Genomic DNA, 144,179 nt, shown 5'->3' on the forward strand with positions numbered 1-144,179 from the left:
TGGGTAGGAACTCATACACCATATAAATCTAAGTGTCATAAGGTTTCTCTCCGATTCATGAAAATGATGGTGAGGAAACGCTTTCACTAAGTAGATTTTACGAAGATATCAATTGTGTTATTTGCATTTTCAAAAGTCGTTAGTGGAGCGCGTGTGGTTAACCGGCACACTAACATGGACTTGTGAGAAATGGCAAATGCCTAAGCAATTGAGACTATGATTACGGTATCCCTTTTCATGGTTCTTGAAATTGCTTAGACACACAGGTGAGCTATCTACGGAAAGGGTGTATGAATCTAAATTTCAGACTGTCTAGCTGATTTCTGAGTACATGTCAAAGCTAGTGGGAGCATAAGTGTTATGCTAATAATCATCATGTTAGTGGGAGCATGATAATTATGATAAGTATTGAAAGTTAGCAATGTTAATTATAGAAAACAAAAGTTTCAATTGGGAAAAAGTTGTTTTGCTATAATTAAGGGAGAGGAAATTATGCTTCATCTCAAATCTATAAGCTTAGATCGTGAGGTTTTAATCATTTAGTCAAGGATATATATGAATTTCATGTTGGAATGGCTCAACATAAGGAAATTCTGTATATGGGTCCATTATTTGCGTTCTAAAATTCGATTATGATTACGGCATCCCTTTTCATAATCTGAATTATGAGAACTTGGCAAATTGAAATGGAAATATTATAGCAAAAGACTGGTTTAGTCTTTATGTAAGACATCATGAATCGTGTCCCATATGCTTCGGATATAGGATCGATTACATGTGCTATATTCATCCGTTCTAAAATTTTCCAAATGCCTGGGGCATTAAGAAGGGAAAAGGTTTAGAACTGGATATGACTAAAAGGATTAAACAATTGTCGAGGACAATCTAAGGTTTACCAAAGATTGGTTACTTAAGGACAACTGGAAGTATAGTGATAATTCTGGAAGGACCATATTGACATAATCTGTAAGGAGGCAACTCTTGTTCAGAAGTGATAGTCAAAATGGAATCTGGAAATGTTTCAAAGTTAGAATTTTCAATCTGTGTAAGATTAAGGAAACTTAATGCAAGAAGAATATTTCCAAGGAGTTGATCTCCTTTGGAATACTCTGTAATGATTGTTGCCAAGTCTTTATGACTTTGTGCATAATCATTACGAGAGGATCAATGCATATAAGTTTAGAATCTAACAGATTTCAGTAAATGGCATGAATTTGGAATTCTTGCATTTGCGGTAAGGATTTGGGAGTGTGAAAAGAGAATCATTGAAGTTATGTTCAATTGATCTAGTTCACAAAGTAAGGATCATAGACAAACATAGTATGCATACTTGGTGTGTGGCATGACTAGTGTTTAAGAAAACATAGTGTACATGCTTGGAGCATGGGACAACTATTGTTTTAAATTCAAGAATAAAGTTGATAGCTGAAACAGTATACAATGAATAATGTGTAATCATATGGTGATAAATAAAAGGTGTTTTATTTATGTTCAAAGAGTTGATACCATATTGGATTCAATTATTATTGTGTTTCACTTTGCATGTTTTGACTTCCCGAATAAACTAGGTTATTCTTCCGGAATGACTAAGTTATTCAAACCATCCACAGTCGGTCATATGTTGGAAGTAGATATGAATTAAGACTGTCATGGGTTGGCTTGTAGAGGTCTAAGGTGTTGGACAAAGGGCTACAACACTCATGAGTGCTCATAAGTTCTGAGTATTGGATTCAACCCACGCTCATTGGAATCACTTCATGGATTTTATCACGAGTGATCATGAGACGATAATATCTTATATTCTTCAAACCTAGAGATATGAGTTGTTACTATGAGTTGGTTGTACATTGATTGCACGAAAACGCATTTGGTAACTCGGTGCTATAAAACGTGCCTTTGTGTATGATTCAACAAGTAGTAGAACAAGCCATATGAGTCGAAGTTTATCCATTCCTTTTACCTTCGGGATAAAAGCGATATCTGTGGGCCCCTCGATGATTTGATGATGACAAATGGAAGTGCTCGGCCGGGCCAGGACTGATTTGATTCGTTCAATTAGTCAGTCGTCATAAATTGGAAATCGGGAAACAACAAATGGACAGAGAGAATGATTATAATCCATGTCTCAGTCCATATGATATCTAGAATGGAGGAATATATGATCCCTTATCTAATGGACAAGTTCGTTGACAAGATCAGAGTTCGACAGCAGCTTTAAGAGCTACGATTGCCAGTTAGGTTTGAAGTCATACACAATAATAGTTTTAGACTTATCCAAGTGGGAGACTGTTGGATTAATGTCTAAGTCCATAACTATATTTGGTATGTACTTGACCCGACCCGGCATGGTCCATTTGGGTTGCACTTCACCGACACAATTTATATGGATAATCTTTTGAGAATAGTATGTTTATGATTAATATTAATATATTATAAGTTCTAATATATTAATATGGAATCATATTATTTAATTAGTATTGATCAAGAATTAATTTATAATTAATTAAGTGATCAAAAGGAACTAATTAAATATGGACTCTTATATATATGGAATGGGCCAAGTTCATTTAGGTTGGGCTAAGCTTTCATGGATAGTCCATGGAGTGTTTAACCCATGGATCCTAGGAAATGAAAGGTCATGGGTGTTAGGGTTTAACCCTAATCCTCCATACTATATAAAGATGTCTTTGGTTGGTGAAATTGGCACTAGTGTGGATACACTAAGAGGGCTAGCCGATTTTACTAAGAGAGAACCAAGTATTCATATTCTCTAAAGTCTTCCAAGGTGTCTTGGTGATTTGTGATTCCACTTGAGGCTTCCACACTATTGGGGCTAAGCTCTTAAAGCTTGAAGACATCAAGCTACATCAAAAGGTATGTCCTCTAACTAGTACTTTGTAGATTAAGAACATCATAATATGCTAGTTAGGATTAAAGCCTTGGAAAGTTCTTATTTGCATGTATAATAGAGAAAACATAGATCCAAGGTTTATAGGGTTGCATGTACACCATAGGAGTGTTAGAATGCTAAAAACCCAACATAAATAATTAACAATCTATGTATAGTAGTACAATGAAAATCTTACATATGGTAGATTATATGTTAGTAATATTTTCCATTGTAACCGAAAATATTATTGGTACACCACATTGTCGCCCATTAACACTATCAGGTCATCACCTAGATTGAACACGAACCGGTCACAAAAAAGTTATGACTCGACAATCTGGTTTCTTCACAAGCACTACTACTCTAGTTGGTAGCTTTACTTAAACACAAGATTCCTTAAAAGCTTCAGGTTGATCATTAGAGTGCACGAAGTCATGAAAGATGGTGTGGGATGGTTTATGGTATAGTCGGTACCTAAGGGAACACCATTCATCCATTGTGGTACCGCATGAATGTATGGGCTTTGTTGTTTACTGAACCTGTCCAACCCTCCAAAATTATGTAGTATGTAGTTGTAATTTGTGCTTATATACTTGTGCTAAAGTATATGGGTTTAGAATGATGAACTTCGGTGTTTAGGGGCGGGGGGTTTGGAAATGAAAGGGAGGGAGAGAGAGAGAGAGAGAGAGAAAGAGAGAGAGAGAGAAAGAAAGAGAGATAGAATATGACGCATATGCAACATGTAGATTGAAAGGGATGGGGTAAATGGACTCCTACAACCCTCATAAAAGGTACATGACAAGATGGTACACAATTTAAAATAACATAAAATAATACAAACTATATGAAAGTTTGACTAACATATATTCCTAAATAAAAAGATAAAATTCTTGCAAACTAATTGTCACAAAAATTATATAGAGTTTTATTGACTTACATGAGAAAATATAACTACCAATTGTCACACTTAATGTACACCGATAATATGGACCACATAGTTCAGATAAAAAAATTGTTGTAAAGTCTACATGAAAGGTGGGTAAAAAGAATTGTTAGAATTAAACATGTACAACAATTAATATTTTTCAGTATTATCAGATTAAACTAACATACCCAAAACTTACATAAGCATGTTGATCATTAATGTGTGGAGGGCCAAACTATTTTAGAGAAGCCACAACGGTTAAAGAGCATTAGACTATTTATATGAGGAGTATATAATGGTTGAGCAACACCAAAATCTTGAGAAGCATCAAAGGGTTGAGGAATATCACATTGTGGACTTGAGTCACATTATGCAAAAACAAGTAAAATTTCTAAATGATCTTGAAAATAATCTTCCTATACTATATTTTGACAAGGATGGATGATCAAGGAACATGGAAACATGACATAGCCTATAATCATTAGCTTTGTAATGATTAAGAACTATTAGCTCTTTTTTGTATATAAAAATTATTAGTCTTGTTTTTTTTTAAACACCAAACACATACATTGTAACGACCCAAATTTTTCTGACATAATATCTAAGGGGGTTATTGGAGTTTTATCTACAATGTAGAATTCTATAAAAATCAAAACACTTTAAATCCGAAGTTTAATCATGAGTTTACAATAAAATCTCGTCATATAAGAACAACAAGGAAATATAACTAAAATAAAAACCTAGTCTAAGTCCTTATGCTCCTATCTTCTTCACATACACCGGCTGTTACTTGAACCTACAACACATGAAACATCCCTACAACATCAAACAATAATGTATGGTGATTTATATTCTAATATGTTTTCATGTTTATCTACTCTTCATCTAATAGCATACACTACTATTCATCACATTCATCTATGTAACGTCCTAATTTTCGTAATAAAAATTAATTTTTAAAATAAAATAAACAACCATTTTATAAAGACACATCTGAGGCAAGATCATTTATTCATAAACCATAATTTAAAAACAAGAGTTAAACGGAAAAGCAATACAGAATCTTGAATCATAAAACCGTTGATGTGTGAGTAAAATCATGTCTTCACCTTCCAACGAACTAAGAAAGTACCTGAAAAACATTTAATCCACAACTGTAACCCAAAGCTTAGTGATTCCCTAAAATACCACAAACAACAATACACATACAATGCGTGCACACAAGGCCTATATCACAAGGTTGGACCGCCACCGAAGCCTATATCATCCAAGCAGGGCCACTCCCATTGGGTCTACAATATAAATCAGACCGCCCCGGGTCTCTTCGCCTTCAGCACACAGTTAGACCAACTCAAACCAACCATAACATATCGACATATACAAACCAAAAAAACAAGAAAACACAAGTAATCATAATAGAACTACCAGTCTAATTAATCACTACAACGTATCAATATCCTAACAAACAAAGGATACATACTACAATACAAAGTATAGTAAGAAACTAAGAACTAAGAAAACTCACCTGGGTTAACCAACATAATCTTACAAAAACCTCAGCAACAGAAACAAGTAACAATAGCTACCTAAATCCAAAATAGAACTAGTTCTTAGCTAAACACTCAATTCTACCAAAGTTTGACCAAAAGTCACACTGGTCAAAATTTCAACGGTTAAAGTCAACTCACAAACCACCACGTCATGGAAATAGCATGGCCATTCCATGGTCCGGTCCAAAGAAGATCACGATGTATTTTCCCTCTACGTCATGGTCATCAACTAACTACATTGTGGCAAAGCAACAGATCCAAAACTCCATTATGTCCTTAATCCATAAGTTAGCCACTCAAACTTTTTAGAAGGCTTCTTTGCATCCAAATGGTCCATAAAAATCCCTACGTTATGTGCATGAATTTCCAATACATGTCCTTCCCAAAACTAGGTCCAAATGGTGAGAAATGGAGTCAAAATCCCATGAATGACATAAAAAAAACTTGTGAGTCCAGATCTGAAACATAAAATGTTATTGGGACCAGTAATAAAGTTGCAAACTTTATTCCCAAAACACACTCAAAACTCATATGTCTTGAATAAAACTCATAATACTTCAAGATCCAAAGACAATACACCAAAAAGCAAGGAACTTTATAACTTACAAAGGCCCTGAAGGTGACTAGAAGTAGAAAAAACTGTTGGATTCAGTATCTAAGTCCATAACTATAATTGGTATGTACTTGGCCCGAAAGTAGCATGGTCCATTTGGGTTGCATTAATCAAAGCAATTTGATAGGATGTATATTTGAGAAAAAGGTTATTTATGGTTTATCAATATATTATAAGTATAATATATTAATTGAGAAATAATATTCTTTAATTAGTATTGATCAAGAATTAATAGTGATCAAAAGAGACTAATTAAATTAACGGGGACTGATTATGTAAATTAGTCATACATATGGATTGGGATAATGATCCATGATTGATTTATTGGTGAGAATTAATCCATGAAGTGGTAGTCCAGATCAAGTGGATCATAAACCCAAGTGTGTGAATTAGTGTTACATGCGACTCTTAGAATTCTACACTATAAATATGTACCCTAGTGCCTAAAATCGGTTACCAATTGTATTAGAAGAAAGCATAACCAATTTTGAGTCTCCTTAACCTCTTATATATTCATCCAATTGTTCTTGGTGTTTTGTGAACCATTTGAGGAATCACACTTCAGTTGCTAAGCTTTCTTAAGGCCTAGTTCTACAAGCTACTACACAAGGTAATATTTTAACTAGTTTTTATGATTCAAATATCATTTTGCATGCTAGTTTTGGCTTCATGCTTTGGAAAATGTTTATTGCATGTATAATTAGAGAAAACTTCGATCTAAAGCATTAGGGTTGTATGTGCACCATGAGAAAATATTATGGTACATAAAACCCATGCTAGTTTATGATTCGATTGCTTTGGAAAAGGTAATATTCTTACTTGTTTTTATGATTCAAATATCACCTTGCATGCTAGTTTAGGCTTCATGCTTTGGAAAATGTTTATTGCATGTATAATTAGAGAAAACTTAGATCCAAAGCATTAGGGTTGAATGTGCACCATAGGAATGTTATAGTACATAAAACCCATCAAAAACTATGTTGGAAGACTCCTTCTTGATGCTCCAACTGACACCACCTTCGTAAGGAATGCACCAAAACAAAAAAAATAATGAGGGGAGAGGGACGAAGCTTAATATATTAAAACGAGGCTAGGATTTCTCCTAAGGAACTCTAGATGTGATCGAGGCTGAGAAAATAACCTAAAACATTGAACCTTACCTTTAAATACCTTGAAATCCTAAAATTCACGGGCTTGGGTTACACAACGACCACCTCGTGGTGACCTACTCACCACCTCATCGTGACCACCACGTCGTGGTGATCTGCTCACCACCTCATAGCGAAGGATTTCCACCCATTTTCCAACTTGACATAGTCATAACTTGTAACGCGTGGTTCCTGATACACATTTAATTATACTTTATCCGCATTTGTAGATCTACTCAACGAGTTGGAGGTCCCAAACTCGTCGAGTAGAAATCAGATTTGACGCAGGATCTTAAGTCGCCTACCCGACCAGTTGAAGGACTTGACTCTACGAGTAGGGTTTCCAGGATGAAACCCTAAATTTGGGGTTTTGCACCCTATTTAAGCATCTTAATCCCCACCCCTCAGCTTCATTTACAGTCTCTAAATCCCAAAACCTAATCCACGAAACCCTAGTGCTTTGCTTGAGATTGTGAGCCATTTTGAGTGATCTTTGTGTGTTTTTGAATCTTTTGGAAGAAGAGAAAGTTGGAGGGCTCAAGAAGGAGATAGTAGATTCAGAAACTACAAATCATTTGCTACATTTTCGGGTAAGCAAGTCCCAACCTTGCTCAATGCTTTCCTTGATATCTTCTTTTCGTCTTTATGAGGGTTTTGGTCCAAGTATGTTAGCATGTGAAGAATGGACGACCCAAGTGGGTATTCTTCCAAATCTAGGAACTTGAAGGACTATTATGGCATAAAGGTGCAAACTTTATGCCATAGAAGTCCGCATGCGAGCCATAGAGTGTCATTGTGTCCCTTTTAAGCCCAAAAGGTCATGCATGGAAGCAAAGTCCGAGACTTTACGTGTTCATTTGGTGTCTAGGACCTAGATCACGGTTTTCATGCTTTGGGTTGGAGTAATAAGGCTTTTGGACAAAGATTTATGTCCTAAGTAGGGTCGTTCACTATTTGGATAAAACCGAATTATCCAATTGGACAATTTGGATTGGACTATTTGGTTCGGATATTCGGATTTTTGGATTGGTTTTCAACAAAACCGAATTATTATTTTAGATTTCGGATTGGTTTTGGTTTATAAAATAAGAACCGAATAGTCCAAAAAAACCGAATAACAATTTGTTATGTATTTATTTTCAATATATCTATAATTATTATTAATCTTATAATTTTTTTTAAATAAGTTCAAAAGGTTTTACCTAATAAAAACATTAATATGTACTTTCTCTCAAAAAAAATTATCTATTAAATAATAAACTATAATATGCATTTTTATTGGTTGTTTATAAATTTTAAACCACAAGTAAATAATTTGTTTTTGCTTTTTCTATAAAATTAGATCATATTATAATTCTATGTCCTTTTAAAATGTTATGGTTTTTGAAAACCGAATTATAAAAACCGATCCAACCGAATTGTAATTGGATCGGACCGGATCGGATTTGAATTTAATTTGGACTATTCGGATTCATATTTTGAAAACCGAAATCAATTTGGATTTCCTTAATTGGATCGGATCGAACCGATCCATCCAAACGAACACCCCTAGTCCTAAGGAACTAGGATTTTAGCTCAACCCATTAACAAAGGGTTATTAGTGGGTAAAATTGGAAACTTTACCCCTAAAAGGGCATTTCCAGTGAGTAGACCAAGTATGGACCTTGCATCTGGAGAGTAGAGGCTTAATCTGTTAAGATGGCCCAAACAGACCGAGGGACTCGTCGAGTCCATAAGGGAACTCAACGAGTTGGGTCGTGTTGTCCCGTTTCAGCTTAAGATAGAACTCGACAAGTCTGTGAAGGGAATCGACGAGTTGATTTACTAAATCACGACTATGAGCAGCCCGATAGAACTCGACGAGTAGCGAGGGAAGCGACTCGGCGAGTTGGGTCACGACTTCAAGATTGTGAGTTAACGAACTCGGCGAGTTTATAGGTCGACTTGGCGAGTTAGTCAACCCAAAATATTGTCTTTGTGTAACATCCCAAATTTTAGGAGTACGACTTAAGAGTTTATAGTGTAATTTCAAAGAAGGGACCCGACGAGTAGGTACGCTTACTCATCAAGTCGGAGCGGGTTTGGGTCGCGAATTAAGTGACCAGCTCGCCGAGTCGGAAGCTGGGCTCGACGAGTTGGTGTTGGGATGAGAAAAACCCTAATCATAGGGTATACACCCTATTTAAAGGACTTAATGTCCTCCCCTCAGCTCCCTTAGGCCCCTTTGAGATCCAGTAAACCCTAGCTCATGTGTATAAGGCCATTGGAGGGAGATTGAAGCTTTGAGAGGTGTTCTAGTGGAAGAAACTTGAAGATCAAAAGGGTTTGCATCAAGAAAGTAGTGTAGATCCAAAATCTACTGCAGTTTTGGGCACATCTTGGAGGTAATGAGCTGTTACCTTTCCTTTGTTGCTCCTAGATTTCTTCCTGAATGAGATTTGGGGCCATTTTGGTATGATTGGGATCCACTTCGGGTTTGGAGTCCAGATCTGAGGTTGCTACTTCAGATCTAGACTTGTATTGGTCCAGAAAGTCATAAAGCATCAGTTATTGAATTGTGGGTGAAGCCCTTTTGTCCAAAACCCAAGCCCTAGTGTGTTTTGGGCCTATATCTCTTTGGTTTCACGTAAAGTTTGCAACTTTATATGAGGGATAGATTGTAGAAGGGTGGATCTACGGATTGGAGCCTCGGCATGGCTCGAAAAGCCTCTGAATGGATTGAGAACTGGAGGGACTCGACGAGTCACATGGGTGTACTCGACGAGTTGTATGAACACGTGCATGGACACGACGAGTTGGAAGAACAACTCGGCGAGTCTGTTGAAGATTACCTTGGACTCAGCGAGTCTGTTCTTAGACTCGACGAGTCTGGTCGTGGAACCCTAACCTCTTTTGGTTAAAGCTTTGGATCGGTGAGTCGAGGGACGACTCTGTGAGTTGAGCAGGATGAGACTCGGAGATCGTTGGACGCGATGAGTCTTAGGGCGACTCGGTGAGTTGAGTCGTGTTGTGGGAGGTTCTGAGTATAGGAACTCAACGAGTCGACGGGTTGACTCGACGAGTAGAATCAACAAGGAAGGTTGACTTTGACTTTGACCTTTAGGGGTATTATGGTAATTTGGATATTTACGTCAATGGTTATTGATGGATATAGGTGTTGGAGTTTGATGTAGTGCTTCGGGATTATGCTCTCGTGATTCGGTTCGGCAGTTGCAAGGTGAGTTATCCTCACTATATCAATCGGGTCTAAGGCACCAAGGCAGGCCCTTTTGGTTGTTATCATGGTTACAGTATGCTACATATGTTTATGATATGTTAGATCGGTATCCGGATAGACAATATGTTGTCATGCTCTTATGATCCGTTAGGATTGGTGTGTTAGTGACCTGGTTAGGTCAGTGTTTTGGTTATGAGAGATTACTATGATCGATGATCAGTGAGATAGTTATATCTGATATATGTATGTGTACTGTTTGATGTGCTTATTGATATGTTTAGTCCGACGTCCTGGTAATTAGGACAATATTATGTTAGTGACCTGGTTTAGGTCAGTATCCTGGTATATAGGATGATGTTGTGTTAGTGGCCGGTTAGGTCGGTATCCTGGTTAGGATGTTGATATGCTATGTGATCTGTTAGACTGTTTTTCTGGTTAAGGATTTGTTATGTGGTTAATTGTTTTATGTGCACATGGTTGTTTGACGGGGGTTGGGTTGCGGCGGGTCCTGCTTTGTGCTGTAGGCCAACATACCCAGGGCGGACCGGATATTCCGATGGCCCAGCGAGCAGTCCGGATAGGCTGAAGGCCCCAAGAGAGCGGACCAGACGTGCCGAGGCTCGTAGAGTAGACCAGGCTGACTGAAGGCCCGGTGTAGGCGGGCCAGTCATACTGTAGACTCGATGTACATGGCTAGACTCGGAGGGTGGACCAGGTGGACCAAAGGCCCGGTGCGGGCGGACCAGTCACACAGTAGACCTGATGTGCATGGGTGTTCTATTTGTGATATGTTATGAGTATGTTGATGTGTGGTTGGTATTTTGCGGTTAACTCACTAAGCTTTCGGGCTTATAGTTCAGTGTTTTTGTTTCAGGTACTTCAGGAGATCGTGGCAAGGCGAAGGCGTGATCGTACCGCTCCTCATGTTTTATGATTATGTGATATGGTTTTGGGGGATACTCTGATGCTTAAACTATTTTGAAAAAAAGATGTATGAACTTAATGGTTTTTGAATGAATTAAAATGTTTTAATTTGGCTAAAATTTTATGGCCGTTACAAGTTGGTATTAGAGCTTTGGTTTGAGTGAATTGGAGGAACATTCGTGTGAATCCAGTCTAAAATCAAGGAGGGATTTACAAAATGGTTTTCAAAAGGTTTTCGAAATAAGTAAAGGAGGATGCAGAGGGTATGATCTGCCAAAGCCAGTAAGTAGACCCCAAAATACCACACAAGTTATTTGATTATGTGATATGTTAGAACAACATGCTAGTACTAGGCTAGGGATCTTTAGGAATTGCTTGATAGAATTGTCTGATTTTGTGGTGCCTATTAGCATAGGGTTTTCCTTATATGAAATTGACATCCTTACTGTAGTTGTTTAGTGTATGCATCACGACTGTGCATAATCAAGATCTTATAGCCTGAGAATGTCTGATTCGACCTTAGGGTAGAATTGGATATCCGAAAGTCTATCGGGTCCAGCGTTATGTGTGGCTAGTATACACTAATGTTGCCGGGTTGGTGGAAGTCTCATGGATTGGGTGGGTAGTGAGAGGCCGGGAGGCCAGTTATGAGATGTTTAGCATTCCTTTAGGAGTGAGGATCGCGCTCGCTATATTTATGTATGTTGTTAGGGTGTTGTGATGATACTTGAGACAAATATGAGTAGGTGTGGAAGGTAGTATGGGCCTGTACTACTGAAAGCATAGGACCCATACGCGTAGCAAGGAAGTCACAACCCCTAGGGTTGGGTTTCGGGGTTGTTTCCCTGTCATTATAAAGGTTATTAGAGATCTTTTGGTGTATTGCCAGAATGGTGTTCACGAGACGTCTTGCGACCAGATCCAGGCTAGGATCGGGAGCTGGCAGCCAGGATAGGCCAGTATTGTCAGAGGATAGTGTCAGGGAGATCCTCCAGGAGGAGACAATCGAGATTGTTTGGGGATAAATTCCGAAGATGGTTGGGTCTTTCAAAGACCACTATGGTTGAGTATTTTGTCGAGCGTCATGCAGACATTGCGGAGACGGTTGTCGCGGCAGCTTTGGCAGCTGTAACGACGGCAGGGAGAGGAGCTGGATGAGCCTTCCAGGACTGAGACTTGTTATTGGTGCATAATCTGATGAGCAAAAGGATATATTTATCTGGGAGTAGGAAGATGACTTGTACTCATTATATTTCCGCGGGTTGAGCGGGAGAGTCTAGCTTGTGGGTTTATAGATTTAAGGCTCGGGGGTTTGCTCGAGGCCGGGATATGGGTCGTGGGAACTCCGAAAAGGAGTGATGATTATGTTCAACTGGGGTTTTGCAGCTGGAAGTGAAATGGTTGATTGATGAATTAGACCGTCTTTTTGTAGGACAAGGATTGCACCCCCCTCAGTTTCCGAGCTCGAAGGAGTGAGCAGGCTTGTGACCCTAGGATCAGGTGTATTCCAGCTCGGGGTCAGTTGGTTACATGAATAAGCAACATTATTTTAGCGCCGGTGAGCTCAGGACGGTCGACGTGGCATAAGTGTTTATGAGGTCCGGTTTTCCTTGGATCTCTTGTATCGGATGGAAAGGATTGATTGTGTGATCTATTGCACTTTTGGGATTGTAGACTATGTCTTGGGAGTGGTTTGTAGCCCGGTTTAGGGTAGAGGTTGTTTCAGCTGTTGCCGTTCAGCTGTGGGCGTTTGAGCCGGTGAGTGAGTCAGGGTGTGAACCCTGAAGAGAATGATTTCTAAAGCCCAAAAGAGGGAAGCTTGCTTGGAACACCTTTGGAAAAGGGGTTCTATGTGGGAGGCCTGCGGATGGGGTCCCACAAAAGGGTTATTCATCATTGTCAGGATTCAGTGGTTAGCAATCATTAGCGATTGACGGACTAAAAGCGCCATGAGAAGTAACTTGTTGCTGAGGTATTCGTTGGAGCATCTATATAGTGGTCTTCAAGAAGTGAGTGTGGAGTCATTCATGCATTAGTGGCTGTCGGTTTCACTGGGATTCAGGAAGTGATCATTTGGTTCTTAGAAGTGTGGGATGAGTCGGGGTTACCTAGCAATGGAACACTAGTGGGATGGAATTGGTTGTCATCGGATAAATCATTGGGAAGTGAGGAGGATTGAGAATCCTCCAATTTTCATGTATTATGAAGGCTTAGTTGAATCTAAGTGGGGGAGTTTTACCCCGAGATGCTGAAGTGGGAAAGGTTTTGAAACGGGGATAAGTTTCACAAACCGACGGGGAAAGTTTCACAAACCGACAGGGTTTTGGCAAAACTCCCCAGCATAAGAACACGTCTTATGGATGCTTGATAGTAGAAGTTGGGAAACCAGGTTGGGGTCCTAGTCAAGAATCGAGTTCAATTCGAGTTTTCGGTCGAGGGTGTGCTCGACTTTGAGGGTTTTCGGTTGACAGATTGAGGTTTTGTTAGATGCCAGGGCTTAACAGTGCATTCAGCATAGGAGTGCGGGTTATTTAGCGTGTATGGTAGACACATGGGCCAGGGAACAAACCTCAGATTTCCGAGAAGGTGGACGATCGACTGAAGGCCTGGTAGGGCGGTCCAGTCATGCTGAAGGCTCTGTTTATGTTTGTAGATCTATGTTCGGGTACTGAGTAGGCTGCTATGCTTTAGCACTCAATAGGTCTGTTCCACGTTTTGAGCATGCTGCTAGAGTAGGCTGAGGACTCCGGTGTATCTTGGTTGATCGGAAGTTGTTATTAGTGGTTGGACGAAGTTCAAACGATCTTGGTGATCTCAGCAGTTCGCAGTGTCTCCGAGGTTTCATCTTCTTGGATCGAGTAATACTCCAGTTGGGGACACAGAGTGGATCCGAATGGGTGTTTTAATTAAAATGTTGGATCCAACAGTGTTTTAGCCAAGAATGTGCTAATAGACACGGGGGGCAGGGAACCGACCATGGTTTTCAGAGAAAGTGATTGGTTGTTGTGAGGCCTAGGGTTAGGCCAGAATCTAAGAATATGGAATGGAGCTGGAGTTCGGAACCCCAAGAGGGCAAGAACAGTATGTATAAGAGTGATTCCTAGAAAGAATGGTTCAGGGTGATGTACGAAAATTTTGAGCGGTCCGGATAGAATGAAGGCCGGTAGGGGTACCAGTCAGGCCTAAGGCTCGAAGAACGGTCCAGACAGGCTGAAGGCCCAAAAGGGTGGTCCAGACATGCTGAAGGTTCTGAGGGTGGTCCAGATAGGCTGAAGGCCTGGTAAGGCGGTCCAGTCATGCTGAAGACCCTGTGTGTGTGTGTGTTAGTCGATCAGTATGCGAAGAATGCGTGATTATGTCGCCATGCGATAGCAATCGATAAGGTCTGGCCCCAATTATTGATTAGGATGATGAAGTTAGTTAAAGGCCATGTGTGGGCCTTGTTAGTTGCGATCAGATTCAGAGCATATGGGAGTTACAGAGTAGCAGTTTCTCTACATGGGTAGTGTAGAGTGGAGTTTTAGAGATGCGGCACTTGTTGGTGTGATAAGGGTTGTCAAGTAGACTTCCTTGAAGAATGAAGGAGAAAGGTATGTAGCTCCGGGAGGGGGAGTGTTGGACATCTGAAAGGAAAGCAGTAGTGTAAATGGATGAGCGAAAGTATTTCAGTTATTGATACTGAGCACTAAGATTGTACCGGTTATGTGGAAGCATATCCAGGTGGGATGTCCGTTGAGGTTGTGGAATGGTTAGCGCTGATGTTGAATCAGAAGAGCTCGGAAGTGATGCAAGGGTAAATCCTTGGGTTCCAATTTATGGTTGTGGTCATGAGTTATGTATGTGGTGGTGTTCCATCCTAGGGATGGTTAGACCCATTGTTGGCGTGCCTGGTTTTCCGGCCTGAGGTTGTTTGGGCCAGGTATGATTTGTATATGCGTTATAGATGGGTATTCATGAGAGTTGCTCGGAAGTTGTGGAATGTCTATCATGTCACTGCGGTAAGGGATTTAATCCAGGGAGGAAACGGGATGAGTTTTCATCGATGCAAGTTAATAGAGGTGGCGCCAGATGGGCGAAAGATAGCGGGATAATAATGGGTCAAGACCTGGTGGTTTAGAATGGTATCCAGTTTTCGCAGGTGGCGAATGAAGGCGTAAGACGGAAGTAAGGTAGTGTCTTCTGGTGACACTTAGGGATGAGTGTTGTTATCAGAAAAAGGAAGTCGGTGGCCGGATGGAAGCAGTTATCAGGACCCTGCAAGGGAAGAGATGGATTTTAGGGATTCGATAGTAGTGTTTAAAGGAATCTGGGTCGGTTTGAGATCAGTGGATGCTTTGTGGGAATATCATCCGGAAGTTTGTGTTGCCGCTGGCTTCGAGGACGAAGCCTAATTTAAGTGGGGGGAGAGTTGTAACATCCCGAATTTCAGGAGTACGACTTAAGAGTTTAAAGTGTAATTTTGAAGAAGGGACTCGACGAGTAGGTACGCTTACTCGCCGAGTTGGAGTGGTTGTTCTATTTGTGATATGTTATGAGTATGTTGATGTGTGGTTGGTATTTTGCAGTTAACTCACTAAGCTTTCGGGCTTACAGTTCAGTGTTTTGTTTTAGGTACTTCAGGAGATCGTGGCAAGGCGAAGGCGTGATCGTACCGCTCCTCATGTTTTATGATTATGTGATATGGTTTTGGGGGATACTCTGATGCTTAAACTATTTTGAAAAAAAGATGTATGAACTTAATGGTTTTTGAATGAATTAAAATGTTTTAATTTGGCTAAAATTTTATGGCCGTTACAAGTTGGTATTAGAGCTTTGGTTTGAGTGAATTGGAGGAACATTCATGTGAATCCAGTCTAAAATCAAGGAGGGATTTACAAAATGGTTTTCAAAAGGTTTTCGAAATAAGTAAAGGAGGATGCAAAGGGTATGATCTGCCAAAGCCAGTAAGTAGACCCCAAAATACTACACAAGTTATTTGATTATGTGATATGTTAGAACAACATGCTAGTACTAGGCTAGGGATCTTTAGGAATTGCTTGATAGAATTGTCTGATTTCGTGGTGCCTATTAGCATAGGGTTTTCCTTATATGAAATTGACATCCTTACTGTAGTTGTTTAGTGTATGCATCACGACTATGCATAATCAAGATCTTATAGCCTGAGAATGTCTGATTCGACCTTAGGGTAGAATTGGATATTCGAAAGTCTATCGGGTCCAACGTTATGTGTGGCTAGTATACACTAATGATGTAGGGTTGGTGGAAGTTTTATGGATTGGGTGGGTAGTGAGAGGTCGGGAGGCCAGTTATGAGATGTTTAGCATTCCTTTAGGAGTGGCATCCACACTCCTGAAAAATCATCCAAGATTCCTATAACAAACTCCACACTTGTTACTTGACTCGCTCGAAACTATTCTAAAAAAATCGAACAAGGATCCATTAAGGAGAAGTTCAACAACGAACTATTACTATACACCCATGAATTGCCCGACAAGTCCACCTCGTACTAATGCCTACACCAAACCTATCGGATACTGACCCACCATTAGTATTTCCATGTTGCTCAAACACCCAACTATGCCAAACGAATAACAAACCAACACTGGTCCATGATACATTGTGACACCATCTACCCATAAGAATGAGAAGCTCATTGTTCTACATCATTCTCGCTATCAACCAACCACGAGCATGAAGACTCATGACCAGCACCCAATGGGCCTATAGGTACACGACAATCATCCCACCGACCTACACGAACCAAGTAAACATCCCACTCAACACTTACCAAAAACAACAGGATTCATACAATTCTATAACACACAACTCTTCCACAACTCAGGCTTCCACCGACACATCATCGGACGAAAATATGGTCATACGCACCTAAAAAATAAGATATATCATTGAACGGTTGTTCCAACTCAAAGGCAATAAATCACACAAGAACATGCTATAAATTCAGACCAATTGTTCTCAAGATATCTTAATCACTCCACAAACACCCCTCATGACAATATTTGTTAAACTACCAACATTTCACACTCCCAGGAGAAGAAATAATGCTCCTCAAGTGCTCCTTCTTCATCATAACCTTACCTAAAGGTTGAAGTACCAGTGGATCAAACAATGTGACGAACCTCAACTGCTAACAGAATCATTCTCCGAACAACCAAAACAAGATCCCACGTCTTAAATGAAGTTGAACATATCCCACCAATACACAATTAAACCAATAAAACTTCCAAATTCATAGAAGAATTCCAAAATTATCCAAAAATGTTGCCAGAACCCTGATCAAATCGACCATAATTACCAATATTGAAGACGTGACATCCCAAACAAATCTATGTGTATACCTGAGATCATACCTATAAGATTAACAATGACTTTGCAACATTCGAACTTACACTAACCAAAGACAGCTGCCAAATTTGAGCTTGTTAGAAACAAAGATCCCAAAATCCAAACAACCAGGGTACACACACCTAGAAACCTAGATATACATTTGACAAAACTTGATGAAGGGTTGGGGCCCAAATTCACCTTCAACTATTACTGCTCAAAAACCCTCGAATGATCCACAAATTCTAATGAGGAATGAAATGACCAATCTATCGAAAATGCATCAAAAACTGTAACATCCTGTTTCGGATCGTTTTGAGATTCAAGGCTTGTGGTCCGTAATATGAATATGAGAGGGTTTTTAGGTCTTAAAGGAGAAGGGTTTAGGCCCTTCTTGGATAAGGATAAGGTGGGTTGTACGGTAAAAGGGTTCGAGTTGAGCTTTAGACCCCTAGGGCATCGGTAAAGTGTTGGTTCGGGCCTTTATTGAATTTTGGATTCGAGTTCGAGTGGATTTAATGAAAAATAAGGTTGATAGAAGTGTAGGGCTTCTCGTTACCTTTCCGTGGATATAAAGAACATCAAAATACGAAGTTATAACGAAGAAGTTATGACCATTTGAAGTGATGTTTGGGGCCGAATTGGGTACGCGGGGTGTACCATATGGGAATGCATGGAGTTCAAGGGAAAAGTGACATGGGCCAAGATGGGAACGTAGGGCGTTCCCCAAGGGAACGCATGGCGTTCGCTGAGCTGTTTCAAAGACTCATTTTTAGGGTTTGGCCCCTTTATAAGCTTCATTATGGCCCCAAACCTCTTCCATTCTTCAGCCTCCATCCCCCCCCCCCCCCCAACCCTAGGAACGAAACCCTAGCCTCCATTTTAGTGGTTCTTGAACTTTTTGGTGAATAAGAGGGTTTTGGTGCTTATTGTGGAAGAAGGAGTTTCTTGAGGAAGCATTGCTTGGCTTGGAGATCGTGGATCTAAGCCCTAATCATATGGATCTAGCTCCAAAAAGTATAAAGTTTGAATCTTAGTGGCTTCCTCATATGGATCTAGTTGGGTTGTGACTCCTTATGTTTGTCCCTTGAAGAAGAAGGAACTTGGTTATCAAGCTATGGATGGGGGTAAAGCTTCTAAATCCAGAACCTTCATCAATTTTGCAAACTTCTAGAGGTATCAAGTTTCCATCTTTGAGAATCATGTGTTTAATCTAGCTAGTTGTGGGTTTTATGTGCTTTTTGTCCCAAAGCTTTGGTCTTTATGAGTGTGGGCTACTCTAGACCATTTGAGTTGTCTTTTCTGAGGTATTTGAGTGTTCTAAGTCATAAAAATGTGATCTTGGTCCATTCCTTCCATCCATGCAAAGTATTATGAAGTTAGGGTTTTGTGTTAAAAGATTAGGTTTGGGTTTTAGAACATTTAGCCATGTCAAAGCATAAAGTTGGGAACTTTATGTTAAGAAATTCCTTCTTGGACCAGATCTGAGTATTGGGTGAAAGGAATTAATGGATTAAGTCATTAAAATAAGAATTGGAGTTTCGCCGAGAACGTCGTGTGTAATCTCTTGGAACGCAGCGCGTTCCAGCCTGAGTCCCCGTCATAGATTCGGCGACAAATGTCGTGTGTTCCGCTCTTGAGCATCGCGCATTCGTCTTATCAGTAGAGTTTTGGGCTTTGGACTTGGACTTGTTCTTGAGGGCAGGCCTTGCTGTCTTGGGGCCTTGATGGGCCTGCCTTGTTGGGTTGCCCTGATTGGGCCTAAATAGTTTTTGAGTTGGGCCTTTGTGGACCTATTTAGGTTTGGGCCTTAGAGGGCCCATTTAGATTGGGCCTTGTGCTTTAGGGTATAACTCTGAAAGTTATCTGAAAATGATCTTGTTCGGATTAGTAGGTATGGGTCGTTGTGCAGCGGATGCGAGTGTAGGAATTTCTAGCTGTCGACTAAGGTGAGTCTTCTCACTATACTTTACCAAGAGTGGTAATTAGAGTTATGTGACAGAGTATCTTGTATACTATTTATATGGTGTACACTGTATTATTTCTATGTGATTTGTGCTATATATGATTTAGAGTTTATATAGTTAGGACCGGAAGGTCCACAAGTTAGGACCAGAGGATCCACAGAGTTATGGGACTGGAGGGTCCCACTGATACACATTGACCAGAGGGTCATATAGAGCTATAGCCTCGAGTGGGTAATATGTGTTGTATGTGGTATTTTGGGGAACTCACTAAGCTTCGTGCTTACAGTGTTATGTGTTATGTGTTTCAGGTTCTTATATGGATCGCGGGAAGGCGACGACTTGATTGTACACACACAAGAGAAAAGAGTCACGAATGGGGATCCCATATTTTTAAAATGTTTGAAAACTTGTTAACTATTAAATGGTGTTTATTTAAAATGACATGTGTTTTATGAAATTGAGAATGAAAAATTTGTTTTGAAAATTCACGGTGTTACAAAAACTAAACCCAATGATCCACTGAACTACGGAAAAAATCCCATGCGAAAATATACATATCAAACTTTGAATCTGATCGACAGATCAACAACTGCCTGTCCTTTACAATAAAGAATCGACCCATATTGCGAGCCAACTGTGTTCTCTATATCTGATACCCATCCTGAGCGACTCAAATGTTCCTATCTCAAGATCACTAACGCTTCCAAAAGGTACTACTGTCCACAACGAGTTCCTTGCCCACATGCTTCCTACTGTGAGGACAACACATCCTTCCTTGAAGATATAAACCTGACAGCGATTTGCTCTACACTCACGATTTGACCAATCCTTAAATTCTCATTGGCCATGAAGGACGCCGATGGATCCTTAAGAAAAGCAGTGAGAAACTTCCTAACCACGAGTACTTCAATTGTAGCCTACATTTCTTTCCTTATGCAGCATTAAACCAACACATAAAACCTTGTACACTTGGATCACATATTCTTCCAACGCATAATACTGAAACCAAAAAATCGAACCGGCCAATGATCCTTCATGCAAAATTCCTAATTTTCCCCCATTTAGGGTTCAAATCATCACCGATTGACGTCTACAACATCAAAGCCTCATAATGGCTCAACCAAATACATACCAACCTTGACTCTCAGAATGCATAACACAACACAAGATGACCCTTCAAATAATAATTAGTCAATGATCCCTTATGGATCCCTGGCCATTCCTCTTCTCTTGAATCCCTCACGGATTTCCTCTAATTATTAAAAGAATCCTCTTACCTTGTTCCACTTATTGAACGTTTTCTCTATCTTCGGTAACCATACACAATCTTGATTCCCGCAAGAATTATCTATCTACATCTCTAAATGGATCATCATTTCTTTTTTCCAATAAGGACATAATCTCATTCCCGAAGGAATCATACACTTATTCCTGAAGGAACCATACTCTTAGTCTCATAGGAATCTCTATATCATTCTTGTAAGAATCATCTTCCTAAACATCTCTATCCCTGTTATGTGACTCATCACATTATACCTGTCCTATGGACAATCTATCTCTTTATCTAATTAAGATATCTTTTACTACACATCTAGTACTTAACTCATTAAGTACTTAATATTTATCTATGTATATTAACATATAGGTGTTCTATATAATACCAATAATATTTAGACATACGTGCATATATACTATTTTGATTATATTATAAATAATCATACTATGTCTTTATCTGCCATCTCTTAGGTCTCAACAGATATCCCTTCTCATCATCTACTCATACATAGGATTATGATACATATAATCTCAATCTTTCTTTATCTATTCTTATGGGTATTACTCATAATACCCTTGTTCTTCCCTTACATATCTCTATATACTTTGGTTATACATGCATGCTCCGATACATGATCTTTAATGTATAGCCACAAGTACATAATCTTACATAGGATTATAATACATATAATCATATTCTTTCTTTCTCTTTGTCATAATTAGATACATGACTCTTGCATACAAACATACACACACACACACACACACACACATATATATATATATATATATATATATATATATATATATATATATATATATATATATATATATATATATCAGTGTTGTAAAAATCTCGACTAGGTCCCGATTAATCTCTGATTAATCCCTAGGCACCACTTGACTGATTAGAGGGCGCCTAACAATTAATCTCTACAATAATAATCAGTAAAACAATAGAAAACGAAGGGGTTTCAACACTTTTTAGAAGTTTTATAGCAATAAAAACTATTTGAGGTATGATTAGGATTGTATTAATCATATTAACATATTTTCTTTTGATATTAGTGGTATTTACTAACTTTGAAATAATATTAGTCATATTTGATTTTTCAAAATTCAATAAATTAGCAATTAATGGCTCTCGATTAATCCATGCTTAGTTGATTAATCCCTTAACCACAGTCCACCGACTAGCTAACTATGAAAGTTATTTACAACCTTGATATATATAAACATAATCTAGAGAGAGAATGAGAGTAATAATTCACCTTGTTGGTTAGTGAAGACTAACTCCTTTTTCTTTAATTCTTCCATTGATGCATCTTCGTTGCTCTTAGACCTATTCATATGTAGATACAAGTCTCTTAATACTTATCTTAGCCTATTAAGATCTTAATGATTCTTATGGTCAAAATTACCACTTAATTGACCATAATTCTATCTTCTTAATTTCTATCTCTTATTCTACTCCAACTAATGAATAATGCATCCCATACTACTTAATTTATTATAATCTAATCTAATACATCAATTCACATTACAACTCATTAGGGTTTCAAACCCTATCTCTCATTAGATTGATTTCACTACGGAAATCACTTCCAAAGCTTGGTTAAAACTTCTAGTCACTATTAATAGCATCATACTTAATCCATAGGTTGGTCAAACCAAGAAATCTAACCAATTCAAACATTTCACCAAAATGGAGATATCATACCTTGATGTGGAGAGGACGAAAATCCTAACAACCCACCATCCTTAGCTTCTATTAGCATGGCTTTAACCCTAAAATTGCAACCTTTGAGATCCCAATAAATCTCTCCATGAAATGGATTAAAATGAGCTCGAATAGGTCTGAAACCTATCTTTAATCCTCAACACCATACCGTGGTGGAATGTTCCACCGCATCGTGGTGACCATTTGACCTCAATCAATGGAAGCCAACTTATGCCACTGCACTGTAGCGATCTATGTATTGTGCCACGGTACCTGGAGATCAGCAAAGTGCATTGTTGATTCCATTCCATCTTTGGGGACAACTTTCCCTCCAACTTCTATCTTTCATAACTTCTTCGTTCTATACCTATTTTCTATGATCTTTATATCCACACGAAGGTGGGAACATACTCTAAAACTATATTAAGTCATTTCTCACTGACTTAATACAAGTCTTAATCTATTAACTCACCAACTTGGCCCAAAAAGCATAAAAATACCTATTTTACCCTTTTGGCCAAAATACGTCTTCTTATGTATTCTTTCTCTTAAACTTACTCATCTAACCTCATCTTAGTGAGTTAAACTCATCTTGACCATTTTTATGAAGTCACAACTTCATAAACTTGTTAAATTCTCATAATTGACCATTTTGAACTTTTAGTTAATAATTGACTAAAAGTTAAATCTCTCTAAATTTTGGGTTCTTATATACATTCATGGGCTACAAGCCCTTTTGTAAATTATTAATCTTTTAGTTACATATTTTATGTACACAAGAAAGTTAGGTATACCCTAAGGGTGTTAATTTAAGTCTATTTTTTTTTTGCAGTATTATATACTAAGAATGGTTCTAAATCATCTAACACTTACCATTATTTTCGCTCATCTAAAGCTACCCGGAGTGGTAGGAAATATCGTGAATGTTGTGGCATGATCGGTGTGGTCGTGGTACGAACCACGACCAACCACAATTCTCTTAGTCTTTCTATCTCTTATTATTATTATTATTATTATTATTATTATTATTATTATTATTATTATTATTATTATTATTATTATTACTCCTCTCTCTCTCTCTCTCTCTTAAATCTACAACACATTAATACATAAATACAAGTATAGTAAGATTATGTGGACCGGTGACCAACCATTTCATAGGTGTGCGGTGGGGAGTGGTAGTGATGTGGCGATGAGGTGACAACTCCTGATAGCCTAATATCAATCGAGATCTAAGTTTATTGCACTAATAATTTATATTGTCTTTTGCTACATATATTGTGCCTTTTGCAACATATATGTATGTCACATTTTCTATGATTGACCATATAAACACAAATAAAATTAGCAGGAATAGCATTCTCATTTTATTGATCAAACTCACAACTAGAAATGTCAGCAGATGATAACCAAATTCACTATCGACACAATCAATATAATCAGCACAAACATATATAATTCACCAACTTTGAGTTTATTTTCTCCTATTCAATTATAAGAACCAACTTCATTTCTCATCTTTGACATGTACAAAATCATATCTTATTTCCATAGCTCTAATCCACACATATGTATTTACAATAGGGTTTCTAGCACATCAGTATCATATCAAATGTTGTCCTTCCTCCTTGTGGTCGAGGGTTCAAGTCTCGTCGTGAGTTTCCGGTGGATTTAAGGAATAGTTTACGAGTAAATTAGATTTGTCATTCAAAAAAAATCCTAGCATTTGAAGGATATAGTTTTGCTTGTCTTTAACTTTAGAGAGAGATCAAATATAATAACTTCATACCACTACTTTGGAAGCTTAGGGTCAAGCCACTCAAATAAATCTCTAATATTATTAAAAGAGAACCCTTAATTCATCAATGAAGCAATCAGGGCCTTTGATTGTATTTCAATCCTTTATTTTTCACCCTTAGATCAAATTGCTGACATCATCTTCCCCAAATAGAATTCAAATACAATTACATTTAATTATAGAATCTTTAATAATTATAGAATATTTAAATTCAGTAATTATGTTATCAATTAAAGCATATCATTCTATTTATATACCAGATATCAGTTTCTCTAATTAATATTGTCCATAATTTAACTTCATTATTTATAATTTTTGGCTTCAAAATTCAAATCCGTTTAGCTTTGTTTCTTTTTGAAAAACTCATTAAATAAGCATATCAATAATTCAGTTATTAACATATAAAATCCAATCTAATCCCATTAAACCTATGTGAGAGTTAAAATTAAAATCAATATTATTCATAACTTATCTAACAGTATATTCCACATAAAATGAATCAGTTTCAGATATTGTATGTTTTAGACTAAATTACATTCGGCGTCCTTGAGTTATGTCAAAAGTTATAAATTTCATCCTTAAAACTATATTTTCACTCTGACCCTATAATTTTGAATTGTTCCTGTTTTGCCTATTTTACCCGGTCCATATTACTTGGTTGAGTCACATGTGTTTAACAATGATTAGTATTTTCTCAAACAGAAACACGATTCAAAGCAACATTACATTCATATACCAACTTGATGCTTCAAAAGTCAATTTACCATGATAGTAAGAATAATATGTCTCATAAAACATCTTGCTTGTGGATCTTCAACAAAGACTTAAAAAATTGATATGATTCTCATTGATGAACAGGTAATAATTATTTTTTTATTTATGAATTTTTCTTACAAGTTCATTCTAACCACATATAACAATATATAAACTGGTTTTTTGTGCATTTGGGGAAGGAAGGTTGAGGCAGAGGTTACTAATAGATGGGTTGAAAGATTTAAAAGTTTGCTTCATGCGGATGATCGTTACTACATCTAAAATCCACAACTTGGTCTTAATCAAAACAAAAATTGTTTTGTTGATAATGAAAACAAAATCAATATTTATATCACCACCAAAGTTACACCATTCAATGAGTGGACTGGATCACTTTATGGATTCTTTTTTGCAAACTTCAACACCATTTTGGATGGTGCCTTTGTTGAGAACACACATGTTGGTTAGTTTATATGTTATAATCTAACGATTTATGCAACAATATTATGTTATTTACCATCACTCATTATGTTATTTACCATCACTCACCATACCGAAACTTTTATACTAATCTTCAATTTTATTATCTTATATAATATATGTTATTGGAGATGTTGTGAGATGCTTCCCAATGGAACCCTTGTGAACTAGAAAAATAAATTATCAAAGAGAGTAAATTTGATCTTGGAAGATCTAGAGTATGTTTACTTATCAAAATTTTGTGTTAAATTTTACTTTATAATGTCATTTTATATTGTATATTTATTTATTTTTTGAGTTTTATAGAAGCAAGCAAATAAATGTAACACTCTGGGATGGGTATGCACAACAGTTTGCTAACTATTTGGAAAATAACAAACAAACTCCTATGTTAGTTGTTATTCAATATGGAAAAAATATCTTATTATAGAGGTTTGTTCATTACTCTGATTCACAACTTAAACCTTAAAAAATTTTCAAAATATGATTCTTCCTTTTACTATGAATGAATATACATTTATACTAACTTCATTATGCATCGTGTTAGAATGGTTCTCCGTCACAAATTGCTTCACCACGACTAGGATCTTTGTCAATGATCCTATTTTAAAGCAACAAAAATAACATCTTCTTTATTGTTAAGATTTCTTGCCAAAGCCAGTCCAGAAAGCACATATGCTAATTGTAGCAACGCTTTGTCCTCCATCCTCTCGTCAGCAAATAACGATTTCCTTCATAAGTTTGATTTTCATGTTATTGCTGATCTCCAACAAGTAGATAAGGTGTATATACTTAACTTCCATTTATGAAATATACATTATGTTAAATAGTTTTTGGATTATTTTTACCCTCATATTTCATTTTACTTTTTTTATTATCCTCCACAATTGATAGTGTGGAGGATGTTTCCCACGTCCGCGGCCACCAGAGAAACCGGAACCATGGCCTCGGCCACCTCGAGAGCCAGAACCAGAACCACAGCCTCGAGAAGGCTGATGTTGAGCATAAAAGGCGGCAACAGGTGGGGCAGATCCATGAAGATAAACCAAGAAAAGCTCGTGCCCTTCAACCTGAGAGACAAGACCAACAAAGGTGGCGGTGGTTGGACAGCCCGTTGTGCAGTGGAAAACGTCTCGAAAGCGGGACCAAGACCGAATAAAAACCAGTGAGTTTTGTTCATAGAATCGACCGGATGTCCAATAGTTGTCAATTGATCATAGAGAGATTTAAATTTTTTGGCAAAAACAAAGACATATGAGGTACCTTTCTTCAATTGGCGCAAAGAATCACGCAAGTTTTCTGTACGTTCAGATGAGTGATGGTTGTAATGGATCTTGATTAAAGAAGAAGAAGAAGAAGAAGAAGAGACGTAGGTAGGGTTGAGAAAAAGAGGGATCTGTTATGTTGGGCCGATACCATATGAGAAATATATTGCCGATTCTTATTATTAATTTATACAAAGTATTACATGTATATATATACACAAATAAAGGATTTACAAAGGAAACAAATTAACTTAAATAGATAAAATATAATCTATCTTTTATCGTAAACAAAGCTTATATCAATATTTATCATAAAAGAATATTGATTGTTGTCGGTACGATTAAGCATGTGTGTACACTATAGTTCTTTCATGTCACAACAATAGGGTTGAAAGATGTGTTACTGACCATTAAAGATGAAAATGTAAGATACAATTGAAGAATATTATATAAAGTGTAAAATGTAGATTTGTGATATTTATTTCTATGAAAAATATATTGTTTGATTGCTAGGTTACATATCTGGTTCTTTTTTTTTTTTGTAATTTGATTTTGACAAGTTTGATCTAAATTTGATAATTGAAACATGCATGAAAGATACGTGCTAACGATTTTGAATTTATAATGCCCTCTAGAAACCAACCGCAGCCTCACAGACCGCTCCCTCATATCTCAGTAGCTCTTAGCATTTCCCCAAATTCAACTACAAGAAGTCATGGATGTATTTCTTAAATCAATCCACTAAACTGAATTTCATTTATTAGTTGGATGTGGTGACCAAAATGCAATATTTGTGAAAGTTCATTATAACTTATTAGTGTTAACCTTTGGCAAATTCTGAAACTAATATTATTTTTTGTTCATAACATGTTATTTTTTTGTAATAATTTCTTTAAGCGAAAGATATGCATATGTGATTGGGCGTAGCCTGAAAAATCATATTTTAATTCTTAGGTTTGACGGAGTAGGAGCGAGAAAGGGAGTGGTGGAAGCTTCCCTCACTCTTGAACACCACTCCTTGGGTGAGGGAAACATCCCGCGGGAAAGAGGTGGGGGATGGAGTGTCGCACTCTCTCCCTCTCTCTCTCTCCCTCTCTCTCTCTCTCTCCCTCTCTCTCTTCATGCTATTAGACAATTTTTTTTTTCTTTTTATCCTTTTTAATGTTTATAAAATTATATACCTATCAAAAAAATATAAAAAATATATTAAAATTCATGGTTTTTAATTCCCTACAAAATGAGTATAATATCTGTATTAAATATATTTTAAAAAAAATATAAAAAAAAATAGTGATGGAAGCTTCCCACCCATTCGTTGGGAATTAGGTGAGGGAAAGAAAAGTGATGGAAAAAATGGTGTGACCCACAAAAAGTGAGGAAAACATCCCTCCCACACACTCCGATCTTATAAGGAAAAAATACTTTAGAAATTGACCAAATTACATGTCTGAATTTGATGTTTATGGTTATGGCAATGCACTTTAATTGTAATGTTTATCGAATTTCTTTGCATGTTGTTGGTACATATAACAATTTATTGTTGCTTTTGGTTTACATGACCAATATGAAAAGAGCCATGCGAGCCTCTATGGGGATCGGTACACCGAACAGAGTCAATTCATAAAACTACTACACAACATATTTTAATCAAGGACTCACATCATGTCGTGATAAAACAAAGATCATGTGGATCATTTATGCTAAAAATTACTGTATTAAAAAATCAAATTGTTCTAATATAAATATTTAATATTTTTATTTAACAAGTTTGGTTCAAAACTCTAAAAATGAATCTAACTAATATTTTTATTAAAATTTCTGCTAAGACAATGTCACCTATTAATGTCATATGTATTTAATTTATGTTCACCGCGTTTAACGCGGGTCATAATCTAGTTGACACTGAAACTCATTCCGAAAAAAACCTGAATCCGGGCCTAAAAGGCAAACACAAAGACTGCAAGATCAAACTGGTTTAGAACAAGATCATAATAATAATAATAATAATAAATAAATAAAATAAATAAATAATAAATAAAATAAAATAAAAAACTAGCAGTAGAAAACCGGTCTCTAAAAGCCTGGATTATTCCAAAACAAACACAAAAACGGTCCAAGAAAAATATTGTGCAACTAATAGATTAGTACCAATTAAGTCATTGATACTTGTCACGTATTGAAGGTTATATGGGCTTTGGCCCATACATCTCAGAACCCATTACGCCATTAGTGAACTGGACACGGACTCGCCTTGACAAACCCCACTTGCAAGTTGCAACCGTAAGTCGTTTGTATATATGTATTTGGGGTTTCATGAAGACGTATGCTAATTCTATTTCATTCACATTTTATGTTTTAGTTGTAAATATGTGCGATCGATGATGGAAAATCATATGATAACTGAGAGGTTGTAAATATGGCGTCAGATGAAACTCCTCTTTACATAATTTAACTTTTTAGGTTTTTAATCTCACCGTATAATCATAGGATTATACATGATATATTCTACATATTTGAGTTATCCTAACCTCGGTTCTTAGATGTTATGTTATAATCTTATATCTATAGTTTTTACTTTTGATGGTTAATAATGTGTAACTATATAGCCGATTCTGGTATTTATAAATCTTCAGCCATTTCAAAGCAACAATTTTGATTCGAACACAAAATTTTATGCGTCTTGGGTATATTTCTTTCATTTTATTAGATGTATTTCAATATTTCTTTTGTTATTGTCTTATGTTCATATGTAGTCAAGTAGATTTCACAAAATGGACGCGTGTTTTAAATTAACATGTCAAGATAGAGATTTTTTGTATGGGACATGTTAAGTTGGCTTGAAACATTTTCTTTTATTTTTTATTTTTTATTTTTTTTATTATTATTATTTTTTTGTTTATCAACAATCCATATGCTAAAGATGATCAAGAAAAAGAAGATTATTACAATAGTGATCTAAATTTTCAATTCAATATCTAAAGATTGTATATATTAAGAGTTAATGCTACTCATAATTATTGATATTAGAGTTCGGTTGACTCTTTCTAAATCGGTCTTGGAAAGTCTTGACATCTATTTTTTTTTATCTATTTTTCGTATCCCAGCTTCAGCGAGACTATCCGATCTCGTTTTTTTTGGGTTGTGATGATGGTCAGAGACGAATTCATTGGGTTAATTGGGATATGTTTCTCAATCCCCATAGCCATGGTGGTATTGGAGTTGGTAGTTTGGAGTTTGGACGCGTTTAATTTAGGTTTACTTTATAAGTGGAAGTGGAATTTTTTTTCTGACAAGAATGCCTTACGGGTTAAAGTGTTTAAACTAATTCATGGTTACGATGATGGCTTTTTGGAGGGGTCTCAGATTGTTAATTGAGGGGGTGTTTGGCAAAAAATTGTTGGATCTATTAACTAGTTGCATGAGAGTAGTATTATTCCTAGATCGTTTATGTGTAAGGTTATTGGAAATGGTAATAATACGAGATTTTGGTTGGATGTGTGGTGCTCCAAGTTGTCTTTTAAGATGCGGTTCCGTAGACTTTTTGCTTTATCGAATTCTCGAGATACATTAGTTAGTGATTGTTGGTCTTTAACAGGTTGGTCCTTCTTCTTGACCTATCGGTTAGGATCCATGTCGGATAAATGGGAATGGGTTTTGGACTCCTCATGTATTTTTTCTGTTTGAACGACTAAGAGATGGATTGATGACTTGAGGTTGCCTTCAGGTATTCGTCAGACTAGGTGAAAACGGTTTGTCCCTATAAAGATTAATCTTTTTTTTTTCTGGCATGTTTTGCTTGACCGTTTACCGGTTAGGACTAAGTTGGTTGAGATGAGCGTAGACTTGGAGTTTGTTTTCTGTCTGATTTGTCAAGCCTCCTAAGAGAATGTCTTTCATTTGTTTGTGCTTGTAGCTCAGATTTGGAGATAGGTTGCTTTATGGCTCGATGTTGACATCTCTTTGTTTAACTCGATGACGAATTTGGTGGATTGGATGGATATTAGGCCAACTGCTAGAATGGAACGGGTGATCATAGATTCAATGTGTTTGGTGGTTATTTGGATGCTATGGACCTACCGGAATACAGTTTTTTTTCGTTTTTCTAACCCTAAGAAACAGATGTTATTTGATTCCAGTGTTTAAACTTCTTATTGTCGGAACCGGTGATCATAGATTCAGCATGCTTGGTGGTTATTTGGATGTTATGGACCTATCAAAATGCAGTCCTTTTTCGTTTTTCTAAGCCTAAGAAACAATTGTTATTTGGTTCCATTGCTGAAACTTATTATCGTTGGCTTTTCTTTTTTTATAATTCCAAGGCTAGGATTCATTGGATTTTGGTGGCTTCAAAATCCAATCCTACGTTGATTTGTATAGCTCCTTACTGGATTTTTGGTTTTCGGTTTTAATAAAATTGTCGCCGTCGTTCAAGAAAAATGTTACTCAAAAGTAAAGAATGGTGTCATTTATCCATCTCATTGTTTGCATCACTTTGAATTTAACCTACTTATTTGTTTCATATTTACTAGTATGACCCGTGATATCTTATTAGTTTGTTTCCAAGTGTCAGTATAGAGGTTTTATCATATTTACTACTCAATACTCATCTTCGTATTGTATGACCTCTTTAATCTAAAAAATTCCTATGTAACTTTTATTTTGCTTCACTTTCTTGCTATTTATTAATATACTAGGTGTGAGACTCGTATATTACACGGGTTGATTTAAAAAAAAAAAAATTAACATTAAATTAAAGCGTAAATAGAAAATATTTTTAATGTACAACTTTAAAATAAGAAATGAATAAACGTATTTATTGCAATTTAGTATCATATATATGATATTTAATACTTATATGTATAGTATATGACTTTAATTTTAAAAATTGAAACAAACCAAAAATTGACAAGTGGATAATATTTATTTCAAAAATACCACAAAATGACAAGTGTCAAAACTCATGAGAGATTGACACGTGGCAAAAAAACCTTCATTTATTAAGAAGGATTTCAATAACTCCAAAGTTATAAAAAAAAATTATTACTAATATATCAATTTTTCTTAATATGTTAGATTTTTTTTGAACTGGTAATTTAAATATATAAATTTATTCATAAACTAACACCTAATTCCATCTTTATTTACAAACGGATTTGAACCTTCAATTTCAAAGACGAAGGACACTAACTAATATCGTTGGGTTAGAACCCCTTTGGTGCGTATGTTAGATGATGGGGACAATATCGCACCTAGTAACCATTTCGTATATTATGAAATTGGTACATAGTTGTGGGAAAAAATTGTAATTTTGTGAAACGTGTTTGTAGAAAAATGGTTATCTTTGTCTTATAATTATTTTAATATTTTCAATACATGTAACCATTTTTTTACGTGTGATCGTTAATCCTGCGCCAAAAATATTACGTAAGAAACTTCTTCAATATTATTAACATTCCAAATGAAAGTTTACCAAAAAAAAAAAAAACGAACCAACAAACAAACAAACAGTATTCGGTTATTAATCTTACAGAGTTGGTACGCTTTGACCCAATCTGCATCAAACCAATTAAGTTGACAAAGCAAGTGATCCTCTTTTAATGATCATGATACCTTTACCAGGTTCTAATTTCAAATATCTTAAAGACGTCTATGAAGTTTAAGATGAGATTTTCATGGTGAATGCATGAACTGTCGAGTACCTGATGCTTAATATTTGTGAGATATATAAGAGTCTCATCAACTTTTAAAACTTCCGATATATTTATAAAAAGATCATCATCACCACTAACATTTTCACTACCCACTAGCATATTTAAATCTATAGGGGAACAGACTTAGGGGGTGTTTGGCTTAGTTTTTCAAACCCAAAAGTCCTTTTTGGAAAAGTTACGAAAAGTTAGGATTTCCTGACTTTTCCACAAAGTTCATTTTCCTTATGTAAAAACTTCAAAAATAGCTTTTAAAAGTAAGTTTGTCAAACATCTTTTGCTTTTTTTTTTTCTTTTTCAAAAAGGACTTTTGGCTTTCAAAAGCTAAGCCAAACACCCCCTTAGTAGTTAGTAGCTAGTAATCTAAATTCATGAAGAAGTTTCAAACAATATTTTCTTTATGACAGACACAACCTATTGGGAGTCTCAACAATTTTAATTCCCCCAAAATAATTAAGAATTCCTAAATACTTGATTGAAAACTTTTTTTGAAAAAACATTTAACAACATTAATCTTATTTTTTACACTTACTTATAACCATCTACGTTAACAAGACAATAAATAAATTCTCACTTTGTTTAATATAAAAAGAATAGTCATTATACTTTACACAACTTATATTCCAGCAAAGATGATATGGGTTTTTCATTTCAGTTACTAGAAGTCTATTTCAACCCATACAAATATTTAACTAATTTACATACTATATTTTCATATTTAGAAAAAGAAAGAGACGTGTATACTTTCTTTTTGGGAATATGACTTAGGAAGGTAATTAACTTTTCGATATGTTCACATCTGGGTAACTATCTTTTTTTGTACAAATCTAGGTAACAAACTTGTTGGAAGTGTTCACATATGACCATTATGACCTGCTATAGCAGGTTAAATCCTAAATGTGAACGGTTTCAACAAGTTCGTTACCTAGATGTGTACAAAAAAAAATAGTTACCCAAATATGAACAAAACGAAAAGTAAAAATTAAATTACACGAATGGTCCCTGTGGTTTAGGGGAATTTGTGTTTTTGGTCCCTAACTTATTTTTTTTAACTTGGATGGTCCCTATTGTTTATTTTTGTTGCGCGTTTGGTTCCTGTCTTACCTAATGAGACTATTGTGCCTTATTAATTTATTTTTTAATTAATTTTCTTATTTATGTATTTATTTTTTGTATATTTAAAAAAATTAATAGACCACCCTACTGTTTATTTTTTAATTAATTTATTTTTTTAACTCGAATGGTCCTTACTGTTTATTTTTGTAACGCGTTTGGTTCATGTCTTACCTAAAGAGACTATTTTACCCTTATTAATTGTTTTTAATTAATTTTCTTATTTATATATTTATTTTTTATATATTTACAAAAATTAATATACCCCACATATCTGTATCTCCTCACCGTAATCCTGAAACCACATTTGAGAAATTTAATTTGAGTCTTACCGGTCACCATCTCATCTCTCATCCTCCCAAACTTCTATTTCTTTTCCATCTTTAGTAACATCGTTGTCTTCACCATCCTTCTTTTTTTGGTACTTCAACTCTAGCGAACCAACACCATAACCTACAGTCTCTTCATCTTTAGTGGGTTGCGGTATTGATTTGACAGAGTTGAAAGACCGAAAAAAGAAGTGATGATGAAGACGTCGATATCACTAAAAATGGAAAATAAATAGAAGTTGAGAAGGATGAGAGACGGGATGGTGAGGAGATACATATATGCGGGGTCTACTAATTTTTCTTAAATACATAAAGCATAAGTACATAAACAAGAAAATTATTTAAAAAAATAAATTAATAAGGGCACAATAGTCTTTTTAGGTAAGACAGAGACCAAGCTCATAACAAAATTAAACAGTAGGGACCATCCGAGTTAAAAAAATAAATTAATTAAAAAATAAATATTAGGGATCATCCGAGGAGATACAAATATGTGTGGTCTATTAATTTTTTTAAATATGTAAAAAATAAATACGTAAATAAAAAATTAATTAAAAAATAAATTAATAAGGGCACAATAGTCTTTTTAGGTAAGATAGGGACCAAACGCGCAACAAAAATAAACAGTAGGGACCATCCAAGTTAAAAAAATAAGTTAGAGACCAAAAATACAAATTCCCCCAAACCACAGGGACCATTCGTGTAATTTAATTTTTACTTTTCGTTTTGTTCATATTTGGGTAACTATTTTTTTTGTACACATCTAGGTAACGAACTTGTTGAAAGCGTTTACATCTAGGATTTAACCTGCTATAGCAGGTCATAATGGTTATATGTGAACACTTCCAACAAGTTTGTTACCTAAATGTGTACAAAAAAATATAGATACCCAGATGTAAACATACCGAAAAGTTAGTTACCTTCATAAGTCATATTCCCCTTTCTTTTTCAAGGGATCCATAAAGAACTTAAATATTTGATAGTTTCCAATAATGGTTAACAACCATACTAATAACACATCTAATGGTAACAAGTTTGACAAGAGAGAATGTCTCATAAAAAGACGTGGCGACTGGGAATTTCTCATAAGTTTGGCTAGTTGAAGGCCACGACGTGGCGGTCAGCTAAAGTCAACTATAGCTGTTGACTTTTAGCATGGGTTGACTTTTTGGTAAATCTCTATTTTTAGAAGGTAGACTTAGGTTTTTCCTTGTGTGGATTGTTAGGAGGTGTTTTGCATCCATCTTTTGGCGGTGAGAGCTAATGGTTGTGATCGGTGCGGCGTTGCGCAAGGTTTTAGTTAGCATCGTGACTCAAGTGAGTTTGCTTATTATATTGTAGGACACTTGGGATTGTATGTGCTTGTAGTCTTTGTGACTCCTGTTGTATGTGTTGTATGCATATGTGACTGTTTTCTATATATATGTGGGGTGAAATAGACCTGGTACAGCCTTGTGCTAACATATGAGTTGAGATAGACTCGGGAGTGAAATAGACCTGGGGGTGAAATAGACCTGGGGGTGAAATAGACTCGGTACAGCCTTGTGTTGACAAATGAGTTGAAATATACTCGGGGGTAAAATAGAATCAGGGGTAAAATAGACCCGGTACAACCTTGGGCTGACATATGAGTTAAAATATACTTGGGGGTGAAATAGACCCGGGGGTGAAATAGACCTGATACATGTAACACCCGTTTCCAGATTGATAAATCGAATTAGGGTTTCAAGGAGTCAAAAGGTTGGATGTTGGAAGAAAATAAGCCTCACGACGTGAGACATAAAGGCTCACGCCATGAGATGGGTTGTATGATAACTTTTGTACGGGACTGGTCTCACAACGTGAGATATAGAGGCTGATGATGTGAGAGCTGCTACATCCCAAGCCCATGACCTTTTAGGGTTTCCTTCATATTTAAGCATCTATAAACCCATTTTAGGGTTTCTTATCAGCCCCAAAACCCTCTTTCACATCAGAAAAACCCTAGTCTTCATCCTTGCTTGATCTTTGGTCATCTTGGAGCTTTTCTTGGTTTGCAAGAAGGAGAAAGGAAGAAGAAGAAGGCGATCTTTTGAAGAAGCTTGCAAGGAATCATCATCATCACCTCATTGTTGTTGGACCTTTATAAGTGTCAAAGCTTCCTCCTTTATTGTTATATGAGGCTAGATCTAAGTTTTGTCCCACTTTTCTTCTTGGTTGTGCAAGTTTGATGGATGGAAACAAAAAATTTGGCAACTTTATGAGCTATTAGGGTCTTAAGAGTGTTATGGAGTTTAGATCTAATGAATGGTTGAGTTTTGGAACCTTGCATGAAAGTTGGATGTGTTTTTTTTTTCAACTTTTGACCCAAATGATATCTAGATATGTAGTGGACATATATGTCTTAAAAGCGTCGACTTTCCGGTGCATTATGGAGTTATAAGACCTTCTGGAAAGTTAGAGTTCAAGGATTAATGGATTAAGGACGTAAAAGTTGGACTTTTGGCTTCAGACAGTTCTCACAATGTCAGACAAGGGATCTCACGACGTGAGGGTTGAATGACCCCATTTTCAGATTAGCTTCTTTGTAACATACCGTTTGAAATTAAATAAAATAATTAAATAAATAATAAACCCTAACCTCGAGATGTATATTATATTTTATTGTAGCCCTAAATCCGTAATAACTTAGTAGGGTGTTGGTTTCGAGGAGTTAAATGTCATAATTTGGATTTTGGGGGTTAAAGTGTAACTTCCAAATTGGTTTCATAAAGAATTTTGAAGGCTGGGGACTGTTGGGTAAATTATGGATTTAAGTTGAAAAGAATTGTGAGGGAGGGGATGACAACGTAATTATGAGTTAAATTTGAATATGGGTGGGCATAAACTCGTCACCCTTATCTTAGCCCCCATATATAAGGCAGCAAGTAACCCTAACCCTAACCATATCCATCAACCGCCACCCTTATGTCCCCTAACCTCTGGGCGCCGGATCTTTGCATGTTGAAGCCAGAAACCACCGAAGCCAAGTTGTCGGTGAAGCTGCCGACAGTGATGAAGGGAAACACGTACACGCCAGCAGTGGGCCGCCGTTGTCATTCTCCGGTGAAGGCACGACCTTCGCTCCCCACTGCGACCACCCCTTCGACTTCCGTTTTCATTCCATTCCACAATCGGTTAGTAACAGCCCAAAATCCAGGTAAGATTTATGGCCCTTCTATTTTGAAAGTTGGCAAGTTTAGTCCCTTGAGTTGTATGTTGAATTGGCGAGTACGCTGGGCGTACTGGGGTGTACGTCGCGCGTACTCACGCGCTTAATTTGGACGCAGACTTGACCGAGTACGTTGGGCGTACTCAGGGGTACGCTGGGCATAGTGAGCACAGATGCAAACCCTAATTTCTGGCTTGTGCACTATAAAAGGAGCATGTGGCCCTTTGCCCTAGCCACCATATTCCTTGAGTGAGTCCCTTGAGAGCTGAGATCCGTGCCTTAGCCTGTGTGTGAAGAAGGGAAGGAGGAGCCATAGTTCATGCTAGAAGTGGAAGAACAAGTGTAGATCTGTGCTCTACAGTGGTTAGAGATCTCTTTTGAGGTAAAAAGATCAGATCTTTCCTTGTTCTTCTTAAGTTTTGCTTTTTGGGACCATTTTAGGGTTTTTGGGTCCAAAGTTTGAGACTTTGTGTGCAAATAGTCTCCATGAGCATGAATCTGGCCTCTTCTAGTGTGTTTGATGTTAAGGGTTCATAAAAATCCAGTCTTGGTCGTGGATCTAGTGTCATGCATTAGTTATAGTCCCTTTATGGAAAGAGAAATGGTGTTTTGAGCACAAAGTGACCTCTACAGTCATGCAAAGGCATAAAGGTCTCGACTTTATGGGTTAAGTCGTATAAAAGGAGTCGGATCTGGAGTTTGGACGAAAGTCTTAACAAATTAAGGTCTGAATGAATGGGATAAGAGAACTGGGTGTTACGCTGGGCGTAATCCCAATACGCGCGGCGTAGAGTGTCGCGTACCCCGATTCTGTGGAAGCTCCGGGTACGCCCAACGTACATGTTGGTACGCGCAACGTAACCCAGAGAGGGTTGACTTTTGTTGACTTTTAGGGTTTGGTCAACTCTAGTGTATTAGAGCCAAGCAGGGGGGGTAGAATGGTCTTTTACCCTTCCTAAGAGTGTTTAGAGAGTTTGATCTAGCCTTGGGAAATTATGTGGATGACGAGTGTATATTTCATATGATTAGGCGGAGGCTAGGTCCTATTCACCGAGTTTGAGGTTTTCCGAGTTACCGAGTTACGCGAGGTGAGTCTTCTCACTATACGTTACCTTGAGTGGTATTCTAAGTTGACCAGAGGGTCTTATGTGCTATGTATGAGGTTATGTGTTATATTAGAGATTACATGCTATGTGTTATTTGTATGCTGTATGATTATATAGACCGGACCGGAGGGTCCAACGATTCAGACCGGGCCAGAGGGCCCAATGAGCTATGACTGGACCGGAGGGTCCGACGAGCTGCGGGACTGGAGGGTCCCGCTGAGACATCTTGACTGGAGGGTTGGGTTTAGCCTCGAGTGGCGTATTTGTGGTATGTTGTATTTTGGGGAACTCACTAAGCATTTATGCTTACAGTTGATGTGTTCGATGTCTCAGGTACCAGCGAGGACCGTGGGAAGGCGACGGCTTGACTCGTACACACCCACACCGATGGAGTTCACATTAGAGAGATCTTGGGATTTGTTTTGAAAACACTGTTGTTTTGGATTTGAGATTATGATATGATATACATTTTGTGGTTTAAAAATTAAAAATTAAATTGGAAATTTTACGTTGTAACAAGTTGCTTCCCGCAACCAAAAATCGCACTTGGAGAATTTGGCGAAGAGCCTCTCCGATCTCAGAACTCCAAGGAGCTCCCTCAAAGTTTCCTCATGCCGCTCTCTGGTCCTCGAATACACCAGAATGGGATATTGGTTGACCCAGCCAAGATTGAGGTTGTGATGAGTTGGGAGGTGTCGAGGTTACCTACGGAGATCAGGAGCTTCTTAGGGCTGGCAGGCTACTATTGAAGATTTATCAGAGATTTCTCCAAAATCGTCGTGCCACTTACCAAGTTGACCCAGAAGGGTGTTACTTTCTCATGGGGTCCAGAGCACCAGACCTCGTTTGAGACCCTTCGCCAGAGATTGTGCGAAGCTCCCGTGCTCGCACTACCGGAAGGGATGGAGGATTTCGTGGTGTAATGTGATGCATCGATATCGGGGTTGGGAGTGGTGTTGATGCAGAGAGGGCATGTGATCGCGTATGCATCGAGGCAGTTGAAGCCTCATGAGACGAGATATCCCACCCACGATCTGGAGTTGGGGGTTGTGGTGTTCGCCCTCAAGATCTGGCGTCACTATCTGTATGGGGTTTGGTGTACGATATACACTGACCACAAGATCTTGAAGTATTTGATGGATCAGACCAATCTGAACATGTGGCATAGGAGATGGCTGGATGTGGTAAAGAATTATGATTGCGAGATCCTGTACCACCCGGGCAAGGCTAATGTGGTAGCCGACGCCCTGAGTCGTAGGGCAGAGGGTGCCCCGATGCGGGATATTTGTATGAGGTTGATGGTGATGACTCCAGTATTGGATACCATCAGAGGGGCCCAGGCCGAGGCAGTGAGACCGGAGAACCGTAAGAGAGAACGAGTTATCGGGCAGGTGTCAGGGTTTGTTACCGATAGCCGAGGGCTTATGACCTTTCAGGCTCAGATTTGGGTACCGTTTGTGGGTGGGACGCGTACTATCTTGATGGAGGAGGCGCACAGATCGAAGTTTTCGATCCATCCCGGGGCCACTAAGATGTATCTGGATCTGAAGAGGGAGTATTGTTGGCCCTGTATGAAGAGGGATGTGGCGTGGTTCGTTGAGAGATGCCTAACCTGTCGTAGGGTTAAGGTCGAGCACCAGAAACCTCTTGGTAAGCTGCAGCCACTTGAGATTCCGGAGTGGAAGTGGGAGCAGATATCCAGGGATTTCATCACCAAATTGCCGAGAACGGCAAGGGGCGTCGACGCGATCTGGGTGATAGTGGACCGATTGACAAAGAGCGCCCACTTTCTCGCTATTAGTGAGAGTTCTTCTGCGGAAAGATTGGCAGAGCTATATGTGAGGGAGGTGGTATCGCGACATGGAGTACCCATCTCGATCGTGTCAGACCGAGATGTGCGTTTCACTTCCAGATTCTGGAAGAAATTTCACGAGGAGTTGGGTACGAGGCTGCATTTTAGTACCGCATACCACCCACAGACTGACGGGCAAAGTGAGCGGACGATTCAAACGCTCGAGGACATGCTCCGAGCATGTGTGTTGGATTTCGGCGGGAGCTGGGACACATATTTGCCCTTGGCGGAGTTTTCCTACAACAACAACCATCAATCAAGCATCGGTATGCCACCCTTTGAGCTGTTGTATGGGAGGAGGTGTCGTACCCCTATTTGCTGGGGTGAGGTGGGGCAATGCGTGATGGGTAGTACGGAGATAGTGCTTCAGACGACAGAGCAGATCCAGCAGGTCAGACAAAGGTTGTTGACCACTCAGAGTCGTCAGAAGAGTTATGCGGATAGGCGAAGATCTGAGCTCGAGTTCCAAGTCGGTGATTTCGTACTCCTGAAGGTATCTCCTTGGAAAGGAGTGATCCGATTCAGGAAGAGGGGCAAGCTGGGGCCCCGATATATTGGGCCGTTTAGGGTGATCGTGAGGGTGGGCAAGGTAGCATATCGCCTAGAGCTACCTGCGGAGTTGGACCAGATTCATGATACCTTCCATGTGTCGCAGCTGAGGAAGTGCATTGCCGACGAGTCGGCAGTGGTACCGTTGGAGGACATCCAGGTGGAGGCAAGTCTGAATTATGCCGAGAAGCCGATTGCGATTTCGGATCGGAGGATCAAGGTTCTGAGGAACAAGGAAGTGCCCCTGGTTCAGGTCCAGTGCCAACATCGGAAGGGGTCCGAGCTGACCTAGGAGCCGGAGTCGGAGATGCAGGAGCAGCACCCGGAGTTGTTCGCAGCATGAGACTTCGAGGGCGAAGTCTGGTTCTAGTGGGGGAGAATTGTAACAGCCCAAAATCCAGGTAAGCTTTATGGCCCTTCTATTTTGAAAGTTGGCAAGTTTAGTCCCTTGAGTTGTACGTTGAATTGGCGAGTACGCTGGGCGTACTGGCGTGTACACCGCGCGTACTCACGCGCTTAATTTGGACACGGACTTGACCGAGTACGCTGGGCGTACTCAGGGGTATGCTGGGCGTGGTGAGCACAGATGCAAACCCTAATTTCTGGCTTGTGCACTATAAAAGGAACATGTGGCCCTTTTCCCTAGCCACCATATTCCTTGAGTGAGTCCCTTGAGAGCTGAGATCCGTGCCTTAGCCTGTGTGTGTATGTTTTGAGCTTGGAGCTAACTTTTCAAGGTGAAGAAGGGAAGGAGGAGCCATTGTTCGTGCTAGAAGTGGAAGAACAAGAGTAGATCCGTGCTCTACAGTGGTTGGAGATCTCTTTTGAGGTAAAAAGCTCAGAGCTTTCCTTGTTCTTCTTAAGTTTTGCTTTTTGGGACCATTTTAGGGTTTTTGGGTCCAAAGTTTGAGACTTTGTGTGCAAATAGTCTCCATGAGCATGAATCTGGCCTCTTCTAGTGTGTTTGATGTTAAGGGTTCATAAAAATCCAGTCTTGGTCGTGGATCTAGTGTCATGCATTAGTTATAGTCCCATTATGGAAAGAGAAATGGTGTTTTGAGCACAAAGTGACCTCTACAGTCATGCAAAGGCATAAAGGTCTCGACTTTATGGGTTAAGTCGTATAAAAGGAGTCGGATCTGGAGTTTGGACGAAAGTCTTAACAAATTAAGGTCTGAATGAATGGGATAAGGGAACTGGGTGTTATGCTGGGCGTAATCCCAATACGCGCGGCGTAGAGTGTCGCGTACCCCGATTCTGTGGAAGCTCCGGGTACGCCCAACGTACATGTTGGTACGCGCAACGTAACCCGGAGAGGGTTGACTTTTGTTGACTTTTAGGGTTTGGTCAACTCTAGTGTATTAGAGCCAAGCAGGGGGGGGGTTAAAATGGTCTTTTACCCTTCCTAAGAGTGTTTAGAGAGTTTGGTCTAGCCTTGGGAAATTATGTGGATGACGAGTGTATATTTCATATGATTAGGCGGAGGCTAGGTCCTATTCACCGAGTTTGAGGTTTTCCGAGTTACCGAGTTACGCGAGGTGAGTCTTCTCACTATACGTTACCTTGAGTGGTATTCTAAGTTGACCAGAGGGTCTTATGTGCTATGTATGAGGTTATGTGTTATATTAGAGATTACATGTTATGTTTTATTTGTATGCTGTATGATTATATAGACCGGACCGAAGGGTCCAACGATTCAGACCGGGCTAGAGGGCCCAAATGGATATGATTGGACCGGAGGGTCCGACGAGCTGCGGGACTGGAGGGTCCCGTTGAGACATCTTGACCGGAGGGTCGGGTTTAGCCTCGAGTGGCGTATTTGTGGTATGTTGTATTTTGGGGAACTCACTAAGCATTTATACTTACAGTTGTTGTGTTTGATGTCTCAGGTACCAGCGAGGACCGTGGGAAGGCGGTGGCTTGACTCGTACACACCCACACCGATGGAGTTCACATTAGAGAGATCTTGGGATTTGTCTTGAAAACACTATTGTTTTGGATTTGAGATTATGATATGATATACATTTTGTGGTTTAAAAATTAAAAATTAAATTGGAAATTTTATGTTGTTACACGTTTGCTCGCGACTGACCGCCGTACGCCACGAGGTGGGTGGTTGTGTTCATATTTCGAGCAAGGGTGTGTGTGTGCATGTCATGTGTGTGTGTATTTTCTTGGCCCAACATCACATGAAACCCACTAGCATAATATGGTGGTTGTCATCTCCGACCACCGCCTGCCACCGCGATGGTGGTTGTGAGTGTGTTTGTGTAAATATGGTGGTCGCCACCAGCCACCGTGTTGGGTGGTTGTGTGCATGAGCTAATGTGTCTATGTGTGCTTTTCTGCATAAATAATGTATTAGGTGCTTGTTGTCGGATTGTGACTCGAAAACCACCACCACCGCCCGAGGTGGTAGTGGGTGGTGTCCGGCCTAGTGAAACCCTAATTGACCTAAAAGCTTAATCTTAGACTTAGTTGGCATGTCTTTGGGTTGGAAACCCTAATTAGGGTTTAGAAAACCCTAATCTTAGAGACTTTTGTTTGGAACTTTTCGGGACCCGCGTTTTGGACAGTAGGATTAGAGTTATGATTTATTCCCGACCGTGTTGTATAATTGACCTTGTAGAGTGATGGACTTAATGGATTAAGTCCTTAATGGCTTAAGTGCTTTACTTAACCCTAATCGTCATTTTATGTGAAAATCCTAATTGTGATTGGCCTTCAAGTTGGGCCTTTCTTTTGGGCTTAGGTGTTTGGGTTCTTGTTTGGCCATCTGAGAACAAGTGTATAGACTAGGATATTTGGATGGGCTTTAGGGTAAGGCCCATGTAAGGGATTTGGTCCCAATTTGTGAAATTGTGCCGTTATTGGGCCTTGGTTGATTATTCTGATTTTGGGCCTTCAGATTGTGTGTTTGGGCCTTGGCCTTGGACCAAGTTAGGTTAGGGGTAAAATGGTCTTTTTACCCTATGTATGGACTTATGGTTATGCCTTGGAATCCAATTGTTAATTGGGTATTGTTTTGATGATTATCAGTTCGGGATCTGTTAAACAGCAGCCAGGGATTGTCAGTGTGATTCAGCGATGCGAAGTGAGTTCCTTACCGGGCGAAGCACAATGTCTTTGTAACTCTTGCATGTGCCTATGTTTATATGTTATTAGACTAAGGTCCGATGTCGGGAGAAGCCCGATGACTATCTGTATGATATGTATATTGCATGTGTATGTGTTTATACGCTTTCCGAGCTCAACTCGATGACCGGGCGGGGCCCACTATATGTGTATATATGTATGGTATGTGGTGTCTTGGGGAACTCACTAAGCTTTGTGCTTACAGTTTTCATTTGATGTTTCAGGTACTTCAGTTTTCAAAAGGAGGTGCTCGGGTTGACTACATGACACGCACACTTATTGTTCCGCATTTGACTTGTTATGGGATTTATACTCTGATTATAATGTACATGTTTTATTTAAACAATTAATTGATGATCCTTTATTCATAAATTAAACGAAATTTTATGTCAGTATTTTTAGGTTGTTACATTCTTGGAGCTCACGATGTGAAAGGAGGCTTATCACAACGTGAGGTTAGCTCTGGTGACTTTTCATGGCCGAGTTGACTAAGTTGAGTCAGGATGAGTTGCAATCGGACCGAGTGAGATCTCACGACGTGACCATGGATTGGTCACGATGTGAGGATGAATAAGTTGACATTGGGCTATTGACTTTGACTTTGACCATTGACTTTTGGCATGGGTTGAATTTTGGTCAGATTTGGTTTTAAAAGGTAGACTAAGGGTTTACCTTATATGGATTGACAGGAAGTGTTAAGCACCCATCTTTTGACAGGGAAGCAGTTATCAATCGACGGCATGGTTTTGAGTTGAGTGTTAGCCGACTATGAGATTTAGGTCAGTTTGCTCACTATAACATTGGACACTAGGATTGTATGTGCTTGTAGTCTTTGTGACTCATGATGTATGTATGTATGTCTATGTGCTTGTTCGCTATATGTATGTGCGGTAAAATAGACCCAGGGGTAAAATTGACCTGATCCAGCCTTGTGCTGACATATGAGTTGAAATAGACACAGAGGTGAAATAGACACGGTACGGCCTTAGGCTGACACATGAGTTGAAAAAGACCCGGGGGTGAAATAGACTCGGCACAACCTTAAGCTAAAAGATATGTATGGTGTACGATATTTTGGGGAAATCATTAAGCTTCATGCTTACGGTTTATATTTAAAATGTGTTTCAGGTACTCCCGGTTCAATAGGGAAGGGCCCGACTTGATAACAACACATCCACCCATGTTTCCGTACTATATGATTTTTGGAAATTGTACTATGATAAATATTTTTACTCTGTTATACTTCTTAATGATTGAAATGATTAAATTGTGTTTAAGCTTGAACTAAAAATAAAATTTTTACCTTATAATTTTTGGGAGGTTACATGTCGTATCAGAGCCTTGGTTTGAGGGATTCGGGCATACTATTGGGTTTGTCGGAACTCAAACTGAGGGTTTGGTAGATTTTTCATAAACACAAATGTTTTATAAAAGGACTATCTAATAAAAGAAAAGGGTGGTGTGTTTAATTAGTCAAGCTCAAGTACGTGATTCCTAGAATACCAATACATGTTTGTTATGTTATATGTTATGAGAATTGCATGCTAGATTAGGGCTAGGGATCTGCTCAAGATTTTATGCTAGGAGAAATGCCTTTATATGCCCGATTGGTTGAGCTTTTGAGTTGGATGCTAGTATGGATTTCAGATGATTGTATGGATTGGCCTGATATGTGATGCCTTGTAGTCTAAGAGGAATTGAATGATGTTTTAGATTCAAAATCTTTAATGGTAGTAAGTGAGCTTGAGATGTCCTCTGTTCGGCTTGTGGTTTGGAGTGTTATTGCTCGTATGCTTCTAGCTTTGTGCTTTGTGGGGATCTTGATGATTTGAATTAACTATTAGGTGCATATGTTAAGTCGCATGTTGCACAAGTTAAATAATCTCAGAGTGATTGATTTGACCCTATTGCACAACTCTTTTTTGAGTCCAACCATTATAGGGATGAGTCTTTTACTTGAACAATTATCTAAGCTTTGTTGTAAGTGGTTGTATTCATGAAGTAGTAAATTGACATTATTAGGAGTTTTTCGGTAGCTGATGGCAGGGTGAGGTCGGGAACAAAGGAAAACATACGAAGTGCTTTAGTGGGTTGGTTATGCTGCTTAGCGGGTATCTGGAGTTTCAGTTTGAGAATGTGACATGGAGGATTCAGGATGATTCTTAAGGAAAGTATGGATATGTGTGGAAGGTAGTATTGGGCCCGTACTATTAAAAGAACAAGATCCATACTCAACTCGAGGATAGGCACAGAGAATCTAGGAAGTCGGTGGGATGAGGATTATTTGGGTATGTTTTGATCATGTGTACGATTACTTTTTAGAATGGTGATGAGCATGCACGGAGAAGATTCAAGTTCTGGTTCAGGATTGAGTGTAGGCCTTGGTCATGAGCCAATTGGTGAGGGATTGTAGGAGTCATTCACGTAGTCCGCTAACATAGTTGTATATCAGCGCCTAGGGATTGTGGGAGGACTGCTAAGGTTCTGAGTTCGTGTTGGATTGAGGAGATGGAGGGTGTCTTCCACACTAGTCCTGGTCCCATAGGAGCCAAGGTTCGGTTTGCCTTGTATCTCTTGCATCATGCAACAAGGATTTATTAGGAATTGATTGCACAATCTATTATGCTTACTAAGTTTGAGGCTATGTCTTAGGAAGAGTTTGTGACCCAGTTTAGGGCAGAGGTTACGCCAGCTATTGTATTGCAACCGTTCGCAAGGGAGTTTGTGAGCATGTTAGGGTGCAAGACCCTAAATGGTGTGATTGCTAGAGCCCGTGAGTGGGAGATTGATTTGGAGAACCTCGAGGAGAGGAAGGCAGAGTAGATTCAAACCACAGTGGGCCATGCGAAGAGGCCTAACATTCAGGGACCCTAAAATGCACAAAATGAATCCCTAAATTAGATATATCATAAAGAACCATCAAGTTAGAGCTTTATACCTCCAAAAGCTTTCCAAGTTGGTGATGGTTCTGGATCCACAAGCTTCAACTACACCAATGCAACTTCTAAGAGCTCTTATTCTTAAAAGATCACCAAAAACACCCTCAATGGTCACTTCCAAGCTCAAAACACTCTAACGACAACTAGGGTTTCATTCTCAGGGTTTGGAGAGGTGGAGGTTGTTCATAAGTGTTGGAATAGTGTCTAAGGCTGCAACTATATTAGGCAAGTATTTGACCCGGTTGTGCATGGTCCTTTTGGGTTGCCTTCACCATAGCAACTTGATAGGATGATTTATTATGAGAGAGTAAATATTATTAATATATTATGAGAATAATATAATGAATACTATATTTGTTATTTGATTAATATAAGTCATAGAATTAATTAGAATTAATTTGGTGACTTAAAGAGATTAATTAAATAAAGGGGTATAAACTGTCAATTGTTTGATAGTTAAACGTTAGACTGTAAATCCATATGGATATGGTATGGACGAATTCTAAGAGTTTTAGGATAGCTAAAATCGTCCAAGGCTTATCTATGGAAAGGATTTGGATAGCCTTAAGAGAAGATTATCCAATTAGGGTTTAGGTTGTAACCTTTAAGGAGTCTTCAAGTATAAATAGACCCCATGGCATAAGGAAATCGGCACCTCTCCTAAAGCAAGAGAACCCTGGCCGATTTCCTCCCCTCTCCTCTCTCCTAAATCATCTTCCTTGTTATTGGTGTTTGTAAGCCATTAGAGGAGTGACATTTGTGACTCTAGAAGCTCCAAGACCTCAAGATCAACAAGGAACTCAAAGGTATGATTCTAGATCTGTTTCAATGTTGTTATTGAACCTAATTAGTCATTAGAAGTCTTGGATTCAAAGCATGTTTATTAGAAAGCCTAGATCCAAGCAATAGGGTTTTGCATGCGCACATAGGAAAGTTCTTATGGCTAAAACCCATCAGTGGTATCAGAGCCTAGCTTGGTTTTCTTTAAATTGTTGCTTGATTAACTGAAACAAACCTGCAAAATTCGATTTTAGGTTTCTGAGTCATGGACTCGGCGAGTTCCAAGGTGGACTCGGCGAGTCCCCTTGTGCACTCGGCGAGTCCAGGCGTCAGGAATGGCCAGATTCGGGATTTTTTCATAATTATCTTATGGAAACTTACCTTAATCATAATAGATCAATCTAAATCCGATTTTTTGATATATATGACTATTATCTTGATCTAGTTAAAGGTATTTATCAACTAATAAAATATTTAATTTCCTTATATGATAATTAATTAATTATTTCAATTATTTTGGTAATTATCTTTCAAAGAAATCTTGAATAAAATCAAATATAGATAATTAGGATATTAATTGTTAATTGGAATTATTTGTTATTTGATCCTCCATGTTTTAAATGTTTAAAACTTACCCACAAGTTTTTGAAATTTACATTTGTGATTAAAAGTTTTAATTTAGACAACTTAAATTTCAAACCCTAGATTTTAAAAGTTTTAAAATATAGCCCTATACTAATATGATATTACTAGAATAATATATATATATATATATATATATATATATATATGTATGTATGTATGTATAACTAAATGCTAGTCTTACAGTTAGTAGGCCTCATTCACGAAGCCGATCTATAAGGTGGGTATAAGGTTGCGGCCTATAAAATGACGCTTAATGGGTGTACACTCACACCTACCGCTTGCTTGATTGGTGGAGGGTCGTTAGCCGAACGGGTAGGATAGGGCAACCTCATCCTCTCATTAAAAGTATAATAAGAAATATAAAGTAACTACACATATTTTAAAAAATTTCCCAATCTTAGTTACTTTAGGAAAAGTGAATTGATGCAATCCCATGAAATTACACTTTGCACCTTGCTAAGAAGTTAGTGGAGCGTGTGTGGTTTACCAGCACACTAATTGGTTCTAAGCGAAGGTGGCAAAGGGTGATTCATTGTTTATCATAGTTCGATGGAGCGTGTGTGGTTTACCGGCACATCGAATAGGTGATCGTTACAATGAAGGCACCATGTGAATTTGCATGGTAATTCACACGCGCTTTGTGATCCTCGGTATCCCAGTCACAAACAAGAGGGGCATATCGAGATTTAAACATGCCATTGAATAGTTTCAATGAATCTCATCCGAACCTAGGAATTCTCAAAAACACTTAGGACTAATAGTTTAAGTTTTGTGATGGAGAATTAGTGAATCGTCATTCACTTACCTTCAATTTATTTGCATGTTAGATTACGGCATCCCTTTTCTAGAATGTAAATGTTATTGTTGGATCCTAGCCCTGATTTTTCTTATTGGGTGATAATTAGGGATTCTTATTCTAATCTATCTTTGTCCTTTTCTAATTGTAGATGTCGAACGCAAACAACGCTGCTACTAGTTCTTTCACGTTGATGAGCCTTTGCCAAAAGGTCACCTTCGATGGAACGAACTTTAGCGAATGGATAAGATACATTCGCACCATTGCTCGCTATGAGGATAAGGAGTATGTCCTCGATGAGAAGCTCGAGAAAATCAACCCCGAAGTTGCTACTCCCGCCGAAATCACCGCTTTTGAGACTCATGAGCGAGATGCAACGAAGGTACATTGCATCATGATCACTACCATGAACTCCGAATTCCAAAAGTCCTACGAGGACATGTACCCGTACGAGATGCACCAAGACTTATTGGAGAGATACCACCAAAACACGAGACAAGAGCGTTATGAGATTTTCACCAACATGATTTCCGCTAAGATGGGCCATGGAGAATCTCTTACCGTGCACCTGCAAAAGATGCAAAGGTATGTCGACCGCCTTCGCAAGTTAAATGTTGACTTCGGTGAAGACTTGGCGATCGACATGGTGCTTCACTCTTTGCCTCCGATGTACAATCAATTTAGTATGACCTACCACATGAACAAAGAAGAGGTCACCCTAAGCAAACTCCAAGGTCTCTTGAGGGTCGCTGAGAGCAACTTCAAGGACAAGTCTGTTGCACCTACTCCCAATCCGCCCGCTGCTCCTGTCTTGGCTATTGGTCAAGGAAAGGGAAAGAAGAGGAAAGCTTCATCGAAGAACTATCACAAGGTGAAAGCCCGAGATGGTGCCTCTTCTAGTGGGACCAAAGTTGATCCCGCTAAGCCCTACTCTAACCCAAAGGAGGCAGAGTGCCACCACTGCCACAAGATAGGACATTGGAAGAGAAGCTGCCCAGATTACCTGCAAGCAATCAAAGAGGGAAAGATCAAGCCATCTTTCGCAGGTATATACACAATCAAATCTAACGATTCTAATCATGCTATTTCTTGGGTTCTTGATACCGGTTGTGGTTATCACATTTGTTCTAATGTGCAGGGACTAAGAAGAAGTAGGGATGTGGAGCAAGGAAGGATCAATCTAATCATGGGGAACAGAAGATCGTCGCCTGTGACCAAGATTGGAGTGTATTCTTTAGTGCTTAGGAATAGTTTGGTTTTAGATTTGAACAATTGTTGCTATTCGCCAGAAATGGCTAGAAACATCATTTCATTTCATGGTTTATATAGACAAGGATTTAGATTTTCTTTTAATAATGAGAATGGTTCTATTTTGGCTTATCTAAATGGTGTCTTTTACTTTGAAGCTATACCATGTAATGGAATATATGAAACCGTTATGATTGTTGATAACTTAGGAAATGATGTTTTGAATATTGATTCTTCCACTAGTATGGATAAAGCATCCTTGTGGCATTGTCGTCTTGGACATGTCAAAAAGAAACGCATAGCCCAACTCCAAAAGGATGGAGTGTTGGAGTCATTCGACCTTAGGGAAGATGACACATGCGAGTCTTGTTTGCTTGGAAAGATGACTAAGTCACCCTTCACGAGTACATGTGAAAGGGGAGAGGGTCTATTGGACCTAATACATACCGATGTATGTGGACCGTTTAGATCAACCACGAAGGATGGGAACCGCTTCTATGTGACTTTTACCGATGACTATAGTAGATATGGGTATATCTACTTAATCAAGCAAAAGTCAGACACCTTTGAAAAGTTCAAAGAGTTCAAGAATGAAGTGGAGAATCAATTGGGCAGGAAAATCAAGATGCTTCGATCCGATCGAGGAGGAGAGTACCTAAGTCTTGAATTCCACGATTATCTCAAGGAGTGTGGAATAGTTTCACAATTGACGCCTCCTAGGACACCGCAGTTGAATGGTGTGGCAGAAAGGCGTAATCGAACCTTATTGGATATGGTTCGCTCTATGATGAGCCGTGCTTCACTACCTATCTCTTTTTGGGGGTATGCCTTAGAGACTGCCCCCCATATCCTTAACCGAGTCCCTACTAAGAAGGTTGCCAAAACACCTCACGAGATGTGGACAGGGAAAGCTCCCTCGTTGGCACATATCAAGGTTTGGGGTTACGAGGCTTTCGTAAGACGAGATACTCACAACAAGCTTGAACCTCGAAGTGAGCGATGTATTTTCATCGGCTACCCGCAGACATCCTTTGGATATCTCTTCTATAGACCGAAGGACAATGTTGTCTTCGTTGCGAGGAGAGGAGTTTTCTGAGAGCGAGAAATCATGAGCCAAGGCGACAGTGGGAGGCAAATCGAACTTGAAGAGATTCAAGAGTCGATAGATGAAGGAACCTCTGCTGCTGGCATTCAACCCGAGGAGGAAACTCCGGTTGAACCGATTGACGAATCCTTGCCTCTTAGACGTTCCGATAGAGTTAGATTTCATCCCCAGTTTTATGGCTTTCATATTACTACCGAAGGGGACACGTATATTAGTGATGGTACACTAGTAAACCTTGATGAACCTAATAGCTATAAGGAAGCCATGGCAGGCCCGGAGTCTGCAAAGTGGAAAGAGGCAATGGATAGCAAGATCCAATCCATGTATGATAACCAAGTTTGGAATTTGGTTGATTACGTCCCCGGACGTAAGACCGTTGGGTGCAAATGGATCTTCAAGAAGAAGACCGACGTGGATGGGAACGTACACACATATAAAGCGCGATTGGTTGCGAAGGGCTTTACTCAAACTCTCGGAGTTGACTATGATGAGACCTTCTCACCAGTTGCGAAGATTAAATCTATTAGAGTGATGCTAGCAATTGCCGCATTTCATGATTATGAGATTTGGCAAATGGATGTCAAGACCGCCTTCCTTAACGGAAAGTTGGCTGAGGATGTTTACATGGCTCAGCCAGAGGGGTTTGTGGATCCGAAGCATCAGAATAGAGTGTGTAAGCTTGAGAAGTCCATTTATGGACTTAAGCAAGCGTCTCGCAGATGGAATCTTTGCTTCGATGAGAAAGTCAAAGAGTTTGGTTTTGTACGAAGCGAAGACGAATCTTGTGTATATGTCAAAGCCAGTGGGAGTATAGTAAGCTTCCTCGTTCTATATGTCGATGACATATTACTCATAGGAAACGACATCCTGACTCTGCAGGAGGTTAAGTCCTGGCTCGGGAAGTGCTTCGCTATGAAGGACCTCGAAGAGGCTTCTTACATTTTGGGAATAAGGATAGTAAGAGAAAGAAGTAAAAGACTAATTGGACTTAGTCAGAATACTTACTTAGAGAAGGTACTAAAACGTTTTAGTATGGAAAACTCAAAGAAGAGAGAACTACCGATACAAAGTAATGCCAAATTGAGTAAGACTCAAAGTCCGAGTACCGAAGCTGAGATAGCAGAAATGAGCCGAGTACCATACGCTTTCGCAGTTGGCTCAATCATGTACGCTATGACTTGTACTCGCCCTGATGTAGCCTTCGCTTTGAGCATGGTTAGCAGATACCAAGGGAATCCTGGCAAAGCACATTGGATTGCGGTGAAAAACATCCTTAAGTACCTTCGGAGGACGAAGGAATGGTTCTTAGTCCTCGGAGGGAGTGATGACTTGAAGGTGCGAGGGTATAGTGACGCCAGCTTTCAAACCGACAGGGACAACTACCGTTCGCAGTCGGGCTGGGTCTTTACCCTAAATGGAGGAGCAGTGACATGGAAGAGTTCCAAGCAGGAAACCGTAGCTAATTCAACGTGCGAATCAGAGTACATTGCAGCGAGCGAAGCGTCGAAGGAGGCAATATGGCTAAAGAACTTCATCGGTGATCTTGGATTTGTTCCTGCCATAAAAGAGCCAATAGAGATTTTCTGTGATAACGAAGGCGCGGTTGCCTTGACCAAGGAACCGAGGGATCATGGTAGATCAAGACATATTGACAGAAGGTATCACTTCATTAGACATCATGTAGAAGAAGGACAACTCGTAGTAAAGAGGATATCATCAGAAGATAACCCAGCAGATCCGCTTACGAAGGGACTGAGTAAGGTTAAGCACTTGCAGCATGCTAGGAGTATTGGGCTGAAGGATGATATTAGCATAGATTAGATAGTATTAGAAACGTGTAATAGATAAATGTAATTGACATTTGATGATTAAATAAAGGAGTTTTATTTATGAGTAATGTTACTATCTTATGTTGATTGTTTAGCTATTGTTTCATTTTGCATGTTTTGACTTCTAGAATAATTAAGATTATTAAGAATAATAGAAATTGTTCAAATGGTCCACAATCGTTCATATGTTGGGAGTAGATATGAATGAAGATTGTCATGAATTGGTGTGTAGAATGTCTAAATGGTGTTAGACATAGCAAAGGATTGCTGCAACGTTCATGAGTGCTTATGAACTAGTTTTGAGCATTGGAATAAACCCGCGCTTGCTGGAATCACCTTATGGAATACGATATAAAAGGTGATCGCAAGACGATAATATCATATGGTCTTAAAACCTAGATATATGATTTGTTATTTGTTAATTAATTGTACATTGATAATACGAAAACGCATCAGTAACTCGGTGTTACAAAACGTATTGTTGTGTATAGTTGGTTAATGAATAAGTAAATGCATATAAGTCGAAGTTTATCTGTAACTTTTATCTAAGAAGGTAAAAGCGATATCTCAGCCGCTCGATGATTTGATTTGACTTATGTGCCAGGCCCGGTCAGAACTGAATTGATGTGTTCGATTAAGTTCTATGTCGAATAAATCAGAGATCGAGAAACCTAAATGCTTGACTAACCATTCCATAGGATTGTCAGCATGATATCTAACAGAGGACTGTACGTTCCCTTATCTAAAGGACAAGATTGATTAGATCAGAGTTGACAGCATCTTTGAGAGCTACGATTGCAAACCGAATTGTACTTGTGTATATAGTTACTAGACTTATCCAAGTGGGAGACTGTTGGAATAGTGTCTAAGGCTGCAACTATATTAGGCAAGTATTTGACCCGGTTGTGCATGGTCCTTTTGGGTTGCCTTCACCATAGCAACTTGATAGGATGATTTATTATGAGAGAGTAAATATTATTAATATATTATGAGAATAATATAATGAATAATATATTTGTTATTTGATTAATATAAGTCATAGAATTAATTAGAATTAATTTGGTGACTTAAAGAGATTAATTAAATAAAGGGGTATAAACTGTCAATTGTTTGATAGTTAAACGTTAGACTGTAAATCCATATGGATATGGTTTGGACGAATTCTAAGAGTTTTAGGATAGCTAAAATCGTCCAAGGCTTATCTATGGAAAGGATTTGGATAGCCTTAAGAGAAGATTATCCAATTAGGGTTTAGGTTGTAACCTTTAAGGAGTCTTCAAGTATAAATAGACCCCATGGCATAAGGAAATCGGCACCTCTCCTAAAGCAAGAGAACCCTGGCCGATTTCCTCCCCTCTCCTCTCTCCTAAATCATCTTCCTTGTTATTGGTGTTTGTAAGCCATTATAGGAGTGACATTTGTGACTCTAGAAGCTCCAAGACCTCAAGATCAACAAGGAACTCAAAGGTATGATTCTAGATCTGTTTCAATGTTGTTATTTAACCTAATTAGTCATTAGAAGTCTTGGATTCAAAGCATGTTTATTAGAAAGCCTAGATCCAAGCAATAGGGTTTTGCATGCGCACATAGGAAAGTTCTTATGGCTAAAACCCATCAATAAGAAGGTCCAAGACCAACTTAAGGTGTTTAAATATGGCTCAAACCCTAAAAATTAGGGTTTATCTCAGGTGACCCTACCACCGCATACGCCCAGCGTACGTGGTCGCTTCCATGACCAACCTTTCGACTCACTACCCCAGAGTACTCCTAGCGTAGGCCCAATGTACTGGACAGGGACCCAAATGCAATAGATTTTAAGTTTGATGGAAAAATAGAAGTACCTGAAATGCGAATGTTACACTAAAGGTTGCACAAGAATGGACATTTAGGTTTCATTGCACATTAGTAGTGACTCATGGTGGGTGTGTGGGTGGATCTAGGTTGACGGTTGTGTAAGAACCTCTCAGCTTGTTCTTGTTTGATGAAGTCTTTGGGGTTCGAAGCATAACCCAAACACCTGATCGGGTTATAGTTGGATGCGGGTTCGACTCACGATGGTTATGGTTGGTATAGTAGATGGCCGGTAAGACCATGGGTGGGTCCATGGCGGTATGGAAGGGTTGTAAGACTACGGGGTAGCCGTAGCATTCACCAGGTTGATAGGCAGTTGTGGAAGTGTTGTAAGTCTATGATGGGATTGTAGCATTCACCAGTATGAGGTAGGACATAGTGTGAATGGTTGATTGGACTGAAGAAAGATTAGCGCATGCCTGGGACGAGGCGGATAATATTAATGGAGGACCAGTCCTTGAGTAATATGAGGATTTTTGGATTTGAGTCAATGTGGGGCCCGTATGATTGTGCAGTGTGGGTGAGACGCGGTATGGTTGGTTTGAGCAAGGTATCGGGTTCCGTCTAGAGTGAGATGACTCTGGAGTCATTGGTTGGCATTCCTGTGGTGGTTAGACTTAAGTAGCTCTTATTAGTTGGAATCTTATTCGGAGTCTAGTAAAGGGGCCAGGTGTGAGTTTGTCAGCCTATGCAGTGGGTTAAGGATTTTATATTTCAGTTCCGTGGAAGGTCGCCCTAGAATCGGAGGATTTCAAATAGAATGCAAGTGGAAATCTTAGGATTTTAGGATGGGAGCTATGTTCCCGGTTGACGCAAGGGGGTTGAGACTTATGTTGGGAGTCATCCTTGATCTCAATTGAAGAATTCAACAGTGATGAATGCTTGGTTATGTTATCCTTGGTTGAACCCGGAGGGCTATTGGAGCCATTATAGCAGGCGAGCTAGGCTAACTCTTGCCATATAGACACTCATTCAGGAGTCGTATGATGCGACTGTGTGAGGCTATTAGCCTCGGTAACCAGTTGGAATTCCGGTATATTGATTAATTGGTAGGTAAGTATGAGACCAAGGAGGTCTCGGTTGGTTTAGAATTATAAATATGGGACAATAAGATGAAACCGAGGTGGTACTAGCATTGGAGACTCATGCATGGAGTTTTTTGGTTATCAAGCAAAGGGTTTTGGCGGAAATGAATGGTCAGAGATTTTGTTTCCCAGTGGAAACAACCAGGTAATCCAGGTTTAGAAAGCTTTATGCTCAGTTTGGATTACATATTGGAGCCAAATTGGCAGTGGTTTAGAATGGCATGCCTATCTGGGATCAAACAAGGTATTAGGATTTTGGATTTTGGGCAGAGTAGTAATGGTTATTCTTCAGTGGTTAACACTAGTGGGGTAAGGATCCATTCGTCATCAGGATTTGAGAGCCCTGCTAACGTTAGGTTCAGTTATAGATTTGGAAGGTCGTTGTATGTATGAGTCGACTTCTCAGTCTGTATTGAGGTTATGAAAGTATCGCCCAGGTTGGCGTATATGGTAGGTAGTAAGGAGTGAGTTCGAGGATGATATAGAATTTAAGTAAGGGAGAGTTGTAACACCCGTTTTCCAGGATGAATCAAATTATGGTTTCAAGGAGTCAAAAGATTGGATGTTGGAAGAAAATAAGCCTCACGACGTAAGACATAGAGGCTCACGACGCGAGATGGGTTGTATGAAAACTTTTGTTTGGGACTGGTCTCACGACGTGAGATATAGAGGCTCATGATGTGAGAGTTATTGCAGCCCAAGCCCATGATCTTTTAGGATTTCCTTCATATTTAAGCATCTATAAACCCATTTTAGGGTTTCTTACAACTCCAAAACCCTCTTTCACCTTAGAAAAACCCTAATATTCATCATTGCTTGATCTTTGGTCATTTTGGAGCTTTTCTTGGTTTGGAAGAAGGAGAAAGGAAGAAGAAGAAGAAGAAGAAGAAGGCGATCTTTTGAAGAAGCTTGCAAGGAATCATCATCATCACCTCATTGTTGCTGGACCTTTATAAGTGTCAAAGCTTCCTCCTTTATTGTTATATGAGGCTAGATCTAAGTTTTGTCCCACTTTTCTTCTTGTTTGTGCAAGTTTGATGGATGGAAACCATAAAGTTGGAAACTTTATGAGTTATTATGGTCTAAAGAGTGATATGGAGTTTAGATCTAGTGAATGGCTGAGTTTTGGAACCTTGCAAGAAATTTGGATGTCTTTTCTTCAACTTTTGACCTAAATGAGATCTAGACATGTATTGGACATATATGTCTTAAAAACATCGACTTTCCAATGCATTATGGAGTTATAAGACCTTTTGGAAAGTTAGAGTTCAAGGCTTAATGGATTAAGGACTTCAAAGTTAGACTTTTGGCTTCAGAGTGTTTTCACAATGTGAGACATGGCGTCTCACGATGTGAGGGTTGAATGACCCCGATTTCAGATTAGCGTCTTGGAGCTCACGACATAAGAGGAGGCTTCTCACTATGTGAGGTCAGCTCTAGTGACTTTTGATTTCCGATTTGACTGAGTTGAGTCAGGATGAGTTGGAATCAGATCGAGTGAGATCTCACGATGTGCCCAAGGACCGGTAACGATGTGAGGATAGATAATTTGACATTGGGCTGTTTACTTTGACTTTGACCGTTGACTTATGGCATGGGTTGAATTTTGGTCAGATAATGATTATAGAAGGTAGACTAAGGGTTTAACTTGTGTGGATTCACAGGATGTGTTAAGCACCCATCACTTGACAGGAGAGTAGTTAGCAGCGGTCGGCACAGTTTTGAGCTAAGTGTTAGCCAACTTTGTGATTCAGGTGAGTTTGCTCACTATAATGTAGGACACTAGGATTTTATGTGCTTGTACTCTTCGCGACTCTTGTTGTATGTATGTATGCCTATGTGCATGTTTTCTATATGTATGTGAGGGTGAAATAGACTTGGGGGTGAAATAGACCTGGTATAGCCTTGTTCTGACTTATGAGTTGACATAGACTCGGGGGTGAAATAGACCCGGTACGCCCTTGGGCCGACACATGATTCGAATTAGACTCGGGGGTGAAGTACACCCGGGGGAGATATACACATGAGTTGAAATAGACTTGGGGGTTATTACCATTACTTGCATTTTCTTAACTCGAACATGTCCTGTATATCATTGTGTTCATGGATTTGTTATCATCAGGATTTGAATAGATATTTTGATTGATAAGTTTCATGGATTTAGCATTTGTTCAGTAAAGTGGTCTATCAGGGAGTCAGAGCCATTACAAGTCTTAAGGTTTCAGATAAGGACGGGTTGGTTTACTGCATTGGATTATGGATTCGTCTCCTTCGAGTTGAAAGGATTTCTTTGGGTTTAGTCGCTTTTGGAAGGTCGTTGAGTCTTCATGGTTGTGGGTGTGCCACTCAAGATGGCGGGCATACCGGGGATGGTAGGGAATGATTTCGAGGACGAAATTGAATTTAAGTGGGGGAGAGTTGTAACACCCCAGTTTACATGTAACTTCAAATTCATCCATTGAGTTTTAATTATATCATTTTTGGTCCTTGGTTTGGAAAGAAGTGGCCATGGGAAGTCCTAGTGGCAAGAGGGTAATTTTGGTGCATAAGTAGTACATAGGGCGTACATGTGAGTATGCTAGTACGTTGGGCATACGCATATGTACACTGGGTATACGTGTGTCCGGGTGAAAACCCTAACTTTTAGGGTTTGTGGAGTATTTAAGCACCATTATGGGTCATTTTGACTCACTCTTTCAACCTCCGAGTCGTTTAGCCGTTTTGAGAGAACCCTAACCCCCATAGTGAGCATCTTGAGTTTATAGTGTGATTTTTGTGTGCCCAAAGGAGAAGTTAGTGCATCAAAGGAGTCAAGGAAGGAAGCAAGCTTGTAGATCTGGGATTATCATCTTCTTGGGAAGCTTTAGAAGGTATGAGGCTTCTACCTTTATGCTTGGATTGTTTAGATCTTGTTTTGGTTGCTTTTTGGTATTCTTCTTGTTCCAAGAGTCCCAATTTTGTGTATGCTTTTTGTTGATCGTGTTGGGATGTCCTTTCAGACCCTAGGATGGGACCTAAGGCATAAAAATGAGGTCCTTGAGATAGTTGGTCCCTTATCCTTTGTAGGAGGTTTTAATGGATTAAGATAATGTATTAAGGCCTTTTTGGATGACCAACGTCTTAAAGTTTGAGACTTTATGGTTCTAGAGTACTATTGGATCATGGATCTAAAGTTTTAGCTCAAGTGCTTAATCCATTAAGCACTTATGGAAGTTTTAAGCCTTGCGAGGGTACGCCCTGCGTAATGAGTCAACCACCCTGATGGTGGTCAATGCGAGGTGAAGTACTCCTAGCGTACCGAAGGGGTACGCCCCGCTTACGCCTTCTGTTTGGGATTCGGACTCAGGGCTTCAGGTATTGAGCCATCTGTTGGGCTTTAGTACTTGGGCCCTAATGGATTAGCTGGATAATTGTGTTTTAGGCCAATTAGAGGATCAGACCTATGGATAAGTCCCAATAAGGGGTTTGGGCCCAACTTGGAAAATTGGGCCAATTATGAGCCTTGAGGTAATTTAGGCCTTTTAGATCAAAGATTTGGACTTTGGCCTTGGCCCAGTTAGAGAAGGGGTAAAATCGACATTTACCCTATGTATGGATCTTTCGTCAAGGATGGTAATCCATTTGTTAATTGGATGTTTGTTTGGTAGTGATAGTTTGAGATTTTCGGGAACCAACTGTCAGAGGTTTCAATATGATTCGGCATTGCAAGGTGAGTTGTCCTTACTGTACTTGAGGGTCGAAGTACCAATGTCGGCCCATTGGATTGATATCCTATTTTGAATGTTGTTGTATTGTTATGATCTATTAGATCGGTATCCTGGTAGATACGATGTTGCTATGCTGTTATGATCTCTTAGATCGGTATCCTGGTAGACAGGATGTGGCTATGCTTAGTGATCTGTAGATATGTTTTACTGGTTGTAGGCAGCTATATGATCATCTGTTATATGTGCACATGTTTGCTCGGTGGCTGAGGCTTCACTGCTTTGTACGTAAGCTAACAGTCCTGGGGTATTCCATCCCGATGGTTGTTTAGACCCGTAGTATGTTGGCATTCCAGCCTGATGGTTGAGGGCCTGGGGTATTCCAACCCGATGGTTGATTGGACCCATAGTATGTTAGCATTCCAACCTGATGGTTGATTGGACCCATAATATGTTGGCATTACAACCCGATGGTTGATGGCTTGTGGTATTCTAACTTGATGGTTGATTGGACCCTTAGTATGTTGGCATTCCAACCCGATGGTTGAGGGTTTGGTGTATTCCAACCTGAGGGTTGATTGGACCCATAGGAGGTTGGCATTCCAACCCGATGGTTGAGAGACCTGGGGTATTCCAACCCGATGATTGATTGGACCCATAGTATGTTGTTTTGTATATGTGCTATTATTTGTGTGTTGGTATTTTGGGTGAAAATCACTAAGCTTCGTGCTTACAATTTTGGTTTATTGTTTCAGGTAATTCAGTGGATCGTGTAAAGTTGTAGGCGTGACCGTACACATCCTTGTGTTTTTGGATTTATGATTTCTAGGAAACTCTGATAATGTGAATGTTCGAAAACTATGTGGAAAGCGATTCGAATTTCAAATAATGTTCTAGGAACAATGGTTTTTATAAACACTTCTTTAGAAAATGTGTTGTTTTGAAAAGTTTAAATTTTATGAATTTTTAGGGATGTTACAAGTTGGTATCAGAGCCTTGGTTTGAGTGAATTGGAGGAACACTCGTGTGAATCCATTCTCAAACTAAGGAAAAAGATTTTCAAAATGATTTTCAAATGGTTTTCAAAATACTTAAGGAGGATGCGATGTGTACGATTAGCCGGAGCTAGTAAGTAGACCCCAAAATACCATATTGTTAACTGATATAGTGATATGTTAGAATAGCGTGCTAGTGATAGGTTAGGGATCTTCAGGAAGTGCATGATAGAATTGCCTAATTATATGATGACTGATAGCCTAGGACCTTTCTTTTATGGAATTGACATCATTACTTTAGTTGCTTAGTGTATGCATCATAGTTGTACACAACTAAGATTCTATAGCCTAAGAATGTTTGGTTTAACCTTATTTCTTATTCTTTTTTGATGAAGGACTTAGGTTAGGATCAAGTATTCGACTGTCTACAGGATCCAGTGTTATGTATGGCTATCATACACGAGTGTTGCAGGGTTGGTGGAAGTTTCATGAGTGGGTGCAGTGTTTAGCGGGTCAGCGCGAGGAATGATTAGCCACTCAGGGGAGAGTTAGTGTAGGTCGAAGGTGCACTTGTGGTATGGGGAGTTAAAGATCAATGATTTGGTATGAGGATCTTTATGATTTTATTGAATTTTATTTCCCATTAAATCCTTTGCACGAATGTTGCTTGCTTTGTGCTTTGTGGAACTCATGAGTGATGTGAGTTAGCTATTATAGTCACATGTGAGAAAGGCTGGATAATCTCAGATTGACAGATTGGATCCTGTTTCACAACTCTCGTTTGATTCCAACCATTGTAGGGATGAGTCTGATACTCGAAGGATTATCTGAGCTTTGTTGCATGTGATTGTATTCACGTAATAGTTAAGTGAAATTGTGAGGAATTCTTCAGTAGCTAATAGCAGAGAAGTGTGGAACCCTAGGATAGCCTACAGAGTATTTTAGTGTAGTTGTTTCGTTATTGAGCAGGTTTCAGGAGTATTTTGTGACTAGGTCTTAGAGGATCCGACATGATTCTTGAGGAAAGTATGGATAGGTATGGAAGGTAGTATTGGGCCCGTACTACTAGAAGCACATGAACCATACTCGATTCAAGGAAAATTTTAGGGATTCCAAGGACTGGTCAGGAAAGATAACATGGTTGGATACCATGGTTCGAAACAGTGGTTCCATATCTATCGATCTTTTGACTTGGGTTTCTCTGGCGAGTATGGGTTTTGGTGTTTGCTCAAGCCCCTATGGCGATCCCATATAAGTATGTTGGCTGGAAGCCTCAAGGGTTTTGTTAGAGGTCGTGCCTTGGGCCTCGAGACACGGGGAAGAAGTGGTTGATATGATCAAGCTGGAAATTTCATCTGGGATTTAAGTGGCGGGTTCTCAGATTAGATTGTCGTTATCTGTGGCAAGGATCTTGCCCTTCATTTTTTCCGAGTTAGAAGGAGTGTGCAGGCTTGTGACCTCCCGAGTTAGGTTGGATTCTCAGCTTGGGGTCTGTTGGTCGCAGTGGTTGGTGACAGTATGTCATCACCGGTGTGCGCAGATTGATTGATGTGGCATGCGAACATTATTGATGAAAACAAGGGCCCGTATTCTTAGGAGATGGAAAGCTAGGTGTCAGATTGTAGTTGGGTTACAAGCAAGGAAGGTATGTTTGGACCACAAACCGATAGTTGCTTATTCCTTGTAAGTGGTTATAATTGGGAAATCCAGAGGTCTTCAGTTGGAATTCAGGTTTCTCTAGGGGTTCGTTTGATCCGTATCTGGAAGACCATTTTTTGTATGTTATTCATTCCATGGTCAAGTATGGTGGTACCTGGTTGGGCCACTTGGGTAATGTTTTGGTTCACCACCAGTGGGTGGTGGTTCTAGTTCTATGTAGGGGAGAACTGGGATTCTCAGGTTGAGTGTCACTCGTTGAGGGTTTTGCCAGTTCGCTGTTCAAATTGTTGCTTTCAAATTTTTTGGGAATATGTTGATTGGTGAACCCTTTCCAGAAGCGGGTATGTTCAGCTCTAGGTGGGTTGTGGTTCTCTACTTTAGGTGTTAAGGTTTCCTAGACCATTGGTCATTGAGTTCGTCATTCAATGGGAGTTCTATGAAGGATTGTAGTGGATATTGTTAAAGATCAAGGAATGCATCAAATACCCTCATGTGCAGTGTGTTTATGTTCCCTTGGTCCATGGGTATGTTTAACCTCAATGGTGAAGTGGAATTCTGATTCGTAGCAGACTCAGGTCTTGGCAACTTTCAGAATCGACTTGGAAGTCTTCTTGATCTACTTTCATGTTGGTAGAATCTGTACAATCAATTAAGTATGGGATCTTTTTTTGATCATTCATAAGGTTAGGGGTTCCCTAAGAATGTGCATGACAGTAATTCTTTATGTGTATCTGTGGTTTGTACAAGGGAGCATTCGGGTTTGGTTCAAATTATGTGCATGGTTCGGTTGGGTTATAGCCTTCAAAATGGATCAAGAGTTCGATCATTCTCCTATCCTCGGGTCGTGTGCGACCATGGTTTCGTAAGGTTTTGCTAGCGTAGCAGCTTGTTCTCTAAAGTGTATCGTGTGGGGTAGGGTTCCAACATTGGTGTGCTCGTTTGGTGTTGTGTAGGACGTTGATTAGGTCCCTTCAGGGCAATGGAAGGAGGTGAGTATCTTTAGGCTCAGAGTGTTCGGCGAATAATGTAATGTCGATAAGGTTGGTATGAGATTGGGAGAATTCCAGTCATAGGCCGTGGGCCTAATGGGCATGATAAATCATTTCTTCTTTTTGCGATACCCTTAGTATTGAAACGTTGGTGGGGGATCAAAGGACCCATAAATTAGTTGGTTTGGATAGGGAGCGGTCCAGGGTTGTTGGTAGTATCAGTCAGGTATCAGAAAGTATTTATGGAATGAATGCATCATATTTCCATTTGTTCGCAAGTTGTTGTTAGGGGTTGGATGAAATGTGAAAATTCTTGGTTTGAGCATCTTTTCTCGTCGGGTTGGAGGGTGGTAATGGCATGGCAGAGAGTCAAAGGTTATTTAAGGTTTTAGTACATCATATGGATTTGGATTAGGAGAGGTTCGCAATCCTTTTGTTTTGAGGATCTTTTCTGCATGTTTTGTGGTGTCTCCGGTCAGGGACTAGGGTTAGATTCATGGATGGATCCTTATCAGCCTTAGGGAAGAACTTATGAGAAATTTTAAGGATGGCCATTTTAGGATGGCTTTTGATGGGAACTCGCATTGAGAATCGCGAGTGTATCCATGCAAGGACTGTAAGTCAGGGAGATGTGAGTTAAGGAATCGGTATGCCAAAGGAATTAGCTGAAGGGTCAGGAGTTAGTTCATGTGTTTTTGCTCTGGGATGGTTCTATCGGTATGAAGGTCGGGCGGGTCATGGGGTTTTCAGAATTATAGTAGTCGCGTATCGTTCCAACCGTTAAGGAAATCCATGTCATGTGTCTCATTGTGTTCATGGATTTGTTATCATCAGGATTTGAATAGATAGTTTGATGGATAAGTGTCATGGATTTAGCATTGGTTCAGTAAAGGTGGTCTATCAAGGAGTCAGACCCATTTCAAGTCTTGAGGTTTCAGATAAGGAAGGATTGGTTTGATGCATGGGATTATGGATTCATCTTCTTCGGGTTGGAAGGATTTCTTTTGGGTTTAGTCGCTTTTGGAAGGTCGTTGTATGTTTATGGTTATGGGTGTGCCCCTCAGGATGTCGGGCTTGTCGGGGATGATAAGGAATGATTTCGAGGAAGAAATCGAATTTAAGTGGAGGAGAGTTGTAACACCCCAATTTTCAAGTAACATCAAATTCATACCTTGGGTTTTAATTATTTCATTTTTGGTCCTTGGTTTGGAAAGAAGTGGCCATGGGAAGCCCTAGTAGCAAGAGGGTAATTTTGGTGCATGAGTAGTACGCAGGGTGTACATGTGAGTACGTTGGGCACGTGTGTTCGGGTGAAAACTCTAACTTTTATGGTTTATGGAGTATTTAAGCACCATTATGGGTCATTTTGACTCACTCTTTCAGCCTCTGAGTCCTTTAGCCGTTTTAAGAGAGCCCTAACCCCATAGTTAGCATCTTGAGCTTATAGTGTGATTTTTGTGTGCCAAAGGAGAAGTTACTGCATCAAAGGAGTCAAGGAAGGAAGCAAGCTTGTAGATCTGGGATTATCATCTTCTTGGGAAGCTTTAGAAGGTATACAGCTTTTACCTTTATGCTTGGATTGTTTAGATATTGTTTTGGTTGCTGTTTGGTATTCTTCTTGTCCCAAGAGTCCCAATTTGGTGTATGCTTTGTGTTTGTCGTGTTGGGCTGTCCTTTCAGACCGTAGGATGGATCCTAAGGCCAAAAAATGAAGTCCCTTGAGCTAGTTGGTCCCTTGTTCTTTATAGGAGGTCTTAATGCATTAAGACCATGTATTAAGCCCTTTTTGGACGACCAAAGTCTTAAAGTTTGAGACTTTATGGTTCTAGAGTGCTATTAGATCATGAATCTGAAGTTTAAGCTCAAGTGCTTAATACATTAAGCACTTGTGGAAGTTTAAGCCTTGCGAGGGTACGCCCTGTGTAGGTTGATGTACGCCCCGCGTACTAAGTCAACCAGTGCGATGGTGGTCAATACGAGGTGAAGTACACCCAGCGTACCGTACGCCTTCTGTTTGGGTTTCCGACTGAGGGCTTCAGGTATTGGGCCATCTGTTGGGCTTTGATACTTGGGCCTTAATGGATTATCTAGATATGTGTGTTTTGGGCTAATTAGAGGATCAGACCTTTGGATAAGGCCTAATAAGGGATTTGGGCCTATTTTGGAAAATTGGGCCAATCATGGGCCTTGAGGTAATTGGGCCTTTTGGACCAAAGATTTGGAATTGGGTCTTAGCCCAGTTAGGGAAGGGGTAAAATGGACATTTACCCAAAGTATGGATCATTAGTCAAGGATGGTAATCCAATTATTAATTGGATATTTGTTTGGTTGTGATAGTTCGAGATTTTTGTGAACCAACAGTCGGAGGTTTCAGTATGATTCGGCATTGTGAGGTGAGTTGTCCTTACTGTACTTGAGGGTCGAAGGTACCAATGTCGCCCCATTGGATTGATATCCTATTATGAATGTTGTTGTATTGTTATGATCTGTTAGATCGGTATCCTGGTAGATAGGATGTTGCTATGCTGTTATGATCTCTTAGATTGGTATCCTGGTAGATAGGATGTGGCTATGCTTAGTGATCTATAGATATGTTTTACTGGTTGTAGGCAGCTATATGATCATCTGCTATATGTACACATGTTTGGTCGGTGGCTAAGGCTTCACTGTTTTGTGCGTAAGCCAACAGGCCTGGGTTATTCCAACCCGATCGTTGATTAGACCCGTAGTATGTTGGAATTCCAACCCGATGGTTAACCTGGGGTATTCTAACCCGATGGTTGATTTGACCCATAGTAAATTGGCATTCCAACCTGATGGTTGAGGGCATGGGGTATTCCAACCCGATAGTTGATTGGACCCATAGTATGTTGGTATTCCAACCCGATGGTTGATTGGACCCATAGTATGTTGGCATTCCAACCCGATGGTTGAGGGCCTGGGGTATTCCAACCCAATAGTTGATTGGACCCATAGTATGTTGTTTTTTATATGTGCTATTGTTTGCGTGTTCGTATTTTGGGGGAAACTCACTAAGCTTTGTGCTTATAGTTTTGGTTTATGGTTTCAGGTATTTTAGTGGATCGTGTCAAGGTGAAGGCGTGACCGTACACATCCTCGCGTTTTTGGATTTTTGATTTCTAGGAAACTTTGATAATCTTAATGTTTGAAAACTAAGTGGAAAACGATTCTTATTTTAAATATTGCTTTGGGAACAATGCTTTCTATAAACACTTCTTTATAAAAAAGGGTTGTTTTGAAAAGTTTAAATTTTATAAATATTTATGGATGTTACAATTTCACTAGCACCAAGTCAATTTCCTTGTTCCTTAGCTTTTTGGTCTTCATTTCTGGAATTGACTCTGGTTCTTCTACTAGTCTCTTCTTGTCGTCAGTTCTCAAGTCCTTCAATGCAATTGTACATTCCTCTTTTCCAAAGTATTTCTTAAGGTAGCTTACATGTGTGCCCATGTGATTCCCTCATTATATTCATACAAGATTGACCATGATAATTTATGATGACAGTGAGTGATTCTAGAAAACCCTTACCATACGCTAGTGTTACTCCTTGTGTGTTGTTCATGTGATGGTTCATGAATACATAGTTTATAATGTGGACTAGGGAGATGTTTGTTTGTAATACACTCCTTCTTACATCCTACCCATCAGTTGTGTTTGGAATACACTTCTCTATGACTATATGGTGTATCTTTGGAATACGCTCCATCGTACTATAGTCCTAACCATCAAACTTGTGATATTGGACTTCTTGAGAGAAAATTAGGTTTTGGGGATAATTACATGATGTATGACAATGTTGTTATTTTCTTATCCCATTTTTAAACTATGTTGATACTTGATTTTGTTTTTAACTAACTAATATTATACAAAGTTGATGGAGATTGTGAATGTTGATTTGTGGGCCATAAACCCTTTTAACTTTACCTGGGTCATTAAATCCCGACTATTTAAAGTGATATTGTTTAAACTTTGGGTCACTATACCCCAACTATTTGAATTGGTATTGTTAAATTTAATTTGGGTCATTAAATCACAACTTATTCAAAATGGTTTTATTAAAATTTGGAGCCTTTTAAATCCTAATATGTTGAAACAGTGTATGATAAAATTTAGGTAATAAAATCCCTACATTGTTAGAGACCACTTTAAGCAAAAAATGATTTTTCGATGGCCAATTTGAGTAAGTTAGATTGTTATCTTCTTACTCAAAATGAATCCATATTGGGTGTTCTCGATAGGCAATCCAAACTTGTTTTGACATATGCTCAGGTTGAAGATAGAGTCAAGTAGTTGAATATTTTAGCTTGAACTTTCTGAAAACCACAACTTGTGTGGTGAGCTTAAACAAGTGTAATGATATGTTTATTCATAACAACCTCGCTAAATTTGAAATTTGACAAATGTTTATTTTTTAAGGATCAAACTATTTTCTTCAAAGTTTGATTATAATTTAATACTCAAAAATGAGTTTTTAAATGATTTGAAACCGTATAAATCCTAATATAATTACTTCTAAATAAAAGATCTGAAAAACATAAATGTTTCTTAAACATGTTTTCAAATAAACCCTAGCGAGGAGAGCTAAGAATATATATATATATATATATATATATATATATATATATATATATATATATATATATATATATATAAAGTATGAATATGTATTTTTCATGTTTTAAGAAGTACAAACAAACACACACACACACACACACACACACATATATATATATATATATATATATATATATATATATATATATATATATATATATATATATATATATAGAAGTGGGTTCGGGTACAAATGAGATTAAGATGTGAAAAAGTAAAGAACCAATAGGAAATAAGCATGTGTATAAGAGTAGTTTTTTTTTTTATTTCACACGTAATATTTTGATTTTTATAATTTTTTATTTAAATGGTTATAAATATAATTTATCCATGTAGGTATCTTTTATGAATTTAACCGTCATTGAAGAGTGATTAGTTGGTTTTCAAATTGAGGTAACCGTTTATTCGTAATTGATTGAAGGTCTACGTTTTTGTTATTACAAATTTTATTCTGAGGATTTATTTTAAGTTTTCTCTATTATTAGATTATGTATTTCAACATTATTCAACATAATGTTTGCATTTAAAGCTTTGTTAGATGCGAAAGTTAACAGGAATAGGTTAAGTTCGCATTCAAAAGTCATGAAGAAATTTCCAATTGCATCACAGAGAATGGTTTCCAGGAAGAAGGATTATTTAAATGAGAATGTGGACAAAGTTGATTGCATGGTTAATTCTCATGATCATCCTATCGATATAGATGATGAAGAAGTATCAGAAGAAAAAAAATTTCGATCTGATGAAGTTAAGAACGAGAGTAAGTTATGATGTTTTGTTGTTAATGTTTTTCAAATTGACTTATTTTATGATTTTTTCGGTTTGATTTTGTTCTGCCTGTATGTTTAGATAATGAGAGTCCAATTGAGATTACTTCCAGTAATTCTATGAAGAAGACAATTGACATTTCATCTAGTAATTCTTGGAAGAAGAAAAAGCCAAGGAATAATGTTCATCAGTATGTGTATAGTTCAATGAAAAAGAGAAAACATGGTTTGTTTGGTCGATTAAACTCAAAATCATCCGATTCAGAAGGTTAGTTATTCTAATGTTGTTATTCTTTAAGTTAATTATTAATCTAGATTATAATTTTTTTTGTTGGACATAATTTAGATTATTTAAGTGATTCTGATTTTGAAGTTCGGAGCATTACAAGGAGCAGGAAGTTGGTTAACAGAAGTGATAGAAAATTTAGTAAAACAATTGTCTCCGAACATGGTAAACTTAAATATAATGTTATTTATTTATTTTGTTCCGTATTTATTGATTTTGTTTTATTAATTTTTTTTATATTATTTTACAAGGTTTATATATTGATAATTTTGTTGTAGACTTTTCTAGTGATTCTGATTTTGAGGATGGTACCAGTAGTAGTGTGAAGAGGGTGGATAAAATAGCTGATAAGAAAGTTAAAAAGAAAATAGAGTTGAATTGTGCTAAAATAAAATCATTGTATTCTCGTGTTTCTCTTCATTCTATATATGGCGTTGTGAATTCAATGAATCATAATAAAAAAGAATGTGTGAGGAGTTTGGGGTTTGGATCATTGATAGACATGAAGACTCAAAGTATTCCAGCTAAATTATGTTATTTTGTTGTTGATTCTTTTGATCCTTTATAGATGGTTATTAAAACTGAGGTTTCTAATATTTTGGTTACAAGGGAAGATGTTAATAGGGTGTTAGGTTTGCCTATGGGGGTTGATCAGTTAAATAGTGTTGATTTAAGAGGTAATGAGGAATGGTATGAGATATGGAAAGATCAATTCAAGAAGCCGTTGTCTTTAATTACTCCAAATGATATCGTGTACAAGATAATAGAACGATGTGAAGCAGATATGGTGTTTGTTGCAAATTTTATTATTCTTGTTTGTACATGTTTTGGATCATGTAACAAACAAGGTGCATGCAATTTGAAGCTTCTACCATATTTGTCTCAATCATAAAAGTTAGATAAGTTTGATTGGTGTACATATGTATTAAATTGTGTAAAAGAGGAAAAGTTGATTTGGGGCAGAAGTGATATTAAGACTTTCTTCAATGGTCCTAGTGTGTTTTTAATGGTATGTCATTTAATGTTATTTGATTAAATATTTTTAAAATATTAATAATATTTATATTTTGTTATTAATTTTTGTTTTTTTTAAAGTTGCTATATGTTGATAGGATTCCATGTAGGCAAATGTTAACGGTTAGAAGATATCCAGTAATTAATAATTGGACCTTAGAGCAGTTGAAAGTGAGAGAAATAAATGAAATTTCGAATGGAGGTTTTGGAAGACCATCTGCTACAGTGAAAAGTGTTGATGAAGTTTCAAGAGGATCAATTTTAGTAAGTAATGTTAATTGTGTATTTTTGATGATGAACATGATTTATTTGTTTAGTATTTTGATTTTGTTAAAAAATATTGTTGTGAAATGAGTATGATATTGATTATTTAATTATATTTATGGTTAAATTTTCAGTTTTAGATATTAATTATACTTTGTTATATTTTTTCTTGTTATCAGGAGTTTCATTAAGAAATGAAGTGGTGTTTAGTAGATATGTCTAAGAAAATGGATAAAGCCTTTAAAAAGCATGGAAATTTGAAAATAATAGAGTTTTATGGATTGAAGGTGAAAGAGTTATGTTCTGCATATAAAGCTTTTCGTCATAGTAATTATAAATGCGAATATGCTTTCGAGTCATGTGAAAAAAGCAGTAGTTGTGATGATAAGTTTGATGAATTTCGAGATTTTGGGCAGTCTATTAACAACATCGTTGGTGTTAATAAATATGGATTGGCAAATTCGTTTGGCAAATCTGGATGTATTGAAACTAAGTTGCATGTGGATTGCGAGGGTGGTCATAAGGAAAAGTGTGTAGTTGAGGATATTCCTTCTTTTAATTTAGGAATTGAGGATGACATGTATACTCCTCCAAAAGTGAATGCAGGTGTTGATAGTTATGTTAGTAATAATTCTGTTTCTATTGGAATAAGTTCTGCTTCAGTCAAATGAAATGTACTTAAATCTCATGATAAAAGTGAAAAAGTTAAAATAGTTGAGACTGATATGATTTCATCGAGACCAAAGAGAAGTCAAATGTTACCTCCAGTGCTTAGGTCTCCATTTGTTGTACGAGCTGTTGAGATTGATAGTAATTTGACGAAGGAGGAGAATATCAAGTCTAATTGGCTATTCAGTTTATGTGGGAATCCAACGTAATGTGTTTGTGTATATGTATATATATTTTTATATATAATGAATATTTAATTAAATGTATTTTATTTTTATTTTAATAGGGATGATCTTTTTCATAGCATAAATGGACAACGTGGGGAAAGATACATGTTTGAGAACTTATATCCGGGAGAATTTCTTTTTTCTGGGACTATTGATTGTTTTGTTGAAGTGTTGAACTATGATGAGAGAGCTAGGAATTTGGACACTCCTTCACGTGTCTTCTTCAAGACAGCAGTATTGGTACGTATAGTAATTTTTAGTTATTGTTTTTATATTATTATGATGTTAATTGAATTGTTGTTTTGTATTTAGGATCCTGCATACATGCATAGTGAAGCATGTAAATATGATGATGTGTACCAGAATTTTAAAGAAAATGTTTTTCATTGTTTGGGAGAGTCTAAAGAACGAAGAAATTTAAAAGGAATTGATTTGGTAAGTTTAGATTTACTTTGTAAAATTTATTCCTTTTGTGTTTATATCTTATTGTGAATTTGATTATTTTTATTTAGGTGTTCTTTCCTGCATGTGCAAACAGTCACTATTTTGTGTTTGTTTTTGATTTTAAAAACTGCAAAGCTGTCATATTGAACAACATATTATATAGATCTTCTGAAAAACCATACCCACATCTAACTCAAAATTTGGTAAGTTTGTTTGTTTTTTTTTTTTTGTTTAAATGTTTATTTATATTCATGAATTATATTTTTTTTATAATGGATATTGAATTTTTGTTTATATTTAAATGCATAAATATATGTTTGGTAGATATCTTCAAGACATAAAACATTTTATGGCTTTTTCAGTTATGTATGAAATGGAATTTTTTGATCAATATATGAAGTGGAAAACAAGAGGTAGCAGTAATGATTGTGGGATTTTTTTGATGCGTCATATGGAAACTTATAAAGGTGGTCCTTGCTCAATGGACATGTGGGTTTAAAATGGAAAGTGTTGAGCAGATTTTGCAACTTAGAAATCTTCGAAGAAGATATTCTATGAAAATTCTATTGAGTGAAGTGAATCTAATGAAAAATGAATTTGAGAAACTTCTTGTTGATTATCAAAAGCTTTCTGCAAATGACAGTCGTGTAATGTATCATGAAGGCATTATCAATATAGCAGCTAGGTTAGCTGCATTTGGTCCTTGATATATGTTTGTTGAAGTAAACAACAAGTCGTTATGTTTATGTAGTAGTATTCATAGTAATGGTTATGAATGAGTAATTAGAACAATTTGTTATGAAGTATTTTAAATGTGTGTTTGTTTTTGGTTGTTTTTGTTTAGGTTGAATTTAATGCACTTCTACAAACATAAGTTTATAATAATATAGGAAAAGTGTGACTACGTTTTTTTGTTTTTGATTTTGCTTGTATATGTATAATCATTTTTAAAGTTTAACATATTTACAATCATATATAATATTAACATATTTAAAACCATCATATCTACAATTTTCAGAGTAACATATCAACAGTCATATATAATATTAACATACTAACAACCACCATCGATAATATTTATAAATATATTACAGTCATCCCAAAAGTTAGAGCACATCAACATATTATATAAACGACCAAATATTCATAATAATACCATTTCCTGAAATCTAAAAACCCCAAAACCCAAAATCCCACCTTTTCACCTTGCAGCTTCATCTACTTCCCCAGAAGATTCACTTGATACTTTGTGTAATCCAAAGCTTCAATGAGTTTGTCAACATTTATCCAAAAGTTGAATTTGTCAAAAAGCATGATCCTAGCCTCTTAAACAGTAATTTTTGGATTTGATGCAACCATTGAATAGAGTTTCGTGCACAGATAACTGTTGGTTGCAAAGTTTATTGTTTTTGGGAAGAAGTTTGTAACAGTGGTTTGATTATGCTCCAAATAAATTTGTTGAACCCAAAAAAAACCCATATGTTTTAACTTTTTTGACAAAGTTCAAGAAATCATTCCAACAAGCAAGCTTGTTTAGACCAACATCTAAGGGAGCAAAGGAGACTAAAGAGTATGAAAATGTTGTGGCAACATCATAACCAAAAGAACTTAAGATGGTATGAAATACCTCTGCAGAGAAAGTTTCAACCTCGATGAAGTCTATATAGTCAATGTTGCCTCCAATGTAATCTCGATTTGGGTAATAGTGGAAACTACCTCCATGGTTTAGCATCATTGTGAAGTACTTTTTGTTTTCTCACCCTGAATGAAGATTGAAAAGAAGATTATATAAGTATTAATAGTATAAGATTTTAACAATAAAGAACATACCATATGTGTCGTAAAGATCAAGATAATCCGAGGAGTTCCAAACTACCCAAAGCGATGATTCAGAAGCCATTAATGGATAGTTTATTTTTGTTTAAGTTTATGGTGATGTTGAGGAGAAATATATAGCGCTAACAATTGGAGTTAGTAGAGGAGGTAATTAATTTTCTGCCATCATTTGCTTCAATAAGTATTATAGTCTATTTTGGCGGTTGTAGGTTTAGGTAATCATGGTATCTATACATTGAAGATGATAATCCTTATCTTCTTATGAATCTTTTTTTTTTTTTGTATATTAACAAACGAATTGGTATATATTACCTTCTTTTATTAAATTGATATAAAGAAAATAATTTTTTTTGTATGTTATTATGAGATTATAGTCTTGTTATTATTTATAGTTTTTACATTATATTTTTAGTAATTATTAATATATATATATATATATATATATATATATATATATATATATTTTCATTTTTTTTAAAATATAAAATATAAAGTTAATATTAGATGAAAAGCTTTTTATGAGAAAGGATTGTTTGTATTTATTGTAATTAAGTCGATTTGACTTCTGTATTTATGAATATTTATATTTTTTTATAATTGTTAATTCTTAATAGATTTAAGTAATAAATGAAAGATTTTATTAGGTAATAAAGTATTATATATTTCGGAAGATTAGTTGCATATATATATATATATATATATATATATATATATATATATATATATATATATATATATAGTTATAACTAATATTATATTTTTCATCGCATTAGATTTAATATTTTTAAGTAAAATGATTCTGAATATGTAGTTGATGATTTGAAATAGTCTTAACATATATTTCGGAAGATTAGTGGCATATATATATATATATATATATATATATATATATATATATATATATATATATATATATATATATATATATATATATATATATATATATGTATATATATATATGTGTGTGTGTGTGTGTGTAAGTTATAACTAATAATATATATTTCAATATAATGTATATTTTTTTTTATCAAAATAAGATGTATAACAAACAAATGAGGTTGTGTAAATTTTGCAATAAGTTGGTTCAACATGATTCTAGAAATTGTCCATTTGTCAAAAGACATTCTTAAAAGAGTTGCAGAGAAGATTTTGAAAGAAAAAGATTTGATAAGTACTTCAAAAGGATTGGTTTTCATGATGAAATGAATTCTGCTTATGATAAGTGAGAGTAGAATGTTTTTGTTATTATTACAATAAGTTATGATTTTAAAGTGCGATATTTTTTATTTGAATGTTTTGCAATAATGTTTCGTTTATATATTCAATTGTAATGTCGTTTGAAGCATATTTTATTTATGCTTTGTATTACTATTTCTTATAATAAATTCATATATGTTTTTATATATGAAATTAAAATAGTAAACTATTACATTATCCATAATAAATATTATAATAAACTTCTTAATCGTTTCACGCTTTTAAGATTAAGAGTTTTAATATAGAGAAGCATAACAACAAACAAAACTAAAATTCAAATCTAAGTTTCTGCTGTTTTTTGAAAGGCTTAAGCACATTTGAAGGATTTATTGGGCAATTTCTTATATCATGGTTGACTAATTTCTTGCATCATTTGAATTTGCGTTTTGGTTTAAGTGATTTTGCTATTGCTTTTTCTGCAGCACTTTTGATTCGATTCCTCTTTCCACTTCCTTTTGTTTTTATCCCACTTGGTACTTTGATTTTCACATCAGTTGAAATTGGAACTCCAATGATATTTTCAACCACAGCTTTTATTGTAATTGAACTTGATCTAGAAGAAACATCCTTTCCACAAGTTTCACTTAATTGTTGAAGAGAGTTCACCAATTCTTGTAATTTTTCTTTGTCATGAATAACTGATTCAATGAATTTCTCATAAAAAGAAGTAGCATCCTGCAAGAGATTTGAAATTTCTGTATTGCACACTCTCCATTTTTGGTTTATCTTTTAAAAACCAATATCCACTATGTTCTTTCTCCATCTATCCAGAATGTATTTTTCAGGTATCATGGCAATGTCATAATCTATAAGAACTCTCAAAGCATGACTACAAAGGATTCCAAAAAATGTGAAATGCAAACATTCACATTCAATTGTTTCATCCTTGCATCAAAAGAAACCCGAGACATAATAATAAAATTTAATTACACAAATATTATTATAAAGTCTAAATTATGTTAAATTAAAATAATAATTAAGTAGCATATTTGCATACCTTAAATTCTGGTCATTTGCCTGACTTTATTTCTTTGTAGACAATTGTGCATTGTTGATGACCATCAACCAAAACAGAAGTTTTTTGAAAACACTGATAGAATGCATTTTTTATTTGTTTTTGCACTTTTAGGAAAGCTTCTCGTGTGTATACCAATGATGCATGCTTTTCTATTTTCAAATTTTCATTTGGAAATAACAGTTGTGGAGAAGTATCTCTTGATGCAATATCTAATCTTTTTTGTTCATGACGTTGCTTTGAAAGTGCAGTGTCAAAGTTGAACATAAAATTAACAAGTAAGTTGGTTGGACTTGAGAAAACATTGAAAAATGAATTAGAACTTTCAGATCGAGATGTAGTCTTCATAAGTCCACACAATGGTATATCTCTGAAATATAAAGGAATCCATTTTTCTCTCTTGTTGAACATATCAGCCAACCATTTATTATCCTTCAAATGAAATTCATTCAACATCAAATGCCATTTGTTCTCAAATTCTGATGGTTCAATATTCATATTCCAAACTAGTTAGATTTCTGCGTTTCTTGAAATCTGAATTTGAAACTAAATCAGGTTCAATCTGTCATGTTAAATTTGTTTTTATTAATATATTTTCATAAGCTATTTTTAATTTAATAAATTAAATTTTTTGTTACCTTTGATGGCATTTTTGACATTATGTGCCACATACATAATCTGTGAGTACATCCTTGAAACACCTTTGCTATTGAAGAAGATAATGCTGCATCCATGTCTAACAGAATCATTGTTGGCTTCTTCTTATGTGATGACAAAAAAGCTTCTAATAACCAAGAGTATGATTCAATTGTTTCATCTGATATTAGTCCTGCTCCAACATTAAATGTCTTTTCATGGTTGTTTATTGCAGTGAAAGGAACAAATATCATATTGTACCTGAAAATAATTATAAAATGTATCCCTTATTGTATAATGTAATGTAATAAATATAAATTTTACATGTTTGTTCTATATGTTGCATCCATTGATATAACATCAGAAAACTTAGAGTAGTTTTCTTTTCATGTTTCATTAACCCAAAACATAGCATTTAGCACATCATCATCCAACTTATATTGAAAATGGAAATTTTGATAATTATCTCTGCGAATTATCAACTGGTCTACAACACATTGAGCATCATTTGGTCCAACAATATTGGTATAATCTCTCCAAAAATTTTTGAAATCATTCTTTGTTGCTGGCAAATTATCATATCCTCCCTTTAATGATGCTCTTATCTTGTGTGCTTTTGTGGCACCAATGTTGATAGTTGAAGCTTTAACAATTAGTTCTTGATCAAAAATACTAAGACGATGATTTGGAGAGCAGATGTTTTCTTCATTAAATTCTGTAAGTGGATGGTTATGTGCTTCTTCAAATGCATATACAGTGATTTTATTTGTTGCAGCATTTCTATCAAAACCAATCATAGCCATACATCCTGTGACTTTAGAATATGATTTCCTTTCCTGTTTTTTCAGTCTTTTGGATGTAAGAGTATCAATGGTTTTTTTTTTTTGGATTTCCATATCTGTTGCATCTTACTTGTTTTTTCCTTAGACTTTGGTCACTGTATTTGGTTGTTGTTCCTAATCTAATTCCAAAACCAGCTGCTTTTGCATAATTTCTATACATTTCAATTCCTTCATTTACACTTGACATATTTTGTCCTTTTTTAGGAATGAAATCTGTAGCAACATGTGGAATGTACAAATCATCTTGATTTATATAAGATGTTCCTGTCAAATATTCAAAAAGCTTAATATTGAATTATATTAAATATGTTCATAATTATTTATTTAATATAAAGTAGGTAAACATGCCTTTATCCTTTTCTTTTGCTGCTAAACTTGTAGTTCCTTTTGAAAGTTGAACGTAAGAGTCAGTTTCTTTATTTTAAAATTTATTAGTAACTATGAATAGAGTTTAGTAATCTATGTCAAATTTAAATATTGAATAATAACATCAGAAATATACTTCTTATTATTTATTAAACTTGCCTTTATCACCATCGTTGAATGTTGATTTTGAAGGTTCAATAGTTAAAACATTGAAAGAGTCTTCCGATTCATGATTTCCTGTCCAATATTCAGAAAGATTAATATTGAAATAAGTATTTATATGTAAATATTTAGCAAATAAAAAGTAATTAATCACGCGATTAAGTTTTTTTTTTTCTTCGGATCCTGAACATCCTTTTGAAGGTTGAATGCAAGTTTCAGTATCATCGTTAAAATAAATTTATTGAATGTTTAAGATAGTATTGTAATGTTAGGTAATTCTAAATTTTGAATATTAAAATCAAAAATATAGAAATTATACATAATGAAAACTTGCCTTTATCACCATCATTTAACGTTGATATTGAATTTCCGATAATTAAATTATTGGAAGATTCCTTTGCTTTATCAATTAAATAAGTAGAACATATCTCTTCATATTCTTTAGTAGACATCTCTTCAATTTGATATGGTAACAAAATCAATCAATGATTTTAATGGAGATGATTTCGTCGATCATAAACAGACTGAAGAATTTAATTTCAAATTAATATGCCAGTTTTTGTTTGCGGTTATTAATATGAACAACGTATTCAATCACGGTTTTATGTTAATTACTGTCTTACCCTTTATTAATAATTTTGAGTAATCAAATGAAGAAAACATGAATAATGATGTGGCATTTCGTGTAATTTACTCATATATATATATATATATATATATATATATATATATATATATATATATATATATATATATATATATATTCTTTAAAATTATATTTATATATTTAAATACATTTTTAATATATACATACGTTTTAAATGTATAAATATATTTTTAAATATATAAATACCTTTAAAAATATATTTATACCGTTAAAAATATTTTTTTTTCTTTAAAGTTAAATCTAATATTTTTAAAAGCGTGTATATATATATATATATATATATATATATATATATATATATATATATATATATATAAAACAAGAACAACTACCACGACAATAATCAAAGCAGTATTTAATGTCTTCCAGTAGTATTAGTATATTAGAGTTTAGCAATTATGACTATTTTTTTTTGTCTAACTCAGTTGTTATTAATTAGTTCGTATTTGTTGTGTGGGAGGAGGGGGGTTCAATTCCAAGCCACCACATTTTCTTCGTCTTAAGCTAGATTTTCTTTTTTTAAAGAGTAAATTACACGAATGGTTCTTATGGTTTAGGATAATTTGCGTGTTTGGTCTCTAACTTATTTTTTTAACTCGGAAGGTCCCTATTGTTTGTTTTTGTTACACGCTTGGTCCCTATCTTACCTAAAAAAACTATTTTGCAATTGATTTTTTAATTTATTTAAATAAACACACCACCAACCTCATCCATCTCACCTTACGTTACCTAGCTATCATTTTCCCTATTTAAATAATAGTCTTTTTAGGTCAGATAGGGACAAAGGGCATAACAAAAACAAACAATAGGGATCAATGGTGTAACAAAAATAAATAGTAAGGACTTTCCGAGTTAAAAGAATAAGTTAGGGACCAAACACGCAAATTACCCAAAACCATAAGGACCATTCATGTAATTTACTCTTTTTTAAATGATCCGCGTTGGTGTAGCCTTGGTAACCAGCTATGTCAAGGTTTACCTTTTACATGATAAAAGAAATTGATGATAAAAATTTCCAAATTGATGGATATTAATGAACATAAAAACATAATTAGGGTAAAATCAAACTTTTTTTTTGACAAACTCGATGTTTTTTCTTTTTTCAATATCCCAAATTTGAGAGTTCTAATATGGTATTTGCTAAAGACCCTGGACTGATTAATCATATAGGCGTTCAATACAAAACAATAGCCAAGCTTTTGGATATATCGTTTGGTTTAAGTTGTGCAAAAGGTGGTTAGCATTGAACAATCATCATTCATAATAGTACGTAAAATTCTTGATGATCAATTGATGGTGAATGAGGTGATTGAATGGTAGAAACAGACAAGATAAAACACATATTCCCTAAAATGACTTATATAATGCAGATGATTCTTTAAGTCAGGAATATTTGAAAGACATTATGAGGAATACAAGTTTTGGTCCAAAATGGCTAAGATGGGTTAGAGCTTTATGAACATCTTCCATGACTTTGATGTTAGTTAATGACAATTCGATTTTTGGGATTCAGATGAAAATAGGGTTTTACGGTGAGATATCATCTTTATTTTTTTCTTTCTATCCTTGTAGTGGAAGAACTTCACCTCACCCTTGAAGTCATAGTAATTGTATATCTCGCGGTGCTAAGATGGGATTGTTTTCTTGAATAACTCATCTTCTCTTTGTTTTTCCTTAAAAATAAAATTATTAACAAGATTCATTTCATCAAAAACTCCATGAGTAGAAACATTGGTTAATTCAAATAAGCAAACAATACGTTAAAAATTATATTTGAATTTAGCTCCATTAAGTAGACTTTCAAACTTTTTGTGGTTGGCCTAGCAATCAAAATTTTAAAATGTATGAACATAAGTTAGAAGATTTAAAGTTTGTTCGTTAGTGACAAAAAAATATTCCAATTAACCGACTTTAAAAATATGAAAGATGATAGGATAAAAACAAATATGAAGACGTCAATCACTTAAATAAATTGGTTGATGGCGAGGCGTCGGTTGCATCCCATTATCCCGACAAATTCCTGGTTAATTAAAAGTCAAAAGGATATGGTAATAAAATTTGGTTTATTATGAAGAAAAGCCAAGACTTTTAAAGGGGTTGTTCACATGTCTTTTTCTTTTTACCTTTTTAATATTATATACATAAAATCATCACAATATCTTCTCGAATTCAATTCTTAAATTAGAAGGAATGTGTACACATAATACCTTATTTATTTATCTCAATACAAATAGAATAATATATGAATTGTATGTAAAATATGTATTTATTTATGAAGATCGTAAAGCAGAATAGAAAGTAAAACAAAAGTATGTTGCCTAAACTCGCATAAACCTTTATTGAATAAACTATAACTCAAAACTCCGATACATGTTTACAGCATCCTATCGAATATATATATATATATATATATATATATATATATATATATATATATATATATATATATATATATATATATATATATATATATATATATAGTGAATACATGGCTTTTATGTATGATTGTATGTAATATTAGATATAGAACCATTAAAATTGATTTTATTTTGATTAAAAAAACACAATTTTTTTCATTGTTAGCTTCTTCCTATTGCTTTTGAGCTCATATTATTTTTGATTTCATAATTTAACTCCAACATCTATGTATTTGGAATGTGTTGTTTATATTAGACCTCTAGTAGGCTTCATAAGTTTCTTTGACACCTACCATATATACTTGCATGGTTCCTTTTGATATGTTATGGGAAGAAGTTTATTGGGTTTTTAATGAACAATTTCAGTCATTCACTATAATTTACTATATTAAATTTGAATATGAAGATTTATAGGTAGTTGATAATGTATTTTTATACATGGTTTGTGGTGCAAAATTAAATATTTAAAACTCCATAAAAATATGTACAAAGTCTATCATCTAATCTAATAGAGAATACAACAAAGATAGTAGAGTTTTGATTGCATTTATATAGTTTTTGATAGTTCTATACCTAATATTAGATACATAACAACCACATATTCCCTAAACCCATATATATATATATATATATATATATATATATATATATATATATATATATATATATATATATATATATATAGGTAAAGGTTCAAATGAGAACAATAAAAAGTTAAGAACGATAAGAACCACTCTTTTTACCTTATAGCATAAATCATCAGACATATTTGATCAATCTTATCTCACAAGAAAACTTTTCTATCATTTCTCTTTCTCTCTTTCTCTCTCTCTCTCCCCCTCTCTCTCTCTCTCTCTTACCTCCTACCGCTGTAGACCACTACCACCATCGCTGGCACCACCGTCGGCGAAATACTATGATCTTCAAATCTGGAGCCGCCGCCTTCAGATCTATAGCATTCACCTTCAGATCTGGTACATTTTGCCTTCAGATCTAGAACCCCCGACTTCAGATCTGCCATCACCACCGAGCACCACCTTCTTCCACCGTCATCTCTCTCACCAGCACCGACTATCACCTTCCATCAGCCGCTTTGCTTTGCTGGAACACCTAGAAAACACTACACTCTATTTTGAAGTCTGAATATGCTTCTTCTCCAAATCTCTAACATTTTGGATCTGATGAAGCACAAGGAAAACTCTTCGACCTGCTTCGCCAAAATAACAGATGTGACGGAGTATGAACTCTTTGTCGCCTCCAAATGTCCTCCCACCTCCAGATTTACTTATTTATTCAAACAACCATTGTAGACTGCCTTTATCTTCATTTACACCCGATCAATTCAGATTTGATGTAGATATGAGAATTTGGTGTTATTATACAAAGGATTTTCTTTCTATTTCATCATTTCATCATTGGATCTACATCTGATATGTTCCCCCACCGTTGGTGTCGTTGTCGGAGCATCAAAAATCACAAATCGCAGTCATCATTTCAACCTACGGTGTTAATCTTGATTTCGTTTTTTTCCAGAACTCTTGAACTTATTTTTTTCTCTGATATGTTCCATCACCGGCGAAATGTTTGTCGGATTTGTACCAGATCTGTTATGTGTCGCCTCCTTCTCATCTATAACTCGTTTCTGTCGATGTCTCTCTTATCTCTAGTCAAAACACCACCAAATGGACATCAAATCTAATGTTTTTGTCCATTTTCAGGTTAGATATGGTGTGTGTATGGTGTTTACATTGATGGTGTTTACAAAAGGATGTTCTGAAAAAAAGATGCACACAAGGTGTTTGATTAAATGCCTCAATGACATTTGGTAAGTTATTAAGTTGTAAATTTAGTTGTGAATGCATATTTTTTTGTATTAAACTATGAATATTTAGCTGTGATATTTGTGTTTAAAACTGTGAATTGAATGCATCAAGTTGTGAATTTGTTGCTTAAATTGTAAATTGACTATATTAAGCTGTGAATTTTGTATATTTAACTATGAATTAATTGTATTAAACTATGAATTGATTGTATTAATATTCTTCACTTGATAATATGCTTTTGAATGAATACTTTTTTGTATTAAACAGTGAATTTTATGTATTAACTTGTTTATTTTGTGGTTTAAACTGTTGATCGACTACATTAAGCTGTGAATTTCTTATATTGAGTTGTTATTTTTGTGTTTTAAACAGTAAATTGATTGCATTAAGCTGTGAATTTTCTGTATAAACTATGAGTTGACTAAATTAACTTGTGAATTTATTGTATTAAGTTGTAAATTGATTGTATTAACATGTGAAATGAATAGTATTACACTGTGATTTTTTTTATAAATTTTTTGTTTGCCTCTGAAATATAACTTTGAAGAAACACTATATACATATATCATTTTATCTAATTTTGAATAAAGTATGTAAAACTTAAATTGTGAATATTTGGTTAAATAAAATTTGAAAGAATCACTAACATATAAATCTGAAGGTATATGTGTAATTTGAAGTTAAAAATATGGTTGTGAATGTATAGTTTTTGCATTAAACTGTGAATTTTATATATTAAGCTGTGAAATTTATGTACTGAACTGTAAATTGACTGTATTAAGATGTGAATTATTAATAAATTTATGTTAAATATGATTAATTTATGTATGAATGTTTATATTAATTTTCATGTGAAAATATTTATTTTTCGTGTTGTATAAATATGTAAGAATGTATTAGCTTTTATAATTAATTTGCACTAAACGCTAAATAAGTAATTTAATTTGTATATAAAATTGTGAATATAGTATTTAAGCTATCAATCAATGATTTTATATACAGATCTGAAAGGAACGATGACGGTGAAGGTGGCACAGGTGGTTTGTGGTGGCGTTCGGTAGTTGGTGATGGTAGTAGAGTTTAGGTTTAACTTTAAATATGTGGATTAGTGTATAGATGATTGTATGATGTTATGTTGTGAATTTTATGTATTAAACTAAAAATGGAATGTATTAAGTTGTATATTTTATATAAATTTTGTGTTAAAATATGAATAAATGTATGCATGAAAATATTAAACTGTGTATTATTGAATTAATATGTTTATTAAACTGTGAATATGTCTTATCCACGATATATTTTTTTAATGAAATCTACAATTTAGAAAAAATAGAAGATTGAGTTTATCAAGACATAAATCTATTTTTTTAATAAAATTTTTGTATATTTTGCTGCAAAAATAAAATGGTATGTATTAAAAAGAATTACCAAAGAAATGAAAACTACAATGTTTGTTTTATTAAGCTGTGAGTATAACCAGAAAATGCCATTAATTTACTATTTGTCCAACAGTTGTCAACGGCGATACGACAGTGGTCTAGCGGGTGTCCAACAATGAGCGACAATTAGTTGTAAATTAGAGAATATAAATTAATATTTGATAAGTCCAAAAGGCTCTTAATGAAAACGTTTAAAAAAAATGGTTTTTAGGGTTTTTAACCTTTTTGGGTTATCATTTGAACCACTCTCTATGTGTGTGTGTATATGTGTGTGTGTGTGTATATATATATATATATATATATATATATATATATCAGGGCCGACTCTACCCTTTGCAAAACTAAGCAAGGGCTTACGACCCCCCAATTCTAAAGGGTCACCAATTTTAAAGCTTATCTTGTTAATTATATATATATATATATATATATATATATATATATATATATATATATATATATATATATATATATATATATATATATATATATATATAGGGTTACAAAGACAAGTTGGAGTTTGGCCTGGTGGTAAAAGTGATGGTTTATAAAACTAAAGGTCTCAAGTTCGAAATTGTTTGTTACTTGAAGGGCCCAACTTTTTTGTTTGATTAGAGCCCCCAAATTGGTTTAGCCATTATGCAACGAGCCACCTCGTGGTCTTTCTTGCCAAGCCGGGGGCCACAACCCTGGGTCTTACAAACAAGTGCCAAGAGCCACCTCCTGGTCTTCCATGCAAGCATCACAAAGACAATTAGCATATAAACAATACTACTTATCTAATTACTTGCCAGAGTTCAGACTCCAGTCTTGCATACAATGTGCTAGAAGCCGCCTCCTGGTCTTTCATACATAATGCCAAGGGATAACCCCCGGGTCTTCCTATAATACATAATCTAAATGGTTCGACATTGATGCCTTCGACCCATACAACACTGAGGAAACTCAACTCGAATGCTGAAGCTCACTGCACGAAATCCTTAATTCCTGCCCTGACGATTTCCCAAACTAACAATTACTAAAACAACATCCAATTAGCAACTGAATTCCAAACCATGATCCATAATCCAATCTTGGGGTAAAATGACCATTTAACCCCGGCCCAACAAGACTCACAACCAAGGCCCAAACCCAAAATCAACAAGGCCCAAAACTATAAGATCCATATAAGCCCATTAATGGCCCAATTTTCCAAATTGGGCCCAACCCCATATGGGCCTTACCCAAAAGCCCAACCATTCTTGGTCTAAAAATAATTCTTCGATGGCCCAAAGGTCCAAGCCTAATGGGCCCACTAAATCCCAAAACCATTAGGGCCACCAAAACCGAATACAAAATCTTGGCCTAACTAGACATACCCAAACAAGAGTTCAGGACTCTCAATTTCCTCTGACCAAAAAGCCCAACACACAAAACCCAGCTCAATTCCGAAGCCCAAACATGAAACAAGACCAAAAGCCCAAAGGACCACGAACGTAGGGCATACACTCAGCTTATGTTGGGCGTACTCGAGGAAACCTGGATTGCGACCAAAATGAGGTATGTTGGGCGTACCTCTAGCTTCGCGGGGCGTAACCGCAGATCCTTCAAACTCGATTTATGACTTAACTAATTAAGCACTTTGCACCCAAACTTCAGGGAACCTCAAAATAAAGCTCTTAATACATAAAGTCGGCACCTTTATGCATTTGCATGACTCAAAGGGACCCAAAGACCAACTTAGCTCAATAATACCCATCCTAATCCATCTAGAACATGAATGGACCATGTCTAACCTTAAAGATGGCAACTTTATGGACTTGTAACTTGAGAAATGCTAAGAGTAGCAACTCAAAGCTCCCAGAGTGGTGTCCAACCACTAGATCTTACTTAAGAGGTCAAAATGGGACCAAAACCATATAATCATATATATATATATATATATATATATATATATATATATATATATATATATATATATATATATATATCAACTTCTAATGATAAAGTTAAGAGCTTTTTACCTTCAATGAGCTAAAAATGTAGCAAACAGTTTAGATCCACTAGCCTTTCCTTGAACCACCACCTTACACAAAGCCACCATTTCTTGAAATACACTAAAATCCACCAAAAATACAAGGCACACAACCCTCTTGGATGAAGCTATGACTCGAGATTTAGGGTTTAAGACACTAGAGGATGAAGGAGAGGTGCACACCCTCGACTTAAGGTGCTTAAATAGTTATCCAATCCTTAAAACTAGGGTTTTGGGGATACTGAACGTATGTTGGGTATATGTCTCCCAACCCGCATTTCACTTATCCAACACTACGTTGGGCGTACTCACACACATGCATCCTTTCATGCATGGGACTGCCTTGCCAATTATTTACATTAGGGACCAAAGCTGCCAAAAACTTCAAAATACCTTAACTCCATCGTCCTAGGCTCGTTTCCAATGAACCTTATATCCAAAAAAAGGTGGCGAGAATCCCTACACTCCTAACAACACACCCAAGCCTTAAAAGAACCCGAACAAAACCCTAAATTCATAAAAGACTAAGATATCAAATTACGATTATACCCTTGGCTTCCGTAGACACCATCGAATACTTGCATCACTTATACCATGACACCCACATCCGAAATGGGCCAAATAGTTTCTTTCCCGAAGCCCTATGCCTTGCAATGACTAATGACTGGGCCGCAGCCCCAAACAAGCAAATCCGAAATCGAGTGTTACATAATTCCTAAGGAGTTAAAGGAAAGATTGAATCTTGCGATAATAAAATGAAAAGGAAAAAAGTAAAGAAAACATACATTCAATGGATCAAAGCATACAAGAGGAGATGGATAGAGCGATAGGGCAAATAGAGAACCCACTCCCAACCGCGACATCATAGAGTGGGAAGGAGTCCGACTCCCGACTCTAGAAAAAAAAAGCGCTTCTCGGGAGGCAACCCAATTTTTAAGAGTTTGCATTTTCTTTTTGATTTTGATTTTTAGTTTTATTTTAGTTTAACTGAATGATGGTGTGTTTCTCTAGTCTTTTGATCTTATTTTGTAGTAAGCATGTGAAGCAATGAAAAAGCTTAAATAAAGAAAAATCGGTGAGATTTTTGGAGAATTATAATTGAAGACTGTATTTTTAATTAAGTGTGGGGTTCCCACTAAACGAAGAGAAGAGTTTGAAGAATTTTGTAGAAAGGAGTGGTCGGGAACGGTCCTAAGCCATTAAGAAGTAAAGATGCATCATTTTGGCTCGGGAATACATTATGAGAAGTCACCAAGACATGGCCATCATCTCCATGTCATGGCATTTGTTATTATCATGACTGAATTCTGTCAGACCTATTCCCATAACGTGGCATGACTAGACCATGTCGTGGCATTCTTATTTTTCGCAATCATGATGACTTCGTGCTCGACACCACGACATGGCGTCGCTTTCGCATGTCGTAGCTAAGGTTTAGCATACTTTTTTGAAGATGGTTCTTTGGTTTATTTTGATCCAACACATTTACATTCACGAGAAAAGAGTCCATAAGTATTGTTTCCAACAAATTTTATGATATGTCCACCACACAAGTTTCAGAATACGATCTCGCCACTACTACCCTATGAGAGTTTGTTCCATTTCTCCTTTTTACTCTAATGTTCTTTAATTGTTTAAGTATACAATGGGGACATTGTATCAATTAAGTGTGGGGTAGGGGGTTGAATTTAGGAATACAAGCATACTAATAAAAATTGAAAAAAAAAACGAATAGGATTTAAAAAGTTATTAGAAAGATTTGAAATAATGATCTAAAACTGAATCTAGTTAAAAAATTTATATTGTTGTGTTGAGACTTAGGTTGAAAGTGTTGTATGGGACGATATGATGTGAGTTTTAATGATTAATTGAGCATATATATGTTATAGTGTATTTGTGGCTTCCCAGTCTTAATGAAATCATGGGAAAAAAACGCAGACATCCTTAGTTTGAGGGACATAATATGTTAAGCATCATGTACCAGAAAGGTATTGTAACATCCCGACTCCCAGGTATTTCTTTTATTTATTATTATTTATTATCGGGACTTCATGAGTGACTCAACGAGTTATGAGCCTAACTCGTCGAGTATAGTCTGATTTGGTCACGTGGGTTTAATGATCAACTCGACGAGTCAGAGAGCTGACTCGCCGAGTTGGCGTTGTGAGGTGAAACCCTAAATTTGTGGGTTGGGGCCTATTTAAGAGAACATATGTCCTCATTTCCGCCTCACCAGCTACACAACTCTCCTGTGTGAAACCCTAAATGTTTGTAGTGAGCTAAGATATTTATAGAGCTAATCTTTGAGTATTCTAGTGCATCTTTTGAGGAGAAGAGGAGATTATCCATCAAGGAACGAGGAGAAACTATTGGATCTAGTGCTAAATCGACCAGAGCTTCTGTGGAAGGTAAAAAGCCTACACCTTTCTCATCTTATAGGTTAGATCTCATGATTATGGAAGTTAGGGTTTTTACCACCTTTTGTTGGGACTTTGAGTGCAGTGAGTCTATCAGAAGGTCTAGATCTGGACCTTGTGAGGTCTATAGAGTCCAAAGGTCCCAACTTTATTCAACCATATAAGAGTTATTGTGCTTAAACACCCTTTTTAGAGTTGTATTGGCATTTTGGAGCAAAATATGTCATGCATGAATTTAAAGATCGAAGCTTTACGTGACATTCGAGCCTTGGGAGCCTGGATCTAGGGTGTGGAGTAGTAAATCTTCCTTAAATCACCTGAATGAGAATTCAGACTGAAGGGACTCATCGAGTCAACGAGCTCACTCGACTAGTCGGCTAGGGTTTTCCCCGATGAGTCTGGACAAGGGTGACTCGGGGAGTTAATGAGACAACTCAACGAGTTAAGTTGGGTTTTTGTGACATTCTGAGGAACAGCGGGGACTCAGCGAGTCACTTAGGTGCACTTGGAGAGTTAGGTCAACATGGGCAGTTGACTCGAGTGTTGACTTCTGTTGACTATATGGTTTAGTCAAGACAGGGTTTATGGGGGCCATGGAGGGGGGTAAAATGGTCTTTAAAACATCTCAAGAGTTAGAAAGATTTTACCATGAGTTATATGACATTGTGATCTTTATGAGTTAATTAGAGATGCTTATTATGTGTAGGTGGATATTAGACTGTTTTAGGGGTATTCAGTTTTCTTTGCTTACTTACGAGGTGAGTCTTGTCACTATACTTACCGTGAGTGGTCTATGTGTGACTGGAGGGTCTTTTGTGCTTATTTGAGTTACGTCATATTATGCATTTTGTCTGTGTGGTATATATGCTATATTCTGTGTTGTACTGAGATAGGACCGGAGGGTCCAAACCGAGTTGTGGAACTAGAGGGTTCCACTAAGACAGGACCAGAGGGTCCAAATCGAGCTGTGAGACCGGAGGGTCCTCACTGAGACACATGAACGGAGGGTCCACACCGAGACGCATGAGACCGGAGGGTCCATGCATAGTTATAGACATGAAAAGCTTATTATTTGTGTATTTGTTATTTTGGGGAACTCACTAAGCTTCGTGCTTACCGTGTTCTGTGATATGTGTTTCAGGTACTTCTCAGGACCGCGAGAAGGTGACGACGTGATTGTACACACTTGATCGAGATTATGTTGAGGATTCTGGGATTTGACTTTTGATTGTGGATTTATGTGACATTTGAGACACTTATGCTTTTTATGAAATATAATGTATGAGTTTTATGTGTTTTAAAAATGAAAATTTTGGTTTGAAAATTTACGGTGTTACATGTATCAAGGAGAGCTTATGTAGTCATTGTACTTCAGACTAATGTCTCTAACCAATAATGGTTGAAGTTAAGCTCCTTTGCTTAAGCATATGTTTTTATTTTTAGGATTTTTAGTATTAAGAGAAAAAAAGTGAGAAAAAAGAAAAAAATGAAAGAGTTGTGAAAAAGAGAAAAAAATAGAAAAGAAAAGGGGGTGCAAAGTCTGAGTGAATAAAAGCTTACAAAGTTAGGAAGATCTTGAAGAAATGAAGAAATAAGGCAACTTTCCAAGTTATTATTTTATATTGTAATTTTTCTTTCTAAGTTATTTTTCCATATGTATGCATGGAGCTTAACCAAAAATACATTGAGGTTAAGAAAGTTTTTTGGGGATGGATTCGGAGGGATGCATAAAATGAGTGTTGTTTAAAATAAGTAGGAAGCGTTTATGAGGATAGTAAGTATTTAGGATTGGGAGGTAATTAGGATTTAAACACAAATACATGCATTGCGGTCTTGATGTAATAGAGAGGCTCAAAATAGATTGTCTTGTGTGATGTTGGTAGCTAGGGTATTGGTGTGATGGTATGATAATAATAAAATCAGTTTTGCTTGAGGGCAAGCAAAATAAAAGTGTTGGGTATTTTGATATGTGTAGTAACAAAAAACATGGTTTGGCATGCGGAATTAAAGCTTGCACAATTGAACATGGTGATTTGGGTGTTTAAGAGATATATTGAATGTATATGGTGTTACACAAAAAGGATCTAGATCTAGACTACATAAATAACACACACTTACACACTCACTTTTATATCTCTCAAGCACACCTCTGCAAGTGGTATGAACCTACTATTTATAGAGGTGTTTACATGTCTCTCTCTCACTCTCTAACAAATGGGTCTAAAGGCTAAAGCACCACATGCAAGTGGGTTTTACAAAAGTCAAATATTTACAAAGTCATGAATGAATAACTTTGCACCCCAACATTCTCCCCCTCAAAGTTAGGAATGAATGACCCATTTCATATCTTCCAAAATCAAGCACTACGCGGTTCGAGCCTCAAAGGTGACACATGTCGAAACGAACTTCAATCTTCAATTCTTCCATGACTCTTCAATTTAGGCTCTAGGATTGCGAGACAATACAATCCGAGCAGCAACGAATGATCAAGAGTATTCCAAACTCCAAATAATCACCCTAAAGTTGCGCATAAAAACACACCCCAAAAATCTTCAATAATTCCAAACCCATTTCGAATACATCACTTCCGAACTTCCAATTGCATCATCTCGTAATCTTCAAAACTTCAAGATCACTTCGGTCTTCAAATCCGCGTAATATGAAAAATTCAAGTTCGAATTTTCATATAAAACTTCTCCCCCTTTTTATAATCGAAATTTGATTATAAAACTCCAAAGGAAAAAGAACGTGCTCTATTTGGAATTTTTCATGTCAAAACTCCCCCTTAACATGCGGCATAAACTTTGTGATTCAATCCGGAAAATCCAAAAAATAATCAATTTTTATCATCGTTCACGGATCGCCTTTGACAAAATTTCTCAAAAATGGGTAGAAATTGTCAATTTCAAAATTATGCAGTGATCCGTTGCGCTAAAAACAGCCAAATATGCGAAACACACTTTCATTTGCGAAACTGGGTAGAATGTGTAAATTCGCACAAACTGCAGGGACCTAATTTGAAAATATTCCAATTTCACAAAAATTTTACGCCAAATGCGAAACCGGGTAAAATTTGCCATCTTGCGAAGACTGCAGGGATGCGAAATGAAAATTCTGCATTTTTGTCATTTTATAACCCCTTTTGCGAAGTTGGACTAATTGTGTTATTTTGTGAAAAGATCAGGGGCCAAATGCGAAACTATTTGCTTTCTTCTTCATTGAACGGGTAATAACAGGAAGGCTTCGCATATTCTTATTCAGTCAAATTCTTCGCATGTTATTTTCGCAAATCACTTGCAACACAAATGCGAATGAACAACTTTCACATATGCGAACTTAATCATCAATCTTAGATGTGAATGAAACACTTTTATACCAACCCAATTAACCAAATGCGAACATTATTGACCTTATTTGCGAACTGCTTTTGAGACCCAGATGCAAACTTGCACAAATCAAATTCTTGCGATCTCACACAGAATGAACCAAATCAATAAACCAAACTTGAATTCAATCTCACGAACTTCTTCAAAACATCACAGATTGTGAATCTTGTTTGACAAACAAACAAATTGGTACTAGATGCGAACGACCCATATCACAACCTGCCAACATTCTTGACCATCGTCTTTGGATATCAATCGATTCCACTCTTTCTTGACTTCGCATCGATCGACTCTTGCATTTCCTTTGCTTTTCATTCACAAACCCAAAAACCATCAATTAACTGTTCGTCATCAAATACCGGTGTTCATCACAAGAACATACATCCAACTGATTTTCGAAATTAATCCTCCAATCATACATAATTTCGACATCTATAGCTTGTTCTCAACTCAAAACCAACGATTTCAGCCTTCAATTCTTCGATTCATCACTCAAAAATCGAAGTTGACTTTTTGCAATGCTTGACTTTTCTAAATTAACTATCAACAAACACGAAATCGATGTTTCTAGTGACAAAATCCAGATCAAAACATGATTATCCAACTGTTCTTCACATGTTCTTCACAAAATTTGACAGTTCTTGATTAATTTCATCAAGATCAAAGAGTCAATTTCCGATTTCCAAGTCTAAAATCGATTTCATCATACACCAATCATATGAAATCGATTCACAGTTTCAGATTAACAATCAGTAACAAACGATTGTTACGGGATGAAAATGAAATACAATGTAACGCCCGTGTTTTCGGGCTTGCCAGTTTTAGCAATGTAATAGTCTAGGTTAACCTTTGTAACCCGTTTTGAAATAATAAGATTGTATTATTTGAGTATTATGTGTTTTGTGCTTAATTGCTTAATTATGTGGTTGGATTAATTAAGAATAAAAATAAGCGTCGAAATTTAAGTGTAAACTAAACTTGATATCTTTGGTTAATGTTGTAGTAGTTGAAACGAGGTTTCTGAAGATATATAGAACGCCCAAATCTGACTTCGTATGAGGAAGTTATGATTTATCGAAGTTTCGGCTTAGCGGTATGCAGCCTGAAATACTCGATTTGAGATCGAGCGGTTTTTAGCCAAAGCAATCTAAATGAGAATTGAAGATCTCGTTGTTGGTATCGAAGCGATAAAAAGTTAGGCGAGAACGGACGTCAAACGAAGAAGTTATGAATTTATAACGAAGTTTTTCTGTCCCGGCATATTAAAAATAAATAATAATAATAAGTTTAAAATTAGCCGACAGAGTCTAAACGAAAGTTGTGGAGCGTAGTCTCACCTTCTAGTGGATATAAAGAACGTCGAAAACGGAATTCGTATGAAGATGATATGAATTTCCGAAGTTTATTAAATAATTTGTATTTAAATTTAATTGGAAAATCTGGCATTATCCGAAGAGGAGTCATCAGACTCATCCGAAGTACGCCTCGCGTACACCGAGGAATGTCGACACTCGCACTCGAGCACTTCGGATACGTAAGCAGTGACGATTTCAGAGCAGTACGCCCCGCGTACTGTAGTACGCCCCGCATACGCCGAGGCTCCAGCCTCCTATAAATAGGAAGCGAGGGCAGCCGACTCAATTGCTATTTTTCTCTCTTCTCTCTCCCGTTTTGCATCGATTTGCATGCCAGAAATACCCCGAAGCCCCGGTATTATTCTCGAGCCCCGAAGCAAGTCCCGAGATCCCGAAGATCCCAAGAAGTGCGGTTCCTGAGCCGAAGCTCTGCCCGCAAGAAGTTCGATTTTTGTAGAGATCGTCTGGATCTTCTGAGGATTACTACTTCTGTAAGCCGTAGTGTTGTCCGATCATCTTCTGATCAAGTGAGTGTATACTACCTTTCATAAACACGATAATAATACAAGTATGGTTCGAGGGTATTAAGTGTATTGTTGTTTATAGGTGTGAGTGTGTGGTTACTTTCTTCTAACGCATAATTATGAAGTATTTTATACGAAATACGTGTTATGTGTATATTTTGTGTTATATGTGTGATTGTATATTCACTCTCTTCTATCTCATGGATCTGATTTGTTTTCTATGAAATACATGTTATGTGTGTGTGCCTCATCTGTTATGTGGAATATGTATTGATCAAAGCATGCTATACAGGTTTTTATCCATGTATAAAAATGTATATTTTATCTAATAATATGTTGGGTAGAACATGGGTAGATAGTTGGTGTGTAATAAACAGATGAGAGGCCTCGTTCTTGTTTGATTTAGTCATCTAGCGGAGTTTAGATGACGACCACGGACTTTTCTAGACAGTCTTGTGGAAACATTAGCAGGTTCGCCACCTGTAGGTGTTAATGAACTTTGGTGTTCATTCGATGTACTCCATCCCCCTCATGGTTGCCTTATTTGACTTATATTGTGAGGAACCCCCAAAGCATGTGTTGTCGCCCCGATGAAATATTCTTAGAATAGGTCCCTTATGTTAGTTGTCTTAGGGACATAAAGTGAGAATAACGGGAATGGGTAATTGGGTTATTGTTGGTTGGTGGAAATTAAATATAATTATTTATTGTGGGTTGAAAACCCTATATGCTCACCAGGCTCCCAAGCCTGACCCACTCAGTTTTATTTGTATTACAGGAAGTGGCGCGAGGGCATAAGATGGACGAACCATCAAGTTGTTTTGTGTACAAGTCTGTATATGTATATATTTGTTAAATGACTTGTAATGTTATCGTTTATGCTTATTGGTGTGTATCGGAACATGACACCCCGAGTTTTGATAATATAATGAAAATACATTTCTTTTATGAAATGCTTTGGTAAACATTGTTTTATCATGTTTTGTTTTTGGGAACAAATTCCGCAACTCTCTTTCAAATCAAAAGGATTTACTCAGAAATTATTTTAAAAGCATAAATGAAAATCGGTCTTTTCTGGCCGAGATTTTGGGGATGTCACATACAAGAATCAGAAACAAAAGTGATGAGAACATATTGTATAGATTGGAATACGTATGAAGAATGATGTCTAAAAAAGGATTAAAGTATCGGCTGGAATCACTGGATTGTACAAACCATTTGGCTCACAATTGCAATTTATTGGATCGAAACAAGTTTGGGCTCAAAATTTATTTGTAAAAAGTATAGATTTGAAAATTGGATTAAACATATGAACTGTGGGCTAATTCATGCCCGATGAACAGTAATTGATCTCATTTTGGGGTCAAGATCAGAATGCGATAACATATGCAAGCAATTTGTTCACAAATTTGATTTAATGATCAATTAACAATAATGGATAGTTTTTGGGCCAACAATCGATTCAAATGAACATTAGCAATTTTGAGAATCGAATCGAACAAACGAATATGAGATTGGATCGGACCATGATCAACAAAAAATTATTGGATCACAGCAAATGGGTTTTTCAAGAAAAATTTGATCCAATGAGTCAAATGATCACAAATCAAAAACGCAACGCACGAATCAAATATTACGAGAGATCATAGAGAGAGACTCACCAAAATTGATCAAATTGCGACAAAAATTGCCAAACCGAGAATCGTTCTTCAAAAAATCACCTTGATCTTGAAGACCCGCTCTGATACCAATTGTAGTGACAAAGAACATGGTTTCGCATGCGGAATTAAAGCTTGCACAAATGAACATGGTGATTTGGGTGTTTAAGAGATATATTGAATGTATATGGTGTTACATTCAATAACATTGCACCCCAACAATATGTGCATATTTAATCATGTATTTTGTGAATATTTTTAATACTTTTAGCTACAATTATTCTTATTTTGGGACATAAGGTACTTATTATGCTTGAAATATGTTTTGAAGTAGCAAAGACATGATTAGGATGAAAAGGAAGCAATCAAGGAGCTAGAAGCAGGAAAATGTTGGCTAAGGCAAAAAGAAGACAAATAAGGTTGAAGACTGAAGACTACAGTGTGGCAAGTGGAAGCTTCACGATTTGTGAGCTGACTTGGAGAATACAATATTTCATAGAAGACCACGACGTGGTGCCTATTTACTATGTCGTGGTCAATAGATTTTATGGAAACTATATATATTCGAACATTAGGTCAAATGGCAAGACTTATGGCTGATTTTCTGAGAGGGATTGCGACTAAAATCCTCTGGAAACCTTGGAGAAGATGAAAAATCGATTGGAGCTTAAGAGTTGAAGAGATTAAGAAGAAATCTACATAGATCCATTCAGTTTTCTAAGCATTACTCATGTCTAGTTTAAATTGCATTGATCTAGTGTGTTTTTCTGATATTATGAGAGGCTAAAAACCTTATACTTCTGTTTGGTGAAGACGAACATGTTCCTTATGTGTTGATTTTGATTTATGGATGACTTATGTTGATTTTATTTGTGTTTGATAATCAAATCCCTAACATGTTAAAGTTCTAGTTTATATTGGCTAATAATCAAGTTCTGTATGGTAGAACATCAATCTAGTTGCATGAATTTGTTACCTAATTGTTTATGATCATTAAATAATTAGATAAATGGTTAATCATATCCTAGATCAGGTAATTAAAGCTAGTAACATTAATAGTGTTAGAGAGCATAATTAATCTTAATTTATGCTTGGTTGCTTAACTTAATCATAGGAAAGTTACTATTAGATTTATCATTCATGGTCCAATTTGTGCTTATATCGATTTCGTGTTTAACCTGTGCTTGACCATTGTATGGTAATTCATAAATTGATACATCTAGGTATTTGATCATAATAATTGGTTAATGAATCGGCAATCAATATATTCCATCCACTAGATATCAACCAAAGGAGAAGGTGAAATCAGAACTGAACAGAAGTACTCTTTAATCTTGACGTAAATTCGTTTTCTTTGTTTGCTTAGTTGTTAATTTGATAATAGTTTGAATTAAGTTCTTCTGGTCTTGCAAAATCAGTAAAAACCCCACTTTAAGTTTGTTTTCTTAGTTTAATTAGAAGTAGTTATTTTAATTAATTAAATCCCGTTCCTTGAGTTTGTCACCCGACTTACCTAAGCCATTCTATAATCCGACTAGCTACACTGTCTATAGGTGCATAAATTAGTTAAGTTAGTTAGGTTATAAATTTAAAACTAGTAGGTACTATTGTGCACATCAAACCTTAATTGAAAGAACGGACATTTTCAATCATAGTATGAGTGGCTCCAAGAAAAGCATCAACTTGGTCTTTAATTCCTTCACAAAACTTCTCAAGTTTTTTGACCTTGTGGAAAACAAATCACAAAATTGCATTAGCTTCAACTCAGTTGAGTCTACGGAAGTATGTACCAGATTTTCAAATAGTTCATTTTTCTCACAAGCAAGATCTTGTAATTTCTTGATTTCATGATTGAAGGTTCGAGAATGAACAACCAAACGTTCATCCATACCCTAACAACATCATCAATCAAAGTCCGAGTGCGTGGTTCTTGGGACTTTAATAAGAATTTGACTTCCTCACCATTAACATTTGATTTCCCAGCACTATCATTCAAGAATTGAATAATGGAATTGATTTTACAGCATAGAATTTGACTTCCTCACCATTAACATTTGATTTCCCAGCACTATCATTCAAGAATTGAATAACATTTGATTTCCCAGCACTATCATTCAAGAAATTATGACGTGGTCTTCCACATTGTCATCATCAGGATTGAACTCCAACTCAACAAATCCGACCATTTCGTCATCTTCCTCCTCTTCATTAATCTGTACATCTGGTTATGTTGATTATGAAGAGAACAACATAGTGATTGGCTCATTCATAACTCCTTGAAATGTTGGTGAAACAGTTGGAACATATGTTGATTGAATTGTAGAAGTTTGTGGTGGTGACGAAGGTGGTGGTAGTGGAAAAATTGAAACAACGACAACTAATGTTGAATCCCTTCACCCATATTAACATTTTATTTCATATTACATACATTCTCAGTGATATTTGAAGTCATTCCCTGGTCCACATGGGACTCAGAAATAGGAACTTCGGGTGGTGTGACTATAGTCTGCTTAAGGATCGAAGTGATAAGAGGTTCACTAGAGGCGACGTTTGTATCCACATCAGATGTGTTTACAGTGAGATCATGAATATGTATCTCCTCGGTATTAAACTCAACGTAGGTATCCTCTCTAGGTGAAACACAAAATGTTTGATCATCATTCCCAAACGTAGCATCTTCAGTCTCTTCGCTATCTCGATCAGCCTCAAGCATTCGTGATGGAGATGTAGATTGAATACAAGGCTCTTCGTTATTCAAAGCACTAACCTTATGAATTCTTTTCAATACACCAACAAATTTTCGATTCTTGCTTTCTTGTGTACCTGGTTCAGTAACATCTTTAATAACGACTCCTCGTGGTTTTGCTTTCATTTTGATCTTTTTGGGCTTCGTAAGGACAACCTTTGGATTAGTAACCCCCTCATCAACCTTTTATACTCTTTTACCATAAATAACTTTGGTAGACTTCTTAATAACTTCTTTTGTAATCTTTGTAGGAACACCTTTCCTAGACTTCTCTGGAACCTTTTTCGGAGAAACCTCTTTCTCAACAACCTTAGGTTTCGATTTTGACTTCTTTATAGGAACTTGCAAATCTGTAGATGTTCCCTATTTAAAAGTCACTTTCTTAGGAATTGAACCAGAAGAAGTAGTATCAATTGATGCTTTGTATTGAACTAATAATGAATTCATCACTGATACCAAATTAAGCATGACATCAGGAATTCGACCAACAACAGGAAAAACAATTGGATCATCAATTATTGATTTGGGAATAAACATCTGGTAAAATTGGGCAACCTCTGCATCCTCAAAAATAAGAATACCTACCTAACTATAAACTTCATGCAAAATGAGACTCCAAAACCAAGCATTGGAGATCTCTATTGTCTTCTTTAAGTGCTTTATATAAGAAGCAAACTCATCCCAAAGTAATGATGCATAATCCACTTGCATACCATAGTGTAGACTTGCCATGACTGAATAGAACTAAAGTTTTGCCTTATCCATACCAGTACTACTACCAATAAAACATAAAAGTGTAATTCCAAAGAACAAATTCCAAACTCTTGGAATATTAGACTTTTTAAAACTACTCAGAAGCGAAATCAGAGGTTGATAGCCCATCTCATTGAACATATGTAGTACCTGATCATGTGAAGGAACCTCGAACTGGACTTTCAATGGTAGTTTAAGAATTTGGGAACATTGCTTATTTGCCAATCGCTTGTTCTTATGTGATTCCATTTAGAATGTGATGATATCAACCGATTTGTTGTACATGGTCGTAGAAGCAGCAAGTGATAACTACTTCACCGGAATAGAGAAAGAAGAAGATAGAGCATGTTCTAGACATGAATCCTTCATACATTGAACAAGCATTCTTAATTCTACAGGATAACTATCAAGCACCAGATCAAACCAAACATTATTTGATTGAACTTTCATAGAATCATATTTGGCATCGAAATTTCGTATTCTGTGGTATTGAATTGATCAATAGCTTTGTTAAAAATAGACCTGATGATCAAGAGAATTTCGATTTTAAGCACAAAATAGGGTTAGTATTCTTGCATAAATTTTGAGAATCAGAAAGGTTTAACTGAAGAATCAACCCATCTTTTATAACTAATGTCAAATTCAAATTCAAATTAGGGTCCAATCACCAAAAGACACGTGTAAGGTAAGCAGTTGAAACGACATCACCCCTTGTTGCCATGTGTAAGAGTAATGAGCACTTTTATCGGCCCACTCTAAAGCAATAGTTATGTACCATCAAACGGATAATTCGTCATTATGCATAGAATTGAACAGTCACCAATCTTCGTTAGTTAAATTTGGGTTTCATTCACTTATGGGAATTCTAAGTGAAATCATTTGCCATACTTTTCAAAATATGGGTCTGAGTTGATGATACCCATAACATCGAGGATTTCAGTGCCAATGTGATCTAAAAGAAAAGATATAAGCAAAATAAGAAAATTTTGGATATTGAGATATCAAAGAACCTTTGACATAAAGGCAGTAAGATCCCGGGAAAAGATACCGTAACACCCCAACAATTCAAGCCAATTTTAAACTTTTTAATACATTTAAAAACCATTAAGTGATTATAGTTTGTTTTCAAAATTGTTTAAACATCAGAGTATTCCCAAAATCCAATCATGAAACCATGAAATATGAGGAGCTGTACAATCACGCCTTTGCCTTCCTACGATCATCTGATGTACCTAAAACAATAAACTGAAACTGTAAGCCTGAAAGCTTAGCAAGTTCCCCCAAAATACCGATACACAAACAATCCACATAACCATGTCATCAATATCATATCACAACTAAACAACGTGAAACAAGTCCACAGCTTTACAGACTAGATTACCCCTGGGCCCACAGTGTGAGTCTGGATTGCCTTTCGGGCCCACAGCTCACATCTGGATTGCCACTGAGCTCATAGTACGAGTCTGGCATTCCCTACTCGGCCCTCAGCTCATATCTGGAATGCTCCCGAGTCCTCAGTATGAGTCTGGCATGCCTTACCCAGCCCTTAGCTCATATCTGGAATACTCTAGGGTTTGTTGGTTACCGAACGGAGCAGTACAACCTCAACCCATCTCACCTAACATGTCGACATGTAAAATAACTAATGCACATGCAAATAATCATACAGTATCATAGATAGTCCTACAGGTCTACCCGACTAGCATATCAACCGACATGCATCACTAACTCAAACTCAACATATCAATAACTGCTAGGATATTAAATCCAATGGGCCGGCCTTGGTGCTTAAGACCCCTTAGTATAGTGAGGACAACTCACCTGACACTGCTCAAGTCCTGCGGATGAAACTCCAGCTGCTGGTTGACAGATTCCCGAACTGCCAACATCAAACAATACCCAATTAATAATTGGGTTCCAAGCCCAAGGTCCAACTCACATTCCAAAGGCCCAATAGTCAATTAATGGGCCAAATCCCAACATGCGACCCAATTTTCCAAATTGGGCCCAGACCTCTACATGGTCATTCCTTAAGGCCCATCCATTAATTCTAGTCCAAACTATTGGTATACCAATGGCCCAATATCTCATAATTATAAAGACCCAATTATGGCCTATATATGGCCTAATTTTCCAAATTGGGTCCAAGTCCTCACAGGGGACTTATCCTAAAGCCCATCCATTTATTTTGGTCCATTAACTTGTTCTTAGATAGCCCATCAATAGTCCAATCGCTAAGGCCCAATAGGAAGGCCCAACTCAAAGCCCGAGGGAAATTAGGGTTTCACATAAAGTGACAATTAGGGTTAAGTGTTTCTCACTAAACCCATTAAGGACTTAATCCATTAAGTCCCTTACTTTACTAAATAAATCATATGGTGTGATTGGGCTTCATGCATAATTTCATTCCAATGACCCAAATGTGGGACCCGATAAGTCCAAGCCCATAATCCCAAAATTAGGATTTTCAGATGAAATGATGATTAGGTTTAAGTGTTTCTTACTTAACCCATTAAGGACTTAATCCATTAAGTCCATTATTGCCTTAAGTTAGCTTGACAATGATTATTATTTAATAATTCAAGTTTATTAAATAATTCCCGTGTGTGTGTCCCGATCAATTTCCACAAGTTAGGGTTTTATGCTCTTAGGGTTTTCCAAACCCTAATTAGGTTTTTCCAACCCAATACTAGTTCATTAGTCCATTGGTTGGGCTTTTAGGTCACATTGGGCCTTATTGGCCTATTAGGGTTCCATTGGGCCCACTAAGGTTTCATTGGTCCCACATTGTCCAAACATCCCCCAAACGAGGTCCAAACGCAATCAAAGCACACCACCACCCGACACAGTGGCAGGGGGCGGCAGCCACCACCTTACGGTGGTGGTTTAGACTTTTCTTTATTTTGATACGTTTACAATCTACAATACGATCCAAATAACACACATGAAAATAAACACACACACCTAAAGTGCACAAAATCTCACACACACAACCACCTTTCATGGTGGTTGGTGGCGAGGGAACATGGCAGCAAGCGGTGACCACCATGGCTGGCGGCCGTGGTGGGTCTTTCTCCAATGTCCGGCAGCAACAACTTGCACAATAGTAAACACAACCACTACCGATGGTGGCAGCGACGTCAACTGAAACTAGAGGGTGGTCTCGGGGCGGCGGCGTAGCAGTCAGCGGATTCGGGGTGGCAGCCACCACCTCACGGTGGTGGCGGTGATTTCCTTTGGTTCTCGGTTACACAGTCACTCAAATAACAACTCCTCGGAAAACGATCCCAGCACCCACCTGTGGTGGGTGACAACGACAATGGAGAAACAGCTGGCAACGGTGGCGCTTGGTTCAAAGTCAACGGTGGCAGGAGCGGAAACAGCAACGTGAAAGGAGGCGACAGCAGCGTCTGTCTTCATGTTTTGGCAGCAGCTTTGGTGGTGGCGACGTAGCACCAGCATACAACCGGAGAAGGAGGTACAGTCTTCCCAGCCACATACGACAACAGCTTCTGCCACGATTGTCATCGTCGGTAGAGAGATAGCAGCAAGGGACGTCTCCGCCGGCAGCAACGGTCCACCGGTGACCTTGGGTGATCTAAGCGACAAGATGAGGGGGGAGGCGGCTGGAGAGTGAAGAGGGAGGCATAAGGTGTTTGCGGCTAATGAGAGGAGCCTTAGGGTTAGGGTTTGACGGTAATGAGGTATATATATCCCGTTCCCACCAGCTTTTCCCATAATAACACAAATGGTCCCTCCTTGCAATATTCTTTTCAAAACAACTCCCTAATTTACCAATTAGACCCCGCCTTTCCAAAATCCTTTCATCTTCGGTCCATAATTTACTTTTTAACCCCCATTTCCATAAAGTCTTACATATTAACTCCAAATAATATCATACACCCCCGTTGACTTATAAAAATCTTTACAAACTAAGTCCCACAATTACACTTTAACCCATGGGGTCCAAATCTTGTCATTTGACTTCCCGAAACCAACACTCTATTAATTATTATTCGATTTTGGGCTATAATAAAATAAAAGAAATAATAAAATTACTTCTCAGGGTTCCGGTTTATTATTTAATCATTCTATTTTAAATGGGATGTTACTGATACTCTTCCTTCGACATAAAGAGAGATATAAATGTGATTTGTGTGGTTTCCATGAATTATAATCAAATACATGTCGAGAAGTATTGAAGGGCCTCTTCAAACAAGCTTTTTGGATGGCTTAATTCTCATACAAATTCGCAAATTAACACAAGTGCAAATTATTGTAAGAAAATACTTGTGTGACTAGTGTAATCGACCATAAGTAAGCTTTGGAAAAAATTGAAGTAACTGTAGATCAAAGTAAATGTTCATACGGAAATCTCATTTCATAAGAAAAAATAAAGAGTTGGATCAATTAGGAAAAAATGACTTAGGATTAGTACATTTCATTAAGATCGCGCATAAGAAACGACAATGAGATTTTAAACATTTGAAAATGTACAGTGAAATGTAAGGTTTCGTGAAAATATTGAACAATAAAAAAATTTCACCGTCAATTCGTTAGTTTTAAGGTTTGTTGGGTCTCACACTCATCATGGAAAAACTATTTAGGATCATAAACATAGAATTGTGATATACCTACATCCTTGTTGTTTTTGGCCAAGAATGTATTGGGTATGTGTTATTGTGTGTGCATGTGTAAGAACATTAGGGTGAAAAATATTTCTTATGAAAATCCATTGTACCTCTATGAATAAACGTAACCTTGGAGTCATCTCTTAACTCAACCTAAGAAGAGAAAGGTAGCTCAAAGACTATTGCTAATACAACCTATTTGGAAGAAATTTTCATAAGAAATTTTCATTAAAGCTTTGCAAACAATGAGTCATTGAGGCTTTGAATAATATGTCGCAACATGCTTCCAGGGACTATTAACTAGTTATGAGTTACGAATTATACCTCCTCTTTGTAGAGTTTTCTATGGCATGCATATGCGCAACATGTGTTACAATAAACTTCTCAATCAATATTACAAGCCAAAAATAAAGAAAATATTTTTTATTTTTGAAATAAAAGAAAAAAATTAAGAAAATCTTTCTGAGTAGTTGATTTTGTGAAATAAATAACGTGAATAGTATCGAACAGTATCGAAGTGTTGAAAGTAAATAGTAACCTCTAAATGAAATCAAATCAACAACAAATTTTAGTCCAAACCTTCCTAATCTAAAAACAAGAAAAAATAGTTAGAGATTGGAACAAAACAAGTTTCCATCATTCCCAAACCATTTAAAATTTGCACAAAAGATTTTTCATCAAGTGATTTTGTAAAAATATATGCCAATTGGTTTGTGGTTTTAACAAAATGGACTTCGATATTGTGATCCTCAACATGATCTTTGATGAAGTGATATCGAAGTGCAATATGTTTTGTTTTGTAGTGTTGAACTGGATTATGACTAATGCGAATTTCGCTTTGCAAATCAAAAAACAATGGGATTTTCTTCATATTTATTGCATAGTCATGTAATTGACTTTAGATCTAGATCACTTGAGAAGTACAAGCTGCAACAACAATATATTCAGCCATAGTTGTGGATATTGATACACATGTCTAGTCTTTTGACTGCCAACTCACAAGCTTCCCATCTAGAAATTGACATCCTCCAGTAGTACTCTTGCGGTCCCATTGACATCCCCCTGGATTAGCATCAGAATATGATAGAATAAAGAACCATGTGTTTTCTGGATACCGCAATCCAAGAGTCGATGTTTGATGTAGATATCGAAGGATATTTTTAATTGTTGTGAGATGTGGTTCTTTGGAATTCGCTTGGTACCTGGCATAATTACCCACCGAAAACATAATATCAGGTCGACTTGCAGTTAAATACAATAATGAACCAATCATGCTTCGATATGTCTTTAAATCCATGGGTGGCTTATCTAGATATGGACTTAAACGAGTGTCGACTGCCATGGGAACCTTCACGTTTGAGTAATTCGTCATTCCAAGGCGTTCAAGTAGATTTTGCGTATATTTTTCTTGATTAATAAAGATTCCTTCCCTATTTTGTCAAATATTCAGTCCCAAGAAATGATTGATCTTCCAAATCATGCTCATTTCAAAATGACTCTTCATTAAATCTTTGAATTCCTTTAACAACGAATGGTTAGTAGAACCAAATATTATGTCATCAACATAAATTTGAACAAGCATTAGATGATCCCCTACTTTCTTTCGAAATAGATTGGGATCAACCGATCCTTGCTTAAATTTAGCGATTTTCGAAAAATTGGTTAGCGTAGCATACCAAGCTCGAGATGCTTGTTTAACCCATAAATTGCTTTGTTAAGGATATAACTGTTGGAATAGTGTCTAAGGCTGCAACTATATTAGGTAAGTATTTGACCCGGTTATGCATGGTCCTTTTGGGTTGCCTTCACCATAGCAACTTGACAGGATGATTTGTAATGAGAGAAGAAATATTATTAATAATATAAGGAATAATAATATTGTTATTTGATTAATATAAGTCATAAATAAATTAGGAATTAATTTGGTGATTTAAAGAGATTAATTAAATAAAAGGGCATAAACTGTCAATTGTATGATAGTTGTACTTTGGGCTATAATCCCTTATGGATAAGGGGTGGACGGTTTTAGGGGTTTGGAAGGACCTAGAAATCGTCAAAGGCTTATCATTAGGGAGATTGGATTGCTTAGGGCTTAAGTTATCCAATTATGGTTTAAGGGTGAAACCCTAGGAGGCTCACTAGTATAAATAGACCCTTAGGGCTAAGGAAATCGGTACACTCTTGCTTTGAAGAAACCCTGGCCGATTTCTTGACCTCCTCTCTCTATCTCTAATCATCCTCTTGCTAGTTGGTGTTTGTAAGCCATTAGAGGAGTGACAATTGTGACTCTAAGCTCCAAGGACAAGAAGATTCAAGCAAGCAACTCAAGGTGATCTTCTAGATCTGTTTTTCATATATGATTTGAATGTTTTTCATTAGATATATCAATCAAAGTCTTGGATATATTGCATGTTCAATTAGAGAAACCTAGATCCAAGCATTAGGGTTTGCATGTGCACATAGGAATGCTCTTATGGCTCAAACCCACCAGTGGTATCAGAGACTTGATTGGTTTCTATTGAATGGATGCATTGGTTGCTTGATTGTTGATTGAAAAATTCGTTTTTTGTCCATCTGCCTGATGAACTCAGCGAGTACCATAGTGGACTCGGCGAGTAGGTTTCAACTCGGCGAGTCCATGGTGGTACTCGGCGAGTTCGAGCGTCAGATGGAGCTATTTTCGGGTTTTCTTGCTGTTTATCTTTTGGAAACTTGCCTTTATCTTTATGGGTCAATATAAATCCGATTTTAACATATATTAGAGTATATCCTTGACCTAATAAAAGATATTTATCAATTAATTGAATAATAATTTCCATATATGATATTAATTGATTATTTTAATTGAATTGGTAAATTGTTTTGCAAGAAACATTTAAATAAATCAAATATGGATAATTATGAGATTAAATGGTTAATTTGAATTATTTGTTATTTGATCCCTTATGTTTTGAAAAGTTTAAAACTTGTCCTCAAGTTTTGAAATTTATGTTTTGTAATTAAAAGTTTAATTTAGACAACTTAAATTTCAAACCCTAGAATTTTAAAAGGTTAAATTCAACCCTATACTTATATGATATTACAAGACTAATATATATATATATATATATATATATATATATATATATATATATATATATATATATATATGTATAATTAAAATGCTAGTCTTACCGTTAGTAGGCCTCATTCACGAAACCGGTCTATAAGGTGGGTATAAGGTTGCGGCCTATAAAGTGGCGCTTAATGGGTGTACACTCACACCCACCGCTTGCTTGATCGGTGGAGGGTCGTTAGTCGAACGGGTAGGATAGGGCAACTTTATCTCCTCATTAATAAGTATAATGAACACATAAAGTAACTAAACTATTTTTTAAAATTCCCAATCTTAGTTACTTTAGGAAAAGTGAATTGATGCAATCCCATGAAATTACACTTTGCACCCTTGCTAAGAAGTTAGTGGAGCGTGTGTGGTTTACCGGCACACTAATTGGTTCTAAGCATAGGTGGCAAAGGGTGATTCATTGTTTATCTTAGTTCGGTGGAGCGTGTGTGGTTTACCGGCACAACGAATAAGTGATTGTTACAATGAAGGTACCGTGTAGATTTGCATGGTTATTCACACCCACTTTGTGATCCTCGGTATCCTAGTCACAAACGAGAGGGGCATATCAAGATTTAAACATGCCATTGAAAAGTTCAATGAATCTCATCGAAACCTAGGAATTCTCAATACATTAATTTAGAACTTAAAGTTATGTTTTTTGATGGAGAATTAGTGAATCGTCATTCACTTACCCTCAAATCGTTTGCATGTTAGATTACGGCATCCCTTTTCTAATATGTAAATATTGTTGTTGGATCCTAGCCCTAATTCTTCTTATTGGGTGATAATTAGGGATTCAAATTCTAATCAATCTTTGTCCTTTCTATTTGTAGATGTCGAACACGAACAACGGTGCTGCTAGTTCATTCACATTGATGAGCCTTTTCCAAAAGGTGACTTTCGATGGAACGAACTTTAGCGAATGGATAAGATACATTCGCACAATTGCTCGCTACGAGGACAAGGAGTATGTCCTTGACGAGAAGCTCGAGAAGATCAATCTAGAAATCGCTACTCCGGCTGAAATGACTGCTTTTGAGACTCATGAACGTGATGCGACAAAGGTTCATTGCATCATGATAGCCACAATGAACGCTGAATTCCAAAAGTCCTATGAGGACATGTATCCGTACGAAATGCATCAAGACTTATTGGAGATATACCATCAAAACGCGAGGCAGGAACGTTACGAGATCTTCACTAACATGATCTCTGCTAAAATGGGACATTGGGAATCTCTAACCGTACACCTGCAAAAGATGCAAAGGTATGTCGATCGTCTTCGCAAGTTGAATGTCGACTTTGGGTAAGATTTGGCTATTGACATGGTGCTTCATTCTTTGCCTCCGTGTTACAACCAATTTAGGATGACCTACCACATGAACAAGGAAGAGGTCACCCTAAGTAAGTTCCAAAATCTCCTAGAGGTTGCTGAGAGCAACCTCAAGGACAAGTCTGTTGCACCAACTCCCAATCCACCCGTTGCTCCTATTTTGGCAATTGGGCAAGGAAGGGGCAAGAAGAGGAAGGCTCCGTCTAAGAGCCACCGCAAGGGAAAGTCCCGAAATGGTTCCTTTTCTAGTGGGACCAAAGTTGATCCTGCTAAGCCCAAACCTAACCCAAAAGAGGCAGAGTGCCACCATTGCCATAAAATAGGGCATTGGAAGAGAAGCTACCCTGAATACCTGCAAGCCATCAAGGAAGGAAAGATCAAGTCGTCTTTCGCAGGTATTTACATAATTAAATCTAATGATTCATCTCATGCTATTTCTTGGGTCCTCGATACCGGGTGTGGTTACCACATTTGTTCTGAATTGCAGGGGCTAAGAAGAAATAGGGATGTAGAGCGTGGAAGAATAAATCTAATCATGGGGAACAGAAGACCGTCGCCTGTGACCAAGATTGGAGTGTATTCTCTAGTGCTTAGTAATGGATTATGTTTAAATTTGAATAATTATTGCTACTTGTCAGAAATGGCAAGAAACATCATTTCGTTTCATGGTTTGTTTAGACAAGGATTTAGATTTTCTTTTAATAATGAGAATGGTTCAATTTATGCTTATCTAAATGGTGTCTTATATTTTGAAGAAATGCCATGTAATGGAATTTATGAAACTGTTATGATTGTAGATAACCTAGGAAATGATGTTTTATGCATGGATTCTTCCAATAGTATGGATAAAGCATCCTTATGGCATTGTCGTCTTTGACATGTCAACAAGAAGCGCATAGCCCAACTCCAAAAGGATGGAATGTTGGAGTCATTCGACCTTAGGGAAGATGACACATGCGAGTCTTGTTTACTTGGAAATATGACAAAGTCACCCTTCACTAGCACATGTGAAAGGGGTGAGGGTTTATTGGACCTCATACATACCGATGTGTGTGGACCCTTTAGATCAACCACAAAGGATGGGAACCGCTTCTATGTGACTTTCACCGATGATTATAGTAGATATGGGTATATTTACTTAATCAAGCACAAGTCAGAAACGTTAGACATCGTTCGTTCTATGATGAGTCGTGCTTCACTACCTATCTCATTTTGGGGGTATGCCTTAGAGACTGCCGCCCATATCCTTAACCGAGTCCCTAACAAGAAGGTTGCCAAAACACCTCACGAGATGTGGACAGGGAAAGCTCCCTCGTTATCACATATCAAGGTTTGGGGTTGCGAGGCCTTCGTAAGACGAGATACTCACGACAAGCTTGAACCTCGTAGTGAGTGGTGTATTTTCATCGGCTACCCGCAGAAATCTTTTGGATATCTCTTCTATAGACCGAGTGACAATGTTGTCTTCCTTGCGAGGAGAGGGATTTTCCGAGATCGAGAACTCATAAGCCAAGGAGACACTGGGAGGCAGATCGAGCTTGAAGAAATTCAAGAGTCGATTGATGAAGGAACTTCTACCGCTGGCACTCAACCCGAGGAGGAAACTCCGGTTGAACCGATTGACGAGTCCTTACCTCTTAGACGTTCCGAAAGAGTTAGAGTTCAAACCCAGTTTTATGGTTTTCATATTACTACCGAAGGGGACACGTATATTATTGATGGTACACTAATAAATCTAGATGAACCTAATAGCTATATGGAAGCCATGGCAGGTCCGGAGTCTGCAAAATGGAAGGAGGCAATGGACAGCGAGATCCAATCCATGTATGACAACCAAGTTTGGAATTTGGTTGATAATGTGCCCGGACGTAAGACCGTTGGGTGCAAATGGATCTTCAAGAAGAAGACCGACGTGGATGGAAATGTACACACATATAAAGTGCGATTGGTTGCGAAGGGCTTTACTCAAACTCCCGGAGTTGACTATGATGAGACCTTCTCACCAGTTGCGAAAATAAAGTCTATTAGGGTGATGCTAGCCATTGCTTCATTTCATGATTATGAGATATGGTAGATGGATGTCAAGACCGCTTTCCTTAATGGCAAGTTGCCTGAGGATGTTTGCATGGCTCAGCCAGAAGGGTTTGTTGATACGAAGCATCCGAATAGAGTGTGTAAGCTTGAGAAGTCCATTTATGGACTTAAGCAAGCGTCTCGCAGATGGAATCTTTGCTTCGATGAGAAAGTCAAAGAGTTTGGATTTCTACGAAGCGAAGATGAATCATGTGTATATGTCAAAGCCAGTGGGAGTGTAGTTAGCTTCCTCGTTTTGTATGTCGATGACATACTACTCATAGGAAACGACGTCCCGACACTGCCGGAGGTTAAGTCGTGGCTCGGGAAGTGCTTTGCTATGAAGGACCTCGGAGAGGCTTCCTATATTTTGGGAATAAGGATAGTGAGAGAACGAAATAAAAGACTAATAGGACTTAGTCAAAACACTTACTTGGAAAAGGTACTAAAACGTTTTAGTATGGAAAATTCGAAGAAGAGAGAATTACCGATACAAAGTAATGCCAAGTTGAGTAAGACTCAAAGTCCAAGTACCGAAGCCGAGATAGCAGAAATGAGCCGAGTACCATACGCTTCCGCAGTTGGCTCAATCATGTATTCTATGACTTGTACTCGCCCTGATGTAGCCTTTGCTTTGAGCATGGTCAGTAGATATCAAGGGAACCCTGGCAGAGCCCATTGGATTGCGGTCAAGAATATACTTAAGTACCTTCAGAGGACGAAGGAATGGTTTTTAGTCCTCGAGGGGGAGTGATGACTTAAAGGTGCGAGGGTATAGTGATGCCAGCTTCCAGACCGACAGGGACAACTACCGTTTGCAGTCGGGCTGGGTCTTTACCCTTAATGGAAGAGCAGTAACTTGGAAAAGTTCCAAGCCGAAAACCGTAGCTGATTCAACGTGCGAATCAGAGTACATTGCAGCGAGCGAAGCGTCAGAGGAGGCAATATGGTTAAAGAACTTCATTGGTGATCTTGGAGTTGTGCCTGCCATAAAGGAGCCTATGGAAATTTTCTGTGATAATGAAGGAGCGGTTGCCTTGACCAAGGAACCAAGGGATCATGGTAGATCTCGTCATATCGATAGAAAATATCATTTCAATAGACATCGAGTAGAAGAAGGACACCTCGTGGTTAGGAGGATATCATCAGAAGATAACCCAGCAGATCCGCTTACGAAGGGACTGAGTAGGGTTAAGCATTTGTAGCATGCTAGGAGTATTGGACTGAGAGATGATATTAGATTAGATTAGATAGTTTTTGAAACATGTAATAGATAAATGTAATTGACATTTGATGATTAAATAAAGGAGTATTATTTATGAGTAAAGTTACTGTCTTATGTTAATTGTTTAACTATTGTTTCACTTTGCATGTTTTGACTTCCAGAATAATTGAGTTTATTAAGAATAATCGAATTATTCAAACATTCCACAATCGTTCATATGTTGGAAGTAGATATGAATGAAGATTGTCATGAATTGGTGTGTAGATTGTCTAAATGGTATTAGACATAGCAAAAGTTTGCTACAACGTTCATGAGTGCTTATGAACTAGCTTTGAGCATCGGAATAAACCCGCGCTTGCTGGAATCACCTTATGGAATATGATAAAAAGGGGTGATCGCAAGACGATAATGTCATATGGTCTTAAAACCTAGATATATGGTGTGTTATTTGTTAATTAGTTGTACATTGATAATGCGAAACCACATCAGTAAATTGATGTTATAAAACGCATTGATGTGTATAGTTGATTAATGAATAAGTAAATGCATATAAGTCGAAGTTTATCTGTTACTCTTATCCTAAGAAGGTAAAAGCGATATCTCGGCCGCTCGATGATTTAATTTGACTTATGTGTCGGGCCCGGTCAGAACTAATTGATGTGTTCGATTAAGTTCTATGTCAAATAAATCTGAGAACGAGAAACCAAATGCTGGACAAAGACGATTCCATAGAATTGTCTGCATGATATCTAAACAGAGGACTGTACGATCCCTTATCTAAAGGACAGGACTGATAAGATCAGAGTTTGACAGCGTCTTTGAGAGCTACGATTGCTAACCGGATTGTGCTTATATAGTTACTAGACTTATCCAAGTGGGAGACTGTTGGAATAGTGTCTAAGGCTGCAACTATATTAGGCAAGTATTTGACCCGGTTATTCATGGTCCTTTTGGGTTGCCTTCACCATAGCAACTTGACAGGATGATTTGTAATGAGAGAAGAAATATTATTAATAATATAAGGAATAATAATATTGTTATTTGATTAATATAATTCATAAATTAATTAGGAATTAATTTGGTGACTTAAAGAGATTAATTAAATAAAAGGGCATAAACTGTCAATTGTATGATAGTTGTACTTTGGGCTATAACCCCTTATGGATAAGGGGTGGACGGTTTTGGGGGTTTGGAAGGACCTAGAAATCGTCGAAGGCTTATCATTAGGGAGATTGGATTGCTTAGGGCTTAAGTTATCCAATTTGGGTTTAAGGGTGAAACCCTAGGAGGCTCACTAGTATAAATAGACCCTTAGGGCTAAGGAAATCGGTACACTCTTGCTTTGAAGAAACCCTGGTCGATTTCTTGCCCTCCTCTCTCTATCTCTAATCATCCTCTTGCTAGTTGGTGTTTGTAAGCCATTAGAGGAGTGACAATTGTGACTCTAAGCTCCAAGGACAAGAAGATTCAAGCAAGCAACTCAAGGTAATCTTCTAGATCTGTTTTTCATATATGATTTGAATGTTTTTCATTAGATCTATCAATCAAAGTCTTGGATATATTGCATGTTCAATTAGAGAAACCTAGATCCAAGCATTAGGGTTTGCATGTGCACATATGAATGTTCTTATGGCTCAAACCCATCAATAACAATGATCAGGAAACTTATCGTTTATGAATCCCGGTGGTTGCTCGACATAAACCGTCCCTTCAAGTACACCATTGATCAATTCACACTTAACATCACTTTGATCGATGTCAAAAATTTTTGTGAGATTCATAAGCAAGAAAAAATCATACGGCCTCGAGTCTTGCGACAGGAACAAATATTTCATTGTAATCAATCCCTTCTTGTTGAGAATAACCTTTAACGACGAATCTTGCTTTATTGAGAACGACATTGCCCTCTTTATCCATTTTATTTTTAAAGATCCATTTTAAACCAACTATCGAAACATTTTCAGGTTTAGGAATAAGCCTCCAAACTTTGTTTCGCTCAAATTTAGCCAACTCAGAGTGCATTGCAACAACCGAATTAGGATGTTCTAATGCATTTTTGACTGTTTTTGGTTCAATTTTTTAGATAAAAACATTAAATATACAATATTCTTGATGAAAATTAAGAACTTCATTCCTTGCTCTAAATTGTGCTTGTGTTAGAACACTAGAGTTAGGATTACTAAGAATTTGTTCTTTCGGATGAGCACGAGTACATTTATCCAAAGGTGGATAGGACAGATCAAAATCTAAATCAGCAACTTCAAATATTTTTTCATCTTTTTCTGTAATAGAAATATTATCATAAATATCACCATTTTCATTACATGTACCATCATTATTATCTTCGTTATGTGTTCATTCTTACTCCCCATGAACACATGAATCAGCTAAATGTTGCTCCCTCTTTAACATTAACATATGAATTTAACCGTTCCTCCTCGACATGGGGTTGAGAATTCGAGTGCTCTCCCTCTACATGAGTTTGAGAACTTGAGTGTTCCCCCTCGACATGATTAGATGTCAAAATTTGACCCTTATCGACATTGACTTGAGGTGTCGATGACGAATATTCATCGATTCATTCGTTAGTTATTGTTGAGTCATCAGAATGCTTTGATTCGTCTAGAATTTGATTTTCTTCTACACATCAATAACACTGTCAGGTATACCAAAAAGTAAATTAAAATTAATATCGAAAGTAACCATTTTCTCAGACTCCTCGTTTGACTAAAAAAGAATATGTTTCTTTTCAAATGTATGCTCTATTCGTTTGACATAATAATCATCAAATGTGATATTGAATGTTTCTTCAACTTTTCATGTTCATTTGTGTTGGATTAAGGTGTTTAAGCCATGTAACGCCCGTAGATTAGGGCTAGTCAATTTAGAGACGATAAGCATCAAAAATGACTTTTTGATGGAAGATTATTTAGAAAGATTAATCTTAACCAAGTTTTAGTATATGTCACAAGGTTTCCGTGCATATAAAGAACGCCGAAATCCGAGTTATAACGAAGAAGTTATGACCTGTCGAAGTTTCGCGACAGAACCGGCACGACCTAGCGCGACCTAGCGCGACCCAGAGCGACGTAAATAGTGAATTTAAGGTAGATAGATATCTATCCTTAGTGATCTAAACGAGAGTCGAAGATTTCTTCGATAGTAGTCCAACGATAAAAAGACAGACGAAAACGGAGTTTAGATGAAGGAGTTATGAGTTTATAACGGAGTTTTCCTGTCCCGGCCTACTAAAGATAATATATAAGTAATATACTTATAATATATTAAAAATAAAGTCAAAATTAGCCAATGGAGTCTAAACGAGAGTTGTAGATCATAATCTCACCTTCGCGTCGATATAAAGAACGTCGAAAACGGAGTTTGTATGCGAAAGTTATGAATTTCTGAAGTTCGGGGCGCGAAACCCCAAAAGTGTCAGAGACCACGACGTGGCAAGCAGTGCCACGACGTGGCAAGTCTCCTGACACCTCCGGGAGGCCCCCAGATGCAACTTGGGATGACGCATTCAGTGACGACCAAGCCCACGACATGGAAAAAGGTTGCCACGACGTGGCAAGGGCCAAATATGCCCTATAAATAGATTTGAAGGGCCAGACGTTTAGGGTTGCTATTTTCTCTCTTCTCTCTCCCATTTTACCTTGATTTGCATACCAGAAGTACCCCGAAGCCCCGGTATCATTCCCGAGTCCCGAAGCAAGATCCGAAGCCCCGAGAATCCCGAAGAGCGTGATTCCCGAGCCGAAGCTCTGCCTGCGAGAAGTTCGATTTTTGTGAAGATCTTCCAGATCTGTGGAGAGATACTACTTCTACAAGCCATAGTGTTGTCCGATCATCTTCTGATCAAGTGAGTGTATAGTCACTTTCGTCTTACACATAGATATGAAGTATTTTATAAAATACGTGCTATGTATATATATATATATATATATATATATATATATATATATATATATATATATAGTTGTTTATATGTGTAAGTGTATAGTTACTTTCTTCTAACACATAAATATTAAGTATTTTCTATAAAATACGTGCTATGTGTATAATATAAAGTTGTTTATACGTGTGGGTGTATAGTCCCTTTCATAAACACGGGTATAATACAAGTATTGTTTAAATGTATTAAGTATATGTTTAGGAGAGTGTGTGGTTACTTTATTCTAACACATAAATATGAAGTATTTGTTATAAAATACGTGCTATGTGTTTATATATTGTTGTTTATTTGAGATGAGTATGGAATGAATGTTTTATATAGTTTTTAAATGAGTTAAACTGTATATGTATTTTATATCTACAAATATGTTGGGTAGAACATGGGTAGATGAGATAGTTGGTATGTGATAAAATGATGAGGTATGAAAGATGATTAAGAATGATATTGGTAGATGCACCAATTAAGGAATGTCATAAAACTAGCAGATGCGCTTGAGAATAATATCGGTAGATGCACCAAGTAGTAAATGTTGTGATCTTGGCAGACGCGGCAAATAGAGATTGTCGTAACGATAGTAGATGCGTTTATAGGGTAATCTTGGCAGATGCGCTTATAGGATAATCTTGGCAGATGCGCTTATAAGATAATGTCGGCAGATGCGCCTAAAAGAGAATGTCATAAACCTGGCAGTCGCGCCTCATAGTGTATGACGTAATCCTAGCAGAGGCGCTTAAAGGATAATGTTGGCAGATGCGCCTTATGTAGAAATGAAAGTCTGTGTTAATTCCTTAGGTCAATCCTTAGGAATGAATGAAGGAAGGATAGTTGATTAATAGGGTAAAACCTTAAGAAATAAAGAAGATAATGGTGATGGGTAATTGGGTTGATTGTTTAATGGTTGAATATAATAATTATATTATTGTGGGTCGAAAACCCTATATGCTCACCAGGCTCCCAAGCCTGACCCACTCAGTTTAATTGTATCACAGGTATCAATACAAAGCTGCTTTGTACTGAGAGATTAAAGGAGATATAAATCTTTAGTGTAAATAATGTATGTTCTGTTTATGCTTATGTGTTTGTATCGGAACATGACATCCCGAGGTTTTATTATTTAATAAAAATACATTCTTTTTTAGAAATGTTTTGATAAGTTTTTATCATATCTATTTTTGGGAAAAAATTCCGCAACCGTTTTCTTTAAACGATTACTCTGATTTTAAAATAAAGCATAAACAAATCGGTTTTTTCTGGCCGTGAAATTGGGGATGTCACAGTTGGTATCAGAGCATTAGTTTAAGCGAACTACGAATATGTAGGAAATTTCTAGACTTAAACTTAGAATGCTAAGTAATGATTGTGAGGAGTGTGTCTAAAATATGTTAGGTAGTACACCTAAATTGACACAAGCACTAGTTTATTTTAGGAATGATGCCTAAAATGCTTTTATGTGCTAATTGTTTTGTGTGATAGCTAAATTGATGCTATTATTTGTTCGGATCTATGGTGTGTTGCCGACCGGATCTGGAAACCTTATGTGTATAGGATTCTAAACGTATGACTACGATATTAGAACTAGCATGTAAACGTTTCGGAGTGATAAGGAGATTTATACGTTTATCATAAATAAAGCTTCCTATCTTAAATTCTCGCCTGGTACACCGAACGTCTGCTTGGGTGCACGAAAGGTCATGGTGAAGACTCATAGAGAATTAAGTAAATTGAGGAAATGAAGAAGGCATATGATAGTGGATGACACCTATCCGAAGATATCGTAAGAGTGGTATCCTGCCTTTAGAGTATGTCTTATGAAATAACAGTACGTTTAGAGGAGTACGATACATCTGAAGTACACCTTCGATTGGCATGATGATGGAATGATTGATGAAATTCTTGAAGTTGTGTCATCGTCTGGTATTTCCATCACCAATCGAGTGAAGTAGAGTTGATGATTGAAGATTGAGCAATGAAGAAGTCCTAGTAGAGTCTAGGGAAATTTCTATGATTATTTGGACACTTTCGTATGTGTTAAATTGTTTTGTGATTTTCTTGTATGGTGACTTGGTCGACTGCGGGATAATACTTGGGACGAGTATGAGTAGGTGTGAAAGGTAGTAGATGCATATACTACCGGAAGCACAGGACTCGCACTTGGATCAGGGAAAGTCACAAGGTTACCAAGAAGCTAGTAATTGATTAACTTTTGTTCAAGTGTGTCATTACCCTTGTTTCGGTAGTGACTAGTAAGATGGTTGTTATTCCGACCCTAGTGGTCATATCAAAAATTGAGTCCGACTACGAGGAGTTTGTTACGTGGTTCATGGAACCAAGTTCGATGTAACATCTGACCTAAGTCAAAAGATTGAAATCAATGCGATCGATAGCATCGCGCTCATTGTTAAGGAAGCTTGTAGCTAGAAATGCTACATGTAAAAATGTGATTATATCACGTTAGAATATGAAAGAAGGTATATTCCATTCTGAAATTTGACTCTAAGAGACTTGAGTCTAAGCGTTGCATCATATGATGAGAGGTCATTAGAACACGACCCATAGATTTGTTACAATAGATAAATGAAAGTATTTATCCTGAGAAGAAGAAGGAGTCCACAATACGGACTTATTTTGTAACTTGGAAATTATGATTGAAAGTACAGCATAGTACGATAAGAAGATGCAAGATTGGGCATCGTCTGCGGTCAAGAAAAACCATAGAGTTAAATACTCTTTCGAGGAAAACATAGAAGTTACGGTTATTACCTAGGATGGAGAGATAGCATATGGAGTCAGTATACGAATCCTGTCTCGTTGATGATTCCGGGACGTAATCATCCTAAAGGGGAGATAATTGTAACGCACGTAGATTAGGGCTAGTCAATTTAGAGACGATAAGCATCAAAAATGACTTTTTGATGGAAGATTATTTAGAAGGATTATTCTTAACCAAGTTGTAGTATATGTCACAAGGTTTCCGTGCATATAAAGAACGCCGAAATCCGAGTTATAACGAAGAAGTTATGACCTGTCGAAGTTTCGCGACAGAACCGGCACGACATAGCGCGACCCAACGCGAAGTAAATAGTGAATTTAAGGTAGATAGATATCTATCCTTAGTGATCTAAATGAGAGTCTAAGATTTCTTCGATAGTAGTCCAACGATAAAAAGACAGACGAAAACGGAGTTCAGATGAAGGAGTTATGAGTTTATAACGGAGTTTTCCTGTCCCGGCCTACTAAAGATAATATATAAGTAATATACTTATAATATATTAAAAATAAAGTCAAAATTAGCCAATGGAGTCTAAACGAGAGTTGTAGATCATAATGTCACCTTCGCATCGATATAAAAAACGTCGAAAACGGAGTTCGTATGCAAACGTTATGAATTTCTGAAGTTCGGGGCGCGAAACCCCAAAACTGTCAGAGACCACGACGTGGCAAGCAGTGCCACGACGTGGCAAGTCTCCTGACACCTCCGGGAGGCCCCCAGATGCGACTTGGGATGACGCATGCAGTGACGACCAAGTCCACGACGTGGAAAAAGGTTGCCACGACGTGGCAAGGGCCAAATATGCCCTATAAATAGATTTGAAGGGCCAGACGTTTAGGGTTGCTATTTTCTCTCTTCTCTCTCCCGTTTTACCTCGATTTGCATGCCAAAAGTACCCCGAAGCCCAGATATCATTCCCGAGTCCCGAAGCAAGATCCGAAGCCCCGAGAATCCAGAAGAGCGTGATTCCCGAGCCGAAGCTCTGCCCGCGAGAAGTTCGTTTTTTGTGAAGATCTTCCAGATCTGCGGAGAGATACTACTTCTACAAGCCGTAGTGTTGTCTGATCATCTTCTGATCAAGTGAGTGTATAGTCACTTTCGTCTTACACATAGATATGAAGTATTTTATAAAATACGTGCTATGTGTGTGTATATATATATATATATATATATATATATATATATATATATATATATATATATATATATATAGTTGTTTATATGTGTGAGTGTGTAGTTACTTTCTTCTAACACATAAATATTAAGTATTTTCTATAAAATACGTGCTATGTGTATAATATAAAGTTGTTTATACGTGTGGGTGTATAGTCCCTTTCATAAACACGGGTATAATACAAGTATTGTTTGAATGTATTAAGTATATGTTTGGGAGAGTGTGTGGTTACTTTATTCTAACACATAAATATGAAGTATTTGTTATAAAATACGTGCCATGTGTTTATATATTGTTGTTTATTTGAGATGAGTATGGAATGAATGTTTTATATAGTTTTTAAATGAGTTAAACTATATATGTATTTTATATCTACAAATACGTTGGGTAGAACATGGGTAGATGAGATAGTTGGTATGTGATAAAATGATGAGGTATGAAAGATGATTAAGAATGATATTGGTAGATGCACCAATTAAGGAATGTCATAAAACTAGCAGATGCGCTTGAGAATAATATCGGTAGATGCACCAAGTAGTAAATGTCGTGATCTTGGCAGACGCGCCAAATAGAGATTGTCGTAACAATAGTAGATGCGCTTGTAGGGTAATCTTGGCAGATGCGCTTATAGGATAATCTTGGCAGATGCGCTTATAAGATAATGTCGGCAGATGCGCCTAAAAGAGAATGTCATAAACCTGGCAGTCACGCCTCATAGTGTATGACGTAATCCTGGCAGAGGCGCTTAAAGGATAATGTTGGCAGATGCGCCTTATGTAGAAATAAAAGTTTGTGTTAATTTCTTAGGTCAATCCTTAGGAATGAATGAAGGAAGGATAGTTGATTAATAGGGTAAAACCTTAAGAAATAAAGAAGATAATGGTGATGGGTAATTGGGTTGATTGTTTAATGGTTGAATATAATAATTATATTATTGTGGGTCGAAAACCCTATATGCTCACCAGGCTCCCAAGCCTGACCCACTCAGTTTAATTGTATCACAGGTATCAATACGAAGCTGCTTTGCACTGAGAGATTAAAGGAGATGTAAATCTTTAGTGTAAATAATGTATGTTCTGTTTATGCTTATGTGTCTGTATCGGAACATGACATCCCGAGGTTTTATTATTTAATAAAAATACATTCTTTTTTAGAAATGTTTTGATAAGTTTTTATCATATCTATTTTTGGGAACAAATTCCGCAACCGTTTTCTTTAAACGATTACTCTGATTTAAAAATAAAGCATAAACAAATCGGTTTTTTCTGGCCGTGAAATTGGGGATGTCACAAGCCACTAACTAAATTGGTATATTTTTGTAATTAAAAGTAAAGTCATTTTTGGGTTGTCCTTAAAACCAGAAATAGCTAGGATTGATATTAGGAGAGAGAAGTATAACTTATTAGATTATTATATGATTAATAAACTAATTGGAAATTATGGGAACATGATTTGTTAATATACTATGTGAATAATATATTAATTGGAAATAGACGATTGATTTGTTAATTTATTATGTGATTAATAAATTAATATGAGATCAATTGTTAATTAATTGATTTGTTAATTTATATAATTAATAAACTAATGTGAAATCATTTAGAATTGCTTAATTATTAATTAGAATTAATCTGAAATTAATTTGAGGTTAATTGGAACTAATTGAATGTACAATGGGTGAATTGTAATTGTTCAATAGTTAAACAATTGAAACAATTCTACAACCATCAAAGGGGTTGACAGTTTTGGGAGCCTTCATAGGGTTTCTGGAAGCCTCCTTGTTGCATAAAAGGAAAGGATTCAAATTAGGATTAAATCTATTATTTAATCAATTCAAATATTGTTTTGCCTCCAAGTTACCTGAACTATAAATAGGACCCCTTGGCTTGCAATTTTCGTTCACAACATTACCTAAAGGAATAGGAACAAAATTCCTTTCATATCACCTATTTCCTCCTTATTCTAGGGTTTATGGTTTTTGGTGTGTGCCATTAAAGTCATCATCCTGTTGGTACTTGCTTTCCAAGGATCTTCAAGAGAATTTGATTTGATGATTTGCTGTAATAATCGAAATGTATATAACCTTAATCTTTATGTTAAGTTTGATTTTCATAGTATCTCTCTAGGGTTTCTTGATGTTCATAGTTTATCACTATCAATAGAGAAAACATAGATCCTTTGTAGGTTGCATGTGAACATAAGGTTTTAAGTGTTTTTCCACCACATGATTTTTTTATAAACTAGAAAACGCATCAGTGGTAACATAGCCTTAGTTTTCTAACTGATTGTGCATAATAGTGAACTGATCAAAAGTAGGGTTTATGGAAATTAAACCCTAATGGCCTTTAAAAAAATCAATGATGGCTAGCGTTCTTGAAACCCTAGCCTCTACTCTCATTTTTGAAAATTGGTATGATCCCGTAGGGTTTCTAGTTTCCTTGATTATAATTTTAAAGCCTTAAATTTTGGATAATTAAAAACCTAGTAGCCCATATCCCTTATTTTCGAAAATTTGAAGGGTTATTGGGATAAGGATTAAATTTAAATTATATATTAATTGTTAATTGAAGATAATTATTTAATCCCTAATGATTTAAATTGAATTATTTTATTAATTGCTAATTAAAGATAATTATTTTTATCCTTCATGATTTAAATTAAAGGATAATTGGTAAATCATTAATGTTTTAAAATTAATTAATTATTAAAAGTTTAATTCGAAAATTAATTTTAAACCCTAGTGTTTTGAAAAGTCTTAAAATACACCTTATACTATATATGTTTACAAGTTTAATATATTATATGTATAAGACAAGTAAGTCAAATCACTAGTACGCCTCATTCACGAAAACATACTATAATGGGAGTATAAGAAAATGACCTATAAAATGACTGTCATTGGGTGTCTACTCTCACCTACCACTCCCTTGTATGGTGGAGGGTCGTTAGCCGAATGGATATGACATGACATAACCCCATTAAAATTATGATACTATAAAGTTCTAGAACACACTTTAAAATCTCACTCTAGTTACTTTAGGAAAAATGTGAAGTATATGATAATCCATGAAAACGCACATCGTTTCTTTATGAGTCGTTAGTGGAACATGTGTGGTAAAGCGTCACACTAACTTGGGACTATAAATATGAAATGATGAAACAACTCGTGTTTATAATTGTTGATGGAGCATGTGTGGTTAATCGGCACATCAATGGGACATTATAAATCGACCGAGGGTGTTTGAGCGGGTTTGCATGTTTTTCACATCTTAATTGTGATGCTCGACATTCTAGTCACAATTGGTAAGAGAATAATCGAGATTAAACATGTATTGATAAGATTCAATGAATCTCAAAAGATATAGGAGCTTCATGTGATTGAAATTGGTGAAATGCTCTACCTAGCTAAAAGAGTTTCGTGATATGATTACGACATCTCTCTTCATATTACGAAATGAAAATGTGGATCCTAGAATTAATTTAAATTTTGGGTTAATAATTAAGGATTAAAATCAACTAACTTGAATTCTCTCTTCTCCAAATATTAGATGTCAAATCAAGACAATGATGGTCTTCCTCATTCTTTCAGAAATGTTTTTCCTCAGTCATCCGGAGATGGTCTTCCACATTCTGATCAAGGTGAAAATGTCTTCCCTTCTTTGGCTAATGGTGGAATTGAACATCGTCCTTCTTCAAGTCTTCAACCTCCTCCTCCTATGACTCTCCCAACATCACAAGTTGAAAGATATGAAACAACTCAAGCCCTTTTGGCATGTGAGCATGAAGATGGAAATTTTGTGTATGCGCACGTTCTGAAAATGAATTCATACATTAACAAGTTGGATAGGATGGGTGTCGTATTCCCAAAAGAGCAAGCAAATGATTCGGTTCTTCTTTATCTTTTTTAGTCATATGGCCAGTTCGTTAAGAACTTTCATATGAGGAATCTTGATGTGACCCTAATTGATATGACCTATATGTTGGTGGTTGTTGAAGCATAAATGCTTGAGAACACAACTAAAGCATAAATGTTTATAGGTTCTAATTCCAAAACTTCCAATGAATCTATTTGTTTCTACAGGAAATTAAAGTTACATTGGAAGCGAACTTGCCCGAAATACCTGAAATATCTTAGAGATAGTAAAGTCAAGTTGTGTGACTCTACTTCAGGTACATCCATCATCTAACTCGATAAATTCTTATTCTTAGACTTTTAATACATAATGTGATGATCCCATTTTGATGGTATTGTTAAATCTCAGAGAAAGAAGGAAGCTAATCTGATCGCGAGGAATGAACTTTTGTCTTATGGTCAGAATTTTGAGCTACTACTAGAGAGTTAGGATAATATAATAGATTTCTATTACTCTTTGAAGATGTCTAGAAATACAGTTTTTCATGTTATGCATTGTAAGGACAAGTTCTAATTTTCCTTTTAGAAATAAAATGAAGTTTTGGTATACTTAGTTGACTTATCTTATTTCCTTTCAATGGAATTGATGAAAGTGTTGGTTATGTTTCTAATAATGGAAATATTAATTGTGGGTTTAATTCTTATGAAATCGCATGTGGTATTATCATAATTGACCAAGTGAAAGGAAATTTTATTGCTAACTGGACATATACTTGGTGTCATACGATTTAAATTGTATAATATATGAGAATCTTGTTCATTGGAAAACTATGATTAATTATTGATCACATGTTTGTGTGATGGAAAGTGAAAGACTGATGGATCGGGTACATGTTGATATGGACTCTTCAGATCCACCACAAGGGAAGATAACTCTATTCGTCATTATTTACTGATGCTTTTGTAAATATGATTGTGTTTATAAGATTAAACAGAATTCTGATACTTTGAAAAGATTCAAAGAGTAGCATAATGAATGGAAGAATCAACTAAGCAGAAAGATAAAAAAAAATTCTCCAATCTGAAAAGAAAGGAAAGTGCTTTAGTATCATGTTTTATGATCATATTAGTAATTATGGAATTGTATCACATTTAATCATCCAATAACATCTTAGTGCAATTGTATGACTAATAAAAGGAATCGAACATTGTTGGAAATGGTTCGATCATAGATAAGTCATGCTTCATTCCAAATCTAGTTTAAGAGCCATGCTCTAGTAACTATGAATCATATCTTGAAACTCATTCCAAACTAATAAGGATGATAACATCTCGTAATATGTGGAGTAATAACGTTTTGTTACTCTAGCACATTTAGAATTGGAACTGTGATGTTTTTGTTTATCGAGAAACAAAAGATAAACTGAGACCTATTCTATGAAGTGTTTTTTTGTCAGAAATCTACATGAACTTTTGAATATTTGTTTTAGCTCTTCAAGGAATTTTTTTTGAGAGAAAACTTATATTTCAAGAAGTTCGTGAGAGTCTTATTGATCTTAAGAGTTTAAAGAGTCAACCAACAATTATCCTTTTAGTTATCACTAGCACGCGACCTGAGGTTGATAACCTGTTGTGCTTATTGATACATTCTTATTTCTGTGCACTTCCAGTTGATTTTGCAATGCTTATGAGTTCTATGTGCTTCATTTAACTACAAAAGCTAAGCATGTTGGTCAATCAAAGTACACTAATCAATATGAGTGAGCTGCTAACAACATGGAAGCACTGACGGGCCTCTTGAACTACCAGAAGGCAAGAAATTGAAAATTTAGCACATCAGTCCATGAAGGAAAGCTGAATTTAAATTTGGTTTCTCCTAAACCTTTTCTTGTAGCTGTAGGTTGGAAATGGTTCATTCACATGGATAGGAACATATGCACTTTGAAAATATAGGTGACAAAGGTTTTGCTCTAATTCATGAAATTGATTATTGGGAAATACTTTCACAAATAGATTTTAAGATCTGATAAAGATAAATACGGATATTGGGTGTGTTAGTTGCATTCGCAAATTCACAATATGATTACAAAATCCATCTTCATATTTTGAATTGTGTGTAATGTCAAGGAAATGTTTAAACATTCAGGAGATATGTTTATCACGTCTTGAAAGGGTTTGAACACTTACACTATCCGGATAAAGTGCATAAGCTTAAGAAGCCTAATTAGAGTCTTGATGAAGCATCGCAAAATAGGAATCTACACATCCATAAGAAAGTCAAAGGGTGTTGATTTCTAGAAGGCCAGTTGATTTCTGAGTACATGTCAAAGCTAGTGAGAGCATAATTGTTATGTTGGTATTGCATGTTGACAATATTATTGTAACATCCGGATTTTCAGGGTTATTATTGTGTAGTTTAATCTTTTGATTAAAGGAGAGACTCGACGAGTTGAAGATCCAACTCGTCAAGTCGGGTCGGGTTTTTCACGCGGATTTAATGAGTGAACTCGACGAGTCAGATGAGGGACTTGTCGAGTAGGTGATGGGCAGAGAAACTCTAATTTCTCGGGTTTGTGACCTATTTAAAGGTCCTTATGGCCTTCATTTGCAGCCACTACACCCTGAGAAACCATAGAGAGCAGAGAGGAAGCTTGTGGTGCAAGAGGAGGGCTAATTCACCATCCTTTGGGGTGTCTTAGCAAAGGGAAGGAAGGATTTCGATTTGGGATGTCTTGTGGGACTCAAATCTTCCATCATTTCGTTCAGAGCTGCTGTGAGAGGTAAGGATTCATGTCCATCTTCATTTGATTTCATGAATCTAGGGTTTCTTCATGCTTTATTTCGCTTGAATCTAGAGTATGAAAGGTCCCATGGTGAAATGATTCTTAGGTCTGGACCTTAAGAGGTCCAGAGAGTCCCTTCCATTCTACTTTATGCCTTTTCCTTGGAGTTATGAGATAGGGTTGTCATGATATGAAGGATTTCACCAAAATAAGCATAGAGAGCCTTGCATGTGTGCCAAGATTCGACCTTTTCGTGGTTATTGGTCATAGGGAAGTCAGATCTATGGATTAAAGGAACGGATCTGACCTCAGAAGGCTAGATGAGTGTTGTCATGGGAGCAACTCGCCGAGTTCATGAGAGGACTCGACGAGTCGAGTCGGGGTTGCCCCGCGATCCATACCATGCGTAACTCGTCGAGCAAGGGGTTGGCTCGACGTGTCAAGCGAGGCTAGAAGGAGGATTATGTGGTCACGTTTGGACTCGCCGAGTCGCCCATGTGCACTCGACGAGTCGGGTCAAAGTTTGACCGTTGACTTTAGGGTTTTGGTCAAGACTGACTTGAGAGAGTTCAGGGAAGGGTAGAATGGTCTTCTACCCAATCTTTAGAGCTGAGACAATGAGAGAGTGTTGATTGGAGATGTTATTTGAATAATAGGAGGAGGACAGGTCGGGACGTTGAGCACGATAGTTCATCCGACTTCGTTTGAGGTGAGTCTTCTCACTATACTTTACCTAGAGTGGTAACAGAGCTATGTGACAGAGTTATTGTATGCTATCTATGCGATGTGTGGCACTGTATTATTTCTATGTGATTTATGATGTGTGTATATTAGAGTTAGGACCGGAAGGTCCACATGGCTAGGACTAGAGGGTCCACAGAGTTAGGTTTAGAGTTATGTGCCAGTGTATTTGTATGCTATTTATTTTATGAGATTTATTGTGATATGTGATATGCATGATTCAGTGTTATCAGAGTTAGGACCTTTGGGTCCATAGAGTTAGGGCCAGAGGGTCCATAGAGAGTTGGGACTGGAGGGTCCCACTGAGACACACTGACCAGAGGGTCAACAGAGTTATAGCCTTGAGTGGCTAATATGTGTTAGAGTGGTATTTTGGGGAACTCACTAAGCTTCGTGCTTACTGAGTTTTGTGTTATGTGTTTCAGGTTTTCTTAGGATCATGGGACGGCACCGGCTCGATTGTACACACCAGAGGAAGCATTTGTTTTGGAGGATCCTGTTTTATTAATTGATTGAACAAAAGAGTCACGATTTGTAATTTAAATAAAAATGATATTTTTATGAAACTTTGTTAAAGAGATAATCAAATTTAAATGAAAATTTTGTTTTGAAAATTTCGGTGTTACAATTATTCTAACAGAACAATTTCTCTGGTTTGCAAGTTGCAAAAGTTGGGAATTGTGGCGCTACAGTGCACCTAAGGGAGAGGGAACTCATACTTTGTTACGAATCTAATGGTTTAGATTTTATAGTTTAATAAAACTTAGTCAAAGGCATATATGAATAACATGTTGAAATGTTTAGACATTGGATATTCTATATATGGAAATATTATAGCAAGGAATTGAACAAATATTTAACCCTTGTAATATTGAGTCGAGACCCATATGCTTTGGATATAGGATCGATTACATAAGCTATAATATTCTATTATTATATTTTTCAAAGGGTTTTAGCATTGTGCGAAAAGGATTAGAATTTCGTGTGACTAGAGTTATTAGCCAAACTGTCAAGAACATTCTGATGTTTTACCGAAGATTGGTTGCTTGTGGACAATTAGAAGTATGAGATTATTTGGAAGGACCATAGTGACGTATTTTGGATTGAGATGATTCATGGTCAGAAATGATGGTCATATGGGAATATGGAAACGCTTTTATAATGGGAGATGTTTGCAAAATCTACATGTGAGTTGAAAATTTTAATGCAAATAAGTGTTCAAGGAGTGTACCTTTAATTTGAGACTTCATAACCATGGAATTGTTTCAAGTAACAACTTCCAATGGAACATTCTATAATATTGAAGGCTCAGTCTCTGTGACTTTAGAACCTGAACATCACAGAAGGAAAATGCATGTAAAGATGAAATCCCACTACATCTTAAATAAGGACAAGAATTTAGAATTGTGAAATAAGCATCAATGGAGTAATGTATAGTTGATTTGGTTACAAAGGAAGGACAATCGAGAGGCATAGTATGCATGTTAACAACATGGCATGACTGATGTTATTTAATTCAAGTGGTTAGTTGATTACTCAAAATATTATACAATGGATAACTTCATAATTTTTATGGTGATTAAATAATAAGGACTTGTTTATAATCAATAGATATTGTAACGTCCCATTTTTCACAAAAAAAAATCATTTTTATTAAGGTAAAACTTCCCAATTTATAAATCCATTATTAAGAAAATCGTTTATTCCAAACTACATTTATTACAAATCAGAGCATCATAGAAAACGCGAAATCCTCAGTAATGATGATGAGTGTGTACAGTCCCGCCGTCGCCTTCCCATGGCCACTGATGATACCTGAAATAATAATCAACTTGGTAAGCACAAATCTTAGTGAGTTTCTTCCAAAATACCCCATATGAATAATCATACAAGCGTGCATAACGCCCACTCTTCGGGCCTTCGGCCTGACTGGAATGACTCGCAGGCCTTCAGTCCATTTGGACCAAAATACTAGGGTTTGTTGGCCTACCACCTCAACCCAACCGCTCCTCTCGAGCCTTCGTGCCTGCGAATTACAGTCGGCCCGCACCGGATATCTTGGCCTACAACACAAAGTATGACCCCCTCAACCCAAACCAAACACATATGTTGACATATAAACAATCAGAATCAAGAAGGCACATAATACAAGCAAACAACGATCATACAGGTCACTACCGCATACTAGTCCTCTCACATCATGCAATCTTGCTACCAACTAACCTCCATAGAATGTGTAACCATAAGTAACTAGAGGTGAGATAGTCACCTAAACAAATGATACTACTCAAGAGCCAAAACCAAACAAGGAGCAAACAAGAGAGCCTAGACCAAGATTTCTCAGGCTATCCTACATGACCATAGACAGTCCCTAAGGGCACTCCATAGATGATGAATAGCAAGAACAGATAACATACAATTCTACAGATTATTACAGCAAAGCAACATACTTAATACCAGGAGACAGGTCTAACAGGTCACTACAACATAACAACATACTCGATACCAGAGCACAGATCTAACATATCACTACAACATACCAACATACTAAATATCAACAATCTAAGGAATGCATGGCCGTATATACTTATAGGTGAGATAGTCACCCGGACCGATGATCCTACTCTAGAACCATAACTAAACATGGAACAGGTTAGAGATCTTAGATAAAGAGTCCTCAGTCTATCATACATGACTATATACAGTCCTTAAGGCATCCCTCTACCAACAGATAATCAAAACTAGTGGTCCGTTATTGGTGCCTTCGACCCATGGTTATAGTGAGGCGAAACTCGCATTGATATGTGCGTAAGTGACCACCGTAGCAACGAAGAACTCTAATTGCTTCAACTCACTTCCAATCACCTAGATGAAGTTACTAGAGTGAATACCCGATCACAGGTCATAGTCACTTACAACAGTGACTATTTCACATGAAATGACAATTAGGGTTCCACATAAAATGACGATTAGGGTTAAGTAAGAACACTTAACCCATTAAGGACTTAATCACCTAAGGGTAGGACTGATTAAGGTTGACATTATTTTGATTTTGTGCCAATCCAATCGAGTTAATTATGCATGTGAGTTCTATGAGTTCTCATCTTGAATGCATAAAAGGCAAAGCACCTTAATCAATGGAAGGTACATTGATAAGAAAGGGTGAGCTGCTTAACTACTTGGAAGACATGGTGGGCAGCTGTGCTACCATAAGGCAAGAAATCAAGATTAAGAAAGTTCGCTCCATATGAGTTTGAATTTGTCGTAAACTTGGTTTTGACAAATTCACATGGATAGAAACAGATACACTGTTTAAATCTAAGTGTCATAAGATTTCCTCCTTCATGAAAATGATTGTGAGGAAATGCTTTCACTAAGACAGATTTTAAGAAGATAGTGATTGTAAAATTGCATTCTCGAATTCAATTATGGTTACGGCATCCCTTTCCATAATTTGAATTGTGAGGTTTGGCAATTAGTCTTAATTGTTTCGACACACATATGAACTATCGAAGGCAAAGGTGTATAAGTTCAAGAAGCATTGATAAAGGATTATCAAAGCACTAAGTATTAGAAACATGAACTTAAGAAATTCAATAAGTATTGTTTTCTGAAAGTTAAGATGTTTATGAATACATGTCGAAGCTAGTGGGAGCATAAGTGTTATGTTTTATAATAATCATCAAGATAGTGGGAGCATAAAAGTTATGATTGTATGATTATTAAGGAAAGTATTGCAAGATTAGCAATATTAATTATAGAAAACAAGAGTCATACTTTGCAAAGTCGCAATAGTTGAAGAGTTGTTTTGCTATAATTAAGGGAGAGAATATTATGCTTCATTTCAAATCTAAAGGTTTAGGTTGAGAAATGTTAATAAAATTTAGTCAAAGGTACAAAGTGTGTTCTTAAAATTTCGATTATGATTACGGCATCCCTCTTCACAATTCGAATTTTGAGAACATAGCAAATAAAACATTATGCGTCGTGTCCCACATGCTTCGGGTATAGGATCGATTGCAAATGCTTTAATGTTTGACCATTCTAAAATTTTCCGAATGTCTAGCACATTTAGAGGGAAAAAGGACTAGAATCGGTTTAGACTAAAATAATTAAACAACTATCAAAGGACAATCCAAGTTCGACGAGGATTGGTCGCTTGTGAGTAGTTGGAAGTATAGTATTGGAAAATATGGAAATGTTTCCATATTGGATGGACCATATCGACATCATTATGAATAGATAAGATTCTATTAAGAATGAGTTGTCATATGGAACATATGGAAGTGTGTCCATATTGGGAATTGAATATTGAGAAATCTATGACTAGATTAGAAACTTCTATGCAAAAGGATGTTCAAAGAAAGTACTTTGAGTGAGAGACATCACATCTATGGAATTGTCTTGTAACAATCTTCGATAGAAGACTTTGTAATATCATTGGCAATAGTCTTTGTGACTTATGGTGCAATGACATTACGAAAGGATAAGTTGCATAGAATGTTAGAATCTAGCATATTCTATAAGTAGCAAGAATTTGATATTCTTTAACTTATGAAAAACGGATTTGGAGTTGTGAAATGAGAAGGATTGGAAATGTGTTCAATGTGATCTATTTCACAAAGTAAGAACCATAGGTAAACATTGTGTGCATGCTAGGAGCATGAGACAAGTGTTGGAATTCAAGTAAGAAGTTGATTACCCGAAACGACAAATAATGAGTAATCAATATGGTGATAAATAAAAGGTGTTTTATTTATGCTCAAAGGTTTGAGGCCATATGGGATTAGTATTATTCTTGTGTTTCATATTTGCATGTTTTGACTTCCAGAATAATTGAGTTTATTAAGAATAATCGAATTATTCAAACAGGCCACAGTCGTTCATATGTTGGAAGTAGATATGAATGAAGACTGTCGTGAATTGGTGTGTGGATTGTCTAAAAGAGTATTAGACATAAGCAAATGTTTGCTGCAACGTTCATGAGTGCTTATGAATGTGATTTGAGCATTGGATTAGACCCACGCTCACTTGGATCACTCCATGGATTGTATCACGAGTGATTGGTGAGACGATAACATCTTATATTCTTGAAACCGAGATGTGTGAGTTGTATCTTGCGATTCGGTTGCACATTGATAATATGTAAACGCACCAGTAACTTGGTGTTATAAAACATATTGTTGTGTGTGATTCGGTGCGTGAGTACAAGCAAGCATTGTATCAAAGTTTATCCGTTCCTTTTATCCAAAGTAGGATAAAAGCGATATCTTTGGGCCCCTCGATGGTTTAGTGATGACAAACGTAAATGCTCGGCCGGGCTAGGGCTAATTTGATTTGTTCAATTAGTCTGTCGTCATAAATCGGAAATCGAGATATAGTACAAAGAGAATGATTTGAAATCATATCTCATATGATATCTAGAATGGAGGAATATATGATCCCTTATCTTAAGGACACGCGTATCTGATATGATCAGAGTTGACAGCGGCTTTGGAAAGCTACGATTGCAGATCGGGATCCGAAGTCATACGCAGAATAGTTGTTAGACTTATCCAAGTGGGAGACTGTTGGATTAGTGTCTAAGTCCATAACTATTTTGGTATGTACTTGACCCGATGGTGCATGGTCCTTTTGGGTTGCCTTCACCAAAGCAACTTGATTGGAGAAATAAATAGAAAGAGAGGATAATATGATTTATTAATATGTTATAAGAATAATATATTAAAGGAGAAATCATATTTGTTTAATTAATATTGGTCGATAATTAATTAAGAATTAGTTTTGTGATCAAATATAATTAATTAAACTAGAGGGGCTGATTTGTAATTATGTGATAGTTACAAAATAAGGTAAGAATTATCTTATAAGTATGGTGAACGAATTTAAGGTTGGAAAGCCTTAGAATTCGAGTATGATAAGGATTCAAGGATTATCTTATTGGTTGCTTAATGGATAATCAACTAGATAAGGATAATGACTGAAACCCTATCTCTACACCTATATAAACACCCCTAGGGTTATGAATTCGTGTATCCCTTCCCAAGAGGTCCCAAATACGAATTCTAACCTCCCTCCTCTCTCCTTATACCTTCTCCACTTGCTTATGGTGTTTGTGAGCCATTAGAGGAGTGACACTTGTGACTCTTTGCTTTCCAAGGTCAATTCAAGGAGGAATTGGATTGTTATTGCTATATAACAATCAAGGTATGTTCTTAAACCTATTTACATGTGAATTCTGATTTCCATATGCTAGTATTAGGGTTCAAAGTCTTGGATTCAAAGTATGTACAATAGAGAAACCTAGATCCGAGCTTTAGGGTTTGTATGAGCACATAGGATGTCTTATGACCAAAACCCATCAGTGGTATCAGAGCCATGATTGGTTTCTATTGTATTGATGCTTGATGTAACTGAAAATCGTGTTTTGGCCTCACTGTTCGACCTGACTCGGCGAGTCACTCTTGGACTCGGCGAGTCAGCCTTACTCGGCGAGTTCCAGAGGGTGACTCGGCGAGTCGGTGCGTCAGACAGTGCTTATCTCGGGATTTCTTGCTGTTTTTGCATTGGGATAATTACCTTATCATGTTAGATTAATATTAATCCGATTATATGATATATTTGACTATTATTTTAATCTAATTGAAGATATTTATCAATTAATAGGATAATTGTTTCTTTATAAGATAATTGATTAATTATTTTAAGTAAATTGATAAATTATTTTGCAAGAAATCATCAAATATGGATAATTATGTGATTAAATGTTAATTTGAATTATTTGTTATTTGATCCTTGTTGTTGTAAAAAGTTTCATATTTGGCCCTTTAGGTTTTATAGTTTAAATTTGAACCCCAAAAGTTTTGTTGTTTTGAAATTTAAATAGTTGAAACCCTAATGTTTTGAAAAAAGGTTTCAAAACTTGCCCTCAAGTTTTGGAATTTAAATTTTGATTAAATAGTTCAATTTTGATGCATATTTAAATTCTAAACCCTAATGTGTTGAAATGTTTCAAAACTTGCCCTCAAGTTTTTGGAATTTAAAAGTTGATTAAAAGTTTAATTAGGAATGTTAAATTCTAAAACCCTAGCATAGTTTTGAAAAAGTTCGAATCACACCCTTATGGTTTTATTAATTAATTAAGGTGTATAATTAAAAGAAGTTTAATAAATCCATAAAAGTTTAGGTTTACAATTTAAGTGAATTAAAGGTATAATTGTTAAATTGAACCACCTAATATTTTAAAAGTGTAAAATACACCCTATACTATATATAACATTAAAAGTCTAACATTATATATATGTATAACTAAAAGTCAGTCTTACCGTTAGTAGGCCTCATTCACGAAGCTGGTCTATAAGGGGTGTTTAAGGAAATTGCCTATAAAATGGCGATTGAATGGGTATCCACTCTTACCCACCGCACTCTTGACTAGTGGAGGGTCGTTAGCCGAACGGGTAGGATAGGACGAAACCTTCCATTATAAGTATAATGAATTATAAAAGTAACTAAATGTTTTTCAAAATTCCCAATCTTAGTTACTTAGGCAAAAGTGAATTGATGCAATTCCATGAAATTACACTTTGTGCCCTTGCAAAGACGTTAGTGGAGCGTGTGTGGTTAACCGGCACACTAAATGGGTCTAAGCAAAGGTAGCAAAGGGTGACTCAATGTTTGTCATGGTTCGGTGGAGCGTGTGTGGTTTACCGGCACATCGAATAGGTGACTGTAACATGTGAGGGCACCATGTAAGTTTGCATGGTTATTCACACCCGCTTTGTGATCCTCGGCATCCCAGTCACAAACAAGAGGGGCATATCGAGATATAAACATGCCATTGAAAGTTCAATGAATCTCAAAGGATCTAGGAGTTTTCATAGATTTAAAACTTAAATTCTTTTTTCGTGGTGGAAATTAGTGAATCGTCATTCACTTACCTTCAAATATTCTGCAATTAGGGTTACGGCATCCCTCTCCCGAGTTGTAGAATATTGTGTTGGGTCCTAGCCTTAGTATCTCATTTGGGTAATTTACTAAGGACTCAATCAATCAACTAACTTGAATTTGTTTTTCTCCCGTTTTGTAGATGTCAAAGTTCGACAACTATGGTCTTCCCAAATCCCGTGGAACAAGTATTCCACATGAAGATGGTATTCCACGATTTAATCGAGGAACGAGAAATCATGCTTCACTTCCTCCTCCTCCTCCTATTGTTCTCCCCAACCCACAAGATCGAAGAATTGAAAGGTTCAATATCACTAAAGCCCTATTGGAAATGAAACATGAAGATGGTAAACCCGTGTGTGCCCACGTTCTAGGAATGAAATCACACATTGATAGGTTGATAATGTTAGGTGTGTCATTCCCAGATGAGTTGGCTGTGAATTGGGTTTTGCAGTCACTTCCTGAATCATATAATGAGTTCAAAAGAAAGTATTATATGATGAATCATGACGACAACCTCATTGACCTAACTTACATGCTCGTTGCTGCTGAATCAGAAATGATTTGGCGAAGCAATGGAGCGTATTTGTTGGGAAAGTCAACCGACCATGCTTCCGAGGACGTTCTAGGAGAACCCACCTGCGTTTGCTGCCAAAAGAGAGGGCGTTGGATACAAGTCTGCCCAAAGAGCTTGAAGAGTCCAGAAGCTGGGAGAGTCAAAGAGTATGGCTGCGCTTCAGGTAAAATCCACTATCTAACTCCATTGAGTTCCTATTCATTAATTCTTAATACATAATGTAATAAGATTGCATTTGAATGTTTTACAGGATCGGTGAAAAGAAAGGAAGCTTGGTGAAAGAGCAAAATGAATCTAATCACAAGGAATGGATCTTGATCGCATGGACTTGAAGATTAGATTTTGAGCTTAGATAGTTATGATAGAGTTGTTAGAAATTTTCTTTTGTACATAGTTTTCAATGGATTTTGCATTGTAAGGACAAATTTTTTCCGCTGCTTTTATAAATAAAATAAATTTTTGTTTGACTTATTTATTTGTTTATTTCCTTGCAATGAAATCATTATGAAAATTGGTGTTTGCATATTTCTACAACAAATGGATATGATTCTTATTTATGGTGTTTATGGAAAAGGCAAGAATTTACCAAATAGGGAGAGTTTTCTCATCGCCCAAGTTTCAATTGGACAGAAATTTGGAATCATGCAACTTGGTTGCACGATGAATGAGAAATTTCATATTTGGAAATTAGACCAATTCGTTGACAAAGTGTCAAGTGAAGGACTAGAAGATCGAGTACACAAAGTTGCGTGTTGATCAAGTCCACCATAAGAGTAACAATGATATTCGTCATGATTTACTAAAGGTTTAGTAAATATGATTATACTTACAAGATTAAGTGTAATTCTGAATTGATTAAAGGGTTTAGATCAATAGCAGAACGAATAAGAAGAATCAAGTAGGCAGAAAGATAAAAGTTTCTCCATTCTAAGAAGATGGGAGAGTACCTTTTATGCTTTATGATAGGTCTTAATGATTAAGAACCATATCTCAATTGATCCTCTAAGTGAGTCTTAGTACAATTGTATGTCTAAGAAGAGGAATCAAGAATTGAAGAAATGGTTAAATCAATAAGTCAATCATACTTCATTCCAATAACAAGTCTTAAAGTTAAGATTGTGACATTGAGTGAAAGGTATTAAGAAGGTTTGTAACTTTCATTAAATGTGGAAAGTTGTGATGTCTTGGACAAGACAAAGACCAACTAGGACCAATTTATGAAGTCTTTTGATAAAAGCTACACTAACTCTTGAATATTTGTTTGTCAAGAAATGGTTTTTGACAAGAGAATCTTATATGTCAAGGAGTCAGTGGGAGTCTTAATGGTCTTGAAAGGTTTCAAGAACAAATCAAATAAACCCTACCAATCATCACTAGCACACGAGTTGAGGTTGACAACCTATCGTGTTGACATTATTTTGATTTTGTGCCAATCCAATCGAGTTAATTATGCATGTGAGTTCTATGAGTTCTCATCTTGAATGCATAAAAGGCAAAGCACCTTAATCAATGGAAGGTACATTGATAAGAAAGGGTGAGCTGCTTAACTACTTGGAAGACATGGTGGGCAGCTGTGCTACCATAAGGCAAGAAATCAAGATTAAGAAAGTTCGCTCCATATGAGTTTGAATTTGTCGTAAACTTGGTTTTGACAAATTCACATGGATAGAAACAGATACACTGTTTAAATCTAAGTGTCATAAGATTTCCTCCTTCATGAAAATGATTGTGAGGAAATGCTTTCACTAAGACAGATTTTAAGAAGATAGTGATTGTAAAATTGCATTCTCGAATTCAATTATGGTTACGGCATCCCTTTCCATAATTTGAATTGTGAGGTTTGGCAATTAGTCTTAATTGTTTCGACACACATATGAACTATCGAAGGCAAAGGTGTATAAGTTCAAGAAGCATTGATAAAGGATTATCAAAGCACTAAGTATTAGAAACATGAACTTAAGAAATTCAATAAGTATTGTTTTCTGAAAGTTAAGATGTTTATGAATACATGTCGAAGCTAGTGGGAGCATAAGTGTTATGTTTTATAATAATCATCAAGATAGTGGGAGCATAAAAGTTATGATTGTATGATTATTAAGGAAAGTATTGCAAGATTAGCAATATTAATTATAGAAAACAAGAGTCATACTTTGCAAAGTCGCAATAGTTGAAGAGTTGTTTTGCTATAATTAAGGGAGAGAATATTATGCTTCATTTCAAATCTAAAGGTTTAGGTTGAGAAATGTTAATAAAATTTAGTCAAAGGTACAAAGTGTGTTCTTAAAATTTCGATTATGATTACGGCATCCCTCTTCACAATTCGAATTTTGAGAACATAGCAAATAAAACATTATGCGTCGTGTCCCACATGCTTCGGGTATAGGATCGATTGCAAATGCTTTAATGTTTGACCATTCTAAAATTTTCCGAATGTCTAGCACATTTAGAGGGAAAAAGGACTAGAATCGGTTTAGACTAAAATAATTAAACAACTATCAAAGGACAATCCAAGTTCGACGAGGATTGGTCGCTTGTGAGTAGTTGGAAGTATAGTATTGGAAAATATGGAAATGTTTCCATATTGGATGGACCATATCGACATCATTATGAATAGATAAGATTCTATTAAGAATGAGTTGTCATATGGAACATATGGAAGTGTGTCCATATTGGGAATTGAATATTGAGAAATCTATGACTAGATTAGAAACTTCTATGCAAAAGGATGTTCAAAGAAAGTACTTTGAGTGAGAGACATCACATCTATGGAATTGTCTTGTAACAATCTTCGATAGAAGACTTTGTAATATCATTGGCAATAGTCTTTGTGACTTATGGTGCAATGACATTACGAAAGGATAAGTTGCATAGAATGTTAGAATCTAGCATATTCTATAAGTAGCAAGAATTTGATATTCTTTAACTTATGAAAAACGGATTTGGAGTTGTGAAATGAGAAGGATTGGAAATGTGTTCAATGTGATCTATTTCACAAAGTAAGAACCATAGGTAAACATTGTGTGCATGCTAGGAGCATGAGACAAGTGTTGGAATTCAAGTAAGAAGTTGATTACCCGAAACGACAAATAATGAGTAATCAATATGGTGATAAATAAAAGGTGTTTTATTTATGCTCAAAGGTTTGAGGCCATATGGGATTAGTATTATTCTTGTGTTTCATATTTGCATGTTTTGACTTCCAGAATAATTGAGTTTATTAAGAATAATCGAATTATTCAAACAGGCCACAGTCGTTCATATGTTGGAAGTAGATATGAATGAAGACTGTCGTGAATTGGTGTGTGGATTGTCTAAAAGAGTATTAGACATAAGCAAATGTTTGCTGCAACGTTCATGAGTGCTTATGAATGTGATTTGAGCATTGGATTAGACCCACGCTCACTTGGATCACTCCATGGATTGTATCACGAGTGATTGGTGAGACGATAACATCTTATATTCTTGAAACCGAGATGTGTGAGTTGTATCTTGCGATTCGGTTGCACATTGATAATATGTAAACGCACCAGTAACTTGGTGTTATAAAACATATTGTTGTGTGTGATTCGGTGCGTGAGTACAAGCAAGCATTGTATCAAAGTTTATCCGTTCCTTTTATCCAAAGTAGGATAAAAGCGATATCTTTGGGCCCCTCGATGGTTTAGTGATGACAAACGTAAATGCTCGGCCGGGCTAGGGCTAATTTGATTTGTTCAATTAGTCTGTCGTCATAAATCGGAAATCGAGATATAGTACAAAGAGAATGATTTGAAATCATATCTCATATGATATCTAGAATGGAGGAATATATGATCCCTTATCTTAAGGACACGCGTATCTGATATGATCAGAGTTGACAGCGGCTTTGGAAAGCTACGATTGCAGATCGGGATCCGAAGTCATACGCAGAATAGTTGTTAGACTTATCCAAGTGGGAGACTGTTGGATTAGTGTCTAAGTCCATAACTATTTTGGTATGTACTTGACCCGATGGTGCATGGTCCTTTTGGGTTGCCTTCACCAAAGCAACTTGATTGGAGAAATAAATAGAAAGAGAGGATAATATGATTTATTAATATGTTATAAGAATAATATATTAAAGGAGAAATCATATTTGTTTAATTAATATTGGTCGATAATTAATTAAGAATTAGTTTTGTGATCAAATATAATTAATTAAACTAGAGGGGCTGATTTGTAATTATGTGATAGTTACAAAATAAGGTAAGAATTATCTTATAAGTATGGTGAACGAATTTAAGGTTGGAAAGCCTTAGAATTCGAGTATGATAAGGATTCAAGGATTATCTTATTGGTTGCTTAATGGATAATCAACTAGATAAGGATAATGACTGAAACCCTATCTCTACACCTATATAAACACCCCTAGGGTTATGAATTCGTGTATCCCTTCCCAAGAGGTCCCAAATACGAATTCTAACCTCCCTCCTCTCTCCTTATACCTTCTCCACTTGCTTATGGTGTTTGTGAGCCATTAGAGGAGTGACACTTGTGACTCTTTGCTTTCCAAGGTCAATTCAAGGAGGAATTGGATTGTTATTGCTATATAACAATCAAGGTATGTTCTTAAACCTATTTACATGTGAATTCTGATTTCCATATGCTAGTATTAGGGTTCAAAGTCTTGGATTCAAAGTATGTACAATAGAGAAACCTAGATCCGAGCTTTAGGGTTTGTATGAGCACATAGGATGTCTTATGACCAAAACCCATCAAGAGACTAAGAACTTCATAGTCCTTCGATACCCAGACTAACTCGAGCTCTACTAATTCCAACCACCGATATCCTGTTACACAGTAGGATCTAAATCCACACAACATTCATACATTCCAATACACACACAATCGAGGACAAAGATAACTAATCCATACATAACAAGAGATCAGTTTAAACAAAGCTAAATAAGATAAATCCATTTAAGTGATCATCCAATATTACAACTAAACTTGAAACATAGATGGAACTTAAAGCCGAATATTAATACTACCACAATTGCTAAATAGAAGAACTGCCAAATCAAATCTCGGTCCTCGGGACTCCGGCGGTCCCATAACAACCGTCGGGTAACTACCAAGCTAAGGGTGTAGGATCCAACATCTCACTGATAAAAGGACAACGAGCTCTGATGTGGCCTTCCTGACTGTAACGGAAACAAGATCACGCACTCCGCCTGCGATCTCTACAAATGGCCCTCCTCACCACACATGTAACATACAAAAGATTTGTACCTCCCTCCAACTGATCCTGAACTCTATCTGGCGGACTAGAGCCGCTTCGTTGCAGGTTGGGACTGATCCGGATCCTGACATTCCTCCCTCTCCTGGGTCTCTATCTCAATCTCCCGCCTCCTCGCGTTACCCTAAAGCTTAGCGAGAGAACCATAACGTTGGTGGACACGAATTGCTGAATATCCGTCTTGAGCATGCTCAAATACCGAGTCATCTGAGCCTGATCTGAAGCAACGAACTCAGGACTGAACAAAGCCCTCTCAGTGAAAATCTTGGTAATCTCCATCATCGAGTCAATCGTCTGTCTCAGATCCAGGTACTCCAGGGCCAGTTTCTCCCTTTCTACCAGGGGAACATACCTTGAACGAAACATCTCTGAGAACTTCTCGCAAATCATTGTGACCCTTAGCTCAAAAGTATAAAGACTAATCACTAGTCTCCACCATTCCCTTGCCCCCAACCTGAGAAGGTTCAGGGCGCACTTGACCTTCTGGTCATACGGACAAGAACACGTGAAGAAACAACCCTCTACATCAACCAACCATCTCATCGCCACAATCGGGTCCGATACCCATCAAACTCTGGGGGCTTCATACTATTAAAGTCCCGGTACTGGAAATCTCTCTCTCCCTGAGCCCTAATGGCAGTAACAGCCATGGTGGTTGCAGCAACAACAACCTCAGAAAGTGTAGCATAATGATCATTGATAAACTCAATCATGGCGGTCTTGACCATCCCGAGCAACTTCGGAGTCACTCCCTGACAAAAGAAATAACCTCCTCACGAATGATATCCCTAACCCGGTCCTCGGTAAATCCTGGCCCACCCTGGCCACCTGCTCCGACTCTTGGACCTCCAATAGCCGCCATATTGAAAATATACCAAGAAAATATCAGACATCACAACACAGTGCTCAACACACCCGAACCTACTCCTATGAGTCCCTTAGTAGCCTCAAAATTTCTCCTAAATCTCATACGGATCTTGTGCTTTCAGTAGTATGGGCCCATACTGTTGGGTTTTAAGCACTATAACACTCCTATGGTGCACATGCAACCCTAGATGCTTTTGATCTATGTTTTCTCTAATTATGCATGCATTTTCAATTTTCCAAAGCATACATCCTAACTAGCATACAATGGAGGATATACAATACAAAACTCATAGTTAGATGAATATCTCTTGATGTAGTTGTAGTTCTTGGCCTTTGAAAGCTTTAGCAACTCAAGTGTGATGCCTCAAATGTGTCACAAACACCAAGTGCAAGAGGAGGCTTATGAAAACAAGCTAGTTAGTACAAAATCAATTATCAAACTCTTAGAATGATAGGTGCAACCGATTTGGTCTCTAGGGGTGTCCTTTTATAGTGTTATAAATGTTAGGGTTACATCTGTGCAAACCCTAATGCACCACGACCTTTCATATTACTTAGGCTCCATGGGTTAAACATCCATGGACTATCACATTGGTTTAGCTCATCCTAATTAACCATGGATCATTGGCCCACGCTATAAGAGTTATTGATTTACTTAATCAGTCCCCGTATATTTAACTAGTCTCTTTTGATTACTAAATTAATTCTAAATTAATGTTGATCAATGCTAATTAAATAATATGATTTCTCAATTAATATATTATACTTATAATATATTAATAAATCAAAAATAGCTTTATTCTCAAAAGTCCATCCTATCAAATTGCACTGGTGAAGGCAATCCAAAAGGACCATGCTACAATCGGGTCAAGTACATCCCAGTTATAGTTATGGGCTTAGACAACAAATCCAATACATACTACCTTCCACACCTATCCGTATTTCATTCATAATTCATACCAAGGTTCTAAGTCACTGCACTAATGTAACGCCCGCAGATCCAGGCTAGTCAATTTAGAGGCAATAAGTGTCGAAAATGACTTTTGGACAAAATATTATTTATAATAAATAATCTTAACCAAGTTTTAGCATATGTCACAAGGTTTCCGTACATATAAAGAGCGCCGAAATCCAAGTTATAACGAAGAAGTTATGGCCCGCCGAAGTTTTACGGCAAAATCGGCACGACACTGGGAGACGTAAATAGTGAATTTACGATGGAGGACTTTTTATCCTTATTGATCTAAACAAAAGTTGTAGAATATGTTAAACCGAGAAAATCCATAAAAAGAACACCCAAATCTGACTTCGTATGAAGAAGTTATGATTTTTCTAAGATTCGGCTTAGCAGTGCACGACCCGAAACTCGAATTTTAGTTCGAGCGGTTTTTGGCTTACGCGACCTAAATGAGAGTTGAAGATCTCATTAATAGGAACTCAACGGTAAAAAGATAGACGAAAACGGAGTCCGTATGAAGGAGTTATGAATTCTTCGCGGTCATTTAGTAGTCTAAACACCTCCTACTGTTACATTTGAGATCGGTCGAGAATTAGCCGACGGAGTCTAAATGAAAGTTGAAGACCTTGTTTTTACCTACGCGTGGATATAAAGAACGTCGAAAACGGAGCTCGTATGCAAAAGTTACGGGGTTTAGAAGTCAGCAGGGTGCTGCTGCAAAAAGGGTGACGTGGCTGAATATGGGCCAAGGCTTTCTCCCCAAGGAAAGCCATCAGGTGATGACACGTGGCACTGACTTGGCGAGTCAGTAAACCGACTCGAAAAGTCCGTTAGGATTTCACCCTATAAATAGAGGTGTCGGGTTCCCTCATTTCCTCACCCCTCAACCCTCTTCTTTCTCTCTCTAAACTCTCTCTCTCTAAGCCTCCCTAACCCCCTAAAGCCTAGGTAAACCCCCTAGAACCCGAAGGAAGCCCCGAGGCTCCCAGAGTCCCGAGAAAAAGGGTCTTTCGGCTCAGAAACGCTGCTCCAGCGAAGCCCGGTTTTCGAGAAAACCCGTTGTAAGTGAGCTACGCCTAACCTATCTTTAGTATAGCTTATGTTTTAATATAGTAATGTTATTAGGACCTTATAATAAGTATTTGGGCTATTATTATGAGTTATATTGAGTGTTATTTAACTCTTATATAATAATAATAATAGCTGGACTATTAATTAGTCGCGGTTAACGTCAGACTAAACCCTAGTCATATTGATACTAGGTTTTGTCGAGGAAATTGTTTTAAGAGTAACGAAGTGCTGTCCGAGTGCCGACTCACCACCTAATCAGGTGAGTGCATAGTTACTTTCATCTTACACATAGATATGAAGTATTTTATATAAAATACGTGCTATGTGTGCATATTATCTGAATACTTGTTGTCTATGCTGGATGAACGTTTTATACATGTTTTAAATGATTTAAACTATATAAGTATTTTATATATACGAATATGTTGGGTATGACATGGGTAGATGAATGATGAGAGATAAAAGATTATGAGAGTAAACATAGGCAGCTATAGAGTTGGTGCCTAATAAATAACCTCGGCAGCTATGGACTTAGTGCCTATTGGACAAACACTAGTAGCTATGGATTTAGTACTTGTTAGGAATTTGTAGCTATGGACTTAGTACCTATTAGTTAAACGCTGGTAGCTATGGACTTAGTACCTGTTAGGAATTGGTAGCTATGGACTTAGTACCTATTAGATAAACACTGGTAGCTATGGATTTAGTACCCGATGAATAAACTATAGCAGCTATGGAATTAGTGCTTTACGAACGAGCATTGGCAGC

The sequence above is a fragment of the Lactuca sativa genome, chromosome 9 (genome assembly GCF_002870075.4).
Source record: "Lactuca sativa cultivar Salinas chromosome 9, Lsat_Salinas_v11, whole genome shotgun sequence".
In the NCBI taxonomy this organism is placed as follows: Eukaryota; Viridiplantae; Streptophyta; class Magnoliopsida; order Asterales; family Asteraceae; genus Lactuca; species Lactuca sativa.